General features: G+C 41.9%; 2 protein-coding genes across 2 annotated transcripts; both read right to left on the reverse strand.

Annotated features, from left to right (window-relative positions):
• Window positions 1-11,883: 11,883 nt before the first annotated feature.
• Window positions 11,884-13,291, reverse strand: LOC307192797 (large ribosomal subunit protein uL11-like). The gene has a single exon (XM_079934094.1). The coding sequence runs from the start codon at window positions 13,021-13,023 to the stop codon at window positions 12,526-12,528; it is 498 nt and encodes a 165-aa protein (XP_079790220.1). The 5' UTR covers window positions 13,024-13,291; the 3' UTR covers window positions 11,884-12,525.
• Window positions 13,292-18,698: 5,407 nt separating this feature from the next.
• On the reverse strand, window positions 18,699-107,208 carry SHQ1 (SHQ1, H/ACA ribonucleoprotein assembly factor). Its single transcript, XM_079934240.1, has 11 exons — window positions 106,938-107,208; window positions 102,041-102,105; window positions 100,231-100,353; window positions 99,076-99,236; window positions 93,022-93,134; window positions 86,435-86,562; window positions 78,089-78,243; window positions 75,782-75,835; window positions 73,223-73,346; window positions 54,751-54,871; window positions 18,699-19,881 (listed from the first exon to the last, which is right to left on the reverse strand). Exons 1-11 carry the CDS (start codon window positions 107,078-107,080, stop codon window positions 19,311-19,313), a joined length of 1,758 nt encoding a protein of 585 aa, XP_079790366.1. The 5' UTR covers window positions 107,081-107,208; the 3' UTR covers window positions 18,699-19,310.
• Between the last annotated feature and the right edge of the window lie 24,699 nt (window positions 107,209-131,907).

Genomic DNA, 131,907 nt, shown 5'->3' on the forward strand with positions numbered 1-131,907 from the left:
CAGGGGTGGGCCTGTTTCACTCATCACCGGATACCTGGGGCCAAGCACATAGCCTGAAACGGGAGAATGGGGGAGGGCAGCATCTCTCCTTAGGACCCAGAGTCTCCACCCCCGGGGCTCTTGTGCCCAGATCTGGACAAAATTCCAACTGAGCCCTTCGTGTTCCAGGAAGCTCCCGTGAGGCCGGCTAACTGGTCACGGGGACACAGAAGCTGCACCCCCCTGGCTGCAGCCGCCTTCACCCCTCACCCCCATTTTGCTGGGCTCTTGGAAAGTTTTCAGACAGATTTCAATTCGTTGTCAACACTCATGGTTTGGAGTCCAGAATTTCCAGTTCCTCTTGGAAAATCATTAGGCCCAAGAGGCCACACTTGGCGGGGGCTGAACAGCAGCGATTTCCTACGGTCTCTTTGCTGACCGAGCTGGATCACCAGCTGCGTCGACCATGGTGTAGGCACCCAGCCCATGTCACATGCATCTCCCTAGTACGAGGGCATTTGAGTTTTCAAGCCTTGCGCTGAAGTCCCTACGAACCAATGAGGTCATCAGAAGGAGACACATTACTCTGGCTCCCACAAATACATCCCGCCCAGCCCACTGTTGAGATTCCGCGATGTCCCCTCCCTCTACTTTCAGAACTCCCCAGAAGGGAAACTCCACACATTCAGAAAAACTAAATCATCTGAGAAATTTAAATTAAAAAGTTGCTGAGAACCTTCCATCGTATTTCTCAGTTCCCCTTCCACAGAGAACCTCTCAAGAATGCCCCCTTAGCTTTAGCGGGAGAAAACGCTTTTCTCTTTTAGTGATCTGCTCTGCCTTGTTTTATTAGCAGATGAGAACTCTGAAACCCACTCATGTTTCTTTCTGAGCTTCGGCTACCAGGAAACTCAGGGTTAAATTCTGAGCTTGCTTACAGCTACATTCTTTAGTTTCTGGTTTTCTGGCAACTTGGACACTTTGCTTACTCTGCCCTACACCCTCACTTCCCTTTTGGAGAATTATTCCTCCTGCCCAGACCCCCATCCTTACTCAGAAGCAACCAGGATGTCAAGCGTGACCCCACCCCCGCTCTGGCCATAGCTGATGGGTCCAGGAATGGACTCCGGGCTCAAGCCAGCCCCTAAGTCCTTAGCTGAGGCATGCTGGAACTGAGAGATGCATTGCTCTTGAGACGCTGGACTGTGGAAGTCAAGTTCATATAACAAAGGAGCTGTTGGCTCCATGTGGATTGGGGTGTAGAGAGCGCAGATAAAACCCAACACGGGGGTGGAGAACTCATCCTCCAGTGTTCAAGCCCAGATCTGTTTTTGCCCATAGCTTCTCTGAGACATTCCCACAGTCTTTTAAGAAACCTTCCCTTTTGTTAAAGCTACCTAGAGTTGGATTTCTAAACGTTTTAAAATGGTAAAGGAGGGGACTTCCCTGGTGGTCCAGTGGTTAAGACTTCGCCTTCCAATACAGGGGGTGCAGGTTTGATCCCTGCTTGGGGAGCTAAGATCCCACATGCCTCATGGCCAAAAAACATAAAACAGAAGAGGTATTGTAACAAATTCAATAAAGACTTAAAAAAAAGAGAAGAATGCAAAATACTAAAAAGAAAAGATTTAAAATGGTAACGGAGACTATGCCATTTGTCTGCTTCAAGCACCCAAAGTCCTTAAAATAAAAGTCGAACACTTTACCCGATAAGGCCCTGCACGATCTGGCCCCATCCAACCTCTACACACTGCTCTCCTTCCTTCATTTTGCTCCAGCCACAACAGCTTTCTTGCTATTCCTCCAACTCTCCCAGCTCCCACCTACCTCGGGGCCTTTGCACGTGCTGCTCCCTCTGTATGGAAAGTTCTCCTCCCAGAGCTTCACATGGCTGGTTCTTTCTTGTCACGTCACCTTGTCAGAGAGGCCTTCCCTGATCACCCAACATGTATTTGCCCTCCACCCCACTCTGCCCTTTCACTCCATCCTGTTTACTTTCTTCATGTCTCTGTCACTCTGAAATCATCTCATTTATTTGGTTGTTTACTTGGGCTTTGTACAAGTAACACTCAAATGCAAGCTCCACGAGGTCACTGCTGTTAAGACCAGCAACAAGCATGCTGGCTGGTACGCGGTTAAGTGATCAGTACATAGTCATTGGATGAGTAAGTGTCCCTTGGAGCCCAAAGAGCCCTCCTTAATACAACAGACGACAACCCTCTCTCCTTACCCCTTTCCTTAGGTGGTTCTTGAGTTCCTCAGTCATTTTACTGGTCTTTGTGTATCTTCACTGGTGGATTCCTCAGAGCCTTTCTGGAGTGGACAGAAAAAAAGTAAGAGAATTTACTTATTTGACAAATACTATGTGCCAGGTATGTTTCTAAGCACTTTACCCATATTAACTCATTTAACCCTCCTAACAACTCTATGAGGATTGTAGCATTATTATCACCCCATGTTACAGATGAACAGACTGAGGCGACAGGGGTGGAGTCACTTTCCCAAGGAAAGCAGCCTATTAGGGGCGGAGCGGGGATTCATGCCCAAGGAGTCAGGCTTTGAGCCCACGTCTGTGACCTTTCGGCCAGTCCCCTCCCGGGTGAAGGGGAGGAAGCGTCCTCACTCCTGGTAGGCGGTCATGAGTCCTTGGGCCCTTTTCTCACTCTTATATTTGGGCTCTTGAGCAGGACCCAGGAAAGCATGTACTCATCCCAGCACAAAGCCAGGGTGAAGCACGTCTGGTGAGGACTGTGACAGATTGCAGCGCGACACTGCAGGATGATTGAGGGCTTCGTCTAATCACACCAATTGGTATAAATTACTATGTTGGCCGCCCCGAGCGGCATCTGTGGGATTTACACCTCATTAGATCAGCAGTGCCAAATGAAGCAACAGGGTTGGGCATTCCCCTCCTCCGGAGCTGTGTCTGTGCTGGGCAAAAATCGTCAAGGGGAGCTGGAAAGTAGGATCATAACCCTCCAGGGAACGACGGCAACAGAACTGGAGGAAACAGAAACTAAAGTAGTCGCAATTTTGCATTTGGGCGTTTCTGAGCTGAAGCAACTCTTTACACTTCTGCCAAACTCCTGCTTCAGCTCTTCTGCAGTTGGCCATTTAGCCTGAGAACAAGCAAAACTGCAGCCCCAGGTGGTCCGGGGAGAGTGCTGGAAGGCGCAGAGGGTTCTGAGGTTTGGGGGTTCAGCCGAGGCGAGGATTCAGCTTTGTTGGGGGAGATGCCAAGGGTCAACTGAGCCTCCTCCAAGTTTCCACTGGCCACCACCCCCATTAAACAAACAACGTCAGAGAAAGTGGCACACGCAGCTTCCAGATCACCCCAGCACTGCGCAAGCCCCACTCCAGAGCTTCGTGCAGTTACTCCAGGCAGCCGCCTCCTGCTCCTGCCAGCCCTGCCGGAGGTCCAGAGGATAAAAACAGGAAGGCAGGAAGCCAGGAAACCTGGATTTCCTTATTGGCTTCCGAAGGTGGGGGGCGGGAAGGGAAAGAGGCAGAAAATGAAGAAAGGGTACATCAGAGCCAGGAACAGGGCCCAGACTTCATTATAAAGTCAGGAGGCTTTATGTCATGATGATGCTTTAGCGGCCATGGGCTTTTTCTCCAGACAATGTCACAGATGGGTGTCTATACTCACCCTGCAGTGGATGAATGGGCTTGGAGAGGGGGGTATAGATAATCACTTGGGTCGATTAGATCCAGCAGAATAGAAGTCTTGGACCCGGCGTCAGGTTCACGTGAAGGGCGCCCGGGTAGACGCTGGCTCTACCCTGCCCAGACGTCCTCTGCACACACCTGCAACCAGGGCAGCTCATCAGGCAGGAGGGCTGTCTGCCGCCCCAAGAGCACGATCTGCGTGTGGGGAAAGAGGAACAGCCCCCCAGAAGCAGCCCTGAGTGATGGCCGATGAGGCACTGGGATGACTTCAGGGCAATGTTCTCTGCTGTTCCCCAGAGCTCCCCGCGGCGACCTGGGGCTCTGGCTGTCCACAGTGATAACCACCTTGATACATACCTGGATAATTCTGCCTCCCCCTTCCCTGTCTTACTTCCCTCCTCCCTGCTAGTGCTTCCTGGGATCCCCTCCCAGACAAAAGACTTGCACTACAATATTGGTCTCCGGGTCTGCTCCCAGGAAAACCCAAACTAAGACAGTGTCTTTGTACAACTTATTAAGAGGCACCTGTCTGGGTAGATGTGGTCTCAGGGGCATAGGACTTGACAGGCAATGCTCTCTGGCCTGATGAAGCCCAACGCCAGGGTACCGACCAGCAGGTGACATGCGGGCTAGACTTCAGCCCCGATTCCTCTGCTGGGCATCTTTGCCCGACACAGAGGCACCGTGGCATCTACCTCCTCTCTTCTCAGTTTCAGGGAAGGAACAATTTACTGGAAGGGACGCTCATCTTTTTAGAGGCATAGCAGAAATCCCACCAACATACTCTTGAGAGCCAAGGAATTCCAGGCAGCAGCAGAGTATGAAAGAAACAGTGCAGGGTTTGAGTGTGACTGCTCTGAATTCAAATCCCGCCACTGCCACATCCTGGCTGTGTCACTTTGGGTTCATCATTTTAATGCTCCGTAGCTTCCACTGCCTCAGTTGAGAAAGGACACATGTGGCTTGAGGCATAAAGTTAGGAAGTAAATCATGGGTGCAGTGCCTGGCAGTCAGAAGGTGCCCTTTCAGTACTGGTCCCTCCTCATTCCTCCTGCGCCCCTCTCCCCAAATAGCCAGTGGGGCTCGCCGAGTGGTCAGGGCCAGACTAGAATGCATGCGCATGCGTCTCCGAGGCCCCCTGATACTCAGAACCGGGTCAACCCCATGCTAGTGTTGAATGATCCCGCTGTTAGTGCCAGGCTATAAAATGTTAATGAAAGGAGGCCACCGATCAGGTGATGGTGACAAAGCGCCCGTCCCATCTGTTCCTCCCCTCCCTCCTCTTCGGGCTGGCATGAAAACAACTCCTCCACTACTCCTCTGCTGGGTGAAGTGATGCACAAACACACCCCCCTCAGGAGACCCCACGCCAGGAGAGGGTACCCGCCTTCTCTCTGTATTTCTTGACTTTTGTGCTGTGAGTGTAAGGGCCATGGTTGTCACTGGATTTCTTAGCAGGTCCTCCTGGGTTTGGCACCGTCTAAGGTTTTCCTCACCTGGAGGTGCTGACTGACCATGAGTCCTGGGCCTCTTTACCTAAGCACAAACCTTGCCAAGCTTATTGTTTCACTCAAGGGAAAGAGCCAGGAGGACCTGCAGAAATAAGATTCTGGAAGCCTGGAGACCCTGACAGCACATCCTCCAGGCTCCCCATCGACCCACCCCCAGCCAAGCAAGCCTGTTTTATCCATTAGGACACATGCATAGACACACGCACGTGGACACACACACACACACACACATACAGAGGCACACACGCACACGCCACCTTCCAGGTCTCACAAACATATCAGAGAAGAGGAAAAAATAAAAGGCACTGGCTTGAAACATTTAAAGAAAAATATGCAAAATCAGAATGAATAAATGTCTAATACAATGTTTACAAACATTAGGTCCACTTTGTTCACTGTCAAGTTTAGTTTTCATAAAGATTGTATTACATACGAAGACAATCTGTGAGTTGGTTACCTTGCTTTGCAAGAGCTCTTGATTATGCGTGATGATTACTTAGAAAGCAGAGCCAATAGCAAATTAAATGAGTGACTATTCATAGCCGAGTAAGTTCGAAAGTAAACTTCTAAAACTTCTTTACAATATAGATAATGTATAAAAATAAATATATCTACATATATACATGATAGGAGTACGTTATAATATGTATGTGGTATATATAATATAGGTATTATATATAATATATATTGTATATGTATTATATAATATAGGTATATATAGTATATACTGTATATATATTATATATAAGATAGGTATTATATATAATATATATGTATTATATATTATATATAATACAGGTATTATATATAATATATGTGTAATTTATATTATATATAATATATATATACTTATGATGTGGTTGCGATGTAATGTTTGATACAACATATAATGTAGGGTGTGTGGCTCTAAAAGGGGAAGCAGAGCCAATAGCATCTTTGAATGGCCTGCTATGAGGCAAAAGTCACAATCGTTACTTATTCTTGGGGAACTCTTTACTAGAGTATAACTCCCTCCTGAGGAAACCCCTGTTTTTTTTCCCCTGGAGACTCTCAGCCACTGGTCATGAAAGATGCACACGAATAATTCCTGCCTATTATTTCAACATAGGAAAATGGCCATTTTGCCCCTTAGAATTAACCAGCAACCCATATATATGCCTTCCTCTGCCTCTTGTCCATTTCACAGATTTGCTGCCACATCCGTTACCTCCAGAGATTTCTAGAAGCTGGTTGCGTTCACAGGCAACTGAACATCTTCTTTAAACCTCTGAAATCTTACTGCCTTTCCCCCACCCCTGCTCCACCCCAGGAGCCAGCGGGGTGCACCAGGCCTCCCAGGGCGGCCACTGCAAATGTGCAAGAGATCAGGCCCCCCATCTTCTGTCCGTGATTCTCAGAGGCTGTGCCCTGTGAAACCTCTGAGACTAGAAAGCCACGTGCCCCCAACCCCCGCCCGGCTTCTGCCAGCCTCTTCAGAGCAAAGGTGTGAGGGGGCTGTTGGCCACAGGTCATTAGCGGAGCCTGAGCTGACGCGGCGCCAGGGCGATCCCCTCACAGTGGGCATCTCTCAGCCTTTTGTTTTCATGACGCTTCAAGGAGCAAATTGATTTCAAATACACACTTTAGAGCCTCTTGTTCGCCCCATCATCTCTCCAATTAAGGCAAAAGGCTCAGGGGCTCGTCTTCACTCTGAGGAAACCACGGGGGTGCCCTGCGCAGCTCTGGGTGTGGAGAGGTGTCAGCAGAGCTGACTGGAGACAGATGGGTGCTGGGCTTGTCGATGAATAATTCACACCCTGAGAGCCCTGCCGATACTTGGCGTTGAAGAAGGATTCTTTCTGAGCCCGGCCGCCGTGCAGATGTGGGGGGGGTCTCGTAGGCGGAGGACCGGACAAGTCTGGGAGAAGGAAGAAAGAGGCACGGCTGGAGCTGCATCCACTGACTGCTTCAGGACACGCATCAGGCATCTCCAGCAGCTAACTCCCAAGCTGCTCTCCCAGGCAGGGCGGCCAGGGCTGAGCTCTTAACAACACTGCAGGCCACTAGCTCTGGCTCCTGGAGGGCTGCTGAGTGAGATGAGCGTGGATCTTTCCCCTCCTCCATGCAAAGCTTTGCTCCTGGATCCCCCTCCGCCCCCTGGTCCCAACCACTGTTGGGAAGCCACTGTTAATCACATGTGACAGAACTGCAGACTCACAGAAAGAGAGAGCTCAATTCAACAAACACGTATGGAGTGCCTGTGATGTGCCAGGCACCGTTCTGGTGCAGGGGATACGGCATAAACAAAATGACCAAAAACCGACTTCGCAGAGAGCTTAAATTGCACTGCATGGACTCTCTGGAAACCAGTATGATTCAGTCTACTCTGGTGGAATAAAAAGTAAAAGGGGGCTTCTCTGGTGGCACAGTGGTTGAGAGTCCGCCTGCCGATGCAGAGGACACGGGTTCATGCCCCGGTCCGGGAGGATCCCACGTGCCACGGAGCGGCTGGGCCCGTGAGGCATGGCCGCTGAGCCTGCGCGTCCGGAGCCTGTGCGCCGCAACGGGAGAGGCCACAACAGTGAGAGGTCCGCGTACCGCAAAAACAAAAACAAAACAAAAAAATAAAAAAGTAAACGGGATTGAGCTCCAACTGTGGCCTTAACGATGTGTCAGGAACTTTATATTTCTCATTTGATTCTCTCCCTCAAGATGAAATTATCACCCCTCCTCTAGAGACAAAGAAATCGAGGCCCAAGGAAGTTTGGTAAGATGCTCCAGGTCACAGAGCTAATGGGCGGTAAATCCTGACCTGTCTTCAAAGCAGGTGATGGGTGTCCTTCATGAAAGCCCCCCATTTCTCTAGCCCATTATTAGTCTTTCTTTAAAATAAAACCAAGTTTAGTTGCTAATGCCAATATTTCGTATCTTTGTGAGCTTGGGCAAGAGACTTGGTTTTTTCATCTGTAAAATCGGACTCATGGCACCCATATCCCTGAGTTCTGGTAAGGATTAGAGGAGATCAGGCCAGTAAAGCCCTTTATCCAGAGACTGGCACTTGGTAAGTGTTCAATAAGTGTGAGCTGTCACTAATACTAGTAGCAGTATTTTTGTATATGATATGAACAATCTCATATAGGGAGAGAATTAGAAATTACACCTAGCAAATCACCCCTAATAAAAGAATAAAAACTAAGTCAGAGAGACTTTTTTTTTTTTTTTTTTTTTGCGGTATGCGGGCCTCTCGCTGTTGTGGCCTCTCCCGTTGCGGAGCACAGGCTCCAGACGCGCAGGCTCAGCGGCCATGGCTCACAGGCCCAGCCGCTCCGCGGCATGTGGGACCTTCCCGGAGCGGGGCACGAACCTGTGTCCCCTGCATCGGCAGGCGGACTCTCAACCACTGCGCTACCAGGGAAGCCCCAGTCAGAGAGACTTTTATACTAAAAGTAAAAGCATACTGTCAGGCCTATAGAGGAACATGTGCTGGGGCACATTATGAATACAGCAGGTGTTCAGTACACTGCAACCCTTTGACTCTGACTGTCACAGCTTTAGGACATAACTAAGAAAAATTCGAAATTGTGAGATGTGTATCTGACCACTCCATCCTAAAGAAAGATCTGTGCTGGCTGTGAAAACTGCAATGAACACTGCCCAGAATGGCTGTCAAGGGGCAGGGCCAGGCACGGTGCCTACCTGGGTGGCCCCTCTCACAATTCAGTAAGTGTCAGGGGCTCCATGCTTAGTACAGATATACCTCATTTTATTGTGATTTGCTTTACTGCCATGGGTCCACCCCTGTGGTGGGACCAGAGTGTAGTGTCAGCCCTTCAGACAGTCAGGGACAGAGCACCATTATTACAGAGTGGGACAGGAATGGTTTCCCCGGCAGGATGTCACACAGACCAAACGACATGTCTACTATCGCCCAGGAGCTCAGGTGATTATGGGAAGATGCTTCGTCTGACAAGCCTAAACCATCCAAGGGGGAAGGAGCCATAAGTGAGCAGAACTTATAGTGAAGGGAAGAGGGTGCTCTAGGATCAAAATCACAGCCACAGAGGGGGAAGGAGGAAGAAGGGAAGGTAACTGTGGGGGCAGAGAGTGAAAGAGAGAGTCAGAGAGGTTTGGAGGGGAAAGGTGACTCTTCATTTGGGGGCAGGCAGAGACTATGATAAAAGAGTGATAGAAAACAAGAGAGTAAGAAACAGAGAGAGGGAGGGGGACGGATTTACAATATTTGCTGCACCTTACAATGAAATTCACCAGGGACTATAATATTCAATTGCTTTTCACTTATTGTGTGTACGGGGTTTTCTTTCTCTCTCTCTCTCTCTCTCTCTCTCTCTCTCTCTCTCTCTCTCTCTCTCTCTCTCTCTCTCTCCTCCCCCCGCCCCCGCCCCCAAGTCTGGGCCCACAGGGGCATGTAATTTCTATGGGCTGCTTTTCCAGTCCGCTGGGGTAGCTAACTCACCCCCCTCTCTGTCCCACCCATTAGAGCAATCTGGTTCCCTCACCCATCACCGTCCCTCCACCTGGGACACGCTCTTCCCACCCCACCCTCCGCCTGCTTAACCAACTCCCGTTTATTCTTTCTTCCGCAATGTTCCTTGACTCCTACTGAGTCCTCGGCTCCCGCTGCGCGGTGTTCTCCCCCGGGAAAGCCTGAGCGCCTCTCCGCTTCCTCGCTTTGAAATGGGCCCACCCCTGTTGAAAACCAGGCAACGGAGAAGAAAACTGTAAAGCTCATATTGGCGTTTGGTTCCAAAGACAGCCTACTTCCGATCGTCCCCTCTGTGCCTTCCACCCCAGGTGGTACTTCCATGGGCCCCTGGAGCCAGGTCTCCACACACGGAGAAATGACGTTATTGGGAGGGGAATGAAATACGCTTGTAATTTAAGGATCTGCTTCAGGCCAAACAATGTAGTCGGCTTTGGGGGTGGGAGCGGGCGCTCTGACTTCTCCATTACAGCCTCCCGGTGTTCCAGGTGATTATTTTTACATATCAGGAAATTCTGAGCGCGCCCACCCCCAATTAAAGACGCAGATGTCTGCCCTCTCCGGCAGCTCCCAGCCTGCTACCTTCTCGAGCTCGGCTCCGAGCTCCATTTGAACCTGCCTCCTATAATTCTTAACTAAAACAGCCCCCTTCGTCGACTGTAATTAAGCATATACTCAGCCGCGGCGAGCTTGGCATCTGCACCTGCCGATGGGATCCCCTTTCTCCCGGCACCTGCGCTCCACCGCCCTCCTGCCCCGCCTCCGCCCTCACGCACGCGCAGTCGCGCAGCCCCGCCCGCGCCCCCTCGCCCGCCTCCCGATGGCGCCGGAGGAACAGATGGAGCGATCATCCCCTTCATTCTGCCAGAAGGGCCCCGTTGCTCTGGGGGGAGTTCTGCGGTTGTAAGACACATAATTAGACACTTCAATGGACAATGCGGCGGATTAGAGGGGGTGGGGCTCGCGTCACGGAGGACAGGCGTCCTCATTGATGTGCGTCCCTCACACCCCCGCCCAGCCCGGAGGGAGCAGGGGCCGAGCGAGCGCATCCCGGGTGGCGGACCGCCCGCCTGCTCCCGCGCTTTGAATTCCTGGCCCTCTTCAGCGACGTCTGACTTTTCTTTTTCTTTTAAAACACCGTGCCAGGACGAGTTATGCGCAAAGGATGACAGGCATGTTGACGGCTCACCTGTCAAGTCCCCAAGCTCCGCGGGTCGGTGGGTCCCGCAGCCTGCGCGGTAGACAGACAGTGACGATCTCCACCGACAGCCCTCGTCCCCCAGGAGTGAAGGAGTCAAGAAAAGCCCTCTGCAGTGGACACACGCTGGGACTCAGCCTCTCCTCCCACGAGGAGCTGGGTGACCTTGAGAGACTCAGGCCACCTCACCAGGCTCCTCGAGGACAGCATCTAAGGTTGTAAAGGACTGCAGAGAGGTGAAGATACGATTTGGAATCCAAGGCTTGCCCCTTGCTGCCTGGGTGACATCAGGCAATCTACTCAGCCTGGAACCCTGGTCTCCTCGTCTGTATAGTGTTGGGGATCGTCTCTGCCCCTCAGGCACTGTGGGACTCAGTACGTTTGAGCTGAGCTCCTTTGTGAAATTAGAGGTTCACTTGGGAAACCAGGGTATGTCAAGCGGGTCCTGTGGGAAGCAGAAGCCAAGAGAGAATTACAGGTGCATCCTCTGTGAAGGATAAAGAGGAGAGGAGACAAGAGTAGGAGGAGAGGGCCTCAAGCAGAAAGAGGACTGACATGTGTGAAAGAAAGGACGCAAGGAAGATCCGGTGGAGAGCCCCACAGGGTCCTCAGCCTGACAAAGTCTCAGAGCTGTGAAGGAAGTCCCACGGTGGGTAGCAACGGCCCAGCACTAGCACCTGGGAACAGCCTGGGGAACATGTGGCCCCCACATGAACGCCGTGCTGTATCAGGAAATGAAGCTGTGGCGGCCTGTAGCTGTCGGCTCGCCACATTCCCCAGCAGGTTTTCCCTGGACTGCGGGCTGAGCTGACACTCCTCTGCCTATCCTGCTCCAGGGCTGGCCACCTGACTGGGAAAAAGCCAGCCAGCACATTTCATTGGCCAACCGTGAATGACTGAGTGTGTCCCTAAACTGATCCAATCAGAGTGAACCTGAAGACACGTGCTGCGGATGCTGGAACACAAATACTCTCTTTTCTGGATGGATGTTAAGAAGAAAGTAGGTAGTTGCAGGCGCTGCTGGCAGCCGCCTTGGGATGTGAGAGGTGTCCAAACTGGGATGAAGTCAACACTGAGGATGGCAGAACAGACAAACAAGAAACAGGGCTTTGGTCACAAAGTCAGCAGCTGGGTTAAGCCTCTCCTGATATGTACGCTATTACCGGACTTTCATCATGAACTAATAAACCCTCTTTACAGTTTGAAGCAGCTGTCTCAGGTTTCCTGTTACTTTAAGAAAGACCTCTGATTTGACCAGCAATAAGGGAAACGGATGCTCTCTGATCTCAAAGAGTAAGCACAGGCATACAGTCAAGCCGAATGGAACTGGAATTGGTGAGAGGGTGGTGTAGGGATCCAGGGCTGCTCTTGGGTCCTCTTAACAGCTTCAGGTGTCTGCATCCTTCTCCATCCAGCCACTCTCCTTTCCGTGACCAGCTGGTGTCTTCAGCCCTCTCTGCTGTTATCCTTTCTCCACTGCATAGATCCTCCTAAACTCGTATTTCTTTGCCCTCCTCTCTGAGTTTGCAAGACCAGCTCTAGATCCCGTTCAGTGCATCTCTCACCCTCAGCATCTGTTGCCAAGGGCCTGATGCCCTCTGCACTTCCCAGTGCAGATTTCTGAGAGCATGAATTTTTTTTTTTTTTGGTCAAATAACACTTTATTAAATTCTTTTTCTTTGCAGTTCTTAACCAGCTGGGCATTCCACCACACAACTGTTGATTTCATCTATGATGTCATGAGAGTGATGGTCATTAACACTGCAGCCCACAGACTGGGCAGTCCCCAGGATCTTTTTAATGGTTCCAGAGAATTCCCTAGCTAAAAACCGATGCAGCATCTGTCGGGCAATGCTGACAATCTCATCAAAAGTGATGTTTCCACTGTGCTTAATGTTTTTCTGCTTCTTTCTGTCTCTTGGTGGTTCCTTGATGGCTTTGATGATCAGGGCAGAAGCAGAAGGTACCACCTCAGTCTGGGCCTGTCTGTTCTGAATGGTCAGTTTCACTGTAATCCTCAGAGTCTTCCAATCACCAGTTGCCTTGGTGATGTCATCACCAGTGTTTTTTGGAGACATACCCAGGGGGCCGATCTTGGGGGCCAGGGCAGATGTCGCACTGACTTCCCTACCAGTGCACCTCAGGTACACGACTTTGACCTCGTTGGGGTGGAACTTAGGCGGCATGGTAGAGGTGGCTGGTGTCAGATGAACCCGGATTTGGGAGGACCGAAGAAAGTCACACCTTGACCTCCTCTGAGCTGAAAGCCGAAATCGCACAGGAATCTTATTATTCCACTTTTTGCCTGTTTAGACATCCCCAGAGACTCTGATTCCATTGTCTTCAGAGAAGACTGGGTATCAGTATTTCTCTAAAGTTTCTCAGATGATCCAAGGGTGTTGCGAAAATCGAGAATCCCTGGTTTTAATAAAGCATTCCGGACTAGCAGATCCCACCCTGGGTCAAGTTCAAGCCCGATCCAGTCAGCTAAGAACAGAGCTACCTGGTCTCCACATACCCAGAGCTGCCCCCATCGGGGGTCTATGCCTATAGCAGGATTGACGGGGAGACAGGCCCTGCGTGACATGCTTAGGACAAGACGAGCCTAGCACAGAGCTTGGTACCATGCAGTGGCTCCACAGTGACGGATGTTATGAAAATCCTGTCTCTTCTCTAATTCAAGGGTATTCTTTCTATAAAATACACCAGGCTGCAGTAATGCAACTGAGGAAAAGGAAGTACCTAGAGAATCTAGGTGCCCATGCTTGGCTCATACACTACACAGCAGGAAAACCCTGATTAATACAATTTACATTTGAGAGTAATCTCTTCTATTTCAATAAGACTACATCAGTACAGCTAGGAAAAGCCTCATTTTGGGAGGTTATTCAATGACTTATGAAAATAGTCATGACCTCTTGTTAGGAGAAAAAATGGATTTACAATTTATGTAGTGCATGATTCTAATTTTTTTTTAATGTGGGTATATATATATATATATATATATATATATATATATATATATATATCTGTATACAAATACACAGAAAAAAGACTGGAACTACAGATGCCAAGCAGTTAACTGTGATTCTCAGGTGAGAGGGTTTTTCTTGTAGGTAAGTGTGTTGGATTTAGAGGACTATTATTCTGAAAGGTCCTTTTACATTTTTGATGCTAACACGTTTGTGTGGAAGCATGGTTTCAGTAGAATACGGCCTGTGTACATCCATGAACAAAACTAACCACTGGCAGCTTTGTACTCCTCCCTGCCCCGCACCCTCGTTTTCTTGTTTCTAATTTTAATTTTACAGAAGTCTGAATACAGAACTCTGGAACCCACTGCCCTAGGGGACAGCCTGGTAGGAATCTCTCTTCCCTGCTCCAATCCCTTCGTCTTTCCTTGGATTCCAGGCTCTTCCAGCAGGACCTGGCCCTGATTCAGTGGGAGTTCAGAGGAGGGAAATTATTTCCAGCCAGGGAGAATGAAGGGTGACCTCCTGGAGGAGGTGGCATTTGCATGGGCCCATCTGGGCAAACTCACAGGGAGAAGAGAAAGCAGTGCACGAGCAAACAGGTGGAGGTGGGAAAACACAGCATGTACGGAAACAAAGACAGTAAATATGGAACTCTGTGCTGTAGGTGAGGCTCCACGGGAGGCCCTGGGTTGCAGTAGGGCTCCTGTTTTCCGGGGGGTCTCTGGGCTGGTGGTGAAACTGCTGGAGCCTCAGGCTAGATGGGACTATAGACAGGGCTCTCCAGTCGCTCAGCTACTCCTTCCCCTGAATGCTCAATCCAGCAAGAGGTGGGGAATGTCCCCCTGGAAAGAGCATAAGAGACGATGGCCTACCACTTGGAATACCTAAAATAACCAGAGGCAGAGCCTTCAGCATGTGGTCCCAGCCAGGACCGAGGCTGGCGTGGCCAAATCGCTGCTTCCAGCATTTTCTGGGGGGAAAGGAAAGCGAATCCACGTAGCAAGATTCTTCTGGGAGGTACATCCTTTCTGTTTGTTTTTTTTCCAAGTGCTAAGGCATCTGCTCCCACATCCATCCTTTTCCTCCAGCTTATCTTTTCATGACTTTGGAGAGCAGTCTTCCTTATCTAGGAAACAAATGGTCTCTGCAGAGAGTTCAAAACAGCCGAGTCATTTATCTGTTTGACATGTGTTTCCCTGTTTGTTTTCTCCAGCCTTGAGACAAGAGTTGTGTCAACTGTGGATGGCTGAGCCCCAGTCACTGGAGAGACATGAATCAATTTCCAGCTGCATTTATCACTTGCTGCCTTAAATCAAGTCTAATCAATGCTTCCTTCATTTGCTATGGATTGAAACTATACATGACGCACTTAGAAAATGGGCGGGAAAGGGAGCAGCCGATCACGAACAAAAACTCCATCGGGGATTTAGATGGAATGATGTTAAGGAAAGATTTGCAATCTCTGATTTGCTTTCATGGGGACGCCTGACCAAACAGTCACAGAGATTTGTGTTTATGAAGCTTTAACTTCAATCTACCAGACAGGCAATGACATTACATGACAGACCATTTTATACAAGAGGAAGAGGATGTCTACATCTTCCAAGATTTTATAATTAATATATTCTGAAGAGCTGGTATATTTTTAATACAGCGGCAACTCTAAAGCTGCCTAGAGTTTCCTTCCTATATTGTCTTTCATTCATTTCCATTTCTTTTAGATGTATCTTTTGTCACCATTGACTATATGGGTCAATTTCTAGTTACAAGATAGAAAATAACAATCTCCTTATAACAAAATAGATATCCAGGAGTTCCCTTTGATTTAGAAGAATTTTATGAAGTCTTATGGCTGAGAAAACTTGATCCTTTCTCTCATATGCCCAATTCTTGGTAATAGAATTTGATCCATGCAACCCAAATGGATTTTTCACTAGCAGGTGTGAAAACCACCCCCCAGCTGTTCAACCAATTTAGAATGTGGTAGGGAGTAGCCCTGTGTCATTTGTAAATTAATCCCGTGCCAGTGAAAGATGGAATCAGTGTAGTCCCTGGCACCTAAAACCGATCATGTCCACGGCGAGGCCCCGTGTCATTCTTCAAGGATGATGGGAGGAGAGACAGAACACAGAACACAGGTCAATGATCATGCCCGCCCAGAAGATGAGGCAGTGCTGTGATTCACTGATGTAATTAATATTTCTGTCTAATCTGCTGAACTGTGTAGACTTTTACCACGAGCATGCCTCAGAAGCGACTGACAGGGCTCTCATTTTCCAAGGGCTGGCTCCCCCAGAAACCTGCTGTCAGGTAGCTTAAAAGAGCCCTGTGCAGCACTGGGGAGTGTGACAATAATAATAAACTCTTATGCTGGTTTAATACTTTCCAGTTGATAAAATGATGTTTTGAACATGCAGTCTCATCATCCTGTAAGATAAGCAAAAAAAGTCATTGTATTCCCATTTCCAAGAGGAAGGGAGAGGCTCAGAGGCTGGCGTACCTCCGAACTATGGCTCTGGGACTCAATGCCTTGTCTCCTCAGCCCCGAGGCCCTGGTTCTTGCCACTAAGCTGCAGCTAGGGAGCTGCTGAGGTCTCCTCTCTGTGCTTTCCCTAACTTTTTATTTTTTTCTTCCATCACCGAGGGTTCTTGGGAAATGCATATGGTTATAGGAAATCCCTCGAGTTGCCTGGCAGGTCATCTAGTTAAAAAATATATTAAAGGCAGCACTCTTGGATGTGTTTTGGGTTACACACATGGTATAGTGTTCTTAACTCATCTTAAACAAAGGGTAATGCGATATTAGAAAGCTTTAACCCTCTGAGAACAAAGAAAGGGTAAAAGTAACGCGGCAGACGCGGAATCTAAAATTAAGGCGCTCACTCACATTGTTTTTAAAACTCATGAGAGTCGTTCAGCGAGTTCCTCTGCTTTGAGGATGTCCGGGAAGGACCATGTTTGCCCATCCTTGGAGGAAGAGAGCAACAGATTTTTCTACCCAAGACAATTCTCACCAAAGTAGATCCTGTTTGGATTCCTAAGTAAGGACAGAAGGTGATGGAAGGAGAAATTTCCACGGCTTTAAACTTTTAGACAAGAGTGGATTTGCTCAACTTGACGTCAGTAGAAGTAAATGAGGGGAGTAACAGATAATGCATTTTCAAACTGGCCTCAGGTCATGTGCTACTGAGGAGAAATGCATTTTCAATGGTCACAGGGATTCTGAAGGTCTCTGGGGAGCCTGAGAAAAGTCTTGAACACATTCTAAAAAAGCTGTTATGGTGTTCAGGAGTTAACATGGGTGTCAAATAGCACAGTCACCCCAACTATCCTGTTAATACAAACTGGTATTTATAGTGGAAATACAAATACTTGCAACCTATACAGACCCAGAGTAAAAGGGATCATACCCTTTCCTGAAATAAAAATGCTACTGAGATTAACACATATCAGATTTCATTTCATTTCCTCCCTAAAGCAAATTGGTTTATTTCATTTGTTCATTCATTCAGCAAATATTTATGGAGCTCTGAGAATATGGGCACTGATGATTCAGTGGTAACAAGACACGACACAGACATCACTCCCTAGGAGCTTCCACTCAAGTAGGAAAATTCACATTTAAATTATTAATGGAGGCTTACGTTTCCAATCAAGATGGAGTAATACGGACCAGATGAATTTTCCCTCCTGACATAACCAAACAAGAAAAACAGAAATAATACATGAAACCATGGTTTTCAAGACACTGGACATCAGGCAATGAAAGACAGTGATCCCAAGGGATGGAAAACAAACCCCAGGAGCAGTACGAGGGTCTCGCCTACTGCCCTGGAAGAATGTCTAGGCTGCCCAGGGAGGGGCGACCCAGGCAGAACCCAATGGACTCCGGAGTTCAGGAGACAGAGCTGGGAGCTTGGGGAGTCCAAGGCAGCCCGAGTCTGCAAGACAGGGTAGGGGAGAGGGGAGAGCTGTAGAGAACCCCAGATACCTGGAGAGGGTCGAGGACTCAGAGGAGAGCCTATAAATGAGGCCAGGCAAGAACCACATGAAAGGATTAGAGGGACCAGTGCTCAGCACTCACACAGGTGTCTACTTCCATCAGCCGGACTGGAACACTCATAATCCCTGGGGCACGGGAAAATCGTTCTTTAGGACGGGGAAACAGCGTGTTCTAGACAGAGCACTGTTCCAGACCTGCCTAACAAATTACAAAAGCAAGACCCACAAGGATCAAACTATTTCCAAGTAACTTAACTGCATCCCAAAACAAAGCTAAAGAATATTTATAAGAACACATATCCAGTACCCAACGAGGCAGAATTCACAAAATTTATCCAATCAAAGAGTATCAGGCATGCAAGGATGACTCCTCTGGGGATTTGTATCTAGGATTTATAAAGAACCCTCCAAACTCAAAAATAAGAAAAGCAACCCAACTTAAAAAAATTGACAAGAGATCTAAACAGACACTTCACCAAAGATGACAAATACACATGTGAAAAGACGCTCAACATAAGAAGTCTTAAAAACGCAAAATAAAAGGAGATACCACTTCACACCTATTAAAATGGTAAAAATGTTAAAAATGGACCACACCAAGTGATGACAGGAATGAGAGAGAAGCGGAGCTCTCACAGGCTGCTGGTGGGCGTGTTAAATGGTACAGCCACTTTGGAAAACAGTTTGGTGGTTTCTTCAACTGTTAAACATACACCTACCATACGGCTCTGTCATTCCACTCCTAGATATTTACCTAAGAGAAATAAGAGCATATGTCCACACAAAGACTTGCACACAAATGTTCATAACAGCTTTATTTGGAACAGCTGAAAGCTGGAAACAACCCAAATGTCCATTTAATGAACTACTACTCAGATATGGAAAAGAAAACACCGCCAAACCTCGATACACGCTACATCAATGTATCTCAAAATAATTATACTGAATGAAATAAGCCTGACAAAGAAGAGTACATGTTATACGATTCAATTTATATTAAATTCTAGGAAATACAACCTAACATACGGCGACGGAGCAGACGGAGGCTTGCCTGGGGAATGGGGGTGGGTGGCATGCAGAGGCGCGGGTGGGAGAGGGGTGACGAAGGGGCAGGAGGACACTTGCAGATGGTGGGTAAGTACAGCATCTCAACTGCAGTACTGGTTTTATTCGGTGTATGTATCTGTCACCACTTGTCACACTATCTGCTTAAGATGTTTGCGGCTTACTGTATGTCCTGCGTATCTCTGTAAAGCTACTCAAAGTATTTTAGGGCTCTACCTTCTAGAGATTCTGGAAGAACTACTATTCTTATCTCCAAATATTAACTACACTTTAAGAAAAACTTTAGAACTTTATTTTTAAAGGTGCAACAAGAAAACCGACTGGTGTCAACATTAGCTCACTGATAAACAATGTTGTATACACTAAGGAAAAGTACAAAGTGAAAATGAAGAATTCTCATTCGGTCAACAAAACCAAATCTGACGTAATTCTCAATAACGAATGAGACCACTCGGAGTCAATTCTTGAGTGTCTGCCGGCTGTCTCTCTTCAGCACGCTGTCCAGCAGCAGAGCCCTTGGGCTCAGAAATCTGAACCGAAGTCTCCAGTTGTTCTCCAAGCTCCTGGATTAGAGGCTCAGATGCCCCAGGAGCCCGGGGAGAGGCGAGCGGCTGTCCCTGACCATCATCAGACCCTGGGAGGACCACGCTTCTGCACATCCCACCATGGTCAGGAAGCAGGGCCGAGCTGCTTTCCTCAACAAAGGGACCGAGCAAGGAAGGCCCTGCCTCACGTTCACCACCTCTGGGCTCCTCGTGTTCCGAGCCTGAGTCCTCGGTCTCAGACGATGTGCTGCTCTCTGATTCCTCCGAATCGCTTGTCTCAGAGCTGGAGGAAGGCGTCTGCTGCCCGGAAATGCATCGGGCTCCTGCGTTCGATGCAGCTTCTTCCTCCTGGACCAAGAGTGCCGCTGCTTCCAGTTCCTGCAGTTCCAACCCCAGCTGGGCCTTGGTCGGGGATGCTTTCTTTAAGGCTTCCGCAAGAGCTGCCAACTTTCTGGACCTTGAAGACCATTTTAAGAAGAAATGTTAGGACTATTCATTAATTGGTCTGGGGATAACAGGGTCCACAGCTTAAAGAGATAACAAAATAAAGTTGGATCCATACTTCATACGGCACACAGGATGAATCCCCAAACAGATCAATGATATGGACGGAAGAAAGGAACCAAGTACTACAAGGACACGCAGGAGATTTCCCTCATGAGCCTAGAATGAGGAAGGCCTTTCTAACTAGGACTCAAAATCCAGAAGCCACAAAAGAAAGGCAAAGATTGATAAATTCTAATAAAAAATCTACCAAAACTAATAAAAATCAACAAGTTCTGTAGGGCAAAAAGAAAAAAAGATTACAAGATAAGTCAAAAGGCTAATGCAAAATTGAGAAAAATATTTGCAATTCATATCACAAAACAAGGCCTAGTTCCCCTAACAGAGTTCTTAAAAATGCAGATAATAATCCATCAGGAAAATGGGCAAAAGACACAAGCAGACAATTCCCATACAAAGGAACACAAATGGCTCTTAAATATACGAAAAGATGTTCAACAACTTCAGTCAAATAAGAGAAATACAAATTAAAGTCGTGCTGAGATATAGTTTTCATTTATCAGATTGGCAAAAATCCAAACGGTTGGTAATACTGCCAGCAAGGCTGTGGAGGAAAGGCGCTTTCATACACTGCTGGTGAGAGAGTTACAAGCTTCAGTCCCGATGAAGGAGAACCTGGCAATACCTTTCAAAACTGCAAACGTAACATACCCTTGACCCAAGCAAACCCGCATCTGGAAATTAAACACGTAGGCTACACGACACAGGCCCAAGGTACTATTTACTGTGGCATTGTTTCTAATACTCCAAAATAAGAAACACCCAAATGTCCATCAACGTGGCATACGGCTGTGGCATATCCCACGAAGGAAAAGTCTACAGCTATGTAACAGATGAGGTTCTCCAGGGGCTAACCCAGATATATCGTGTAACAACAAAAGGCCTGCCACATGCATACGCTGCCTTCTATGTTAAACACACACAACAAAGGAAGGACATAAAAACATACTTCATTTGCTTGTACACGTATCCATGAACCCTGGAGAGCTACAGAAAACACTAGTATTTATGTGGAGGGGGCACTGCAGGAGCTGGAAAGATGGAAGATGATGGTGAGAGGGAGACTTGTCACCACATATTGGGTCTTATTTTTAAAATTTTCATTAGAGTATAGTTGATTTACAACGCTGTGTTAGTTTCTGCTGTACAGCACAGTGAATCAGTTATACATATACATATATCCACTCTTTTTTAGATTCTTTTCCCATATAGGTCGTTAGAGAGTATTGAGTAGAGTTCTCTGTGCTACATAGCAGGTCCTTAGTAGTTATCTATTTTATATATGGTAGTGTGTATATGTCAATCCCAATCTCCCAATTTATCCCTCCCCCCGCTTCCCCCTTGTTAATCATAACTTTGTTTTCTACATCTGTGACTCTATTTGTTTTGTAAATAAGTTCATTTGTACCCTTTTTTTAGATTCCACATATAAGCAATATCACACAATATAAAAATATGGAACACTTCACAAATTTACGAGTCATCCTTGCACAGGGGCCATGCTAATCTTCTCTGTATTGTTCCAATTTTAGTATCTGTGCTGCTGAACCAAACACTATTGTTCATTTTTAAACCTATGTGAATGGAATACCTATTCAAATTTTTTAACTAAAAAAGAAATAAAAAAAGCAGTCAGAGAGCGACATGGAGTGCTTTTCATTTTTAGCAGAAAACCATCTCATGCTATTTCAGAGGATATTTTTGCTACATTTATAACATTACATTATACTGAACAGATAAACTTTTTCATTAACCTGGATTCATTTTAGTAGTTCTGTTTCTGAAGCAACGTGTAAAGCATACTGCAGTTCTCCAAAAATGATATCTTTGCTGTTCCATGGAGGAAAATCTGGTGTGACAAGTGAAAAAAAGTGGCAATGAGTGACATGTCTTCTGGGTTTCCCTAGCTCCAAAGATTAAATGAGTGGCTTGAGACAAACTGGGTGAGGTGAGTTCACAGGATAAATTCATTCGTCAAAGCGAAGTCCATCCCATAATACTGGGGAAATGAGACTTCATTTCAATAGGGCTTAAGTGATAGATGGGGACTTGGGGACTTTCATCTAAGTGCCTGGATGTACCTGAGACCCCTTTGTCTCAAAATACTTAACGTTAACAATGAGCTTCCGCGCCCCGCCCCCGGCCCTCCACAAGTGTAACCAGGACCCGAAGCTTCCACTGCAGTCAGTGTCCAAGGGAGGGTAGGACAAGGACAATGGCCGTCATGGATGCACAACTTTCTCTTAAATGAGGAAAACCCCATGTATTGGTGCTGGGATTGCCAGAGCTTAGAAAAGGAAAGATGGTCCGGGGTAGAGAGGAAAACTGGGATGAGATCCACTAGAGCTGGTGAATGATTCCCAAAGGGCTATAACTCTGAGTGAACCCTGGTGGGTTTGAGACATCTTTAAAAACACAGTTATGAAATAAGACGATTGCAGTATAATCTACACCCACGTCCAAGACAGCTGTAGATGATGCCCACCGTATATTTTGAAACCTTGGCTACCAGTGGCCACGGATCTGGTGAGAGCCAGTGGACCAGTTTAAACCCTCCTTACTGCAAGGCCCTGCCAGCCTAAGGACTAGTTCACTGCCATCTTTCTCACTGAAAAAGGTCCTCTCTGGGTAATGACACACAGCTTCAAGAGATAAAGAGCCATGGACTTGGGCAAGGAGACAATGCCTCACATTAAATTATCATATGCAAAATAAAAATCTGAACTAAAAGCCTTCACACTTCAGTAAGCACACACCTCACATGTTTAAGAGCCACACTAAACACTTTCAACAATACGTGAAGGACGGCGCTCCACAAACGTCTCCTTGCGCTGGCTCCTAACCACAAGCCTATGAATCGGCTTCATTTTTATCCCCACGTGACACATGGTGAAACAGAAGCTTGGAGAGGTTGAGACCAGCTGAAGTTCACCCCGCTCATGAGGGGCAGTCAGGACGGGAAGCCCAGGCCTCTGAGCTCCCGCACTCTCTCTTCCCCACCACAGGGGCTCCCAGGAATTCTCAGGCTCTGAAAAGCTTCCCTTCTTAAGCTCACATTCTTGATTCCTTCCCAACGTGATACCACTCAACACCTCAAAGGAGCAAGTTCTGACTTGCCTAAGGCCCAGAATTCTCCAGAGAAACTAGGACTGGTCCCTTTGGTTCAGCAATCTTAAATGGAGTATACATTTAAGCTTTACCTACAGGGGTTGTAGAATCCCAGGGGGAAAAAATGTGAATTGTTTTTGTGGATATTCCTGAATACAGTAGATATATCTACTCAAGTTAAAACTATGTATATATTTGTTATTGTCTACTATAAAAATATTACATCTATCACTTATAAGTGCATGAATTTGGAATTTCAAAGCTCCCTACCTGTCATCTTGGCTCTTTTCAGAAAGCATCCCTCACAATGCTGGGACTAAAAAGTGTCAACTCTAACAGGCAGGAAGGTGGCAAGGATGAGGCCCAGGACCCAAACAGAAACTCGTGCCTCTTACCAGCTGAGATGACTTTTTATGCTTCCGAGAAAAGTTTGTTTCTCACTTTTAGCACTGTATTATGTTTAAGATGACCCATTTATATAATGTGTGTAAAAAACAGATTATATGTTTCTGTTTTTTATTCCTTGCCACCCTGATTCATCTCTCTCTTTTTTTTAAAAATAAATTTATTCATTTATTTTATTTTTGGCTGCGTTGGGTCTTTGCTGCTGTGCACGGGCTTTCTCTAGTTGCGGTGAGTGGGGTCTACTCTCTGCTGTGGTGCGCGGGCTTCTCATTGCGGTGGCTTCTCTTGTTGCGGAGCATGGGCTCTAGGCACGCGGGCTGCAGTAGTTGTGGCGCACGGGCTTAGTTGCTCCGCGGCATGTGGGATCTTCCCAGACCAGGGCTCGAATCCATATCCCCTGCATTGGCAGGCGGATTCTTAACCACTGCACCACCAGGGAAGTCCCTCTATCTCTTATTATCCCACTTTTACTACCTCAAGCTGTCTAGTTTCCCAAGTTGATATTAAACTTCTTATAGAAACTTTACAGAAGAAGCATTTTGACCTCTCAAAGAATGCTGGGATAAAAAACGAATTAAAATGTTCAAAATATCATTGGTTTAGAATATGACCCAACAGCCTGAGGAATGAAAGTTGGGTTTGTTTCTATTCAATCATTTTACACAGATAACTTAGCAGTCACTGTTCACAGAAAAGGAAATTATTCCTTTGGAGAAAAAAATTAAGCCATGCAAGAGTAGCCTCTTTGTTCTTTCAAGCACTGGCACAATTGGAGTTGGTTCTAACTCTGCCACTCCTTGTAAATTCTAGACTCTAACTCTGTAATGGCCTTTCCATTTCAGAAAACACCTCATTTAACGCAGTTAGTGGTTTCTCACTGTCACACTCAAAACAGACCAGGCTAGGTTGTGTCAAAAAGCCTTGTCAAGTGACATTATTAGTTAACTAGAATGCTTACAAAAACCAGGTACATGTGGATATACTCAATGAACACATACACTGAGTTACTAGTTGTACTTATAGTATATATTTTATATCTAAGTGAAGAACTCCTACCTGTTAAGATGTATTAATTACAGAGTGAAGAGATTCAGCATTTAAAAGACACATGATAGATCGTACCAATGTCGTATTTTAATAGAATTATACTCAACACGGGTTTTTCTTAGAAAAGTTTTGGAAATGTAATCCTGCCATGTAGCTTTAAAAAAACCCAAAACCCTGCCATTCTGTTTATAGATGTGAAATAATATCCTATCTGGAGGAATTTTTTTTTTAATTAAAGACTGCCTTCTGACAAGTTACAGTAAATCCAACTGCCATGAAAGAGTAACAGTAACAGCTGAGGGTATATGCCTTTACTGTGGCTAAGCTGATATAAAATTTCCTCAATTATTTTATATTTGGCAACTGAATTTAGGGGGAAAAAATAAAGGGAACCGTAGCCTTATGAAACAGCCAAAACAAAGTGCAAAAGGAGCCCTGAAATGCAGGAAAAAGAAAACTAGGTATAAATAGAAAGCATACATCCTGTTTCTTGCTGTAGAGTTTTGTCTCAAACTATCAATCAACTTTTCACCACTTCCTGCAATAGCAGGCCTACTATAAATCTTGTAGTAACTGACTAGGTTTCATTTCCTCCGCCAAACCCTGCTAACCTGCCAGGCATGACATACTGACACTAGAGCCAGCAACTGATAACGTAGGACACGACTCTAGTGACGCCACTCCAGACACATTTCATACTGGATGATGATGGAATACGCTGACTTGGCCTTCTAATTTCAAAGCGCAGACACACACACAAACACACACTCGGGTTCTTTCTGGGAACAAACGGTATATCAACTTTCTTTTTAAAAGGCAATGATGATAATGACATATAATCATAATTCTTCTCTACTGAAAAGAACCAGTTCCAAACTTCAAACTCCTCCGCCCAAAATACATTTATGCAACCTGATCTAAATAAAAGGTAATGCATTAGCTTTAGGTAGAAGTTGCTGGTGAAACTCTACTCTGAAAAGTGCCATGAAAGACAAACAGCACCTGATGCACAGATGAATACAGCCTGTCCTTACTCTCTAAGAGTAAAAAACGTTTCCATCTCAGTCATTAACAGAAACAACTGATCTCTTGGAACAAGACATTACCGATTCTGTATGTCATCTGACATACAGAAAATACTGCAAGATAAGAGTCATTCATGGAAGCAACCTAAGTGTCCATCAACAGATGAATGGATAAAAAAGATGTGGCACATATATACAATGGAATATTACTCAGCCATAAAAAGAAACAAAATTGAGTTATTTATAGTGAGGTGGATGGACCTAGAGTCTGTCATACAGAGTGAAGTAAGTCAGAAAGAGAAAAACAAATACTGTATGCTAATGCACATATATATGGAATCTAAAAAAAAAAAAAAAATGGTTCTGAACCTACGGGCAGGACAGGAATAAAGACACAGACGTAGAGAATGGACTTGAGGACACGGGGAAGGGGAAGGGGAAGCTGGGACGAAGTGTAAGAGTAGCATGGACATATAGGACATATATACACCACCAAATGTAAAATAGACAGCTAGTGGGAAGCAGCTGCATAGCACAGGGAGATCAGCTCTGTGCTTTGTGACCACCTAGAGGGGTGAGATAGGGAGGGTGGGAGGGAGACGCAAGAGGGAGGAGATATGGGGATATATGCATATGTATAACTGATTCACTTTGTTATAAAACAGAAACTAACACACCATTGTAAAGCAATTATACTCCAATAAAAATGTTAAAAAAAAAGAGTCATTTATGCCATATTGAGTTTGGGCCAATGAAATAATTTTTCATCCTATTTTCAACTTGACTTAATACCATTCTTTGGGGCTGGATTATGATAAACAACACCTAGTCCATTAGACCATTAGAATAATTTTCCAAAAACTCCCTGTATTAGTTTCCAGTGACTGTCATAACAAACTACCACAAACTGGGTGGCTTCAAACAGCAGAAATTTATCCTCTTACAGCTCTAGAGGCTAGAAGTCCAAAATCAAGGTATCAGGAGGGCTGCTTCCTTCTGAGGGCTCAGAGGGGAGAATCTCTTCCATGCCTATCTCTTAGCTTCAGGTGTTGCCAGGAATCCGTGGCTTACAGACACATCACTCTTAAACTCTGCTTCTGTCACCACCTGCCTTCTCTCTGTGTGGCTGTCTGTCTTCCCCCTGGATGTGTCTCTTCTCCTCATAAGAATACCAGTCATATTGGATTAAGGGTCCATCCTACACCAATATGACCCCATCTTAACAATAATTTATACCTACGACAACCCTATTTCCAGATGAAGTCACATTCTAGGGTTCTGAGAAGGATATGAATTGGGGGGGCACTATCCAACCCAGTACAGCCTGTCTTCTAGCCCCCCCAATTCATGGCTGTCCCACATGCAATATACATTCACCCGTCTCAACATCCCCAAGGTCTCAATCCATTCTAACATCAATTCTAGGTCCAAAATCTCATCTAAACCTCATCTCAATCAGGTTTAGGTGAGTCTCTGGGTATGTTCCATCCTGGGGTAAATTCCTCTCTGTCCACAGACCTGTGAAACTAAAAAACAAGTTATCTGTTGCAAAATATAATGGTTGGACAGGTGTAGAAAAGACATCCTCATTGCAGAAGGGAGAAAATGGAAAGGATAAAGGAGTTACCACTGCAAAGCAAGTTCACAACGCACAGGTCAAATGCCATTAGTTTTTTTTTTAAAACATCTTTTTTGGAGTATAATTACTTTACATTGTTGTGTTAGTTGCCGCTGTACAACAAAGTGAATCAACTATACATATACACGTATCCCCATATCCCCTCCCTCATGCGTCTCCCTCCCACCCTCCCTATCCCACCCCTCTAGGTGGTCACAAAGCACCGAGCTGATCTCCCTGTGCTATGCAGCTGCTTCCCACTAGCTATCTATCTTACATTTGGTAGTGTATATATGTCCTATATGGCCATGCCACTCTCTCACTTCGTCCCAGCTTCCCCTTCCCCTTCCCCATGTCCTCAAGTCCATTTGCTACGCACAAGAGCAGACTTCTAACCCCGATCCAGGCGGCTGTCAAGACCAGCTGGTCAGCAGCTCAGCACACACACCACACCCTGCTGGGTACAACCACCTCTCGCATGTAGGCAATGGACGTAAAAGTCTGCTCAGGCTTGGACTTTCAAGAACTGCCTTAGGAAACCTTGGATTTGAAAGCCACACTGGACAACAGTGCTGACAAGCGTTCATCTACAGAAAATCAAAATCGGGGAAGGCCAATTTTCTTAATGGTTGCTTATGTTCTCTCAAAAACTACTTTAGTTCAACTACAGTGAAAAGCATTTGTCTATCGGAACATCCTTAAGTGACAGTCCCTAGCCTATCCAAGGAGAATTTTCAAAGTCTTAATAAAGGTAACTGATATCAATGACGCATATTTCGTTCCTCTCCTTAATAAAGCCCTGCTACTTAAAGTGGAGTCCCTGGACAGCAGCAGCAGTATCATCTCAGAACTTGTGAGAACTGCAAAACCCCAGGGCCTATCCCAGACCCCTGAATCAGAATCTGCAATTTTAACAAGCTCCCAGGGGACCTGTATGCTCAGTGAAGTCTGAGAAGCACTGCTTCAGACAGACGTGACCGTGTCGGAGTGATGATTATGACCACCTTACGCTTTACAGCTCTCAGCAGCGCTGACTCAATCTGACCAAACAGCTGGCAGGATGGGACTGGCACGAGGCTCTCCCCCGCTCCTGGGTCAGCTCTGAAGCTTCAGCCTGCAGCCACTCAGCCACCTGGGCTCCAGGTCAAGGTGCGAGGAGCCCTTCTCTAATGGCCCTTTGGCTCAAGAGTTCTCTCCGTGGCCTTTCTTCTAGGCCCGCTTGATCCTGAGGCTCGTTCTCAGAAACATCTCATCTCCCAGCACCGATTCTACAAAGCTGGGATCAGCTGCTTTCTTGCACAAAATCTTCAACCTCTGCAGAGATCTCTCCCAAGGCCAGGCTCCAGAAGCCTGCTCCTCCCCCACTCCCTCTCCAGCCCGGTTAGACCCCACCCAGGCCTGCCCTAGTCTCGCCCTGCCCTCCTCTGATTGCTTCCTTACCTCCAGTATGGGCCTCTCCCACAAGTAACCTCTACCTCCAGGTCTCACTGAAACAACGCGGCAGACGCATTTCTCATTCATTCATTCATTCACTCATTCAATATCTACCGAAAGTACTATGTGCCTAAGCACTGAGCAAAACAGATAAGGACCCTCATGCTCATGGAGCTTATACTCTTGTTTAGGAAAAGATAGACAACGAACAGAAACTAAGTGAATACAGAGTGTGCTAGATGGCATAACTGCTATGGAAAAAACACAGCTGAAAAGTGGCCCAGGAGTGTTAAGGACAGAGGGGATTCAATTTTTTACGTGTCTAGAGAAGACCTCACTGAAAGGTGACATAAGGGACCAAATACATTGAATAGCCTAAAGTGTGAGACCTGGCTTTATTCTTGCTTTTTACTTAGTCCATTTCTTCCTGGCTTGAACCTCCAGCCCACTGAACTTGGTACAATACTCACATCCAACCCCTGCTCCCAGCCTAAAAGCCATGTGGATGTCAATTCCCACGTAGCTGTCTCTAATCTCCAGATCATGTATCCATGCCTAGAAAACTGCTTCTCCTACCTTCCACTCACCTGAGCCTGATACCCAATCTGTGCTGTCCCACGTTCAAGGAAAATGACAACGGGCTATCTTATTTCTAAAAAGGAAGACCCAGAGGTTTAGTAGAAGAGGAGAAAAATTCTGGCCAAGCCAGAATTTTATAGTATTTTATACTATAAATATAAGCTAGATAAAATTACTTAAGGGCTCAAGAACGTGTCTTTCTACAGCTAACTTTTCTCTGCTAAGAAACTGTGAAAGATGCCATAGGAAGGCCTCATGCTCAGCCACCAGGGAAACAAGGGCAGAGATTACAGCAGATCCACGCCCCTGGTATGGGTGGAGGATGGGGCATTAAAGGCACAATTAATTCTCCTTTAAGAACTGAGCAAGCCACTCTGTTGAAGTCTACACAAACGCAGGCTGGAGGGAACCTGATAGATAACTGAGCCCAGGGTCGTCTGGCAGAGCTTTGCGTGAAGATGGAAATGCTTTAGATCTGTGCTATCTAACGCGGTAGCCACGAGACACACGTGGCAACTGAGCACTTGAAACGTCCAGCGTGACTGAGGAGCTGAATCCTAAATCTTATTTTATTTTAATTAATCTACACTAAAATAGCCTCACGTGGCTATGCATACAAAATTCGACTAACAAGATCGAATCGAAAGCCCTAATTTCCTGTGACAAAGACGAGGTCTAGACAAAGCTAAGAGTACAGGGCTACCACAGCCTGGAGCACTAATATTCCGCACAGGCACCAGACTGGAGGGTTCTGAACTGCTTTCGTATGCGTGAGCCCGTGTGATCCTTTCCTCAGTCACATGGGCTAAGCAGGTATGAACGACTCTCTACACTTCACCAGTGCTCACAGGCCAACATGGGCCTGATGCCAGAGGGTAAATCCGGGGGATGGCCAGGGCTTCTAACACGCAACCTGCTGTGTGCTAGGTCCCACCGAAGCAGTGACGCCATCTGGGTACTCACAGGGCTTATTACCTACGTGAAACAAGAGGCTGGAAGACCACACTAGCCAGGACAATCACTGAAGAACCTTTCCTGTGTTGGGGGATCCAACCCTTGGCAAAACATTTACGCAAATTAAGCCTGAAGAACCTTTCCTATGTTGGGGGATCCAACCCTTGGCAAAACATTTACGCAAATTAAGCCTGAAGAACCTTTCCTATGTTGGGGGATCCAACCCTTGGCAAAACATTTACGCAAATTAAGCCTGAAGAACCTTTCCTATGTTGGGGGATCCAACCCTTGGCAAAACATTTACGCAAATTAAGCCTTCTAGGATACTTGTATCAGGATGGGAACTAAAATTTATTCTCTATTTTAAGGTAGTGACCATGACTCTCAAAAATTAGTTTGTTGGACATCGCTTAAGAATTCTATGTTCACTTTAGCATCAAGACATACAGGCGAAAACTCTGCTATAATGAGAACTGAAGAGTTGCCAAGATGTCCAATCAGACCCAAATTACTATCTACGAAAATTACTGATTACTAAAAATAAGAATGAAAAAGTGGCTCCAAAATATCGTGTGACTAAATACAGGAATACACGGCACAACTGAAACCCCCAGTTAGAGGGCTGTGAGTACCAAACCTGCTGGCTGAACAGCATTTCGTGTTCCTACGAGAACTGGATGCAAAAGCCTAATTATGGTTAGATTCAAACGATGTGATCAAAAAGCTTCCCATGTGGGGCGAGAGACGTAAGGGCTTTTCTCCTTTCGTTCCTCGTGGGGGCATCGGGTAAGCTTTTTCTTGCAGCCACCTCACTCCAAAGGGATGAATCCAGCCCCACCAGGAACACTTGACAAAAAAGCAGGGACGGCTGTCGGCGGGGAGCGCGGGGCTGGGCTTTGATCGCAGCTGCGGCTCCCACCTGTTGAAAAAGGCAGCCATGGCGATGCGGCACTTCCCTTGCTCACAAACACAAGAAATCGGCAGAGATAAGCTGACACGGAAAACATTACACAAATCGCTGACCCTGCTGCAGGCGGAGAAGAGCTGCCTCTGCTCGGCTTTGATTTTCTGGAGCCAAGCCTGGGGGGGAGAGGCGGGTGGACTTTATTCTTTTCCGGGGCTCCCATGGCAAGGTGAGTGCAGACGGAGTCCAGAGGAACACCACGTGCAGAAGAAAGGGAAAGAAAGAAATAAACAGAACAAGAACCCGGGCTAAACTGAGCCGTGGCAGAGAGCTGCCATCCGCAGCCAGGAGGAACGATCACATCCCTAGTGAAAAGCAACTAGGGTTTTACAGGATTTGTGAAATCGCACAGAGCAGGGAACTCTGGCTGTGCGCTCGGTCGTGCTGCTGTTCCTGCTGAATGAAGCCAATAAGTATGTGCCTTAGGTCTTCCTGATGCATTTTCCACTCCTATTGTTTAGTGTGTGTCCGAAGAAGAGAACAAGAGCGTACCTCCCCGGGCCCGGGAATGGGGCTGGAAACAGAGCAAAGCACAACCAGCAGTTTTCTCCTTGACACACACGCAGACCAGTCTCGACTTCATAAGTGGCCTATTTGCTGCTTAAGGGTCATCCACAGTTTGCCTTTTTAAAAACAGGGCTTAAAATGAGCCACCCGGTTGACTGCTATGCACCTCATCCGTCTGTGTTCAGCTTCAGAAACTGAGCCCACTGTAACGTGGTCACTGCTGCCACCCATGTGCCACATTGATTGAGGGCCCGAGATCTGCAGGGCGTTTCTCTAGCCCGAGCAGCACAGCAGTGCCCAAGCAAAGCCTGGATCCTGCTCTCATGGAGCCTGCAGTTTGAAAGGAAGAAAGGACAGGGTCCTCTGAGCCAGTCTCAGAGCCCGTATCCAAGAGGCCAAGGTCACAAACTCTGCTGCCCTCACCAGTCAGGCAGATGGAGTCGCATGGAAGGGGCGGGGGTCTGTGCAGAATGGGGCACCCTTGTCCCGTACAGGGGAGACAGCTGGCCTCAGCTCTGGCCAGTTGTCACCAAGCGGGGACGTGGGCTCAGCAACTGCCAGAACTTCTCCGTTAGTTCCAGAGCAGCTGTAAATCCAGACTTTGACATAAAATCTTCCAGTTTTTAAGTGCTGACAACCAATTCGAAGTTTTAGAAAACTCACTGAGAACCAATAGTGACCCAAGGGCCACCAGCTTGCAACTCGTACATGCTGCAGACGTAACTGCATCTCCCCAATGCTCTAACATATTCTATATACCCCAGCACATTCCCGCTCCACCAGCGCGACCAGTTCACCACTGCTCTCACTCCCAGCACAACTGTTTTAACTTCGCGGATTTGCCTCAAGTTGTGTCCCTGCCTTGCACACCTCCCTCCTTTCTCTCTGTGCCTGGTCAGACCCCACCCATCTTTAGTTCCCAGGTCAAGTCCCGTACTCCACTCAGCCCTGTAGACCACGCCAAGTTCCCTCTTGTCTTAATCAATATCTTTTATTTTATTTTATTAATTTATTTTTGGCTGCATTGGATCTTAGTTGCGGCACGCGGGCTCTCTAGTTGTGGTGTGCAAGCTTAGTTGCCCTGTGACATGTGGAACCTTAGTTCCCTGACTAGGGATCAAACCCACGTCCCCTGCACTGGAAGGTGGATTCTCAAACACTGGACCACCAGGGAAGTCCCTGAATCAATATCTTTCTTACGGCTGCATCACCCGCTGTATCACTGGCAATGAGGCGGATTCTCTCCGTAATCCACTAATTCTGCCATTTACATATGTTTTCTCCCCAGCAAGACTAAATGCTCATTAATAGAAACCACACTGGATCTTCGTCAACAGAGACAGAGCATGCAGTGTTAACAGAGAGGGTGGGTTAATGTTCTGGAAGATGACAGGGTAATGACTGACCACAGCAAGGTGGTTAGGAGCTCAGGTTCTGACAAGCAGGCCTGGGTTTCTTCATCTCTTTGAGCCTCCGTTTCCATACCTGTAACCTGGGGCCATAATAAAATGGGGACATAACCCAAATCGTATAAAACCTATGAGATTAAGAGACATGATGAATATAAAGTAGTCAACACAATGCCTGGCATGCAGTAAGCTCCTATTATTATCATGGACCGATTGCCTGATTCAGCCAATGGCATTGTTAAGCAAGCAATGCATCAATGGAGGAACTGTGTTGTTTGCAAGCCATTAATTGACTACTTAGTCTGTGCTAATGTGCTCTAAGCATACTGCGTGTGTCAGCTCATCTAATTTGCCTAATTCTACCAATTTTGTGGATAGCTGAGGCACAGAAAGTTTAAATGACCTGTCCAAGGCCATACAGATCTGAAGCCAGCCAAGTGGCCCACTGGCTCCCATAACCTTAACCATGATACTCGATGGCCTCTCTACATTTCTAATGGCAAGGGACAAGCTTTCGACCTCAACCTTTTCAAATCAAAAACAGGACTTGGCTTTGTGGACCATGGCTTAAGATGACAGACTGATCAGGGCTTCATTTGGACCAGACTATATCTCAGAAGTCCCAAGAAGAAGGAGTTTGCTTTTCTGTCAATTTGGCCAAGGGCTGTCTGTTCAATAAAATGAGAATGATGAAGAAAAGAGAAAAAGGCCCAGGAAGTACCATAAAATTACAGCTATCATTATGGAAGGCAAAAACTGTGACACAGATTAATACTAACAGAAAAGACATTTTGCTGATCACAGAAAAAACTGGAGAGGGGAGAAGAACAATGTTTCTAGCCTCCAACATCCACACAGAAGACAGGAAAGAGGCAAATGCATCTTGCTTATCTTTCAGATGGTGAAGAAGGAAAGTGATGAAACTGCAGACCGTGAACTCAAAACCCATGAACTGTGTGCATTCGGAGATGAAGTGGTGTCCCCAGGAGCTGGCATGGGTTCACAAAAATGGATGCCATCCCTTGGACTGGTCTCAGCCTGTGAGCCCTGGGCAAAGATTGTGCCTGGGTTTTAGGAAGGCATATGACAGTCTCCTGTGGCTTCCTTATGGGTGAAATACAGAACATGGGGTGTATGGTTATAAAGCTGACTGGATTCACATTTGACCTTACAGGTAAGATTAATTTCCACCTGAAGGAAGGGACCTAGTGGAAGAGTAAAAAGTTTTGACGCCAGACTTCTTCATTCAACGTGTATTCACTGTCTGAGGTGAAAACATAGAACATTCATTCTAATTCCTTAAGGGCATAAGCCTTACTAATTCCTCTTCAGTTCCCGGGTCCCTCATCTTGTGCTTCGCATACAGAAGAAGCTCCGAAAATGATTACTTATTGGATTTCAGGAGTCAAGTTTACAAAGAGTGTTACAAAAGTAAAAAGATCAGGAAAAGATCAGGAAATAGCTGGGATGATACATTCTAGTTTCAAAAAAGTTAAAGCAGGTGCATGGGACAAAACCAAATTCAACAGGGTAAAAACCAGGGAACAGATACAAATTTCTCAATAGCTGATACATGAGAAATTATAATTGTAAATAATTAAATAACGTCTGAGACAAATTATAATTAATTCAACAACATCTGAGACAAAAATCTTAAGGGTTTTGGTTAATGGCAAACTAGGAATAAGGAGTGTGTTGAGGTTTCCAACTATAAGTAGATGAGCTCCCAGACCACATTAATACAGAAATGGTGATAAAAAATGAGAGTGACAGCTCCTTTCTACTTTCTGGCCAAACCTGGAGGATACTTTAAAAGGGTACTGACCCCAAAATGGAGAGGGGAGGCACTGAAAAAGTACAATTTGCCTTTTAAAAAGAGATCAGGAAGGGGGACGTCCCTGGTGGTCCAGTGGGTAAGACTCTGCACTCCCAATGCAGGGGGCCCGGGTTCAATCCCTGGTCGGGGAACTAGATCTCGCATGTATGCCGCGACTAAGAGTTCGCATGCCGCAATTAAGAGTTTGCATGCCACAACTAAGACCCGGTGAAGCCAAAATAAATAAATAATCAATAACTAAGTAAATATTAAACAAAGAGAGAGAGAGAGACCAGGAAGGGCAAAGAAGTAGAAATTTTGGACCTGTAAGAATCATTTAAAGGCAGAAGAGGCTGATCGAGAAGACTCAGAAGGAATGCGATAGCAATCCCCTAGACAGATAAAAACAGGTATTTGAAAAGAGAAAGGAATTATTCCATGTGGGTCCAGAATTAAAACTAATGAAAAAAAAGTAGACTTCAGTCCAATTCAAAGGAGAACTTTCAAACAATCTAAGGTGCTTCAGAGTAGAACCAGTCCCCTCCTCCATCAGTCAGTCTCCAGACATGCCAAGTGCCTCATGCCAAGAACTAGAAATCACAGTGGCGACAGTGCACAGGGAACTGCCCCACAAAGTAAAGGCTGGCAAAGGAGGAGATTTTGCCAGACATCTCAACTCTATGACTGACTGGATTACAATGAGCATCACCAAGACAAGTGATGCCAGCATTAGCTTCAAGCCTTACAATGGAGAGATGACTTTGTTGGTGTCATTAGAGAAAGCTTCAGGCAAAATGTAACATTTCTGGTAGAGAAAATGGAATGTACAAAGGCAACGAAGGGCTGAAACTCTTGGCAAATTTGGGACATGCTGAGTGTATCTGGAAGGAGAGAGGGAGGGTGCCCAATCAGCAGGAGTGAGGGAAGAAGTAGAAAAGATGAGGAAGAGGACCCAAAGGGTCTTGAACCCAGCTCAGGCATCACTTAGGCTCTTAACCTTGGCAGGAGGAATTGTGGAGGACTGCTGAGCAGGACAGCCATGAGCAAAATGGCATTTCAGGATGACAGGGTTGGCATTGTTGTTGGAAGAAAACAAGACAGGGAGTGAGACTCTGGGGGCAAGGAAAACATAGGGGACACTCTGGCAGGAAATGAGAAAATACAGGCCTGAATTAAAGGAAAGGCAGTGACACCAAAAAGAGGAATTTAAGTGAAAGAAGTTATATAGGACAAATTAAAAAGACCTGCTGGATTGATCCAGTGTGGAGTGGGGCGTCAGAGACAGACACACTTGAATCAGGGAACCCAGACAGGACAACGTACCTAACAGTAAGACCAGAAACCCCCAAAACATCTAAACTGGTTCCTAAATTACTGATCCATCACAGCTGTATATCAAATGTTCAGTATACAAAAAAATATAAGATTTTGTAGTTATCTTTGAATCTGAAACCAGTCATCGAAAGTTTATTGAAACAATGTTCACAAAAATTAACTCCTCCAAGGACAGAAAGAAAATATGCCAGGCAAATATTAACCAAAAGAAAGCTGGGATCTCCATACTGGTATCAGACAAAATAGATTGTAAGGCAAAAAAGCATTATCAGTGATAAAAGAAGACCACTACATAATAAACACTGCAGTTCTCCAGGGAGCTATAACTGGGAGACAAAATATTAGTTATTGTAAACTACTAGCACCAAATAACATGCCTCAAATCATAAAGTAAAAACTGACCACAGGTTGACAGGAAGAAATTGACAAGTTCACTAATACAGTAAGAGACTTTCACACACCTTTCAATCCAAAAATTGATAGATTAAACAGACAAAATAAATCATTAAGGATATAAAAATGTAAACAGCCCAACCGACAAGTTTCAACAATAGACAGACATACAAATTAGCAGCTAACAATCAGAGCATAAACCTTACTTTCAAGCTTCAAAATTTAAGAAAATGATCATGCTAGGCATAAAATTAACCTCAACAAATTAAATTCTCTGACAGAAATGCAATGAAGTTAGAAATCAATAATAAAGACATTACATAAAAACCCCATACACTTGGAGAAACACACTTCTAAACATTTCATGAGTAAAATCAGAAAATTTTAGAATAGAATAATAATGAAAATTCAGTATATTTCACAACCTTGAAGATGCATACAAAGCAGGTATTTGGAGGAAAGTTTATAGATTTAAATGAAGAAAGGTCCAGAGTTAACCAGTTAAGCATCTATATAAGAAGTCAGAAAAAACAGCATAACAACTTTCCCAAAACAGAACGAATAAAATGACATAGATAAAAGCAAAAAGTAATGAAATAGAAGACAAAGAGAGAGGATCAAGAGAGTAAAATATTGGTTCTTTGATAACCTAATCAGATACACTCTCTTGCAAGATTGATCAAAAAAAGAAGAAACAAAAACAAGAAGCACAAATACACAGGAATGTAAAGTAAGAAAACTATAGATGCTGTAGAGAAGAAAACAGATAAGAGGAAATAAGAACAACTTTATGTTAGAAAGTTTTGAAAATTTAGATGAAAGGGACAAACTTCTAAAAAAATATAATCTATTAAAACTGACTCAAGGAGAAACAGAGAACTAGAATACTTGTATAGCAATTGGAAAATCTGAATGAATAGTTAAAAAATTTCAGAAAGAAAAAAGTCAAGATGGCTTTTGGGGTGAACTTAACTGAAAATTCACAGATGAGATTGTTTCAGTCTTACATAAGCTATTTCAGAGAACAGAAAAGGCAACAACCCCCAATACACTTTATCAGGCTGGCATAACCTTGATAACAAACGTAGATAAAGATAGTACGAGAATGGAAAATCATAGGCCAAACTCCTTCCCTTCCCTTCCCTCTCCCTTCCCTCCCTGTCTTTCTCTCTTCGTCTTCTGTTTCCCTCTCTTGCACATGCAACTCACACACACACACACACACACACACACACACACACACACACAGTTAGCAAACCAAATTCAGCATCATTATTTAAATAATGCATCATAATCAAGATAGGTTTATCCCACAAGTGCAAGGGCTAATTTAAGTTAGAAATTTTATAAATGCCATTCATTATGCTAAAAAGTTAAAGGAGAAAACACTTAAGGTCATCTCAAAAGATGAGGAAAATATGCAATAAAATTTGATGACCATTTGGGATCAAAACTCTTAGCAAACTACGAATAACATGAACCTTTCTTAACTTGATACAGGCTATCTACAAAAACCTGCAGCAAACATCACATTTAATGGCGAATTGTTGAAAGCATTTTCTAAAAAATAAAGAGTAAGGTAGGGAAGTACATTACCACCATATCTATTCAGTATTTTACTAGAGGATCTAGTCAGTACAATATGATGAAGAAGAATAACAAAAAAGAAATGAAAGATATGAAGATTGGAAAAGAAGAAACCTAACTGTTATTATCGCACTGCTATTATTGCCTATATTGAAAACTGGGGAGAATCTGTACATAAGTTAATCATAGAGTTTAGCAAGGTAGCTGTATACAGAAATCAATATAAAAAAGTGAATTACATTTCTATATACTTTAAACAAGGAGTTTGAAAATAAAAAATTATTTAAATACCATTTACAATAGCAACTCAAAAAATAAAGCAATAAATCTAGCAAAGACGTATAAAGTTTTTATGGAGCATATTATAAAATTTTATTAAAAGACATTAAAGAAAACTTAGAGAGTCACACCATGTTATCGCAAAGAGACTAAATGTTTTAGTCTCCCCCAAAACTGATTAATAGATTCAAAGCAATTCCAATTAAAGCGTTATTCATGGAACTTGACAAGCTGATTCTAAGATACAAAGCTGCAGTAATTAAGAAAGTATGGTATTGGTACATGATAGACAAGTAAATCGGTGAAACTGAAGAGACAACCTAGAAACAGATCCATGTGTATATGTAAACGATGTATGACAGAGTGAGCACTGCAGGATGCATGGGGAAAGGATGGACTATTTAATAAATGAAGCCGGGATAAGGTTATCCATATGGGGAAAAAATGAAAATGGATCCCCTATCCCATAAAATACACAGAAATTAGTTCCAGGTGGACTAAAGACTTAGATGCTAAACCCAAAAGAATAAAAATTTTAGAAGATACTATATGAGAATATCTTTATGACAAGCAAATCAAAAAACTTTCTTAAACAAGAAACAAAAAGCATACCCATAAAGGAACATATCGATAAATTCTACAACATTAAAATTAAAAACTTCTGTTTATATAGACACTACAAGGAGACTGGAAGATAAACTACAAACTGGGGAGAAATGTTTGCAACATATTTAATCAATAAAGGACTAGTATCTAGAATACCAGGGAAACCTAAAAATCAAAAAGAAAAAGATAGCCCTAATAAAAAGTAGGCAACACAACAGACAGACATTCACAGAAGAAGGGACATGAATGGCTCACAAATACATGAAAGGATGCTTAGCTTCATTAGTTACCAAGAACATGAAAATGAAAATGACAAAAGAAACTCTTTCACACCCATGGAGAATGCAAAATTTTAAAATCTGAACAATACAAGTGTTGGCGTGAAGGTTGAGCCAGTGAAATTCTCATTGCTGGGAGTATAAGTTGAAATAAATTGGTACAGCCACTTTGGAAAGCCCTTTGGCATTACCCAGTAAAGTCTAACTGGCCTCCAACCATCCCCTAAATCCCAGCAATTCCATTCCTGGGTATAGGGCTTACTCAAAAAGTTGCACAAGTGTACCATGAAGCGTGAACAAAGATGTTCAGAACAGGATTTTCCTAATAACCCAAAATGGGAACCATTTATCAACAATCCAATCTACATTACAATACATGAACAAACTGCAGTCGATTCAGATAGCAGGAAAATAAATAAACTACACCTCTGTGCATCATCATGGTTAAATCCCCCCAAAAAGAAAAAGCATTACGTGAAAAATGCAAGTAACAGAAGAACACATACAGTATGATTCCATTTACATACAGTTCAGAAGCAAGTAAAACTAAAACTAAAACTAAACTTGGGATAAATACACAGATGGCAAAACCATAAGGAAAAGCAAGGTAATGATTAGTACAAAATTCAGGATGGTGGTTACCAGAGGGAGGAGGGAAATGTGAGTGGGACTGGTCTCATGGGGTACCTCTAGGAAACTGGTAATGCTCTATTTCTTAAGATTGCTGGTAAGTACATGCATGTTCACCTTTTTATTATTCTTTAAACTGTACACATATTTTATATTATTTTAATATTTTATATTTCATAAGAAAGTATTTTAAGAAAATAACCAAACTCTATACACATACAAAAAAGGCAAATAAGAGGTAACGAAAATTGAACCCAATAGTTCCATTTAAAAAAAAAAAGGGACTTCCCTGGTGGCGCAGTGGTTAAGAGTCCGCCTGCCAACGTAGGGGACATGGGTTCGAGCCCTGGTCTGGGAAGATCCCACATGCCATGGAGCAACTAAGCCCTTGTGCCACAACTACTGAGCCTGCACTCTAGAGCCCACGAGCCACAACAACTGAGGCCGTGTGCCACAACTGCTGAAGCCTGCGTGCCTAGAGCCCGTGCTCCGCAACAAGAGAAGCCACCGCAATGAGAAGCCCGCACACCGCAACAAAGAGCAGCCCCCGCTCGCCGCAACTAGAGAAAGCCTGTGTGCAGCAACAAAGACCCAATGTAGCCAAAAATAAATTAATTAAAAAAAAACCCATAGAGGCAAAGAAAGAAAACTAGCCATTACCCAGAATTATGAACTATAGTGCAGATCACCACAAAAGAGGCTAAGTTCTGTGAACAGAAGAACTTCTCTAACAAAAGCCAACTGCCTGAGAATTATTCTTCCCAAATGAGGTGTCATCACTTGTTGAGCTGCGCAAGCCACAGACTCAGGCGCTGTCCTCCGTGATGGCTTCTCCCTCTCTCCCCAAATCCATTTTAGTCCCTAAATCCTACTTCCCTGGTCAGGCTACACTCATCCCTCACAAGGAGCTTTCTAGCTGATGTAACATGCAATTCACACTACTACCCCAGTGATCTTCTCCCATCGTGTGCCTAAGATCCTTCTCCAGCTTCCCACAGTTCTCAAGACCAAGATAAAATTCTTAACATTATGCAGAAGCTACTGTACAGTCTGGGCCTTGCCTGAATCACCAGCCGCATCTTGATCCATCCACACACACATATACCTTTTATGTTTCAGCCACCCTGGCTGAACATCCTAATGTTCTTTCAATTTCTTGAACACATACAAAATTCCCTCCTGCCACATGACCTCTGCAAGTAGTGGGCCTCCTACATTCTGTGAAATCCATCACCTCACTTAAGTTAACTCCTGCTTGTACTTTGGTACTCAAAGCAAATATTTCCCCAAGGAAAGCTTCCCGGGTCATTACCTGCCTCCTCCTCGTATCCCCCCACCAGACCAGGCTGGATATAATGTGCTTTCACAGGAGCATGAATCTTTTTTCTTGGAGCACTTTCCAAGCTTTTGCTTTTACGTTTTGTGTATGCGATTCTTTGATTAACATCTCTCTTCCATTAGACCATAAATTCCATGGGGCGTGGGAGCACGTCTGGTTTTTGCTTACCACTGGAGGCTCAGAACCTTAGCACGGAACGCTGCCCATAGTAAGAACTCATAAATATCTGTTGAATGAACAGATGGTTGGGAGAACAGATACTCTAGCCTATAGCAGTCACAACTTACAAACCACTATCACCGCCACTTGGTAACAAGACCCCCAAAGATGTGAAACAGAGTAGGTGTGTGGCCTCACCTCTCACTCCCAAGCCTCAAGGGGAGAGCCCATCTTTGACTGGCAGGTGACCTTTGAAAAAGTATGCTCAATGGAAACATGATGGAAGATCTGTGTAAGCTTGTGTTAACCAAAAACAAAAATGTTTTCCCATAAACCTGGAGCAAGACTGGATCTTTCTGATAAAAAGGTAACATAAACCTAGTACGTACCTCCTGAACATTCTAGATTTGAAATTTCCATCTGAAATCATGGGTTACGATAACACTTCTGAATCATAAGTATGTATAGTATAGATGTGTTCAGAATAAAAGCTTCACAACTTCCTGAGTTTTGAAAGCTTGTATTTTATTAATCTAGTATTTAGTCAAGTGGAGATCTTTTGCCAATAGTTTTATTCATTCAGATGGCTTTAGCTTACCCAGCTGAAGTGAAATCCTTTTAACTGTTTTATCTGTTAAAACAGGTATATAGGACGTGTGCTGACAACTGTAATTTTAAACATCAAGTTAGAAATGAAGTGAATTTCTTTCAGTAAGAACTAAACCCTTATTTTCTTGAAGCTTTAGGATATTCTACGGATAGAAAATCTAAACTGGCTGGCAAGCTTACTTGGAACGGCCTAGGGTACTTAATACTAGATGTGAGATGGTGTTTTATTCTTTGCTCAAAGTGTCTTTGAGTTCTAGGAAGGTATCAAAAATGAGATCGCCGAAGAACAACTTTGGGTGTGTATGCGGCTTGAGGTTACAGGGCAAGAAAGAGCCTGAAGAAAACAAGATCATCAGAACAGACATCACTTTTCACATTTCACCATCATTTAAGGCACACCACGTAATTATAAATCTGTGATGTAAAGTGATATTTCATCCATCACAAGGCTAACAGCAGTTCACCTACACAAAGGACAAGTATGCCATGATATCAGAGTATATTCTGCCACTTGATGTATTGTAAATCTGAGAACAAATACACAGGAGACGTCTAATGGTCTGGTGTCTTTTTTCTGCTCTATATAATTTTATATTGAATAAATAATAAAATGGTGCACCCAGCAAGGAGAGAAACTCCACATCTGAAGATAATGTCAAATTGCTACTTAAATGCTAAGTTCATATTTGAGAAAGCTCAAGCAAGTACTGATAGATTATCTATTTATGTCTACTTCATTTCATTCAGGACATAAGGGCTTTCTTTTTTCATTCGTTTACTGATTTAGTTGGGCCTTAAGTGCAGATCATCACACTTTTTACTTCATTCAGTTCCGTAATATTCTCTTACATGTAAGGAAAAAAAAAAAACAAGCACTGATAACACCCTTGTAATTTCCTAAAATGCCCAGCAGGGAAAAAATAAAATACATGTTCACTGTAAACACACCCAAAAAGTAAGTATAAAGTAGAAAAGCCACCCGTAAATCCACAAGCCAGAGATTACTTTTATCAACATTAATGTGCTTCCTTCTAGGGTTTTTGTTCTGTGAATACGTCTTTTTTTTTTTTTTTTTAACAGTAACATCACTTTAGAATGAACAGCCATGTTGGCCAGACTTTTATCTTATTTTATTTTTTAAATTATTTATTTATTTATTTTATTCATTTATTTTTGGCTGCGTTGGGCCTTTGTTGCTGCGCACTGGCTTCTCTAGTTGTGGCGAGCGAGGGCTACTCTTCGTTGTGGCACGCAGGCTTCTCATTGCGGTGGCTGCTCTTGTTGCAGAACACAGGCTCTAGGCACACGGCCTTCAGTAGTTGTGGCACACGGGCTCAGTAGTTGTGGCGCACAGGCTGAGTTGCTCCGCAGCATGTGAAATCTTCCCAGACCAGGGCTCGAACCCATGCCCCCTGCATTGGCAGGCGGATTCTTAACCACTGTGCCACCAGGGAAGCCCAATACATATTTCTTAATGTGATTGAGCCATCTCAGCATATACAGCTCTATACACGTGGCTTTTGCCATTTAATTTTCCAGTTATGATTTTTCACAATAGTGTAGTGTCTTTAACCTTCCCAGACAGTGGGTTCCTTGATGTGGAAATTTTGACCTTGATCTAACCTCTAGCGCTGAGCACAATGCTGGTCATAGTAGATATTCAATAAATTTTGGACTCAATCAGACTCTGAATTCATTTAAACAAATGAACCACAAAGAAAAGAAATAGTTATAATTACAAGTAATTGAGTTTAATAATTAAATAATTATAATTAATACACTATTAATAATTAACAAGCAATTACATCTATAAATATTTTAGATAAACAAGGTGTGATCTAAGACACTATTACACATAGGTATCTCCCTTTTGGAAAGAGAATTAAATTGAATGGCTATCCATGACATCCTTCAGTTACACAGTGGATCGCCTGTCTGTCTCCTGCTCGGGTGTGTAACTTGGAGATGACCTGGGGAATGTCCTGGAATTGAAGGCCAGAGTACCCTCCTCCTCCTCAACTGGCTCATGTTCTCTGTCTCGGGACTTGCGGACAGCGTGTGGCTGCTGGTCCCTTGATGGTCGATTCTTGCGTCTGACTCCTCGGGGAGGTTGCAGGGCAGCCCCCACACCAACCTCTGGGCCAATACTGCTCAACAGTAAGCAGGGGACATGGAAGTGATCTAAACATCCATCCATCCAACCATACGAACCTCCACACACTGCTCTCTCTCCTACGCCTCCAGCCCATTTTGACTTTCTCAGATCTGAGTAGATAAGCACCCGCAAAAAGCTCTGTTTCCTTTGACATCCATCTGGACACGTAACATCTGTGTAGGTAAGTGCATGTATCCTTATCTTGTGATTAGGACAAGAAGAACAGGACATGCACTGAAGGTCCTAGAGACAGAGTATCGTGTAAAGAGAGGGTAAAACTGCTACTTTTCATTGAAGCTTTTTACTGAATTAGAAAGAAAATTTTCAGTTCCATGAGCATTTACTAATAAGTGACCGGCATTCTGCGAGGTGCCAGGGTACCAAGTTGAATAAGTCCTTTGCCCTTTAGGACAGTCACAGTCCAGATTTCTTTGGCTCCTTTTCTTTGGATCAGTAACTAACAATGAAATCACAAAATCACTCCTCATGGAATCGTAACATCTTGAGACTGAGCCTCCATTACACTCCACTCCCAAACCTACATGAGCATCCATTTCACATTTCATTCTTTTCTTCTCATAAGGATAGTCGGCTTTTTGTTCTTTCGCGTTTTAAGTTAATACATAAGAACCCCGAAAGCAAAAGACAAGGTGTCTGGGCACAAGAAATACATGTTATCATCATGACAAAGGCTCTGCATTCCCGAGTTAGGCTTCTTTCTCTCCACTCGTCAAACAGAACATAAAACTGAAGCACGAAGGGACCATTTTACATCTGGCACAAATCTCAGGCTCTGGAAGTTGAGTTTCTCTGTCTTCAACTACGTTCAAGCAACTAGCAGAGGCTGACTGGAGTCCCTGAACCCCAACTCCAGTTTCTTAGGCGAGACAACCCCTCCCCGGCCATAATTCAGGCTTTGAGAATAAATGTACTAAGTGCTTCCGTTTGGAAATAAAGATGGTTATTCCTCTAAACTTTGGATCAAGTAGCCCATCATTAAAAAAGTCTGGGACCCACAAAACATGACATTTGCCACTGATCCATATATTAAATATTAGTGAAGCTTAAGATTCTTCTTAATCAATAAACACTGAGCTATTATAGTTTCCCTGCACTCTAGAAAGATTGCTCTACGCACTCCATGGCCTCAAGTGAAGCTCACTCTAGAGGCCACCGTAACAGAAGATTTGGAGAATAAACGTCTAAATCAAAATCACAATGTTACAATATCAGAAAACTATCCAGGAAAAAGAGGTAAGACAAACATATAATAAAAATGGAAAACAGTGCCTCATGAAAATACTAATTTATCATTTTAACAAAAGCAGAAGCTTCTATGAGGAAAAAACAACATAAGCATCTAAGAGTTGACATTTTCTTTAGTTTAAACCTTCCAAAAGGCCACACTAAGTAAAAACATCTAAAACTGGATCAGAAATTTGCTAAAATTGGGCTTCCCTGGTGGCACTGGTTAAGAATCCGCCTGCCAATGCAGGGGACATGGGTTCGAGCCCTGGTCTGGGAAGATCCCACATGCCGCGGAGCAACTAAGCCCGTGCACCACAACTACTGAGCTTGTGCTCTACAGCGCATGAGCCACAACTACTAAGCGCCCGCATGCCACAACTACTGAAGCCCACGCGCCTAGAGCCTATGCTCTGCAACAAGAGAAGCCACCGCAATGAGAAGCCCGCACACTGCAACGAAGAGTAGCCCCCGCTCGCCGCAACTAGAGAAAGTCCGCAGGCAGCAATGAAGACGCAATGCAGCCAAAAATAAATAAATAAAATTTTTAAAAAATTGCTGAAATCTATACACTTAAAATACACTCTGTCAAATTCCTCCAATGCTCTGTTAATATCTATATTTTGAAAGATAAAAACTATCCTTGGAAAGCCGTTTAAACTGAGAATAGCAAATAATCAATGATAAAATTATCTACAAGTAACATCATATATCACTTACAATCTACGAATATACCTCAGGGACGCCCTTTTCCCACCCATGGCACAACGGTACTCTCTAAAGCTCTATTTATAATTTTCCCAGCTTCTATTTATTTAGGAAAGTAGTCAGAGCAGGAAATGGGACCAGTCAAATGATCACAATCAATCTCATCACCTTCATAACATGCTGTGAATGTAATTAATCTTCTATTTGTTTAGGGGACTTCACACCCCTTACATTAAGGCAGCAACTCCCAGTTGGCTTCAGTTGAGATAATTATGTTATAACAAGGATTGGGTTTCAGTCATATTTGGCAGAAGAAAAAGGAAATTGTACTTGAAGTTGTCAGTTTTTTTAAAAAGCTTTCTGGTGACTCCATTCAAAGGACGCTCTTGACAAAGCTCTCCTTAAACAGAGCACTTTCTAAGTAAGATAACCACACATACGCCACATTAATCAATGTAAGCCTCTTCTCTGAGTGAGACGTGAAGAGCATCCGAGCACAAGGAAAATTCTATCTGAAGCAGAGAATACGGGTTCACAAAACCTGACTACATCAATTCCCACCGGAACTCACTTGATCCTGCCAGTCTCCTCCACCGAGAATCCTCCCAAGACCTATGACGTGCAAAAGTACATTACAACAGGGAGGTGAAGGAAAATACCAATTTGCTCACATAGTAGCTAATTATACTCTGTGAAAAGCCAGGGCCCCAGCAAGCCAAAACCAAGGATTTAAGAAGTCTGGAGCCAAGTATCTGGGAACAAAACGAGTAAGGACAGAGACAAAAACCAAACACAGCCAGGCAGCCGTAGTCCTCGAATGGCCTGACACGTACAAGCCTCCCTGTACAGATAAATGCCCTCACTTTCCAGTCTGGGAGCTGCCCACTCACCCCGGCCAGTCTGTATCTTTTTTATAAGAACTTGTATTCACACTTTATCCTCTAATGTCTACCACCTTTAGAAAATTAATATGAAAATATAAAGCCTTGCTCACTTTACTTTTACAAACCTCAATTTTTATTAATATAGCAAAATCACAATGCCCACAGTACAGGTAGAAGTAAAAATGATAAATGAATTATGTTTCCAAATTTCTAAACATTTTCCCATCTGCCAAAACTATTTTTTTCAAGGTCTAGATTAGAATGTTTGTATGCAGTAAGCCCCTCAGGCATCTTAATATATCTCAATAATATTTCATTGCCTTTCAATAGCATTTAAGCTCTTGGAAAAACGAAATGTGCAAGAAACAGAGCTTTACTGATTTGAGTTCCAGTTCTTAGTAAACAACGAAACAAAATGTGGTATCCTAAAATAGGAAAAGGACATTAGGTAAAAACTAGGAAAAGCTAAATGAATCTATGGACTTGAGCTAATAATAATGTATCAATAATGGTTCATTAATTGTAACAAGTTACCATACCAATGTAAGAAGTTAATAATAGGGGAAACTGAATGTGGGGTATCTGGGAACTCTCTGTACCATCTTTACAATTTTTCTGTAAATCTACAACTATTCTAAAATAAAAAAGGTCACCTTAAAAAAAAAAACAAGGATATTACACATTAAGAAAAACAAAGAAACGACAAGTAAAACAACAACAAAAAGCTCCACAAAACCTGAACATTCAGATATAGAATTCTTTGGCTAGTTTTCTCAATGCGTACAGTCACATGGAGCATTCATATCTTCACAAAGGCTTATTTTGTCCTGAAATCTTTAGGAACATTCGTAATCTCATGATTTATTGGCACATTTCTTGTTAGAGAAGTCTAATGAAGAGCAGCAGTCCCCAGTGGGCATTGCTGAACTACCGGTGATAAGGTGAAGAACCATTAAGTAAATCCTTTCTATATGAAACCGCACTGAAGGGCTACGGTGAATGCATATTGGCATGTACTAATCTTTTCTTATGGAGATAAAACCCACTCCCGTCCAGGACGAATTGGTGGATTTAATTAAAAATAAACAGTAAAACTGAGGAGCAACCTGACAGGCCTCAATAAGCACCTTCCCAAGAATGATTTCAATTCAAGGGAGGTTTAACTTGCTTGAAATTCTGCACAATTGTTTCTTGAAATTTCTACATGCTAACCATTAGCAGCTAATGTAACCCTTAATGTTGTACCATTGTCAGAGAAGTAACTTCCCCTGCAGAAGTGGAACCACCTAGAGTCCCTGATGATCAGTCTGAACTGAACAGCCCTCTGAAATCAGCCTCAGCACTGTATTTTATTATGAGTATCAGTGACAGAGGCAGTGGCAGGTGTCAGGGCTCGCCCTTAGCTATGGCTCAGAATGCTGTCATGGAATTCCAGCAGCATCCTCTTAAGGGGTCCGCATGCCCCACAAGCACCCTGCTCTGAGAAAGGCCACTCACTGGTGACAAAGTGGGCCCTGGGACCATGTGTGTACCACGTTAGGGGGCACCCCCACTCCACGCCCTCTGTGACCAAGGCAACTAGACCAGGAAAAAACACGGACCCATGCTGGGCCAACCACATTCTCCCTCCCTTGGAATCATAAACAAGGGACTCTAGTCCATCTCTACTGAAACTAGGCACATGGAAACTCAGAGCTGTAGAAGAGCCATTCTCCTCCACATGCACCAAAGGGAGAAGAGCAGCAGGGACCTGCAGAAATAAGCAACTCGAGGGACCACACGTCACCAGAAAGTAAGCCAACCCCACACTTCGTGCCTTGAGCTCATGGGGCCCAGCTGTACTCAGCACCTGGGTCCCAGAAGATAACCTGTAGCCTCCTAATAAAGTCCCCATTTTTACTATAAAAGTCCGACTGGTTTTCTCATATGTAACCAAGTGATTTTTTTTTTAAATTTATTTTTGGCTGTGTCAGGTCTTTGTTTCTCTAGTTGCAGTGAGAGGGGGCTACTCTTCGTTGCGGTGCACCGGCTTCTCATTGCGATGGCTTCTCTTGCCGCGAAGCACGGACTCTAGGTGCGCGGGCTTCAGTAGTTGTGGCACGTGGGTTCAGTAGTTGTGGCTCATGGGCTCCAGGGCGCAGGCTCAGTAGCTGTGGCACACGGGCTTAGCTGCTCCGCAGCATGTGGGATCCTCCCGGACCAGGGCTTGAATCCACGTCCCCTGCATTGGCAGGCGGACTCTTAACCACTGTGCCACCAGGGAAGACCACCAAGTGATTTCTAAGTCAAAAATACCGTGACAGTCTCCAGCACACCGAAGGGAGAAATAAGCGTTTCTGATCTGGCCCTGTTACTAAAACATCATGACCTCAAGCTAACTGCAGACTCTCTTATTTAATAACAAAGGGAAACTAAAGGACAGATAAAACTGTGATCCAAATGCAAAAATGCCTCACGTCCATTCTTGCCCTTCTAAGCCACCAGAGCTACAACCAGGAAATCTGTTCTCCACGTTGCTTACACGTTTGACTTGTCGACTCCCCTGCATGATGCTATTTTCCCAGCCTGGAATGCATCCACTCCTGATTATCATTATACTCATATGTGTAACAGTACTGTACAACCAGATACCATTTTTTATGTTTTCCTATTAATTCATATCCCTTCTTTGTCCAACTCTTCTCTATACATCTTTTCCAGCTGTGATCCAAATGTTCCCGACTCTTTCTTTATGGATACTCCTTAGAGACCTCAAATCAACATTTCTGAAACTGAACTCCTCGTCTTTCCACCCTCTCACTTCTCTTCCAAACTACCCTCTCCAGTATGATTTAATTTCAGCAAAGGCACCTCCGACGGCCCCGTTAACTGGCCCAAGTCAAAATCCAGACCTCATCTTTGACTGGCCCCATTCTCACTCTCCCCTGAGATCCAATCCTTATTCAGTCCTGTCTCATCTACCCCTTAAACCTGACCACTAGTCTCCTTCCCCACTCTCACTGCCCTGGCTCAGGCTACAGCTGCCTTTTGCCTGGATCACTCACCTCCTAACTAGCCTTTCAGCCTTGAGTCTGAGCTCTGCCCTCACCCCAATTCATCCCCCACAATGTAACCTGATGGATCTTCCCAGAATCTAAATCTTACTGTGTCGCTCACACAGACACCCCATCGCTTAAACTCTTCAGCTGCTCCACACTCTCCCAGGACAAACCTCAAACATCTTCATGTGGCCAATGATCTACAAGAACTCGCCAGCCTCACTTCCTTTCTCTCATTCCTGTACCAAGATCCAACCGTTCTGAGCTCTTTAAAAGGGCCACATTCCTCCGTCCCTGTTGTCTGAAATGCCCTCCACCCCTGCTTCCCCATCTGCATCTGACCACCCCTTCCTGACCTTTCGGCTCTCAGCTTCAACTCTTCCTTCCGGAAGTGGTTTCCTATACCCCAAGACTAAGCATGTGGCCTCCTAGGTGCTCCTATAGCACCCATACTTCCCCACTGTAGCTGCTGCTATCAGGCTACGGCATAACATTTTCCTTCTGTCTATGTTCCCCACTAGAAGATCAGCTTCAAGGTGTTGTGTCCCTTGTTCACCGGAGTATCCCCACCACCTATCTCAGTACCTGGCATAGAGCAGGGCTCAATAATTAGTGGTTGAAAAAAATAAATAATTCCGTTTCTACATTCAGTGCCGATGTTTTACCTCTGCATATGCGTGACCCCCACTCCCACGGCTTTTGGCAGATAAACTAGGAACAAGAGAAAGCCAAAAGGAAGAGAGCTACACTGATCTCAGAAACATAACCCTACCCCCTACCAAAGCATATACACAGAGGAAGCAAAGCAGTAGGAAGCAACGACATGGTCCTAAGTTTTCTAAAATTTTAAGATTTCAGTGCAGAAATGGCTCGGGTTTATTCACAAGTGAGGAAGCTGAGGTCCAGGATTTATCAAATAAAACAAAACTATTAGGTGATGGAGTTGTTTCCCTCTACAAGCTGTGCACATTAGTGTCCAAAGGGTTGCAAAGTAAGATTTCATTTTGCGGGGTGGGGGGAAGAATGCGAAAAAGCAGTGCAAAAACAAATGCATGGAGAGTATTAATCACAGTAAACCACCTATCAGTTCAATGTAAAAAGGTTCAGTGTTTCAAAGACATACACTTTCTTTTTCCCCCTTAAGTACCTACCTTAAAAAACTACACTAGAGAACACAAAGATACAGAACCTTCATGACAAGCTCAGACTTGTACTAAAGTTAGCTGGGATTTTAGATCTTAATTTCTTTTAAACAAAAATAGACAATCAAAAATTTTCCACGCAAAAAAACAAAATAACACCATATTCTATCCCATGTCATTTCAAATTACACCATGCATTAAAACCATAAAGTATCAAGTTTTCTTCAGTGGGTGTGCACTTCTTGTATAATGAGGAACCAATTAGTTTATTTTAAAAATACTATGCTATGGATATTATGCTATAAAGGAAGATGATTTATAGGGTACTATTATAAGTATTAAACATGTTACAAAATGATATGTGCAGTATTATTTCCACAGGTTTAAAAATGCACTGGAAAATAGAGAAAATACTAACACTGGTGCATTAGATGAAGTGATGGAGTGACTTGCTACGGTCTTACGGTCCATGAGAGGCAGGGCTGGAACATATTTTACAGGACAAGCTTTTCCACCCCAGCTTAAACCAAAGGGTGTAAAACGCTAAACTTTCAGTACGTCAGAACTACCAGTGCTACTGGTGAGTGCAGCCCACTGGAAAAGAAATGAGGGGAAGGGCGAAGTCTTTTATTGAATGTAGCTAAAAATGTCAATAAAAATAAGTTAGAGCTAATTTACACTTTGGTTCAAAAAGACAAAAATGAAATGCTCCTTCAACTGGCTCTACTAGATACCATTCAATTCAACTAAAATTTACTGTGCTCACAAGGAACTGTAATGGGCCCAGATAGGTGCTCATTCACATGGACTTCAAAATTTTAGAAGGAGAAAGAGGTATGCCCAATGTGAGGCAGACAGGACATGTGCCTAAGTGATCTCTAAACCAAGTGCTATGGGAACATCCCAGAGGAAGACAGATAAATCTTTAATCCCTCTTCCTATAGGAAAAGCGCTCTACAGGGAGGGCTCCCCGCACACCGCCTCCCCCCGCCCCCCATACCATGGGCAAAGACAACGGCTTGTCTAGGTGGTATATCTGCAAAAACATGAAATCTGGAGCCAGAGGACCTGAGACTATCACAGACCTGTCTCTATAAGCTGTATGACCTCAAGCGAACCACTCTGCATGCTGCCCCCCAGGGTGGATTTGCTGCAGGGGCCACCACACTCGAAACTTCCAATGAAGCTCACAGCAAAGGATGGCAGGAAGCGTTCCTTTTCAGAAGAATTATGTGCAGAGTCTATAACTCAAAAATGCAGGCGCTTCAGTTTTTAAGCTCTGCAAATGTGCTCTACAAGACACATATCACGAGGAAAACTAACTACGAAGCACTAAAGCAAAACTTACCACAGGTGTTGCCCTAACTTCATTAACTCAGTGTAAGAATGACTTTGCTACCCATATTCCAGTAAGTTTTTGCCAAAGTAAATGTCTGACTGTAAAAATGGAGTGCTAGTCAGAATTTAGCACTTGCCTGGTATTTCAAATAAAATTTCACACAGTCATTATCATTATAATCAAAAACTTCAAATAGAGACTAAGAAAAATGTAGAACTATTTTAATACATAAAAATAAGGTGCTAGATTTCACTAATAAACTGTATGGGAAAGAAATAAAATAGAAGGTGAAAAGTAAGGGAGAAATTAATTATGGACATTATGGACATTCACCACAGTATTATTAATTCAGAGCCAAGAAAGTGCACAGTAAAGATGATACTGGAAAGTTCAATTATGCTGTGCTTGAAAAATTAAGAATAAAATTAGAAAATTTGATTAAAATTAGGTCCTCTTACTTCAAGGGGGAGGGGAAAACAGCTGGGTTAGACTAGAGTTCAAACGTAACACACAAAGTGAAAACGACACAGCTTATTTAGGGATAGAAAAGTTACAGTCAAACTGGTAAAGGTGAAAATTTTTTTTCCAAAGTAATTTGAAGAGTTCCTGCTGGTTTCTCTCTTCTACCTGGCTCGCAATACATTAACATCTTTTTTAAAATTACTATTATCATAACAATGACTAGAAACCTAAGAATGTCGTTTTATTTCCTGCAACTTGAAACCCAGGGAAAAAAAATTTTTTAAGTGAAAAAAAGTCCTATTAATCCCCACATCAACTTGAGGGTGTATACCCTTCTAGTTCAATGAAATACGATCTTCTCTCTAGTCAATAAAGAATGCCACAAACAGAGGAAGGAGGCATTCACAGAAATGGGATCCTAGCACAAACGTCGATGCTCATTACATGCTTATAAAATCCTCACCCTGAAAGAAAAAAAGAAAAACCTAAACCCTCACAAATAGGCTATTTCAATTTAATTTTATTATGAAAACAACTGGAAATGGCAGCAGGGTATTCGATAAGCTCAATTAGCAGGAGGATCAAATGAAGTGATGACATACCATCATGACCTCAGGGGTTAAAGATGCAATTTTCCATCTGGTGAAATCTAGATTTCCAACTCGAATGCTGACACCACCTGCTGTATGTTATTGGCGATATCTTGAGCAGTCCCTAAGCATTTTGCTTACAACAGGTAGGGCCTCAAGTTTTTTTCTTATTTCACTCTGCAATATAATTGCTTCCCCATGAACAGAAATCAAAACTAAATTCTATATAATGGTTCACTCAAAACAGGCATTAAACGCCATCCTAAAGCATTCATTTACCAATCACACTAACAGTAAAAATATCATGATCATTTTTCTTCTAAGTCACAAATGATGTTGTGCCCTCTTTTTCTCTAGCACCTAAGAATTATTCCAATCAAAGGCTCTCTTTGTATGTTCTCCGTTAACAGTCTCTTGCTACTAAAATGGATATTTTGGGCACGTCTGATAAGAATCAGGTCTATAGAACACCCTTTACAAAATGAAAATTCACTGCATTTTTAAACTTGATATGCTTCCTTGAGTGAGGCAATGGCAAACAATTAAAAAATTCTTTACATACCAAGTTCAAGGAAGCCATTTGTAAATGTTCAGACCCTTAGATACATTTTTATTAGGCCCTGAAGACTTTCGTTCTTCTACTCTGAATAAAGGATTCTGTAAGCCAGAGATTAACCAAAGACGGCACAGCTCTCGTTGTGATTACATTTGATTAGGTTTGTATCCTGTGATGTTTACACATATGCCTGCACACACACTCACATTCACACCCCACTGTAATTAAACCACAGACACAGGTTCAGATAGACCAGTCTTGAGATTTCACTGAGGACAGTCAATAGCGTAACAGTGAAGAGTCACAACTGTCAGTTTTAACACATATTTTCCAGGCGCTACCAATTTTTTTCTAGGAAAATTAACCTTTTTGTCATCTGCACCTCCTCCCTAAGCAACTTCACCAAGTTCCCTGTGCTGATACAGGACTTCTCAAATGTTTGGTACCTGTACGGGTTTGTCCCTGATTAAAACTTATCCTCCAGGTTATTTCATTTTCTTCCTCCCAGGTAAGTAGGTGTTCCGGAAATGGGAGCATGTAAAATTCGTAACTGAACACTTACTTGGCTTTCTGAATCCACACACAGTAGTCTGAGATGTAGAGATCGTTTAGAATGTAAGCTGGGTCATTTTCCTGGAAAATTTTGTGAATGTCCAGTAGACACTTTAAAACTGCACTTTTACCTGAAGGAAATTGAAAAAAAATCAAATCATCCTCAAGGAAAAACATCTGATTTTTTTTTTAACTGAGATATTCACACACTGAGGGGTAATATATTTATGGCAGCTCAGAGTTTTAATCATTTTTTGAATATTTTTCATATTCTTTTATTGCAAGGAATCATATCAGTACTATTAAGTCCAAACCTCTTTATTTCTTTCCTTAAGAATTATGAAAAAAATCTTTATACTCTATTGTTATAGCTGATTAACTGTGGTTACCTTAAAAATAACATAAAACATGAGTAGGTACATTAAATGACAGGGAGAGAAGCTTCCTAAGTAAATGAGTATTTAAATGCATCATAACTTTAGATAATGTTCTTCTATTTCAAGCTTTCAAAATACCATGGAAAATTATATTTTAGTTTTCAAATATCTCTATTTCTTACATCAACATTTTTTGTCAAGGAATTATCTAGTACAAACTTAAATTTTTTCACCTTGAAGAACTGAAGAAAACTCAGACTGAAAACTAAAATATCATAGCCCTACTTCAAAAACAAGCTGACAAAATCACTTGGAAAAAAAGCCATCAAATACTGAAGTCTTGTTCAACCTAATTACTTCCTCCTGGTTGTTAAATGAACTTAATTTTAATCCAAACCCAAGCCTACAAAAGGAATCGCACAACTCGACAACAATTCCCTAGGTGTTCCAAACTTCAAGACGGTCCCTGAAATTTATTAACCATAAGGCAAATGACTAAATCTACAGTAGTACCACTTCCTTAGATCTGTGAAATACGGCATTTTCAGCTTCACTGTTTTATTCTTATCTTTATAGTCCTAAAACGTGAAAATACTGTACATTGATTTCGTGAAGACACTGGATGTGCTCTCATCGACATTTCCCACTTGGCTTTTAGATATGATAAAAGGATCGTGAGCTACCTAATGACATCACGAGATGCCAAAACTGCTGCCACTAAATTTTTAACACAATTAACACTAGAAAGTGAGCTTCATAAGAGCAGGGACTTCTGTTTTATTTAGTCATTAATCCCCAATACCTAGAACAGAACCTTGTAGCAATACATTTTCAATTGAAGTATTTTAAGGATGAATGAATGACACAGTAATCACCTGCTTAAAGGCTCACAATGTCTTGCATCCCCTAGCCTCACACACCAAGCCCTGACGATTTTTCTCTGGAAATGCCTCTTGTAGCTGCCCTTTCCCCACCACTCCCCGACCACCCATCCTCACTCATGCGGAGATTATAAATTCTTCCATGTCCCTCGGACTCTCTCCCGCTGAGCCCTCTGACATTGCATTTTGATGCACTGCTTTCATCAGGGCCCTCCCTGCGCTTGCTTTCAAGGCTCTGTGGACTTGTCCGTGGCCCATTGCTCAACTGCTTCCCCACACCTGGAAGGCCTTTTCCTCTCTGTTCCACCTGGAGGGATCCTAGCCTGCCTTCACAGCCCAGCTCAAGCCTTCATCCTGCAGGAAGCCCGGACTGACTTCCCTAATCGTCAGAGCTCTTACTAAACCCTGCAAAGGAGAGAAACGGAAAGGAAACTCGGCTGATTCTCCTCATAACCTCCTTTGCTCACTTCACAGAAGGAGAAACTGAGGCTCAAGGACCGTTAAGATACAGTGCCATTGAGTGGAGGGCCCAGGATCCAAATTCTTAATTTACTGACTCCCGAAGCTACCCGCTATGCTACCCATGTGCTCTTGGGCCATTCGGTCTACATCACGTTTTTATTATTTGAGTTAAGCAGGTAGTAAGTTCAAAACAGGGGCCATGTTTTTTTCAAAAATTTTCACTATGTGGCTTCCTCATACGCAGAGGGGAGGAATGTCAATAAACGCTCCACTGCTCAACGGGTTAAAAGAAATACTTAGAAGGCCTAAAACTACACTTGGCTAAGTCAAGGTCTTTGTGTCTTATCAAAGTGGCCCAGGGCAACTACGTGTAACGAAGAGTGGGGATCCCCCCACGCCCCAGGCCTAGAAGGCAGAGTCTGATGACAGGAGGAGAGAATACAATCAAAACTCACAAAACTATGAAACCAAGTTAGCCGTGTTATCCAAACAGAAAAAAATCAAGGGAGAACTAACTAAACTGTGAGAATTTTTGGAACAGTTTAAATTGCAACAGAGAAAAAATGTCAGGGCAAGGGTATGCCAATTTCTTACTTTCTCTCTCTCTCTCTCTCTCTCTCTCTCTCTCTCTCTCTCTCTCGCTTGTTTGTGGGAAGGGGGACAGGGGGGTTTATGAAAACTACTAACTTAAAGTTTTAAAAGTCAGCCATAGGTCTTTACCCAAAAAATAAACCATTCACTTGAAGCTTGTATAAGCTCCTCTATAGCGTGATGCCCCTGAATACTGCCTCTCGAGGACATGCCTTACTAACAGAAGTGGGTTAATAGAAAATCCAGGACTCGGAGCTGGGCCTCAGAGCAAATAATTCAGCAAGTGAAGAAAAGGGGTAGGTATGCCAGCTTGGAGGGCGGTGTGAAAAGGAGCAGAGTGGGACTTAAAACAGGGTAGGTTTGGGGCACAACAGAAAAAGACCATTTAGGTGGAGCAGATGGTTCCAGGAGAAGAACAAAGGGAGTACACGGGCGAGCCTGGGAGAAGCCAGGCTGTGACAGAGAGCAGGAGATGAACGCAGTCAGGCAGGACGGTGGGGACAACACCTAAAGGCAGGTGTGCACGGCAGCGACAGAAGACCCTGCACACCAGAGAGTTTTCTGAAAAGGAGTGTGGAATTAAGGTCACATATTTAATGAGAACCCATTGCAACCGTTACCTAATGAAATTAGAGGAGCTCTCTTCCATTGATACTTGCTAGATGGGATGCTGCCCGATTCATGAATCACTGAATAAAGCCAATTAAATCTTCAAATTAAAAAAAAAATTCCTAGTTTCGTTTTGCAGACATGCCTAAAGTGAGGTTGTCCCTTGCTAAGGGCCACAGGCAAGTTGAAATCTTCCAGTTATCACAAAATAACAACAATAATAATAATAGCAACACCCAAAGTAATCAAATTTAAAGTGAAGCTGCATTGTACTTACATGTTTTGATCCCTATTTTCTTAAAAAAAAAAAAAAGACAAATACACATGGAAAAAACTCTTAAACATAAACACCACACATGGGATTACAGTTATTCTTCTTTAAACTTTCCCCTATTTTCAAAATTCTGCACAATAAACATTTATCTATTTAACAAAAAGTCAGACATTCCTTACTACATAGCTAACCCTTGAAATACTGACAAAGAATGTTAAAATTTTTAAATTCCTATTTCAATTTTCTTTACCTTGTATTTTTGCACAACTGAGAAGCAATATTTAGATCAGGTGATTCTAGAAAATCACACGCGAGGCACTTTTGAAAGAGAAAGTTACGCATTCTTCAAAAGCTTGTGTTTTCATTCTCAAACTATTTTCAGTGTGCTATGTGACAAGTAAGGTAAAAGAAAAGTAGGCTCCCGGCAGCTGACACTCTAGAACAGAAAGTACATTAAAACCATCCTGCCCCCAACATTGTGTACTGTTACCCCAAGGCCATACTTGACCTCGTGTGTTCCCACTGAATCACCAGAGGTGACTACAGCATCAATAGATGATTACATTACAGCCAGGAAGCTCAGGAAGCATGCAGCTTTTTTTTTTTTTTTTTTATAACATCTCTCTTGCACTGACTGCTCCTTCTCTCAGGTTGCCAACCACTTATCCAACAGCTGTCAGCGAAGGAAAGCGCTGGCCCTCCTCCAGGCAGTCACACAGCCAGTGGTTAGAAGGGGACTCAGTGTACCTGCCTCCTGTGGGGCTGTATCCAGTCATGGGCTCATCACACATCCCATGCGCCTGAAAAACTGCTCAGGCCTAAATCTGAGAGATTCATTTCTGCTCAAAGGCACTGCAGGAAAGTGACCGTTTTTTGCCAGCTCACTGCCTGGTCCAGAGCAGGAAAAAGCAGGTACCTTGCACAGTAACCATGGTAACTATTTTCACCACAGAGATGCAATAACAGGCCTGTCCAAAGAGTTAGGGATTCTCTATGCTCAACCTCGTCCTCATTGAAGCCAACCCTATCCATGGAGCAAAGACTTCTGACACCAAGATCTCTCCAAGAGAGTCTAAAACCAGTGAAGGCAGTTTAAAACCAGTAACCTGGCCTATAAATGACAAGGGCCATGAACGTTTTACCTCAGGGAAAATGACTGTCTAATGACAACAGAGAAACATAGTAACAACATTAAAAAAAAGGATGATAGTAACAAGCAGGTAGGCAGTAAACAGTATCCAACACAGTCTCTGGCTACGCATTCTCCAGCTTTTCTTTAAAGGGAACGTAAACTAAGAACAATGCGCTTTCCTGTTCTGGACAGATGCGGCATCTCAGGTTAATATATCTTAAACCAGAGACGAGATTGAGCTGTTCTAAAGTAGAATCCACTGGCTATTTGAAATCTTCCTATTAGCCGATGAGGTTTGGCCATAATCGCTCACTGACAGACCAAGCTCATGGTTGAAGGCTCTTAAGAAATGGCTCCCATCTCTAGGAGATTAAAAGGATAGTGGATGTTTCCACTGGCTAAAAGCCAGCATAGAAAAAAAATAATAAAAACTGCTAACTCTATACAGCAAGAGCTGAATTTCTTTTCAACTCTTGGTACATTATAGCAATGATATGGCTGTGGTTTTCAGGGTAGCTATTTCTGTCCTTGAAAGTCTGAGCCATACAAGACAAGAAGCCAAAAAGAGTAAAGGAAAAAGAGGTGGTTATTCAAAACACCTGGAGGAAAGCACTGCTTGGTCTTCATTTGTAAAATCATCTCAAAACGAAAGCCAACAGGGCTATCATCCTAAAATGCATAACTCAGTAGATATCTGGCTAGAATTCTGGGATTTTTGATGAGACCACATTATCAGGAGGGATAATTCATGAATTATTCTTAACATTAATTTTCAGAGATCATCTGACCATAAAGAGATGACAGAAGAACTGTGTCAAATTAATCCAAGTTAAGAGAATCGAAGTGTGGTAATTTGCTTCAATATCAGGCCCTGTTAGGAAGTAGCATAAAGTCCAGTCCCTAACAATTAACACAAACATGCGTTAAATTTAACTTTATGAAAGCTTCTCAGTCTGTTTAGTATTTTTATCCTCAACTTCCTCAGATGCCATTTTAGCTCTTACATTTTGGGGCTGTAGTAAGAAACAAATACTGGAAGCCATGATAGTTGTTATTTTGAGCACAAATTCACAGCCCTAAATAAATTTTTAGATTCTTTTTTGTTATTAAAATTACATATACTGTCTGTATAGCCACAAACAAAATCAACACAAAGCAAACATACACTCTGTAAGTGTTCCCTCTGCCTGCAATGCACAAACCTCAACCCAAACCTAACTTACCATCAAGTCTCACAAGGAGCATATACCTCCTTAGGAACTGGCTTCCCACTCACCCAACCCCTACCCCGACCCAAGCCGGTTTGCGTTGCTCCATAACGCCTGCCACACTGTCCCTTACGGTAGTTAACAGCTACCCACTTCCGCTGCACCAAGTACTCTCCATACACTGCATCATTTAACCCTACTAAGGTCGGTGACCTCCTGCTCATTTCATACATGAGGAAACTGAGACTCAGTGTAATGAAAGAGTTGGCCAAGATCACAGCTGGGAAGCAACAGTCAGGATGAAAACAGGTACATCTGCCTCCCAGCCACTGCGTAATATATAGCGTCACTATTTATCACATTGTGTGGCAACCTCCTTGACAGGAAAGAACACGGCTTCTCATCTGTCTTCCCGGGTCTAGAACAATGTCTGGCAAACTGTAGGATCCTGTTCAGTAAAGACTGGCTGTTAATGTAGCCTGGCTCACACAGAACCTAAGTTTAAAAGCACCTGGTCAAATTGCTCAGTTAACACGTACTAGTTGTAACACCTTTGTGATCTGTACACTTAAGCCACGATGTCATGACAGATGTGGGCTATACAATGGGTTTGCCTCCCCTTTTTATTTCTATTCCCTGACAAGAAAAGGATGTAGCTGTGCCAACTTTCTTCTATCACCACACCATCAGAAGTTCAAATAATGAATTTAACCCAAGGCTGCTTTTTGCCTTTTCTGCTCTAACAATCCCTGCCAGATTTGCTGGTTTGAAAGGACAGCTTGGACATTCACTCTATCCTCCTCCTTAAGTCACCTGTCAAAGCAGTGGTTGTGTCAGTTTAGAAATACATGGCCGGATGTCATCAAAATTACATAATGGCAGCATGACTAATTTTTCTTCAGACAGTTAAGAGTGAGGCATCCAAGTTCAAGGTAGAATATTAAAAAAGAAAATCCCATCTATACAGTAAGTATAAAAGTAGAAAGGTTAAGAAGTTGAACATGCATGGAAAAAAGCTCTTGGAACAGTTGCAATGTAGACCTGAATTAAAAACAAAAAAAATCCATAAGCACCTAAAACTTCTTAATTCTGTGGATAAAATTTTATTTCAACTATTCTACCTTATGAATACAGCATGTATCTCAATGCCTGGTAGCTCAATTTAAAATAAATTCTTTGCATTGCTCCTTTAATTAAGACTATTATACTTCATTTTCCCAGGAGCTATTACTTAATATGAAAAGTTCTGACTTTTTTTTTTTTGGAATTAGCTTAGTTTCCAGTTGGGAAAACTAAGACTGTACATGCAGTCAGAGAGAAGAAACATATAGGAAGAAAGACAACTGGACTCCTTAAATGGCTCACAAAGGGGAAAAACAAACCCAGTCCGACCAGACTTACGAGTCCCTTTTGGTGATGGGAAATACTGACCAGGTCAAGGTAAAAGGAAAAAAACCAAAGCCTTTCGACACCCTCACTGTATCACAGTTGAGAATGTCTGTGATGGCTGAATGGTTTACATACTGGGAGAACTGAGTTACGCTTCTTTACATTTTAATCAGTGTACTGGAAACAGAATCTAGTAAAGATGGTTACATATCTCTATCTACATGTAAGTTTAATTTATATTAAAAAGTTACATAAAAACTTTGATTATGAAATTAAGGTCTAAGAATTCTAGTCTCAAAATTCTAAAAGGCTAAGGAAAGATCATTAAAAAGCTACACATAAATAATCTTGTGCAGTTCTTAGCTAATTTCTTTACAAAGTAAAAATAACAATGGTAACTCTTGCACTGTGGAACAGTTGTACAGCCCAGAATCTGCTTGCCTTGGTGTCATTTCTTAGCTGTTTGGTACTTAATCTGAATCTGTTTCCAGGTCTGTAGATGGAGAGGGGAAATTCTTCAGAATTGCTGTGGGAATTGAGCGAGACAAGGACATGTAAGCACTTTACAGATGACAAGGGAAGGAGGACATCAGGTCATATGGGATCAAGGGTCCCGGGACTCCCCTGACTAGCTCCTACCCTTCTACCTGCAAAGCACGTGCCCACGTACTCCTTCCTCCTCCGCACCACTGCTGGCACCCCAGTCCAGACCTGTAGGGCGCGGTCAGCTAACTGCTACGCGGCAGGAAGCTGAAATAAGCTGAGTCATCCTTCCTGTGGCCACTGCGCTTGCGCTAAGTATACTAATGAGGTTTTAAAGTAGCGACCTATCCGATGCTGGCTCACAAATCGCACCATCGGCGAAAGCCAATCACAGAGCGACACATGTTCTTAATCCCTATATAAGCAGACTGCTATAGGATTGCGGGGTCTTCCTTCCATCTTTCTTCAACCAAGCTGTGCTCCAATAAAGTGTGATACGAGAAGAATCTTGCGTGTGGCGGCTCGTTATTCTGCCGGTCAGAAACGGCTCGCCGCAAGTGGTGCCGAAACCCGGGAACTTCGCGCCCTGCATGGAGGACCGATTCAGAACTCGACACACGGAGTGAACCGTCGGATCAAGATCCGATCTGGGTGCCATCAAGACTGACGAGAATTGTTGAAGAAAACTTCAGAGAAGATGCTGAGCTGGATGTTCCTGATGATTCTTAATCGAAGTCTTTGTATTAGTTGGAATTCCACAAAGGATTATTCAAATTGTGCAACTGAGTGCTGCCGGGCTGGAGCCCGTTGCCTTTGGAGATTTTGCCTCTTGGCTCTCTTCTGCCTTTTCCTCCTTTGGGGAGTGGGTGGGGGTAGGAATCTTTGGAGTCTGCTGTGTATTTGGGATTATGCTGTGTCTCTGGTTGGTCTGTCGTGTGCGCATTAGGGCACATCGAGATAGGGTCCTGCTCACTCAGGCACTTCTGGCTATTAAGGAAGGAGATTCTCCCGCAGCCTGGCTCTCCGCCCTGAATAATTCGAAATGATTGCCCTTGCACAGAGAGGCCTTGTTGCCATTGCACCTCTATAGGGAGTCATTCATTCATTGTCCTGATTGCCCTTGCACAGAGAGGCCTTGTTGCCATTGCACCTCTATAGGGAATCAGCCATTATTCTGAGTCAGCCTTTGCACCCTGCAGCCCTTGTTGGCATTGCACGCAGGAAGGTGTCTCAAACATGCCAACGGAAAACTGCCCTCGAACAGTGAGCACATCATGAGGTGAACACTTGTACGGGCTACATTCTGCTTGGTGTTCTAATAAATAAAAAAGGGGGAGATGTAGGGCGCGGTCAGCTAACTGCTACGCGGCAGGAAGCTGAAATAAGCTGAGTCATCCTTCCTGTGGCCACTGCGCTTGCGCTAAGTATACTAATGAGGTTTTAAAGTAGCGACCTATCCGATGCTGGCTCACAAATCGCACCATCGGCGAAAGCCAATCACAGAGCGACACATGTTCTTAATCCCTATATAAGCAGACTGCTATAGGATTGCGGGGTCTTCCTTCCATCTTTCTTCAACCAAGCTGTGCTCCAATAAAGTGTGATACGAGAAGAATCTTGCGTGTGGCGGCTCGTTATTCTGCCGGTCAGAAACGGCTCGCCGCACAGACCCAGTACCTGTCCCCAAACTACTCGGCTTCAGGTGAGAATGGCGGTCTCCTCTATTCTCCACACCTCGAATCTCACCCCCTGCAATGACTTGGTGTTTCTGCCAGATCAATGTGACTCCATGGGCCTGTCACAGACCCCAACGCCAGACTCTGCAGTGGTCCCTCACTGAATAAGACCTACTCTCCTCAGAGGAAGACAAATCCTGTATGGTATCACTTATATGTGACATCTAAACAATACAACAAACAAAAGACACACACTCGCAGACAGAGAGAACAAACTAGTGGTTACCAGTGGGGAGAGGGAAGGGGGAGGGGCAAGATGGGGTAGGGGGGCAAGAAGTACAAACTATTAGGTATCAAATAAGCTACAAGGATATATTGTACAACACGGGGAATATGGCCAATATTTTGTAATAACTGTAAATGGAACGTAACCTTTAAAAATTATTAAAAAAAAAAAATCAGAGCCAGTCTCCTTAGGAAGCACTGCAGGCTCTCCACCGTGCTCCCCAACACACCACTCCCGCCTCTTCCTTCAACTCCCCTCACAGCCCAGGCCTCCAGACAAAGCAGAATATTTGTCATTTCTTAACGTGTAACTCTTTTCTTTTCCTCTCCCTGATTTTCTTTACTTTCTGCTTTCTCAGGAAATACCTTCCTCCACTTCTTTTCTAAATCCTACACACTCTTGAAGTAATAAGGGCCGTGCACCTCACGCATCAGGCTGTTTGCTTCTGCCCTGTCTAGCCCCTCCCCTCCCCCGTATCAAAAGCACCCTTTGGAGTCCGAGTGAGGAGGCATGGTACTGGAATCCGGGGACTCATCCCCTCCACCTGGACCAGGCTAAGCTGAGGAGGGTAGCAATACAAAAGCAAGTAGAAAGAGAGGTAAGGGATCTGGGTTTTGTTCTGTTCTGCTTTTTTAAGGTTCCTGGTCATAGTCACTTAAGAGAATGCAGGACCTCTACCTCCTTCCCCACCTCATCTTGGAGCCCACACCAGGGGGAGACTGGGTCTCAAGCTGCGACAGAAGGAGCAGAGACCCGGTACAAGGCCTCACTGCAGCTGGAAACGGGCAGGACCAAGAGGGTGTGAGAAATCAGGCTGGCACTTAGCTTGCTCTAGAGTCGAAATCATAAGCTGATGGCCCACACAGGCTGACCCGGGCGCCCAGACATGCCATGGCTCTTACAGTATCACATTAAATCTTGACATCATTGTCCACATTCAAACTTTTGAGCAATTTATATTAAAGATCATGACTTTCCACTTCTTTTTAAGTCCCTAAAGGTGGCAACTCTACATATCCACATGGCAACAACAGGCTACCGATGGAGCATGTATGTCTCCAGTTCACACAGGCCTCATTGCTCCCATGTTTCTTCAACTCTGCCACCGTCATTCATTCGCCTGCTTGGCCAAGCAGGCATCTCTGTTTCTCCTAATGTTGAAGGACCTACTCTAACAGGAACGAACTAGTTCAGGTCTGTCTCATCCTGTGGGGAGGACAGAAACAGCTGACAGGATCCCCTTCAACACTGGCTACTACCTGGAACGGAAGGCAGCCAAAGACTTTGGCTCACTCGGAGAGGGCTCCCCTCCAATCCCGTACACAGCTGACCCTTGAACAACGAAGGGATTAATCCGCATGTAACTTACAGGCAGCCTCTGTATCTGCAGTTCCACCCCATCCACAGATTCAACCAACCACAGACACTGTAGCACTACAGTGTTTCCTACGGAAAAAAATCCACCTAGGAGTGGACCTGCCCGTGATCAAACCCACGTTGTTCGAGGGCCAACTTCAGGTATACCTATAGCAAGGGGAGGCACATTTTTTCTCTGAAGAGCCAGAGAGTAAATATTTTGCCTTTGCAGGCCACATAATCTGTTGCAACTACTCAACTCTGCCACTGTATCACAAAAGCAGCCATAAACAATACCCAAGTGAAGGAGGATGACTGTGTTCCAATAAAGCTTTATTTCTGGGCACCAAAATTTGAAGTTCATATAATTTAAATGTGTCATGAAATACTATTTTCCTTTTGATTTTTTTTCAACATTTGAAGACGTAAAAAGCATTTTTAACTCACAAGTCATACAGCACGGATTTGGCCTGTGGGTGGTAGTTAAGGTATTTTCTTAAGGGATTTTTCTCCTTTGTATATTACAAATCCTGTTACACAATAAACTCAAGAGCCAAGGTCAAGTCATATATAGTCTCATAACTCTTTGATGATTCTCCTTTAATGCCTTGCACTGAGAAGGGATTTGATCTGTGTCTGTTGAATAAATATCTGCTTGCTTGTTACTTTTCAGTATTAATTCCTATTGAAAGAAACCCTAACTTGCAAAAATAGGATTCTTCCATGATTTCCATTTAACATATAAAGTATTATTCAACTTACTTCATCTAGGTCTCAGTATCACCATGCAACAGGACTTTCACTCATTAGGGTAAATAAAATATTTTCTCTTTGTTCTCCCAAATTTGTCTTAAATATATACATTTTCCTGCCTTTATCCGCTTACTTAAAGAACGTAAACTTACAGTTACTTCCTTAAAAAAAAATAGATCAATAAAAAAAATCTCTAAACTGACTTTAGATATATTAAAAGAGGCACTAACCAGAGAAGTTTTTTTAAAAGCCATAATATCAAACCATGTAACTAACCTCCTGGGGGTTCTTTTACACCACTCAGCTCAGAAACTGCAGAAATTAACAACAAATCTTATATAAATAGTACAGGAAATACAATGTAGATTTAAATTGGATATATGTATATATATGCGTGTATATATCTATATCTATATCCATACACGCACACACATATATGTAAATATTTAAGAGATCAGCAGTGGATTTTGAGCCATCACCCACCCGTAAGATACTTTAAGTGATTTTTTTGGAGCAGAATAACCATAAGATCGTAATCATCTGTGGCAATTAAAAGGCATTTGTAAACCATACAGGAAATGCTGCCCCCTAGAGAGTATTTTAAGGGAACAAAGAATGTTTTATACAAATGTAATAACCCAGAGATTACGACGTGAGCAATCTAAAAAAATTTCAAAGATTAACAATATTTAATGATTAACAGGCTCCTTAGAGGAAACAAGTGTCTATGGAGTTGATCGGAATTTGATTTTGCTCCCTTTAATGTTTATGCGCATATACAGCATCCTTCCATACAAAAGTGTATGTATAAACCCACAAATGCTCTGAGGGTAAATAATACAGATAGATACCAACAAGGTGCCAAATTAAGACTGGGAACCCAGATTTAGGCTCTGATGAAGAGGTGTGAGTAAAAGAAATCTGCTTTGCCTGGTGGAAGAAACCCAAGAGAGTGAGGCCAAAGACTGGCACATGGGGACCTCCCAGCAGAGTCCTCCTCTTTCCCACACACGTTCCAGCTGCAGCTCCCACGCACCAGGGCTCAGAAGCCCCTCCTTTCTTAGGTTAGCTGGTATGCAAGTAAGCAGTCAGCAAAAGCAGGTACCAAAAGTACTTCAATATTTGATCTGAATTCCACGCTACTGAAATTTCCTGAAAGCACTACGGTTGTTCCATTCTTTGAGACATTTTGTGATGGGGAATTGACTAGGAAATGAAAAGTTCAAGCACAATTTAGAATGAAGAAGAAAACAGAAAGAATTATCATCTCCTGGCTGGGGAGCAGGGAATTAAGTGATCATATTAGGGAAGCAGAGAAATCAATTCTGGAGACCAGCTGACTCAGGTAGGAAAGGAACTGTCAACTAGTTTTAGAGGCTGCAGAGCAAATCTCAGGGTCAGAGAGCCTATAACTCCCAAGTTTCACTGATGAAATCATGCTCCTCTATGAACTGCCTCATGCCCCGCACTCACAATATTTAGAACACTTCTCCTACTCCTATGTCCAGTACTACCCACCCTTCAAGTGCCAATTCAAATCTCATGTCCCAAATGAAGCTTCCTCTGATCCCCAATGAAATGTCACCTCTCCCTGTTTTGAACTACTTAGCTGGCATTTCGTGTAAGGTGCTCACCACTGCCTACCCTGTATTTTACATTTGTGATGGACATCTTAGCTCCCCTACTCACGCAGGTGCTCCCAAACACAGTACAGGAATCTAATTCAGCTTTCTGCTGCTCTTCGTATGTACAGGGCGCTTTGTACGTAATAAATAGCTTTTTAGTAGGTACTGACAAAATACCTACTGAATGAATAAATAGATGGACGCATCAACCAATGTACAAGTACTTCAGAGCAACAGGAAATTGAGGAGCCGATAATCTGAAGTCAAATAAGGCAGAAGCTCCCCTCTGTAGGAGGTTAAATGTCTTACGTGACTTAAAGCTCAGCCAATTTTCCTGGCTTTATGTTTTCGCCCGCTGTATTTCTGCTTTGAGCTACTTATTACGAATGTAATTTTTTTTTTTAAACCTGGTAGCTGTGTTATTCCAGGGCCCCCATTAGAATTTTAAGTTCTCTGAGTGCGAGTCGCATCCTTCCTGCTCGCTCCTGGATCTTCAGACCCAGCTCAGCACCTTCACGTAGCAAGTGCTCAACCAACACTTGTTGAATAACCCTCAAAATCATTTTACATAATGCACTTGAGGAAAAACTAAAAGGTCTAATGGTTCCTTAAAATGTCCCTAATAGAGAAGCCACAAAAATGAAATACAGATGAATGTCAACACCGAAAACTCCTAGTGATTTCATCTTCTAGTTTTCAAGTCAGAGTAATCTTTACAATTCAATTAAAAAGCAGCATTTGGACTTTTGACTAAATAGAATTCAAACACTAAAAACAAACTCATCTTCCAGGTTGCGTGAGGACTCAGAGCTCACACAACATACTGGCCATAACTCAGTTTCTTGAACTATCATTTTCCTTAAAGGAAAAGATCAGCCCCCAAGTCCTGTGCTGTGGTTCCTTTCTTTCACATTGATTGTGTTATTACAACTATCTACAGAGGAGGTTAGTAAAGCAGTCATTTCTGAAAAATTGATTATTGAGCCCAGTGAGACTAATATGTAAGGGTTATTAATTGTATGAAGTAATGCCAGTTTTTACTTGGTAACAATAACTAATCTCCAGAAGCCTGTTTCTTAGGTTATGGTCTGCCATGCAGCCACTAGGCATCAGACCCCGAATGTTCATGGAAAGGCAGGTTTCTGGTTAGCCCTAAAAACAAAACAGAACCAGAAATAATAATAATAATACCTTCAAATGTGTGTTTTCATTAGCCAAAAAAATTTATACAACTGTCTGAACAAAAAGTATAATATTTTCTACAAAATGGTGAACAGGGGTTAAGAGTCCAGACTTAAATAAATAAACAAAGATCACAACATGTACAAAGAGAGACCACAGGACGGTGAATCCCCAAGTACTCATCACCCAGTTTCAGCAAGTACCAACTCGTGGCCAGCCTTGTTTCCTCCACACCCTGCCCACTTTCCCCCGACCCACTGTGGATTATTGTGAAGTGAATCCTGGCTTCATATAATTTCCTTTACTATAACTATTTCAACACTTCAAAGGGCACAGACTTTGAGTCAGACAGACCAGGCGTCCAGTCCAGGCTCCGCCAACTCCTAGCTGGGTAACCCTGGGCAAGTAGAGTGAACTTCCTTGAGCTTGTCTTCTATCTGCAAAATGGAGACAGAAATCCCGACTTCTCAGGAAGACAGTGTGGATGAAATGAGGAACTGAGCCTAGCGCTGGCACACAGGAAGGAGTCGACAGGGCGCTGCAGCTAGAATGCCTACTGCGCTAGCACGTTAAGGCAGGACTCTCTCTGACTCACTTCCAATAAGGCTCACAAAGGACAAAAGAGATATCGAGTGTTCCCATATAGTAACAAGACATGCTAAAACCCTCTGGGCTAAGCTTGTAGAGACACTAACCAAAAACTGATTTATGACCCCTTAGAACAATAGTCACCTCTGGGAATTTAAGTGTAAAAAGGTCCAGAAAGTCTCTTCGGATAAGGTCGCTGGAGCGCTATGGGGTTTCTACCACCACTCAGGAGGGAGAGGAGAAGGTACTTTCCTACCACCTTAAACCCCCAAGAGAAAGGGGGTTTTGTGGGGGAACCCTGGAGAACGTAACCTACCTGGCCCGGAAGCTGTGGGGATATAAAGCCTGGTGTCTGACCCGAACCTGATCACAGGCCCCCAGGGAGAAGCATGAAGGAACAGCCCGCGGCCGAGTGGAGGGCAGCTCTGGAAGCAAGCAGTGCTCTGCAGCAGGGCAACGGGCCCCTCGCCACTGCTGGCTTCCCAACCTGACGCAGGCCCGAGCTGGGGAAGGCAAGATTTATTTTTTTAATCAAGTTCAAAGGAAACACTTTGAGTACTGAAATCAGACTCCTCTTATAATCTAAAGCAATAGAAAAAGTTACAGAATATCATATATTATAGGATATACGTGTGTGATGTGATATTTATAGGATACATATTCCATCCAGAAACAATCAAAGAAAGACTCCACAGAATGAGCTCAAAGGGGGGAACGGGGAGAAAAAATTAAGTTTTTCCCCTTTTACCCCTTGAAGTTTAGCCCTTTCAATCTAACAGTTACATTATATGTTCAACAGCGGCACAAGAGTATAAAAGAAGAGTAAAGAATCCCTTCAGAAAGCTGAATGAAACGTAGACAGGAGTACAAACGGTAAGTTGTATAAACAATGTATAATCAAATACTAAACTATGTCACTTCTAAAGAGAATAAAATTTCTTAAAACATATTAGAAAAGCTGCTCTCTTTTGATTCCTTTTGTTCATTGATTTTTCAGTGAGTAACAGCACCTAAGTGATGCTTCCATGAAGGATTCTTCCCACTCTTCCGCAAAGAATGGAACAAGGAGGAGGAAGTGAAAATTGCTAAAGAGACAGGAACAGATAGAAAAAATGGGGATGATCACGTGCCCCAAGAATATCAATTCAGGGAGAGCAATTCCACATGCAAGGCCCTATGTTAAGCACTAAAATAACACTTACAGGGACAAAGTAGGTTTTCTGGCCTTACAAGAATTTGAGCGAGACATACGGTAACAGTGAGAGATGAATGTACAGTCTTCCGGGGTGGGGAAGGTACAGCAGAGAGAATGGAAAATTGAAAATAGCCAAAGGTCCAGTAAAGAATCTTTGTAAAGGCCTCTGTGAAGTCACGTAAAGCAAATTCATGGCTGTTTAAAAACTTAGCTCTCAGTCAGTCTTCTGTGGATTCTGACACCAGCCTTCCTTCATTGGTTCTGGAAGCGTGTTTCACTTGAGGTTGGTATTTCTTCTGCGGCAAGACTTATTTATTACTTTCAACTATGGAAGCACTATACTGACCTTTATAATAAAAGTGTGATCACTCTTTTGAATTATAAGTAGGCACGAATTCATTCTTGGAAAACATTAAATGCCAAACCAGAGCTACCTGCACTTAAATTATAAGGTGTCTAAACAACTGAGACTCTTCCATGGCATTAAAGGCATCCCAGTGTCACCCACCTGTATGAACAAAGGTTTCAATCCTCATCCAGAACTTGCCATCCCCTTAGCTTATGGTGTGAACTCTAGACAATCCAGCTCTCTGTTTCAGCACTAACGAGCCACAACCTAAATTAGCCACAGAACATACTGTGCACGATTTATAGAGGGTTGGTATTCATTTTCAGCGCGCTACCTCAGGTTTTCTGTTGCTATTACAACACAGCTGATAAGCCTATTTTTTGTCAGATAGATAATGATGGGAAGTTAAGTCTAAATTTTCAATTTCAACCTACTAAAACTCTGAGTAATTGACTACAGTGTAAGTCAAGGCAATCAAATTTATTTTTGGTTATGAATCACAGAACTGCTTACTTTTCAAATAAAAATGCAGAGAACTAGATTATTTCCCAGAATGAAAAGTAACAAGTAAGAGGGTGTGTGTGCACGCGTGTGTGTGCACGCACATGCACATGGGGGTTTTGCCAGTTTTCCATCTCGAAGCCACGATATAACAAGATAATCACCAACTGCATTCTCACTGTTTAAATCTATGAATAATGCGCAGATAATCTAGCATGACTTAAACAAGAAATTAACTGTGATGTAACTCAAGTTCAACAATCAGTCATTTACAGTAGATTAATTTTTCAAGGTAATTTCTGCAGTTCAAAAAATATCCTCGACAGAAGGCAAGAAGAAAGAACATGCACAAAAAACAAAGCAGTTTGTTTCCCACTGTTAAAGAAGACAGATTCCTCAAAGGTAGTAGCTCTGCTGTCCTATAATCAACAATCCTTTAAAATAAAATACGGCCAGTCTGAACCAACAGGATTAATAAAAAAGTATCTTCCATTTAACTATGATTCACTTTTACAATTATTATCTACTTTGAAAGAATCTACTTCAAACATGACTTTTTCCCCCAGAGCAAGAAGACTATAGGTTACACAGAAGTCAAAGAAAAACCGAGATAAACCTCTAGGAGGGACAAAACATTAGAGATGTGATTCTTCCCGTTAAGCCAATGAAGTCACCTAGATATAAAGGAAAGAACTTCTTCCTTTCTTTCTCCTTCTTATCCTCAAGTCTGAAAACTAAACCCCCAGAAGCATTTTTATCTAAGGACAAAGAAATAAGACTCTCGGAGGAAAAATACAAGAAACGACCATAAAGTACAGCAAGTGATTTTTGAATAAATGTGCCAGAATTAAGACATGCAAGTGGATGTCGCCCCTTCAAAGTCATCACCTTGGAAACTATATACTTAATCCAATGATGCTGTTATAGGCACTTCGGAATTTGTTTCAGAGCTTAGAATTTGCCACATCCTTAAAAATAGCAAATATCTGTCTTTTCGGGTTTGATAGAGCAATAGTCAAAAGTCCTCGGAGTAGCTGTGCTTTCTTTGCAAAGCCTTTCCTGACCTCCCAAGTCCAGGTTCCATGCCCCCTCCTATGATCACTCTCCTTCCCCCAGCAGAGAACTTTTCACTCAATGTTGGAATTGCTTACTTACTTACCATCCGTCACCCTGGCAAAACCATAAACTTCATAGGAGCAGGGAACTTATTTATTATTATACCCACAATCCTAGAATAATGCCTAGAAAATTATAGGCATCTGAATGACACAGAAATACTGCACGTTACAATCTACTGTAACACAAGATGGTTTGGAAAACTGTCTCTATTTACCCCTCCTACTCCTCTCTGAAAAGAGTACCATACTTCTCTGTGTGATTATACACCTATATGGAGGGACTATTACTTTATACAATACCTGGGAGGAAAAGGGGTTGGATGGGATGATTTTCATTACTTCTTTTTGTATGGGAAAAAAAAAAGCAAAAATCATGATTATAGCCTCACAGACTATAAAAGTGTTTAACTTTTCACTCTCAAATTTGCAAGCATAATAACATCTTACCTAGTTGCAACATCTTTATAGTGTCTCTGTAGGCCTGCATCACCAGCTTGAAATGGCGGTAAAGTGGATAGCACAAAACTCTTCTTCCAAAAGACACCAGGATTTCATGAACATTAGTCCAAGTCTGTGAAGTATCATTTAAATGAGTAATCGTTTCCATATTACACAAAACAAAAGCACACAATGAAATGTAAAACTATTCTCAATTAAAAACTAAGTTTGGATCAACATGAAGCCAAGTGGAAGACAAATACAAAGCCATGAAGTGAGACTCTTTCTGTAAACCTTACAATAAAATTTTTATCTCAGTCTTTGTAATTTCTCATACTTTATCAACGTATCACAAATGCTCTTTAGAAATCACATACGTAGCAGGAAAGTTTTAAAAAGTCTTTTAAGAATTACCAATATGAATGTAAAACACATGGCACTAACAAAATACAGATGCACATAAAAGACATTTCTAAATGATATATGTTTCATGTTTTTGTCTTTTAGGACCATTCGAGATAATGCAGATGAAAAATATAGAACTCTTTAGTGAAGTGTGTTCTCAGTTCCCCCTTCCCCCTCTTTTGATTTTTTGTTTTTTTTGGGTTTTTTTGCTTTAGGCATGAGTAATACATGGTATTTACTTCAGTAATTTGCTTTCACTTTTCAAAGAGAAAACTACTCATTTCTGGAAAAAAGGCTTTATCCTGAATGGTAATGGTTAATGGTAATGATACCATTAACAATGCAAAACTTACCAAAAACACTAAACAAAGGCAATTTTCTACAAAATTGTTTTTTAATTCGGTTTTGATTAAAAATGCATTAAAAATGTAACCCACATACAAAAATTAAAATATAAAATTAAAAGTAAGGGAGTATACATCACTTCCATGTATTTTCATCCTTAACAAATGAGTGATCTGATTATGAATACTGAGTACCCAACAGAGGATACTTTATATCTAAAAAGGAATGATGAATTTCTAAAATATTCTGGCAAAAAAACTAAACATTTATAAAGTTTGACAGAGCTAGTTACATGCCTGGCAATTCTAAGTTATCTCAAAAACAATAAAAATGTCAAAATAAAATCATAAATAGGTGGATCTCTTCATGCAGACTTTTATAACTAAACTATGAAATTATCTAGTCCCCAACTACTTTGTTTTCAATATTGGAATAATCAATGCAATTATTACGAAAGCCAGCTTCTCCATTATATGCTGATTATGGAAATACGTAGAACTCAAGGGAAGTCTGGAGAACAGCACTTCTCCATCTTAAACATGCATATGAACTCCTGGAGATCTTGCTAAAGATTCTAACTCAGAGGGTCTGGAATGGGATCCTGACTCTCCATCAAGCTCCCAGCAGAGGACACTGGTCAAGCTGTTGGTTCATGGACATTCACGAATAGCAAGATTCTTTGCTAAAGTTAAGTGCTTCAGTTCCTGTTTACATGTTATCTATTATTTGAATAAAGTGATGCCATGAAACAACTTTGATTTTCCAACTTAAAATGTACACTGTCTAGGATTCAAACTGGAAAAAAAACAGAAACAAAACTAGTTGCCTTAATAGATGATGCAATGATCAACTGTTTAAATAAACACTGTTTTAAAGCTTCTGCTTTGATGGACAACAGTGTTGTCCAGTTTTGTCCAGTGTTCAAAACTAGTAAATTTATTTGTCCAGTGTTCAAAACTAGTAAATTTATTTTATTTTTTAAAATATTTATTTATTTATTTAGGCTGCACCGGGTCTTAGTTGCAGCATGCAGACTCTTAGCTGTGGCACGCGGACTTCGTAGTTGCGGCATACGAACTCTTAGTTGTGGCATGCATGCAGGATCTAGTTCCCCGACCAGGGATTGAACCCGGGCCCCCTGCATTGGGAGTGCGGAGTCTTACCCACTGGACCACCAGGGAAGTCCCAAAACTAGTAAATTTAAAGATAATATTCTTTGCTATATTTGGTGAGCTCTACACAACTATTTTCTACAAAACAGATATAAAAGCAATTATTACTCTATTGTAAGAGTTACCAGATCTAAACATACTAACTGTAGGACCCAGGATAAGTTATTTAAGCTATATGATCTGTTTCCTCATCTGTAAAATAATTCTATCTCACACACTTCAGTAGAAAGGAATAGGTGAAGTAATATACACAAAAGCCTTATTAGCACAGCTTCTCGTGGTAAGTGACACTTAATAGTAGTATCACCTAGGTTTTCTGCCCATCTTTGAGCTCTGAGCCCCAATATATGCCGACTTACATACATGCCTCAAACTCAACCTAACATCTTCCTGCAACGGACAGTATACCCATTCCTTCTCCAAACTTCCAAGATACCCTACAGCTGGCCTTATTAGTGTACTATGATTAAAGTAAAAGTAATAAATAAAATCAGTTTTATTAAAAAGATGGAAAAAAACTTTGTACAATAAAGCTATCACTTTTAAAAAGTTAAGGAATTGCTTGAATTACCCCAAATGAGCTAATAACAACAAAAAAATAACTCTGAACAAACAAAATCTAAACAACTGCAACTGACAATCATACCTCAAACCAGCAGAGTGTTGGACTCAGTTTTCTGATATTCCACGCGGATTCAACCTTTATTTGTTTTGAAGAAAAGGATAGTGTCACATTAGAGGTAAGGTCATTCAAAACTAAAGCAAATAGATCCACTTACTCAACTAGTATATAAATAGTATTGACATATGTAAAACCTAAGAAGCATCTATGACTGCAGGAAAATAATGGCTTTACTGATGTCAAGGAGATCAAAGGCAAGTTTCGGTCTACTTTCCTTGGAAATTTATAAAGGAAAGTTGTTGCACTGGTAAGAGTACCAGAACACAAGAACACAAAAGCAAGGACTTTGAAACTAAAGCAAAGCAATGCGTGCTCACTTTCTGTCCTTCTCAACTAGGTTACCTGCCTCCCAAATATGCTATAAATAATCTACCAAAAGACTCAAAGATAATGTTGAAGTGCTCTTTCTGGCACTTAGATAGCTGCTCAAGAATTTGGCCTTTCAGAGAATGCCTGTGAGAATAAGTGCATTCTAGAGAAGATTCTGAAGTTGCAAGACTTCATGATTTCAAATATGTGAATCCAAGAATCAAATCAAAAATGCGAAGTTATATCGAGCATAACTAAACACTCTCACTCATCTTCTCAAGCAATATGAAGCACTTTTTTGTCAACGAAAACATTTTCGCTGATTATGGTATTCTAAAAAGATGAGCGGAAACAAAACCCATTTTCAGTTATAGTATGCCCTTGTTACGCTCATTAATATTCATTTTGGAGACAAATCCAAATCTCAAAAGTCGCCTTTGAAATTTTCAGAATCCCAGCAGCAAAAGGTTTGGCCCATATCAAATCTTTATCCTAACACTATGCTCATGCTATGATGGTGAGTGAGAAAAGCAGGTTAAATAATAGTATATACATTATAACCCAATGTAAATACACATACACAACGAAAGAAGCCTAGAAGAGAAACATCACCTTGTTAAGTGTGGCTACCTCCGATGGCTGAGATGACAGGAAATCTTAATTATTTTCTTCCTATGTGTATTTTTCTTTACAATGATATGAATTATTTGTGTAATTTAAAAAGAGGGAGGGGGAGGGGCATGATGGGGTAGGAGATTAACAGGTACAAACTACTATGTATAAAATAAATACAAAAAGATAGCGTACAGCACAGGGAAATATGGCCAATATTTTATAACTTTAAATGGAATAAAATGTATAAAAATACTGAATCACTATGTTGTAAACCTGAAACACTGTAAATCAACTTTTACTCCAACTGAAAAAATTTTTAAATAAAATAAATAAATGAAAAACAGGGAAGCATATGCACAGCTCAAAAATAATCCCCTGAGCAAAGACTACTATACACAGATGCAGGGACACATTAACTGGAAAGTTTTTTTGTTTTGTTTTGTTTTGTTTTCCAGCCTTGTTTTAAATATATGCCATCAGTGACATAGGTGAGAAAGAAGTTTAGCTCTTCATTTACAAAATCAAGTGTGGTTTAAGAAGAGATACAGTACAGTCTATATTTTTAAAAAAAGATCATTTAAGAAACAACATACTTTACAAAAGGATTTACTTTTACAATAGGATTTCACCGAATACCAAAAAGATACAATCCAGGTTTTTAAAATCTGATTTATATACAATTTTTCAGAAGTACACACACTATTTAAATTGAGGGCTTCCTTGGTGGCGCAGTAGTTGAGAGTCCGCCTGTCGATGCAGGGGACGCGGGTCCGGGAAGATCCCACATGCCGCGGAGCGGCTGGGCCCGTGAGCCATGGCCGCCAAGCCTGCGTGTCCGGAGCCTGTGCTCCGCAACGGGAGAGGCCACAATAGTGAGAGGCCCACGTACCGCAAAAAAAAAAAAAAAAATTGAGGAACGCCTGCAGATAAACGCTTCACATTCCTTTCTTTATAAAATACTATACCTTATGTCTGTTAATGGACAGGTCAGAGAAAGACTAGAAATGGTTATAGTAAAGTTTACCCCTTGCCAATGTCAAGTGTCATGTAGCAACAGCCCTCTCATTTGGTCAGTTCATCTCCTAAAAGAGATGAGAGCTCAGGATATCCTTTTTCTCTACCCTCAGCTTTACTTCCATACTCTGCTATTTGGCAGAGACTAAAGCCAAGAGAGAAGAAAAAAAAGACCAAATAAAAACATTATTGGTACCCATCACCAACACACCTGTGCACCTCCGCCCAGAGCGTCACTAAGTAACTAATCACGACTGGTCTCACTCATGACATTAATGCAGTTTACTCCATACAACAGTCTATGCCAACCTGCACAGACACACATGCACTTACATTCTTCTCTCCTTCGGTGACACGAGTTTCATAGCAATATGCCAGAAGGATATCAATCAAACTGTAGTACACTTGACGACAGGCTCTCTTGTCCAGCAGGTAAGATTTATTGACAAATTTCCGCAGCTGGTATTTCTCTTCTTCAGAAAAACACACTAGAATAAAATGCATTTAAAAATTAGTTCCATTACGTGCTGCAAAACCCCCATTGCAGAAGATTCGTCAAAATTATAACTTGGATTACAGAAGCTAAAATAAAAAGTTATTTAACTCTGGACATAGAAACAACTTTTTAACTAGACGTCACAGTTTTATTAAGACCTATGTATTTGCTTAAATCCTAGTAGAGCTAAAAAAAACAGAAAAAAATGTCTAAACAATATCTATTCCTTATTTCCAGACCCCCCCCCAGCCCCTGATCTTTTCCCGCTACACTGTTCTGTACTCAAGGCAGCTAAATGACAGTTATTGACTTTAAGATAATTACATTTTGACAACGGAAAACATATAAAAGCTAAATGAAACACTCTGTAAATATTCATTATCTACTGTGAAAGTTCTATACAAAGAAACGGAAATATTCCCATGTATTAGTCAATTTTAAGGGCATCGTATTTTTTAAATATTAGTTACACAGAGAAACAAAGTTTTACATAAATATGCAAATGTGACCATACCACACATATCAGACTTGTGGGAAGAGGAAGTTTCCTTTTCTCCTTTTGCTTGGCACCCTGTTTCCATCCTTAACAACTGCCTCCCCCATGTTAAAAATATCTAGTATATATCACTTCATATTTTTCTTTACAACCAGACACAAAAATGTGTATACAAGCGAGTTGATACTGTCCCCCCCACCCAGAGAATTAGATTTTTTTTTTTCCATCTAGCCTATCGCACTCAACAATACCTCTAGGAAATCCCCCCAAGCCACTTGGTACTTAGCTAATTTTGTAAAGGAGTAGAATACTCCATGGTGTAGCATGCTCTATCCAACCACTCCCCCTACTGATGGGCATTCACTCTGCTTCCAGCTTTATGTCACTGCTAATAATGCTGCAATAAATGTTATATCATATGTCACTGGATACTGGAGGCTTTAGATTTACTGGGTCAAAAAGTTTATCTGTTTTTAAGAGATACTTTATTTAAGGGCTACAACTCTCCTTTCTAATGGTCATGGATAGAAGTTCCCTTTCCTACACATATCTCTTGCCCACTCCCAGCAATAAATGCTTTTTTAAAAATCATTTCCGGGGGACTTCCCTGGTGGTCCGGTGGTTAAGAATCCGCCTTCCAATGCAGGGGACACGGGTTCGATCCCTGGTCGGGGAACTAAGATCCCACATGTCACGTGGCAACTAAGCTCGTGGGCCACAACTACTGAGCTCACGCGCCTCAACCAGAGAGCCTGCGTGCTGCAAACTACCGAGCCCATGTGCTCTGGAGCCCGCACGCCACAGCTAGAGAGAAGCCCATGTGCTGCAACGAAGAGACCACACGCCGCAACAAAAGATCCCACATGCCTCAATGAAGATCCTGCATGCCGCAACTAAGACCTGACACAGCCAAATAAATAAAAATCAAAAGAAATTTTAAAAATCAAAATCATTTCCAGTTTAATGGATGCGAAGTGACTGTGGTAAGAAAAATTCTAAAATGACCCCCAATGAGTCACATCATTTGAGTGTGGGCAGGACCTGCAACTTGCTTCTATTTTAAAAAATATGCCAACGGTGTTATAATTATTATGATTATGTTCCATTATCAGCAGACTGGAGCCAGAGAGAGTAACAGCTAATCACATAGATGTGCTGAGTTCCTAGTTAAAGTAAAGAGTAAAACACAGCCTACTAGTTCCTTAGAACAATTTTTAAAGAAACTTAAGCACCTAGATATATTGCTACCTCTAAATCAGAGCGTTATCGATCTCTTCCCTTGCAAAGTAATCCTTAATTTTCCTTCCATGTCCTATCAGACAACCACTTTCAAATTCACTTTAAAAGCTGTCCAACCCAGTCAAGAGGGGCATTCAGCTTCTAGTGCCAGTGCCTATCAAAGTAATGCTAAAATAACTTTGAAGCCTTTTTCTCCAGGTTTTAGAACTGTCCATTATATGCAGGTCAGGACAGGCTAAACTGCTGTATCAGACAGACCCAAAATACGGTGGTTTCAGTAAGACAGAAGTTTTTCTCTCATGCTGCTAATCGGAGTGAACGATCCAGGATGGGTGGGCATCAGAGCCTCCACCATATGACTTCCATTTATGGTCCAAGATGCTGTTCCAGGTGCTAAAATTTTCCAACCAATGGGAAAGCAGAAAAGGAGGACAAACACCTCCTTTCTAAAGACTTGATCCAGAAAGTGCACACAGCACTGCCACTCACTTCCCATCATCGAAGACTTAGTCTCATGACCACACCCAGGGGCAAGGAAGGAAAGAAACTCGGTCGCTAGCCAAGTGGGCGTGAGCCCAGCTCTAACTCAAGAAGCCTCTTTTTAGAAGGGTTAATAAAAGACACGTGTCTCTGACACCTTCTCAGAGACCAAAAATTATTAAACTGCCTTTTTTAATATTCCCAGAGCACTCTCTTGATACCTAGTCAAGTCCCAGTCCCTTTCTGTCTCTGCTCAACAAAAGACTGCCCTTCTGTTCATCACAACTGGGCAAAAGCCAGAAGGAAAAGAATATGACTGATTACTCCCACATAATGGTCCCTTTTCACCTATCGTTTTCCAAACTCACTTCTGTACTCTCTTAGGAGCCTTAAGTTTAACATGGTTTCTTTTTGCTGTAAGGCTTCCTTCCAGCACTTTTTAGCAGCCTGTCCTCTGGGGGAAAAAAATCTTAAATACACTTACTTGATATTACGAGAAGCAATATTCCTTTACTCACTAAAATATATTTACTGCCAAAAAAACAACAACAACAACAAGGTTTTGACATAAAATATGTATTTTTTCCAACCATGTTAAAAACCCTATGATTAAAAAAAAGTTTTAAATGTATTTGTACAAGCATTGCTTACATAAACAACAAATAATATGCGAATGTATTTATTTAATTTGCTGGCCAGCAATATAAAGAAATGTGTATATTTTTAAACTTAATGCAGGCGAGTGTCAAATGAAGCATTCTTTAAAGACTGACATTCAAAAAAGAAATTCATGTGACAGATCAACTGGGTGTTGAGTGTTCCATTACGGGGCTCGTATGAAGATTTCTCAATTTAAAGAGAATCTCTCGGTTCACTTAAAGTGGTCTGATGTAAGGAACCTGTAAGGAGGAACATTTCTTCACTACATGAAGAATGTATTATCTCACGAAGTATTTGAAGACCCCTAGAAGGGCTGAGACAGTATTCCTTCCCTTAGGTACAGTTTTGGAGACGTTCATTAGTTTAGCTAATAGCAAAGTGCCAGGTGTCTGTGACCACAGTATCTGACTAGAGGGAAAGCCTTTAGATCCTAGTTGGTTAATAAAGACTTCTGCTTCCATGGAATTCTGAATCACAAGGTAAGCGTGCCCAGAACCGCTGAACGACACATCAACTCATCCACATGTTTACTCCTTACTCTTTGGTCATCACACCTGTATGTGCTCAGTGATCTGTAAAGGATGACCTGGGAACTGCGTGTTCTGATGTTACATGACCCACAAGTTAAGTGCTTCCACATATCACGGGTCACTTCCCACAACCGTACACACAAGGAAGGCCGACTTGAATGTACTCTTCTGAATTCCTGAATGCTGGGTGCCCCTAACTTTCCTTTAAAACACCACCACTGGGACTTCCCTGGTGATTCAGTGGTTAAGAATCCGCCTGCCAACGTAGGGGACATGGGTTCGATCCCTGGTCTGGGAAGGTCCCACATGCCACAGAGCAACTAAGCCCACACGCCTAGAGCCTGGGCTCCACAACAAGAGAAACCACCGCAATAAGAAGCCCGCGCACCACAACGAAGAGTAGCCCCAGCTCGCCGCAACTAGAGAAAGCCCGCATGCAGCAACGAAGACTCAACGCAGCCAAAAAAAATAAATAAAATTTAAAAAAATACATATATAAATAAAATATTTAAATTTTTAAAAATGAAACACCACCACCTTTTTCTGAGTGGTTTTGAGTTCCATTTTGGCCTAAGTACTTCATTAATAATAGAAGTGTTTAAATTCTGAAATTCAAAGAAACCAGAGATCATAAATAACAATAACAACAGCCTGGGAAATCACTAGAGAAACCAAAAGTCTGAGCTCCCCCAGGCCTTTTTTTTAGAGCTGTAAATAATATCACCCAAAGGGGATCCTGGGGAGGTTTGCACACAATCAGGTCTAACCAAGCAGCAACGCTAGAAATAAGTACAGACACGGTGCCAGCAATACCTGGATGATTTGCCACCACAAGCAACATTTGTCAAGCGTTCGTATGACTTAGCTACACGACAGAGCAACTTTGCTATATATTGACAGTTCACAACATTTCGGTCAATTATACTTCTACACATAATCTACAGTCAAACAAAAGCCAGCTTAAAGCTCAGTTCATTTGGAGAAGAAACTGGCGCCCTAACACTGAAGCAAAGGGCCCAGGACCAACTCCCAACATGAAAAACCCCATCAAAACATTTGAGGACTACCCGGGGGCTCCCATCAAAGTGGAAAGTGACCTTGTCACTTCACTTCGAACATCACCTCGTTTTGTTACTTTTAAATCTTCTCTTCTGCCTAATTCCCCTCCCAAACATCCCTGTCTTCCATGGGTCAACAATTAAATCAACCATGATCTGGCTCCTCTCAGAGGAATGCAAATGCATCACATTGTCCACTTTCTGGAAACAGATCAAGGGAATCAGAAGAAAATGTGCTCATTCAAACCCGTGGCCCACATGGGCAGCTCCACAGTGCTGCAGCTTTCAGGGCTGATGCTGACAGCTCTGCAAACACTGGTGCCAAACAGGATGTCCCTGGTAGGAAGTTCATTGACTATAAATGTTATGTGGTGTCATAACAAGCAATCGTGTGCCAAGATTCCTGGGCTGAGATTAACCACTGAGAGACAACATGGGAAATGCGGGAAGTCCATCCTCGTGAAACCAGAGCTCAGTGCGAGTACAGCATTTAACACTTCCATTTACAAGCCTTTGGGGAGGAAGATCCGGATCATTACAAAACTGAAGATGGCAATGAAAGTCTCCGTGTTGTAACTCAGGGCGACGATGAAAATGACAAGGGTCATAACCTCGTCTTTGGCAAGGCAAAGGCGGGGGGCAAAGTTCACCACCTAAGGCTTACCTGCAAATCGAGACAATCCAGCTTAATAGTTTATGAGGAGGAATCAAAGGTGCACCCCTCACCTGCACCATTATATATGCCTGGCAACGTGCCACTGCAGGGACAGAGAGGAAGGCCTGGGAGGCAAAGAAGAAAAAAGAGGAAGAGGAGGCAGGGGAAAACTACAGCAGCATCACGCTGCTTGAGTGAGCTGAGAACTTTAAGGTTTATTTTTTGGTTTATTTCTTTTTTCTCCTATTTGAGCCTGGCTCGACACACTTCAATTCACGCCTCCAATTCTGGGTGTCTCAAATATTTGAACAAGAAAAAGAAACTGAAAGAGGAATCATGTTAAAGAAGTTCCCCTTAAAGCTGTGTAAATGTATAAAAATTATGATTTCAAAAGGAAGCCAGGTCATTCCTGGCTCTCCTGCCACTGATTTACTCTATGATGACAATTTCCAACACTTACAGTATGCTAAGGATTTTAAGTACATTGTCTAATTCAATCCTCATGACAAGTCTATGAGGTAGGTACAGGATTTCCACAGCAACCCAGAGAAGTTGCAAAGTCACACAGCCAGCCTGTGGAGGAGCAAGGCATTAAACCCAGAAACCCACATTTACCTTCTATGCATAACCTGATACTTGGCACATTTACAAGAGGTACTTTCTGTACAACACAGAATTCAAGTTGTTCTACCTTTATCACATGCCCTTGCTGTTTTTAAAGGTGATTCTTAGAATGAACCACCGTAACAGCTAGCAGAATATGAGTGTGCCTGAAGCACCAGTCTGGATAGATGCCACAGGTCAGATAAAGGGTCAGGAAGGCCAATGGTTAAAGGCACCGACTGGCTTAACCTTCTGTTAAAATTACACATAGAGAACTAACTCAAAGCACGGCTAACACAGAAAACAGGACCTAGAACAAGCTGCAACTGATCAAAGCAGAGCAAGTTAAAATTCAAATCAAAGGTAATGCCGTCTCTCGATTTTTAGGGCAACTAGCGCACCCTTGTGGACAGAAAACTTAACTACACAACCACCAATTCCTCCCCAGACCACTTCAGTAAAATACTGAACCCAAACTGGGGAAAATGATTCACTAGAGAGCACTGATGATTTAAGTTTGAGCAAACTTTCTGAGCAGATCCACATGGCATATACAGTTAACTATGTAAATTGTGTTAGCAATCTTGTACCTGAAAATTCGCCTACATGATATGGGAGGTCTCTGAAAGATTCTTAAACTCAGATCAAATATAAAACCAAGGATTTGTTGAAAACAATGTAAACAAGAGTCATTATTTATAAAAGAGTTTCCGTTGTGCAATATAGAATCCATTCCAAAAAATTACAGTGGCAATTTTTCAACCTGGTAGAGATCACCTAAACTCTAATGAAACCTAACTACAAAAATATTCACTTCAATATTTATTTATTCTACAAATATTTATTGAGTATCTATTACATAACAGGTTCTTTCTAGGCTCTAGAAATAGAGCAAATAGCAGGATATTGCATTGCTATGCGGAGGATCAAAATATTGTGCTGCAATAGCTACTTCAGAATGAGTGGTCAAAAAGGACCATTGCAGAACCCTGTAAACAACCCAAATGCCCACCAGTGGTAAACAGACCACGTGGCCACTAATCATGAAACAAATATACAACAGAACACTAGGCAGGCATGAAAAGCCTCAGGTAGGACTGTAAGTGCTGAAGAAAGAGGTACAACATACACTGCAAACTGGAGTAAGCAGCGAGAAGAGAGTGTATATGAATCTATGTGTATACATTTCTTAAAGCAAATATTTAGATGTCAGGATATGCATTAAAAATACCCCAAATTGGGCTTCCCTGGTGGCGCAGTGGTTGAGCGTCCGCCTGCCGATGCAGCGGATATGGGTTCGTGACCCGGTCCGGGAGGATCCCACATGCCGCAGAGCGGCTGGGCCCGTGAGCCATGGCCGCTGAGCCTGCGCATCCGGAGCCTGTGCTCCGCGACGGGAGAGGCAACAACAGTGAGAGGCCCGCGTACCGCAAAAAAAAAAAAAAACCCAAATTGTTTGTAGTGATTACTTTCAAGAAGAGGAATTTGGAGTGGGGAAATTCTATATTCCATTTAACGTATTTGCGTGTGTGTGTGTGTGTGTGTGTGTGTTTGTGTGTGTGTGTATTCCTTTCATTTAAACACTAAATTTTGCGGGGGGTAGTAAAATTGTTCATTCTCAAATACTGCATAGAATAGACTTTTAAAATTTTAATACATGTACTTTTTATTATATAATTTTTAAGTATACAGAGTTAAAATTCAGCATTTGTATATACTACCACACCACAAGTCTAGGTGTAGTATTTTTAATCAGTGTAACAGTGTAACTAAATCAGTGTAACAGAAAACACTGACCTACTAGAAACTGTTTTAATTCTAATTTACGGACTTAACACACCAACCTCCCACTCAGAGAAGGTGTTAATACAAGGCCCATCTAAGAAATGACTCTGTGCATAACATTTAGCTTAATATTAAATATGGCACAGCAGTCTCTCGTGGCTCATAAAACCCCCCAGCTCAGCCTTCGCTGGTAAAAACTGGCTCACCTGCTCTCTGTAAGGTACGGAAGGGAAGATAATTAGTTCTGCTTCCACATGAAACCACATGTGAAAAAACTAGGAAGAACTTAACAAATTCATTCAACAGACAAAGGGATTGAAAACTGGGTCTCTTCTCACCATTTCTAATACTCAAATGCCCTTGCCACAGAGGAATGGTCAGATCTCTCAAGCAGATTATTCAACAGCTACAAATATTCTGTTAGTGTCCCTAAATTTGATAAAAATATAAAAAATTTAAAAAAAATTTAAAAGACCCCAATGATTCAAAAGTAAAACATATTCCAAAAGAATTTTCCAAGACAAGTAAGTGTAATTATTGAGTGGCATTTCCCAGTCTGGGATAAAGACTCATTTCCAAAATTAACAAATCAAAATAACATCTTCACTCTATGAAGCAATTATAATTGTGTGCTTAGGAAAGGCAGTAAACAAATGACCTAATTTTGAGTTTCTTACCTAACGCAGCAAGATCTTCTTGTTCCTGACTCTTTCCCAAAGAAGCCATCATTTTTGAATACAGATCAATCCACCACGGATTATATTCCAAAACCTGTTTAACTGCCTCATCTTCAAAAAAGTCAGCTCTGGGGAAAAAAAAAATATGAAAGGGCTTGTTACACAGAGTTAGGCTGTTTTTCACTTTTTAAAATTTTACCTTAACTCATCACATCTGCACTAGAAATACAGACTAAAAGTACATTTCAAGGAAAGACTGAGCACTGCTATTACTTTCGTTGTGGTTACTAATAGTCATAAATAAAAAGTAAGCACTGGACTAAAGGGATATTTGACATCTGTGATCTCTTTAGACAGAAAGTACAGAGAAGACCAGTCCCCTTCTGAAGTCCCATGCCCTGTACCACAGCCATGTGGGATGAAGTGAATCTGAACACACAATGGACTGAAGCCTAGGGCTTGTGCGAGGTTTGCAAATATCACAGATTTTTGTAAGGTTATATAGTTAAAGGAAAGCATCTTTTAACTCCATCAACAAAAAATAAATAAACACATGAGAAGATTTAGGATACTACATATCCACAGATGTCACACACACACACACACACACACACACACACACACACATACACACCCCTTATTTTTTAGCACGTGCACTCATGTTTCCTTCCATGATGCAATCTATTTTATTTAGCTATGCTAATCTTAATAGTTCCTTAATTTAAAACTATTGCAAAAGATAAAAGCAACCTTTGTAGAGAACAGAAAATTAATTTTCCCACACTTTACTTTCTCAGTTTTAACTAGGAAAATAACTGCTACATTCAAAATATACTCTTGGAGGTCACTTATTCAGAAACTATATGGTCTTGCACTCAAAGTTGGAAACTGATATTCTTGGGTAAAGAATGACAAAAAGTACATAACTCATGGTGGAAAATTCATTTATATTTCTGGTAATTAGAACCTCAAGACACTGGGTGTTTTGGTAAACTGGATTTCCTAGCTCACAGTTTTGTGACCTTAAATATTTTTTCTTTCAACTGAGATACTGAAAAATATTTTTCATTTATTTATTTTTGGCTGCGTTGGGTCTTCGTTGCTGCGCACAGGTTTTCTCTAGCTGTGGCGAGCATGGGCTACTCTGTTGCAGTGCGTGGGCTTCTCATTGCAGTGGTTTCTCTTGCTGTGGAGCACAGGCTTTAGGCACGCGGGCTTCACTAGTTGTGGCACACGGGCTCAGTAGTTGTGGCTCGTGAGCTCTAGAGCGCAGGCTCAGCAGTTGTGGCGCACAGGCTTAGCTGCTCCGCAGCATGTGGGATCTTCCCGGACCAGGGCTCGAACCCATGTCCCCTGCATTGGCAGGTGGATTCTTAACCACTGTGCCACCAGGGAAGTCCCTGAAATATTTTTAAAATTAAAAGGATCACAGATAACTCACTGAGTTCTTTGGATGTGCCAAGCACTGCACTAAGTACTCTTCATCAATTATTTCCTTGAATCCTCACACCACCCCCACAGGCAAGGGGTCCTATTAATACTCCCCTTTTACATGAGTAGAATCTGAGGGTTGGAAAAATTGTATATCATGGTTAAGGTCAAAGAACCAGTAAGAAGTGGGGCCACAATTTGGATCCACTGAAGTCTCAGTCTGAAACCCAAGCTATTAACCAATACAAACATTCCATTTTTATGACTGAGGACATAAGGCACATATTGGACAAAACTGAACAGCAATTATCTTGAAATAGTAATTCTCAATATCAATTCCTGTCAGGATCAGGCTGCTGCCCAGGACACTGGCCTTGACAATTCGGTGGACCGCAGTGCCCTCTGCTAACTTGGGATGTTAGCAGACACGACTGGAGAGGGAATGGCTTCTGCTTTGGGATGGGCTGCTTGAGGTGTCCTTGCAGGACATACAAGCAAAGACCTGTCCAACAGGCGGTCAGACATGCAAATCTGATGCTCAGGAGAGACACCTAGGAGTCCTGAGCATTCAGACAGTTACTGAGGCCAGAGAAGAGGACAGAATGCCCAGGGAGAAAGAAGTGGCACAGTGTGAGGCAAGGGTGTCGAAAGCTGGGGTACCAAGGACATTTAAGTCAAGGGTAGAAGAAGAGCCCATCTGAAAAGACGCTGTTTTCTCCCCAGGAGAAAAATACTGGGGAAAATTGCTTCTGTAGAACAGTATCTCTGCCACCTTCATGCCCTGCCCCCCAAAAACTTTCAAAGTGTTTTGAGTAAAATCTCACTAATACAGTCCCTCATCTAAATTAGCATGGTTTATTCTTTATGATGCCCAAGATCTGAGGTCAACTGATGTTCTACTTTCCCGAATAAATTATTTTCAACTTTTTAAATGCCATTAATTCCACGAGCATTCACTGAGGGCCCTCTATATGCGGGGTCGGGCAGATGAAGATCAGTAAGACTCAGTCCCTGCCCTTCAGGGCACCACAGTTTAACGGGAACCACAGACACAAACCCAGAATGTTACAAAACCATGCAGTAAAAACAAGATGAGCTATAACACACGAGCAGCTCCTATGCCAACTTGGAAGGGAGGGTGCCAGGGGGTGACAACTGAGCCCAGCCTTAAAGGGTAAGTCAAAGTTTTTCAGGGAAAGCGGGATGGGGTGGGGAAATAGTCAGCAAAGGGAAACCAGGAGTAAAAAGTGTGTGAGAAGCGGTGTAGTACAGGCGGGGAGATGCCAACATTCGTCACCGCCACAGTATGAAATGTGGGCAGGGGGTGGCAAGAGAGATGCTACAGAGGCAGGTGGCGTCCAGATCACAGAGAACTTTTTTTCATGCTAACGAGTTAGGAGCTTATGCTGTAGGCAAAGGAGAACCCAGTAAGGGTTTAAGCAGATTTTCACTCTCAGTACCTAAGACATCTTGCTGGTAGTCTTATGGTTGATGGATCTGCAGAAGTGCAGGCTGGAATGAGAGATGCCAACTGGGTGTTAGGGGACAGCTGCAACAAGCCAGACACAGACCACAGACGAGGGCCAGGAAGAGACGGAGTGAAGGACAGAGCAAGGAGATAAACGGTACAATTTCAGGATTGATTGAAAGGGTGGGATAAGAATGAAGTCAAAGATGAACCCCAGGTATCTAACCTGGGTGACTGAGATGAAAAAAAGGGCATTCCACCAAGCAGAAAATTCAGGAAGACTTTACAGGTAACATGATGAGTTCGATTTTGAATATGTTGAAACAAAGGAGTCAGTGAGATGCCCAGTGGCTCTATAAACCCTTAACCTGGCTTTTCTTCATAGCACTTATCACAGTCCAAATACTATCCACTTCCCCACTAGAGTGTAAGCCGCATGAGGGCAGCTACCTCGTATTCACCACACTCTCCCTGCTGTCTACAACACTGCCTGGCACGGAAGTCATTCAAACAAATATTTGTTGAACAAATAAGTGCGTACGTGAAAGGATGAATAAGTGACATGTTTATCCCAGTGCTTTTTCCTAAGGTTGCTGTTTTGAATAAAGAGCCACCTTGGAAGCAGATGATCCTCTTCTCAGCCTTCTAATTACTACTTGTCATTTTGAGATTTCCTCAGTAAATCCAGAACCCTGATCAGTCTGTCATCTTCTTTAACACATGTGTAGCACTGTACATTACAATTTTACTTAACACCCCGGATTAGGAGGTACAAACTACTATGTATAAAATAAACAGGCTACAAAGATGTACTGTACAGCACAGGGAATATAACCAATATTTTTTAATAACTTTAAATGGAGTATAATCTATAACAATTTTGAATCACTATGTTGTACACCTGAAACAAATATAATCTTGTAAATCAAATATATCTCAATAAAAAATAAACAAACAATAAAGAGGGCCTTCTCTTGTTACAAAAAAAAGGCACCCCAAATGCTATACGATCATTTTTGTCCCTTTTCTTATCTCATAGATATTTTGAATGTTGACTAAATTCTTTTACTTTCTCCCAAAGAAGGAAATAAATGAGATTTTATGAACTGGTTGAAGTAAAAAATATGCCAACAATTAAAAAACACTTTGCCTGGGAAGGAAAAGGAAACACCACTCTCAGCAAGAGAAATATGAAAACTTAGCTATAATAAGCAAAAGGGAAAGGACTATGAAGGAATGTTTCAAGATGCCTTCAACATATTTTACTGTAAAAATACTACTCAAAAGGCAAGAAATGGATAGTAAAAAAAAAATAATTGTTTATGGATCATCTATATGCCCAGCATTCTGCTGGGCTGCAAAACATAGGGGGCAAAAAAAAAATCACACACTGGTACCCATACTTTACAAGAGAGGATTTTAAAAACAATAATAATCTGAAGTCATTTATATGTGCCTTTGAAACGTGTACATTTTTGTATATAGTCAATTTACCTTTCCGCTTTAGGATGAAATTAAAATTAGTTTTCCTTAAGCTCCTAAAAACTCCGACAACATGAAGAGACATCATGACTTGTGAGGACAAGTCAAACAACTTGAAAATGTCATATATTATGCTAACGTAATAGATTTTATATTATGTATTACACTGGCATATATATGTATTACGTATTACCCATTTACGTATATTGATATAAATGTCTAATACAATGCATGCAATGTACTGTCTGCATGGTAGATAAGAATTTACAATAAACTTTTTCTTCCACTGTACTAACCATTAAGAACAACAAAAAAAGCACTGAGCTAAAAAAATTTAACTGAAAATTTAAAAGAATTTTGCTTGCACTTCATTTAATATAATACATTTGGGTGAGTCAGTCAGCTAATATAAATAATGAGTAACGCAAAAATGACAATTTGCCGAAGTCTTATTCCTACCAGAAAAGTCACAAAGAACCTTTATCTCCTGACACCCACTCTCCAACTTGCCTGAGACTAAACTTAAGTCACTCGTGTAAAAAAAACTCTTCCTGGAGAAATGCGAAGAACATTTCATGCATACTATTAAAGAAAATGTGGTTTTCTGGATAAAGAACCAGAAGATGGAGAAAAATAAGGGCTGCTTCTAATATCACACTGCTAAGTATAAATTCCAGTTTCTTGATTTTCTCAGGCCATATCGCTATACTTCGAGTTTTAGAAGAGAAGAGATAGGCAGTTCTGCTAATTAAGCTCCCTCCCACTCGAAATTTCTGTCTTGTAAGGCTCAATCTGTTCTCATGCTTGCCCGGGAAATTCGGTGACAATGAACTCTTTCTGCTTTAAATATTCAGCATGATTTTAAATGCGTTTCTTCAAATTATTCTTCAGTGGACCTTTAAAATCACAATTGGAGAGATAAAGGTAATTAGAAATGGCAATGTAAATGGAGTTGAATCTCCCAGACGTCCTCCAAAATATAACCCAGCCTGCTCTTACTCAGCTTCCCTCAGGATGTCCAAGAGTTCCCCCATTCATCACTACACATCACTCAGCCCATTTGCACATCACAGGATATATTTCTGCCATTCCAATTAGTCTCCCACTGTGTCACAGGAGATAGAATGTTAATCACAAGAGCAACAGCAGTTAAACTGAGAGTGTACATGAAAAGGAAACACAAAATGACAAATGGAAAGACTCTTTTCAAGTCCTGGCCGAGCCACTTAGTAGTGGTGTGACCTTGGATGAGTCCCTTAACCTCCTTTCCTCAGCTGTTGTGAAAACTGAATTAAATAACCACATGAGAGCACTTGACAAGCTGAGAGCACTATACAAGTATAAGGGAATATGATGATGACAGCTGCATATATAACAGTTTAAAAATCGTGGGCCCGGAACTTGGGAAGAATAGTAATTGAGGTCTACATCAAAACACGACTCACATCCTAGGAAAGCCACCGAGTACCCACAGAGGCCCGGGGACAACCACTTCCTTGAAAGAAGTGCTGCTATCGAGGCCAATGAGAAACATCACAATCTTTCCGAGGCAAGTGATTATTTACCTACCCGTTAATTAGATCTGTTCCTTAGACAAATATAAGCCTGATAGAGACACACGATGGCTCAAGACACAATTAATGCAGGTGGGAAATACAGCAAAACTTAAAAGTAGATTTTGTTTAGACCCTACCCCAATGAACAGTTATTTGTTAATTTGAAACAGATCCTCGATTACAGGTGCCAGTGGATGAAAGTGTTGGGAAAACCCTGGATCAGCCAAGAAACGTGGGACATGTAGATTCAAATTCTTAAAAGAAATTGAAACATGTTTTCAATTATACATACCATTAATCACAACAAAGAGTCTCCTGAAAAGAATGGTACCTACTATTCTCATGAATGCGATGTTCTATTTTTAAGTTTGGCGAGGAAAAAACTCAAAGTACACTAAAAGACTTCTCTGGTGCTGCAATGAGGTAACGAAAAACAGTATCTTACAAAGATCACAGAGGTATAACAGTTGTAGGCTAATTCAAATGTCAACTAAGGTTGTGAGCCATCACTAAATTCTAGAGTCCAAAAAAGCACATACCTAACAGTTAAAAAGATACTCAAAAAATTTTTAAATACTCAATGTCAAGTAAATTATTCAATTCTCAAAAAAACCAAAAAGGAAAACAAAAAAAAATCCCTCAATACTCACAGGTAATGATCAGGATCAAACTTCGCCAGCTCAGCAGCCAGGCGTTTCTGCCTTCGTTCGGCTGCAGGGGTGGAATCTGGATCCTTAAGATCGATAACATCACTCAATTCATCCTAAGAACACCCAGGAAAGAAAGAATAATTGCTATCTCCTATTTCAGCGATGAAAAATCTCATTTTGTACAAAATGCCCAAACACAGGAAGAATCTAATTGATCGGTAAGCCGTGATACCACGTGTGACATTTAGATTCAAATCCAGCAAATGTTTGTTAGACACCTACTACCTGCCAGGCCCTGTTAGAAGCTTTCACATCAATTATGTCATCTAATCCTTAAAACAAACAAACTGATTAACATAGATTAAGGCTATAAAAGTTTAACATGAAAAACAGAGTAATCCTCTGCAAGCAAACAGGAACCTTTAATTCTGCACTCATTCCCCCATTTACTCCCAGAGATTTGAAAGTTAGGAAAGGCAAGTTGAAATGAATTTCTAGACCCAAGACAGAGCTGCTGCTGCCAGGGGTGCCACGTCAGCAAACCAAACCTTGGTAACTTCCGTGTCCCTGTAAATACTCGCCTTGAACAGAAATGCAGGCTATCCAGTCGACCCCCCCCCCCCCCCCCCCCCCCCCCCCCGCCAAGGCCAAGCCAACTCTGGGCTCTGTCCTTATTTCCTTGTCCCTTCTCACCCCTAACGAGAATTGTTAAGGGCAATTTTGATAGATATGACTTTCCACTTGAAAATTTACAAATCCAATCCCAAGTAATATTCAACCTTACTGTAATCATCTTCACCTGGAAGAGTACATACTGCTGTATGGCTTGTTTCCTAAGCCCAACCCTACAGAAAACAGGTGTATTACTAAAACCACCTACAATGCCACATGGTCTTCTTTCTTTTGATCAGAATTATGAAGGAAAGAAACTTTGTACAATGCAAAATACCCCTAAAGCTCTTTTTTTTTTCTTTCTTCAGTCTGCCCTTTCCTACTACCAACCGCAAGGGATAGTAGGCAAACCGGAAGCAGCTTGAACACTATTAGCTGAAAAGAAGTCAAGGGAAATAAGTTGGTAGACAGTCGTGGACGCAAACCATTAGAACAGACTTGTAAATTGAGTGGTACGTTAGTGCCTAATACCCAAGCTTAAAGTCGACAGCTATAGCACAGCAAAATCACTACAATGAAACCAGCTACACAGAATCAGCCAGGGAAAGACTAGGATACAGAACTCCCCACACAATCATAATTTCTGCACTTAAAAAAAAAATCTCTCTTCCCTATCACAATCCACTGAGCTCAAGTAACATCAACAACATTTAATATAAGCACATTCTAGTACAATGAAGGGGCCCGGGGAACTTTCTGGAAGTCACATCCAGAACATCTTAATACTTTTAAGTACAAACATTCTGGGCAAAAATCAGATCACTGGCTGTCCCCAAGCTTAGGAAAATTTGCATTCCAAAAGTTCTTTTACAATTTACTTTTGGAAGACTCAGAATGTATTTTCCTATAGACATACTATGATAAATAACAGAGAATCTCGGGGCAGCCCGCAAGTTTATTCAAGTCAAAATAAACTGTAAATAGAGCACTCACAATACAAAGTTCCCAAGTGTGCAGCAATGCTTCCATGGGAAAACGCTTTCAGAGCTCTAGTTTCACCCATCAGAAGCACCTCTCCCCTGAGCAGGACAGCCTGGACTCTTCCTCGCTTCTCTGCCTCCTTACCTGCCTGGCATCAGCTCCTCAGCCACAGAGCCAGGAGGGGCGGTGAAGCGGGCCCTGCGGGAGACAAGGACGGTGCTGTGTCCGCAGGACTCCCCTCCGCTGGATGAGTACTCAGAGCCGCTTCCTGCCCGGGGACCCCAAGTCCCTCTCCCCAGCAGCCTCCAGTCCCCGGATTTGTTTCCTCCTTCGAGCCCCAAGGAGTTCCCTGCCTCCTGCCCACCACGACACACACACATTTCTGAAAACAGCCTGTTGAGGTAGAAGAACCGTGACTCTGGAGTTAGACAAACTCTGAATTTAGAAGCCAGGTCCAGTCTAACTGTGCAACCTCTCAGCCTCAGCACGCTCACTGTGAACAAACTAGACACGCCTCCGTCACAAGGCTGGGACTACTTTCCTCTTGCTGCTGTAACGAAATGCCACAAATGTGGCTTAACACAACACAAACGTAGAGGTCTAGAGGTCACAAGTCCAAGGTCAGTCTCACTGGGCTAAAACGAAGGCGAAGGCAGGGTTGGTTCCCTTGCGGACGTTCCGCGGGACCGTGTGCTTTTCTGCCCTTTCCAGCTTAGAGGCTGGCTGTCCTCACTCCTGGCCTAGGAGCCCCTCACCACAAGGCTCCTTCTCCCTCGGCTTCCGTCATCATGCGCTTGCTTCTCTGTTTTCACTTTGACTCTCTGACCTCCCTCTCGTAAAGACCCTGTGCTTAGACAGGGCCCACCTGGATAATCCAGGATAATCATCCCATCGCAAGATCCTCAGCCTCTTCACATGTGCGCGGTCCCTTTCGCCATGTACTTAGTACGTGGGGTCAGTACGGGGACATCAGGGGCAGGGGTGAGGGACAGCATTCTGTCTCCCATAGGCTGTAAGAAGGGTTAAATGAACTAATATGAGCAAGGCCTAAGTACAGGGTGTGATCATTCAAGAACGTCAGTTTCTTTCTCTCTGACTCCTGGCTCCACTGCTGTTCCCTGTGGCTCAGGCGCTGATTTCCTATTGAGAGCACATACCCTCCCTCCTCTTCAGCTGCCTCACTTGCAAGTAGTAAGAAAAAAAAAAAATTGGGGAGCCAGGGAGGATTATAATGTCCTGCTTCATTATTTCATCTGGACCAGATACAAGGTCAACAACGGGGTATAATCTTTCAGACTCACATTTCAGAGGATAACTGGACCGAAGTAACCCCAGGCATTTCAAAACCTTAACTGCACCAAGAATAAACCCAGACTCTTACCATGGCTCAAAGCGCTGCAGAATCTAGCTGCGTCTTGTACTTCAACCTCATCTCCTACCTTCCCCTTCTGGCTCAAATACACAGGAGCCACACACCAGACTTCTTGCCATCTCTGGAACACTGAGTCTCTGCGCTTACAGCACCCTTCTCGTCATTCAGGACTCAGCAAATGTCACCTCCTCCAAGAGGCCTTCTCGGGGCCTCCTGGCCAAAACAGCACCACCCCGCCCCGGCTCTCACATCACCCCCTTCTCCTTCACTTGTATCTGAAATTATCTTGTTGATTTGCCCTTTAGACGATTACTATCTGCCTCTCCACTAGAATCTTCCATGAGGGCAGAGATCTGGTCTGTCTTCTTGCTTACTGTACCCTCAGCACCCTGCCTGGTGTTCACTTTCAAATTGCTCATTCAGCAAACAGCGTGTGAGGGTCTGCTCTGGGCTAGACGCTGCTCTGGGCGCTGGAGACCTGGAAATAAACATACAGACAAGGCCCCTGCTCCCGTGGGAGTGAGAATTCAACAGCCAGAAGAGAATTCTCCCCCTCCTCCCCCAGCCTCCGGACTCAGGGCGTCCACACAGCTGCGCAGCTCGTGTCCCGCAGAACGTGAACGTCCACAGCAGTGCAAGCCCCGCCCAGGCCTGTCCTTCGCACGATCATCCGCAGCGGCCCTGTGCCCACTGGACCCTCAAGAGAAACTGGAACTAAAAAGTGAAGTTAGCTTGGGGTAGTGAAATCAGTCTAAGGCATCTGTCAACCAAAGGGAAGGAAGAAAAGAGGATGAGAAAAGACACACTACAGCAGAGTGAAAGTGATTCTCTTTCTGTTTTGAAAGCATTGCTAAGGTCACTGCTAGGAGAGCTATTTAAAGACCAGAGACTCTAGGATTGTTGCTGCTGGCAGCCAGTGTCACCAGGAGCCTGCTGTGAAGCCCTGACTTGGAGCAGCCAGAGCAGCTTTCCAAAGGCGCCCTGTGGCTGGCAGCAACTTCAGAAAGGAGACAGAGAGAGAGAGAGAGAGAGAGAGAGAGAGAGCGCACGCACGCGCACGTGTCTGTACGGGGAGGGGGGTGACAGAGATTTTGTTTCAGCACACATATTTTTATTTCCATCTCAGTATCAGCATAAAATACCAATGCTCACAAGCCAACCCTGTGTAAATGGCTGGTGGGAAAAAAAGTATGAAGGACTATACCCTCTCCCCCAATAAAGGGTTAAATTATTCAATTCAGAGAAGATACCCGGGTATTGGAATTACGGAGGATGTTTTACTTTCTTTGTTATACTGTACTTTCATAATGAATACATATCACTTTTATCATCAGAGAAAAATGAAGCTATATTTCATTTAAAGGGGTGATGGTGGAAAGAGACTAAAAATACTAGTAAAGTATGAGTAGTCAGCAAAACTCTATGGATATTTTCTCATCCAAAGGCAGCACCAGAGAAACTATAAACTTGGGAGAAAACATTTTCTCACTAGTTGAGAAAACTGTGGTTTCTTAAACACATCATTTTAAAATAGATGTTCTCAAAGCTCTTATTTATGCAATAGTGGTCTCAGTTTCCTCTAGCTGGTTTACTAGCAGAGAAAGGTCTTGGGTGGGGGAATAAACTAGGAGTTTGGGATTAACATATATACACTACTATATATAATAGATAACCTACAAGGGCCTACTGTATAGCACAGGGAACTATACTCAATATTTTGTAATAACCTATAAGGGAAAAGAATCTGAAAAAGAATATATATATATATATATATATTTTTTCTCTCTCTCTCATTCCTTTATAGCTTTAGACGGGTAATCCCCAAATAGACTAATAATACTCTCAGCCAAACAATTAAGATCCATTTGCTGTAGTTTCTGCTGTAGAAAAAACTGACTCTACTCTTACTACCTCAGAGATGACCTGGGAGTGTGATTAGGGAGAGAGAATACAGAGAAACGATAACTCAGCAGAAAAACATAAGGTTCTGAACGAAGTATCTCATCAGCAATAGTTGCTCTTAAGTAACTCCCAATTTTGTTCCCTTTAAGGAGTCTTGAGAGCATTTTATATTTCTCAAGGGCAGAGGTCTTTCTAGCATCCTATTCTTTTTGTCAAAGAGTTTTCACAATGTAGCATCTCCTTAAATTTTCCAAATGGCCTTATAAAGTAGGTGAGCAAATTTATCCCTATTTTACAAAGAGCAGATAAAACTTATGTGGTCAAATAACTGGCCTGCATCCGAAATCTAAACAGAGGTACAAGTGGGACTAAAACATAGGTCCTTTAACTTTCCTTAGCAGACTCAAATATGTCTTACTATAATAAACCACATGCTAAGCAGGTTTAACATCCTCTACCCAGACAGGGATGAAGTTAAAATAAAAAACTGTTCGCCACCATTTCTTTCATTTAAAAAAATTAAGACCCCATTATGTTGTTTTCTGTAGTACAAATAGAAAATAATCCAGAATCTCCACTTCATTCATGAAGTAGAATTTACTAGAATGTTTGAGGAACAGAAAGACTAATGTCATTCCTTTTTAGCCTAACTGACAAACGATCAGATTTTAACAAGAGATTACATTCAACCCCCATCAAGAGTAAATAAACAAAAGTGCCTACTTGTATATCAAGAACTAAACAATTTCACAAAAGCCACAAACCCATTCTCACCAGGAATATTCTGTCTCATTTACATATAAAACAGAAGAGACATCAAGCCACAAGTATACGATTTTCATTTTTTAGAGGTATAAAACATAAAGCTTTTCAGGAAGTATGATGAGAGAGGGGTTCTGTTCTGTATTTTGGAAACTTCATGTCCACAATAGCAAATGAAGTGGAAAAAAAAGGAGACCAGGGCACCTTCCATGTGTAAGCGCAGTGAGACTGGGCAGCACAGCCAGTGCAACGGAAGGGAGTGAACGTCCGAGTAACGACTATGTACAAGGAGCTGTGGTTTGTGCTCTAAATACGTCACCTCCTACAATCTTCATAAAAAACCTCCAGGTATAAGCAGAACTGAAATTAAAATACGCAAATAGTAAAACCCTTGGTATATACCAAAGTCTTTTAGAAAGACATACCTGTAACCGCTGAAACACTCCTGAGCGTAAGTTTCCAAACCCATAGCGGCACTCCGGATTCAAAGTACTTTCTGGTACCTCTTCATAGGGGGACTGTTCAATTTCCCAATCAAACTCTTCATCGTCATCTTCTACTCCTTCCTCAGAAACCTCAGAAGCACCTAAATGTGCGAAATACTAATTTGTTAAAGCATTGGATTTCCTAGGTACAACCTGGGGAAGAAAAAGTATCGGAAAAAAATGCCTGCCCATGTACCCCAAAAGACATGTATAAGGATATGCATAGACCCGCTATTCTTTTTCTTTCTTTAATTGAAATACAGTTAATGTACCATACTAGGTTCATTACAGGTGTACTACATAATGATTTGACATTGGCAAACATTATGAAATGATCACCATCTGTCTCCTTACAAAGTTATTACACTATTGACCATATTCCTTACACTGTATATTACATCACTGTGGCTTGCTTATTATGTCACTGGCGGTTTGTACGTCTTAATCCCCTTTACCTATTTCACCCACCCCTAGTCTCACTAATCTTATTAGCGAAAAAAAAAAAAAATAGAGCCAACCCAAAGTTCCATCAGTAGCAGGATGCATAAATAATAAATGCAATGAAAGCAAAACATATCTCAGCTATATGTCGATAAATCTCACAAAAATGTTACGTGAAAGAAGCCAGATAGCAAACAACGCCTGCTGTATGAATTACATATATAATTCAAAACCAGGCTACGCTGAGGGTAGTGGTTACCTTGGAGAGTAAGGAGGGTGAAATAACCAGGGTAGGATTCCAGGATGTGGGAAACATTCCATTTCTTGACCTAGGCAGCGTCCACTTTATATTTACTACACTGAATCGTAACCTTCTGATTTTAGCTCAAGAGGCCAATATTTCGCCAAACACAGAGATGCTATTTCAATTCGTCCCAAAACATGACTGACCTACAGGTTCAACAGAGTTGTTTCTGTCTTTAACTTATGTGTCAGCAAATGAACTATTTTCACATGGTGTCACATGACTTCCTTATCTTGTCACCTGAAGTATTTTCTCCAATTTCCTATTTGCTATATCCCTTTTCCCCTAGAAACACACAGCATTCCAAATATTCGTTTACCTGTATTTCCTCCCAAAGGCAATAAACATACCTATTTCTTCCACAAGTGGTTTTGCAGTCCTGGATTTTCTTGGTGCCAGTAGAGCAGTTAACATGTTCAGCCCTTCAAAATGCTGGCCAGGAGTTTCTTTGGGCAATCGAATGGTAAAAATTCCTTAAAGATAAATTTGTTTTATGCTTAGCTAGATTTAAAAATTCGAAGACTTCACAAATACAGTTAAGAAACAGGTATCTTGGTAAACTGTAATTCTATTACATAGAGCTCCAAAATTACACCCTTATTATATAGTTAGTGAAAAAGGCTCAAACAAGACTTTTCAGAACTACTGTTTCAGCTGTCACCTCTATGAGAAATTAATCTGTTAAAGCCACAGAATGCTTAAATCCTACCCAATATCACCTTCACCTATTTATATTATTAAAGGTTCAAGTCAAAAATGCAATGGCCTGAGAAGGCAATAGCTTAGGGTTACCCGTAGCTACTCATAAGATTTATTTCTGGACTGGGGGGGGGGGGAAATCAGGATATTTAATCCAATGAAGAAGAGCAGCAGTTTCAAATACACATGAAATCTTAAATAAGGCAATGACGGCTTGATAAAGTTCTTGATATCTCAAGAAATATATCCCTAAAGTCTGTCTAACGCAGACCCAGATTCCATCTGTGTACTCCTTTTCTTTCCTTGACTGGGTTTATCAGCTTCATCTAGGCTTGCCTATGAATGGATTACATTATTCACTACTCTTACATTTTAAAACAGTTTACCTCTTTCAGTGCACTTAACCCATATTCTAATGTATCAGCTACAACTAAACCCAAATATTTCCACATATACAACCTTCTTAAACCCCCATGTACTTTCAAGATTTAATAACTTTACTCCTGTATGCAACTTACTGCAATTAAAAGCAGATTTACTACCTAGAAAGGCAGTTTCATTATACTTTATTACCACATTAGTTATATTGTGCTATGGGTTAGAACTTTGTCATTTAACTCTTTCATCCCATCTTTCCTCCCTTACCCTAGTTCACTGAGGTCAATAAATAGTCACTGAATAAATCACACAACAGTACACAAGTTTATTCTTACTCCAGATACAGTGACAAAGGAAAATCCAGTGATTTCTACAGAAGGAAAATAAATGGTTTCAAGACGAGTTGAAATGAAGGGCTTATCAATTAGGAGTAGAAAATTCAATCAGCCTTTAAATGCCCCCTATGGACAGTTTCTCTCTCACCTACATGTAATTAAATTTTAAGACTGAAAATTGCACAAGAAAAAAGAATATATATACAAATACATATATATATATAAACATGAATATATATATATATATACTGAATCACTTTGCTGTACACCTGAAACTAACACAATATTATAAATCAATTATACTTCAATTACAAAATAAAATTTTAAAAAGAAAACTGTAATTTTTTAATTAACAAATTAAAAAAATTTTTAAAAAGAAAAAGAAACATTCGACTCACAACTTACAAAAATCATCCACATCTTTTCTAACCAGTCACCTCCAACAATCTAACTTACTAAATGGAGGGAGAAGTAGGAAATAAAACTTCTAGACGGCAAAGCCAGAGTATATGACTAATTGAACTTTACTTTAAAGAATATTGTGAAGTACTTTAAAGGACTGAGGAAATGTAATTGTTAAAAATCCATGAATAACAGGCACTGGACGTTAAGAAACGATAAAGAGTGAGAGGGGCAGATTGCACTTGCCATACACCTAAAGGTCCCCATAGTACATGAGATTATTATTTAACTACTCCAACAGGAAGAATCCAAAGAAAAAAACTAACAAAAATTCCAAAGGCAATACCTTTATCTGCAGCATAGGATCCCTGCTCGCTTCCATTTTCTACAATTCTTCCAGGAAGGGTTAATCTGCAGATTTAATAAAAGGTCTCATGAAGTCCTTAAATTACAAAGCATCATAAGGGACCATCCGTGATATTAAACATCAACAATTTTAAAAGGATAATCCTAGCATTTAAATTTTACAAACTAAATAACTTACATTTCTTCTCTAGCTAAGAAGAAAGAAATCAGAGGTGACTCATCTTTCTGTTTGAATAGGCGCTGTCACTGATAAAACACTTAAGAAGAAAAGCCACAATAAATATTAGATATCATTACTGTTACAGTTTTTTCCCTTCCTAGTGAGAGTTATTTATATACCTGGTGCCTGATACAGCATGGGCTCAATAAAAGTGTACTAATTAGCTTCCAAAAAAAAAAGAATCAAGAAGTGAGAAAGAATAAAGAACCAACAAAACCAACTGTTTATATTGGGCAAATTACTACTGTTAAGTAGTTCAAAAAAAGGCAGAAAGCAAAAGTGTTTGTCTCATATCTCATTAATACCATATGGGGATTTCCCCCTCTGTCCTACTAAAGGACATGAACTGATTTCCCTGTTTGCAGTTTTACTCTGGGTCAGTCAGTCTTCCACTGAGGCCCCAAAAGAATTCTTCTAAAACAGAAATTTGATTGTCACTTTTCTATTAAAAAAGCTTCTATCGCTGCCTTGATACTGACTAGATAATTTAAACTCACCAGTACTACATGAGGCCAGCTCCATTCCACTCCAAACTTAAAATATGAACCTCCTTTCCTCCCACATCCCCCTCCTCCATGCTACCTATTCTAACATCATCACCATCATCATCATCAAACTTGGCAGACCCCAAAAGGTCCGGGGCTTTCCAACCTACCTACCTTTGATCCCAATGTTTCCTGAAGCTACAACACATTTTCCAAACAAAAATCTCTTCTAAACTCAATCTAAAGATTCAGTTACGAATAAATTAGTTTGTTATCATGCATACAAACACTAACTTTACTCTCAGAATCTGAATGGAGTCCATTTGTGGACTTAAGTCCAAGTTGTGCCATTTACTAGCTCTGTAACTTTCTTGGTACAAGTTCATTAACTTCAAGGCTCATATTCATCATTTATAAAAAGGGAAAAATAACAATCTATCCTAGGGTTACTCTGAGGAAGAAAGGATAATGTAAAAAGCTTAGTGGCTAGTACAGTAGGCAAGCATTCAGAAACTGTAAACTATTATTATCATCTCCCTTCTCCTAAACCCTTTGTAACTATAGAGTTAAATTCGTAATGCATGATGGTGAAATCATATTTGCTCACAGATCTGCCTTCCCCACTAGACTCTCAATTCCTCAAGGACAGGGGTGAGGTTTTATCCATCTCTGGTATACTGTAGCAAACTGTATTTCCAAAGATGGTCCATCTCACATCACTCCTCCCAACAGTGCAATCTATGTCCCCTCCCCTTAAAAGTGAGTGGGCTTCTGGAACTGTTTTAACCCATGTAATATAGCAGAAGTGACACTGTGATTTCTGAGGTTAGGTTATAAAAGATGACATGGATTCTGCCTTGCTCCCTGGAATATCTGCCCTTAAAACCTTCAGGTATCATGGAAGTGGTCCAACTCCCTGAAGGAATCACAAACTAGACCATGAAAACAGACCACACAGGGAGGTCCTGAGACCACTCGAGAAGAGATTCCCTCCTCCACCCACCCTATCAGCCCCCAGTTGCTTCAGCCCTTCCTGTCCCAGGTCTAGTCACCGTGTGACTACAACTAAATTAAAGACCTCAAGCCAGAACAGCTCAGCCAACCCCTCACCAAATCCCTAAGGCACAAAAACCAAGAGAGGGAGTTAAATGATTGCTGTTTTACACCATTAGGCTTGACTGGTTATTTAGCAGCAGATAACTGCAACAGTAAGATGCTCTTAATAAATAATAATACCCACCATTTACTGAACACATAATTACCAGGCACAGTAATAAGCATCATGCATGTATTATCTCAATCCTCACATCAACTCTTTAAGATCACTAATATTAGTTCCATTTTACAGATTAGGAAACTGAGACTAAATAACTTGCCAAAAGTCACAGAACTTTAAGTGTGCTCAGACCCACAACTCCCGAGCCTCTGCCACCCAAGGAATGGATGAATTTGTATTAAAACTACTCTTTAAATTGCTTCACACGTCCTCTTACTTTGTCTTCATCAAAACTCCCAAACTTAAGCAAGTGGTTTTTATTTTGAAATTTTTATTGTATTGTATTTATTTTACAATCCTCTCTCATTTAATATCTTTTCTCTGAGCCTCTGCGCTCTCATCTGTAACATGGGTAAATAACAGAACCTACTTTGTAGGACTGTCCTAAAATCAAGTGAGATAATCTACATAAAGCAGTAACCTGAAGTAAAAAGTCAATAAATGTTTCTTAACACCATCATCGTCTTCTACCCATTCTTCATGTTCTGGCTTAAATGTCACCTCTTCAGAAAGGCTTTCCCTGGCCACTTTGAATAAACCCAGGCTCCTTTTTATTCTCTATCAGTGCACTTTACTTTCCTTCAGAGAAATTACCACAATTTGTAGTTATATGTTTACTTGTTTATTGTTTTTCTCTCCCCACTAGAATGAAAACTACGTAAGACACCACCACATCCCCAATACCAAAAACAGAGTCTGGAATATACCATGAGCTCGATAAATCAAGCGAAAGAACGGAAGAGTGAAGAAGTAGGGAAATGCAACATATTCAGATAGATGGATTAAGTTAAGGCCTAATAGATACCTGAGCAAAACTGGTTCAGGCCCAGTGAAGGAACCAGCTCAACTCAAGAGCAATGTCTGTGCTGGGAAAGTACTTAGTTGGGCAGGAAAGGTAGGCTGGAATGAGAAAGATGAGGAGAATGGATTTTCCCTTGGTGGAAAGGAGAGAACAAGGTATTGACAATGTTAAGTAAGAATAATCTGGCTGTGTCCTCTCTAAAATGGGGCTAATAATAATGCCTATCTCTAAGGATCGCTGTCCAGGTAAAATGAGACAATGCACACAAGTACTTAACCCGCCACTTACACGCACTGCTTGCCCGCCACACGAATTGGGGAGGAGAAGGGGTTAGCTGTTACCACTGCTGTTACTGTTCTTCAAGGAGAAAAATGCAAACAGACAAGTGCTGAAGGTCCCTCCCTGAGGCTTGGGGGCGACAACCACAATGAGGGGGCAAAAACCAAACAGAGAAGCAGACAACGAGGAGGTAGGAGAACGAGAGGACTTTGGCGTCGGCGGGGCCAAAGAAGGCGAAAATTTCAGGGAATAGGGAGCGGTCAGCCGAGAGGTCGGGGAACAGAACGTGGACTGAGAAAAGTCAAATGGACGGGTCAGCTGGGAAGTCAGTGCGCGCTGTCCCAGGGCAAGGGTGACTAACGCAAAGCGAAAAGAAAACAGAAAAAGGGACAAGAACTAGGGCAACAGGACAGAAAATGGAAAGGCGATATGGTCCCAAACTCTACGTTTTACAGTGGCTCCGGAATCTCTTCCAGGCGGGGATGTAAGAAGGTTTAAGAAAGGATGACCTCAGAATGGGAGAAAATATTTGCAAAGGAAACAACTGACAAAGGATTAATCTCCAAAATTTATAAGCAGCTCATGCAGCTCAATAACAAAAAAACAAACAACCCAATCCAAAAATGGGCAGAAGACCTAAACAGACATTTCTCCAAACAAGATATACAGACTGCCAACAAACACATGAAAGAATGCTCAACATCATTAATCATTAGAGAAATGCACATCAAAACTACAATGAGATATCATCTCACACCAGTCAGAATGGCCATCATCAAAAAATCTAGAAACAATAAATGCTGGAGAGGGTGTGGAGAAAAGGGAACACTCTTGCACTGCTGGTGGGAATGTGAATTGGTACAGCCACTATGGAGGACAGTATGGAGGTTCCTTAAAAAACTAAAAATAGAACTACCATATGACCCAGCAATCCCACTACTGGGCATATACCCTGAGAAAACCATAATTCAAAAAGAGTCATGTACCAAAATGTTCACTGCAGCTCTATTTACAATAGCCCGGAGATGGAAACAACCTAAGTGTCCATCATTGGATGAATGGATAAAGAAAATGTGGCACATATACAATGGAATATTACTCAGCCATAAAAAGAAACGAAATTGAGCTATTTGTAATGAGGTGGATGGACCTAGAGTCTGTCATACAGAGTGAAGTAAGTCAGAAAGAGAAAGATAAATACCGTATGCTAACACATATTTATGGAATTTAAGAAAAAAAATGTCATGAAGAACCTAGGGGTAAAACAGGAATAAAGACACAGACCTACTAGAGAATGGACTTGAGGATATGGGGAGGGGGAAGGGTAAGCTGTGACAAAGCAACAGAGTGGCATGGACATATATACACTACCAAACGTAAACCAAATAGCTAGTGGGAAGCAGCCGCATAGCACAGGGAGATCAGCGCGGTGCTTTGTGACCACCTAGAGGGGTGGGAGGGAGGGAGGGAGACGCAAGAGAGAAGAGATATGGGAACATATGTATATGTATAACTGATTCACTTTGTTATAAAGCAGAAACTAACACACCATTGTAAAGCAATTATACTCCAATAAAGATGTAAAAAAAAAGAAAAAAGAAAGGATGAGCTTCTGCAACATCCAGAACGCACGCCTGGAAGAGTTCGCTTCCTCAGCACGTGCTGCAGGGACCTCGGGAAAACGTAGTCGCGATGCTGAGAAGTGCTCTCTTGTTCTTTCATCCTCCCTCGATAAGCAGTTATTTAATGAGTGAATAAATGTATAAATGAATCCCCAAAACACGCTTTTCCCGGAGCCAGGCACCCGGAACTCGCCTGAGAAAGTACGGCTTGGCGTAGAACCTGAAGTCGACCCCCTCGAAGTAGACGTCGAACTCGGAGACCCGGGCGTAGGGCACGCGGATAGCGACAGTCAGGAAGTCGGGGTCCTGGCTAAGGTCGAACGCCGGGGTCAGCATCACCACGCCGGACTCTGGTGCCCAAGTCGGTCACTCTCGCAGCAGTCGCAGTCCTGCCGCTCAAACTCTCCAAGAAGTCCCCACGCTCCGGTGCCCCCTCCGTTAGACACGGCGCTTCCGGCTCGAGGCGGAAGTGCTCGTGCGTGAGAAAGGAAGTCCCGCCCCACGGCGATCTCCGTGGAGACGGGACGCTGTTAGTGGGGAGGTGGAGAAGGAACGTGGTGAATGAGCCTTTGGGCGCAGAAATTGAACCCAGGGCATAACTTGGAAGAACCTGGGCTAGAGTCCGCCTTGGACCCACCAAGCCTCTTTGGAGGTTCTTAGAGATGATTTGAACATTGGCTTTGCAGGCAGAGAGACCCTTGCAGGCAGAGAATCCCTTCTCTCCAATTCGCAGCTGTAAGACCTTGGGGAAGTTACAAAACCTCTCTGTACTTCAGATATCTCTTCTATAAAATGAGGCTGGAACATAGACTCGTAGAGATGATGTGAGTACAGCATGGAATTATGCATGTAAAGCTCTAACAACATACCTGGCAAGTTGTCAGTGTTCGGTGTGTTGGAGCCGTCACCGCAGTAGCCACAGAAGCATCGTTACTGTGGTTTTCCTTAGTTCTCACCTGCTTTGTCAACATTCCACCTTTCTCCCTCTCCCTCTCCATCTGTCTCTACCGATTTCTATCTCCTCCTTCTCGCCCTACACGTCCCTCTCCCTGTATCTTTTTCTGCCACTTTCTCTCCTCTTCCTAGCTCCTATTTAAACAGAATTTTCTTGTTCAGAGAGCGTCCATCCCACTTAGCTCGTTTAATCTACACCACGAACTCCGAAGAACACGACTCACAGAGATTAAGCAATATGTCTTATGATCATGCATTTTACAATTACCAAAACCCAGAATGTCTGACTCTTAAACACTGTTAGTGCCTGCAACTGACGAATTGCAATGCCTCTGTACTTTCCCCTCTTTCATTTTCTCACTTTTCTCCTTACACTTAATCGAGGTCCTCTTTTCTGTCTTTTTTCCTTCTCTTCCTTGTATTTCCCCTTTTTACTCTATGCTGGTCATACTCTCCCAATGCCTCTCTCACTAGTCTCCCTCCTCCCGTGCATATTCCCTTGGCCTTCCTTCCCTCTCATTTTATTTCCTGTTATTCCACCAGTAACTAGAATAGTCCAGGAAATGTTTTTATTTCCTGGGTTTAAATATCAGTGGAAGATGGGTGAAAGTCATCTCTGGGGACAGTGGACCAGATAACCTCAAAAGCCTTTTCAACCTCCAATTTTTTATGAGTCTTGAAAATTAATTAAGACTCATTAAAGCATATTAACAGGAGTAAATAAAATAAAAAATAAAAATCATTCAGCTTAAATCTAGGAGTTTTGATAAAGACAAAGAGGTTACGTGTAAAACAGTTTAAAGAGCACTCTTTACACATTCATCCATTCCTTGGGTGGCAGAGGAATTAATTGAATTGACTGAATACTCACTGTGTGCCAGCACTGCACAGTATCCTTTATAATGATCTCATTTCCCCATTCTGACAGCTCCGTGAACTAGGCTTTATATATCCCCATGGTTTGCACAGGATTACACAGCTAGTGAGTGGTGCAATGGAAACTGAAACCCAAGTGAGTCTGATTACCGAGCCCAAGCTCTAAAATACTATAGAGCTGACTCCCTTTAATATTACCACATACCCAACTTTTTTCCCATTGTAAGCACAAGTCTCGCTGCTTTAGAACATATTGGGCCTTATAAATAATAGGCACTCAATAATGAAAATAAATTGATACAAACTTGGAAATAGTAAAGCTCTCAAAAGGTCCCTTGAGATAGACCTTTGGCTGGATCATTCCAAATTAGCTTCTCTAAAAAGAATCTTTACACTTACCATGGGACCTCATTCCTGGAGGTCACAAGCATTAATATTTTTAAATTATTAAAAGCTATGCATGAGGAAAGTCTGTTTGAAAGCACTTTACAAAGTAGAGCTGTGCATTTCCTGGATGTTTTACTCTTTGTTTGGCAACACACACACACACACACACACACACACACACACACACAAGATTGCAACACAGAAAGACTACATGGTACATTGCTGCTGTTATTTATTTATTTCGATGAAATATATATTGCATTTGCTATATCATAAAATACTGATATATATAACAGGGATTTGTTTACTTGGATTTCTAATTAGTGATAAATTACACAAGTTAGAAGCTCATTCTCTTTTTTAAAAAACAGACTACAGATAAAGTTCCCTTGATTGCTGTCCAACTTCGGTCTTTTCTTCTGCTTCCCCAAGAGTAATCCATCTAGCCACTCTTGCAGAGCTTTTTATATTTCTATGTACATATTTCTAGGCACCCTGTTACTTTATGTCTGTATGTGCATGGGTACATTATCACACTATAAATGTAAGTCTGCAACATTATTTTATTCTTTTTCTTGGGTACTTTTTTAGGCATATCAATATCGATTCAAAGATCCAGTTGAGTCCCTGTTTCTAGATATAGACGTTGCTTGAAAATAAACACATCATTTCAACGTTTCATTTTAACTCTGCTTTAGAGGGAAAGCAAACAAGAATGAAAATTTTCATCATTTTTGAGCATTTGAAGTTGCTGTATTTATTTATTTTTGTTTTTTCCATTTTCTTAAGGCCTACTTTTGGATGGCCTTTCACTACTTTAAAAATAGTTTTTTCTGTGGCCAATTTATTGAGGACAAGCATATAACCTGCCATCTCCAATTATATTAAATTAGCCCCTCTTCTGGTCTAACAAACTTAATTGTGATTCACAAAGCTCAAGATTAAATGTCAAATTAAAAAATTTTTTTTCCATAAACAATTCCAGTTTCAACCCTATTACAAAGTGCTACTATTAGGAGTCTTTTAATGAAGTGCTCCTAGCTTCCAGAAGGTGGCAGGCATTTAGGCAAGGAAGACAACGTTATCTTAAAGAACATACTTTTAACCTATGTTGGAAATAGCTTCCTGAATAAGCTGTTTATAATTCTAGTTCATTCTCTGAGCCATTTTGGGGAGATGGTGGGATCTTACACAGAATCTGCAAACTACACCTTAACCACTGTTATTATTTTATTTTATTTATTTATTTTTTAATTCACATTTTTCCTCTTTATTCCTTTAATCAATGATTATGATAATAAGGTGACAGTACATTTCAGATACAAAAATTTCTATAAACTTCTTATGTTGTTCTAATATTTTCTAAATCATTGCTCCCTTCTTTTTCCCCCATTTTTATTATTTTTTATTTTTTTCACACACACACACTGTATTTTATTTTCACAAGAGATAAATAAACTGACAGCAAGCATTGTAAATGGATGACCACAACAAAAGCAACAATGATTGCAATTACCAAACATGAAACACACTCATACGATGTCATAATAGTGACATTCAGTGCAGTAATCCTCCACTGTAACAGCTCCTTTACTTTGCAGTGAAAATTGATTTGTATATTTTTTGCCTCTGAGTCCTTGTGAGATTTTTCTTTTTATTCAAACAGAAAGTCACCAAAATTATAGTCATCCTCATCAGTTCACTCAGTCCCATCGAATTAATTTTTTTTTCGTCTTGATCTTTTGTTAGCACTTTCATGAATTCATCAGTTTTCCATTAGAGTTCTGAAAATGCTTATTCATTCACTTCAGCAGTATAGTCAGTTACCAGAAACCTGTACTTGTCAGAGTCTTTTCCATGAATTCCTTGAAGATGAAACCCTTTTATAGGAACATTTTTGCAAAAGCATCAGAGTATACCCAGAACTGTCTGAAAATGACAAAAGACTTAAAAATGACCACTGTTAACGATTTCATGAAAGTTCATAATAATGCAATTGACAAGGAAATTTAGTTATTTCTGAGATACACATTTTAAAGTAATAACTAGAATTATGACTTCTAACATTATACCAGATCATATAAAATTTTTAGAAATTTCATGTAATGTCTGAAAAATTTATATTAACACATTTCCATACAAATAACCCAAAAAATTTAGTATTAGTTGTTTTTTTGGTTTGTTTGTATGCTTTTTTATACTGCAGGTTCTTATTAGTCATCAATTTTATACACATCAGTGTATACATGTCAAACCCAATCACCCAATTCAGCATACCACCATCCCCACCCCACCACGGTTTTCCCCCCTTGGTGTCCATACGTTTCTTCTCTACATCTGTATCTCAAATTCTGCCCTGCAAACCAGTTCATCTGTACCATTTTTCTAGGTTCCACATACATGCGTTAATATACAACATTTGTTTTTCTCTTTTTGACTTACTTCACTCTGTATGACAGTCTCTAGATCCATCCGCGTCTCAACAAATGACTCAATTTCGTTCCTTTTCATGGCTGAGTAATATTCCATCATAAATATGTACCACCACTTCTTTATCCATTCATCAGTCGATGGGCATTCAGGTTGCTTCCATGACCTGGCTATTGTAAATAGTGCTGCGATGAACATTGGGGTGCATGTGTCTTTTTGAATTATGGTTTTCTCTGGGTATATGCCCAGTAGTGGGATTGCTCGGTCATATGGTAATTCTATTTTTAGTTTTTTAAGGAACCTCCATACTGTTCTCCATAGTGGCTGTATCAATTTACATTCCCACCAACAGCACAAGAGGGTTCCCTTTTCTCCACACACTCTCTAGCATTTGTTGTTTGTAGATTTTCTGATGATGCCCATTCTAACTGGTGTGAGGTGATACCTCATTGTAGTTTTGATTTGTATTTCTCTAATAATAAGTGATGTTGAGCAGCTTTTCATGTGCTTCTTGGCCATCTGTATGTCTTCTTTGCAGAAATGTCTACTTAGGTCTTCCGCCCATTTTTGGATTGGGTTGTTTGTTTCTTTAATATTGAGCTGCATGAGCTGTTTATATATTTTGGAGATTAATCCTTTGTCCATTGATTCGTTTGCAAATAGTTTCTCCCATTCTGAGGGCTGTCTTTTCGTCTTGTTTATGGTTTCCTTTGCTGTGCAAAAGCTTTGAAGTTTCATAAGGTCCCATTTGTTTATTTTTGTTTTTATTTCCATTACTCTAGGAAGTGGATCAAAAAAGATCTTGCTGTGATTTATGTCAAAGAGTGTTCTTCCGGGCTTCCCTGGTGGCGCAGTGGTTGAGAGTCCGCCTGCCGATGCAGGGGACACGGGTTTGTGCCCCGGTCCAGGAAGATCCCACATGTCGCAGAGCAGCTGGGCCCATGAGCCATGGCCGCTGAGCCAGCGCGTCCGGAGCCTGTGCTCCGCAATGGGAAAGGCCGCAACAGTCAGAGGCCCGCGTACCGCCAAAAAAAAAAAAAAAGAGTGTTCTTCCTATGTTTTCCTCTAAAAGTTTTATAGTGTCCGGTCTTACATTTAGGTGTCTAATCCATTTTGAGGTATTTTTGTGTATGGTGTTAGGGAGTGTACTAATTTCATTCTTTTACATGTAGCTGTCCAGTTTTCCCAGCACCACTTATTGAAGAGACTGTCTTTTCTCCATTGTATATCTCTGCCTCCTTTGTCATAGATTAGTGGACCATAGGTGCATGGGTTTATCTCTGGGCTTTCTATCCTGTTCCATTGATCTATATTTCTGTTTTTGTGCCAGTACCATATTGTCTTGATTACTGTAGCTTTGTAGTATAGTCTGAAGTCAGGGAGTCTGATTCCTCCAGCTCTGTTTTTTTCCCTCAAGACTGCTTTGGCTATTCGGGGTCTTTTGTGTCTGCATACAAATTTTAACATGATTTGTTCTAGTTCCGTAAAAAATGCCATTGGTAATTTGATAGGGATTGCATTTAATCTGTAGATTGCTTTGGTAGTGTAGTCATTTTCACAATATTGATTCTTCCAATCCAAGAACATGGTATATCTCTCCATCTGTTGGTATCATCTTTAATTTCTTTCATCAGTGTCTTACAGTTTTCTGCATACAGATCTTTTGTCTCCCTAGGTAGGTTTATTCCTAGGTATTTTATTCTTGTTGCAGTGGTAAATGGGAGTGTTTCCATAACTTCTGTTTCAGATTTTTCATCATTAGTGTATAGGAATGCAAGAGATTTCTGTGTATTAATTTTGTATCCTGCAATTTTACCAAATTCATTGATTAGCTCTAGTTTTCTGGTGGCATTTTTAGTTTTATACATTCTATGTATAGTAACATGTCATCTGCAAAAAATGACAGTTTTACTTCTTCTTTTCCAATTTGTATTCCTTTTATTTCTTTTTCTTCTCTGATTGCCGTGGCTAGGACTTCCAAAACTATGCTGAATAATAGTGGTGAGAGTGGACATCCATGTCTCTTTCCTGATCTTAGAGGAAATGCTTTCAGTTTTTCACCATTGAGAATGATGTTTGCTGTGGGTTTGTCATATATGGCCTTTATTATGTTGAGGTAGGTTCCCTCTATGCCCACTTTCTGGAGAGTTTTTATCATAAATCGGTGTTGAATTTTGTCAAAAGCTTTTTCTGCATCTATTGAGATGATCTTATGGTTTTTATTCTTCAATTTGTTAATATGGTGTATCACATTGATTGATTTGCGTATATTGAAGAATCCTTGCATCCCTGGGATAAATCCCACTTGATCATGGTGTATGATCCTTTTAATGTGTTGTTGGATTCTGTTTGCTGGTATTTTGTTGAGGATTTTTGCATCTATATTCATCAGTGATATTAGTCTGTAATTTTCTTTTTTTTTGTAGTATTTTTGTCTGGTTTTGGTATCAGGGTGATGGTGGCCTCATAGAATGGCTTTGGGAGTGTTCCTTCCTCTGCAATTTTTTGGAAGAGTTTGAGAAGGATAGGTATTAGGTCTTCTCTAAATGTTTGATAAAATTCACCTGTGAAGCCATCTGGTCCTGGACTTTTGTTTGTTGGAAGATTTTTAATCACAGTTTCAATTTCACTACTTGTGATTGGTCTGTTCATATATTCTGTTTCTTCCTGGTTCAGTCTTGGAAGGTTATACCTTTCTAAGAATTTGTCCATTTCTTCCAGGTTGTCCATTTTATTGGCATAGAGTAGCTTGTAGTAGTCTCTTAGGGTGCTTTGTACTTCTGCGGTGTCTGTTGTAACTTCTCCTTTTTCATTTCTAATTCTATTGATTTGAGTCCTCTCCCTCTTTTTCTTGATGAGTCTGGCTAAAGGTTTATCAATTTCGTTTATCTTCTCAAAGAACCAGGTTTTAGTTTTATTGATCTTTGCTATTGTTTTCTTTGTTTCTCTTTCATTTATTTCTGCTCTGATTTTTATGATTTCTTTCCTTCTGCTAACTTTGGGTTTTGTTTGTTCTTCTTTCTCTAGTTCCTTTAGGTGTAAGGTTAGATGGTTTACTTGAGATTTTTCTTGTTTCTTGAGGTAGGCTTGTATAGCTATAAACGTCCTCTTAACACTACTTTTGCTGCATCCCATAGGTTTTGGATCATCGTGTTTTCATTGTCATTTATCTCTAGGTATTTTTTGATTTCCTCTTTGATTTCTTCAGGGATCTCTTGGTTATTTAGTGATGTATTGTTTAGCCTCCATGTGTTTGTGTTTTTTACATTTTTTTCTGTGTAATTCATTTCTAATCTCATAGTGTTATGGTCAGAAAAGATGCTTGATATGATTTCAGTATTCTTAAATTTACTGAGGCTTGATTTGTGACCCAATATGTGATCTCTCCTGGAGAATGTTCTGTGCTCACTTGAGAAGAAAGTGTAATCTGCTGTTTTTGGATGGAATGTCCTATAAATGTCAACTAAATCTATCTGGTCTATTGTGTCATTTAAAGCTTCGGTTTCCTTATTAATTTTCTGTCTGGATGATCTGTCCATTGGTGTAAGTGAGGTGTTAAAGTCCCCCACTATTACTGTGTTACTGTCAATTTCCTGTTTTATAGCTCTTAGCAGTTGCCTTATGTATTGAGGTGCTCCTATATTGGGGGCATATATATTTATAATTGTTTTATCTTCTTCTTGGATTGATCCCTTGATCATTATGTAGTGTCCTTCCTTGTCTCTTGTAACATTCTTTATTTTAAAGTCTATTTTATCTGATATGAGTATAGCTTCTCCAGCTTTCTTTTGATTTCCATTTGCATGGAATATCTTTCTTCATCCCCTCACTCTCAGTCTGTCACTAGGTCTGAAGTGGGTCTCTTGTAGACAGCATATATATGGGTCTTGTTTTTGTATCCATTCAGCAAGCCTGTGTCTTTTGGTTGGAGCATTTCATCCATTCACGTTTAAGGTAGTTATCGATATGTATGTTCCTATGACCATTTTCTTAATTGTTTGGGGTTTGTTTCTGTAGCTCCTTTTCTTCTCTTGTGTTTCCCACTTAGAGAAGTTCCTTTAGCAGTTGTTGTAGAGCTGGTTTGGTGGTGAGCAGTTGTTGTAGAGCTGGTTTGGTGGTGCTGAATTCTCTTAGCTTTTGCTTGTCTGTAAAGCTTTTGATTTCTCCATTGGATCTCAGTGAGATCCTTGCTGTGTAGAGTAATCTTGGTTGTAGGTTCTTCCCTTTCATCACTTTAAATATGTCCTGCCACTCCCTTCTGGCTTGTAGAGTTTCTGCTGAGAAATCAGCTGTTAACTTTATGGGAGTTCCCTTGTATGTTATTTGTTGTTTTTCCCTTGCTGCTTTCAATAATTTTTCTTTGTCTTTAATTTTTGCCAAGTTGATTACTATGTGTCTCGGCATGTTTCTCCTTGGGTTTATCCTGTATGGGACTCTCTGAGCTTCCTGGACTTGGGTGGCTCTTTCCTTTCCCATGTTAGGGAAGTTTTCAACTATAATCTCTTCAAATATTTTCTCTGGTCCTTTCTCTCTCTCTTCTCCTTCTGGGACCCCTATAATGCAGATGTTGTTGAGTTTAATGTTGTCCCAGAGGTCTCTTAGGCTGTCTTCATTTCTTTTTATTCTTTTTTCTTTATTCTGTTCTGCAGCAGTGAATTCCACCATTCTGACTTCCAGGTCACTTATTCGTTCTTCTGCCTCAGTTATTCTGTTATTGATTCCTTCCAGTGTAGTTTTCATTTCAGTTATCGTATTGTTCATCTCTGTTTGTTTGTTCTTTAATTCTTCTAGGTCTTTGTTAAACAGTTCTTGCATCTTCTTGATCTTTGCCTCCATTCTTTTTCCGAGGTCCTGGATCATCTTCACTATCACTATTCTGCAGTCTTTTTCTGGAAGGTTGGCTGTCTCCACTTCACTTAGTTGTTTTTCTGGGGTTTTATCTTGTTCCTTCATCTGGTACATAGCCCTCTGCCTTTTCGTCTTGTCTGTCTTTCTGTGAATGTGGTTTTTGTTCCACAGGCTGCAGGATTGTAGTTATTCTTGCTTCTGCTGTCTGCCCTCTGGTGGATGAGGCTATCTAAGAGGCTTGATGGGAGGGACTGGTGGTGGGTAGAGCTGACTGTTGCTCTGGTGGGCCGAGCTCAGTAAAACTTTAATCCACTTGACTGTTGATGGGTAGGGCAGGGTTCCCTCCCTGTTGATTGTTTGGCCTGAGGCAACCCAACACTTGTGCCTACCTGGGCTCTTTGGTGGGACTAATGACAGACCCTGGGAGGGCTTACACCAAGGAGTACTTCCCAGAACTTCTGCTGCCAGTGTCCTTTTCCCCATGGTGAAACAGAGCCAACCCCCGCCTCTGCAGGAGACCCTCCAACACTAGCAGGTAGGTCTGGTTCAGTCCCCCCTGGGGTCACTGCTCCTTCCCCTGGGTCCCGATTCGCACGCTACTTTGTGTGTGCCCTCCAAGAGTGGAGTCTCTGTTTCCCCCAGTCCTGTCAATCATTTCCCACTAGGCTTCAAAGTCTGATTCTCTAGGAATTCCTCCTCCTGTTGCCGGACCCTCAGGTTGGGAAGCCTGACGTGGGGCTCAGAACCTTCACTCCAGTGGGTGGACTTCTGTGATATAAGTGTTCGCCAGTCTGTGAGTCACCCACTCACCAGTTATGGGATTTGATTTTACTGTGATTGCACCCCCTCCTACCATCTCATTGTGGCTTCTCCTTTGTCTTTGGATGTGGGGTGTCCTTTTAGCTGAGTTCCAGTGTCTTCCTGTTAATGATTGTCCAGCAGCTTGTTGTGATTCTGGTGTTCTCACAAGAGGGAGCGAGAGCACGTCCTTCTACTCCGCCATCTTGTTTTCCTCCTCCTGTTATTATTTTAGAATACATCTTTTCAGACTCAGTCTATTCATAAAATTCATAAAATGTATCTTCTATTCATAAAAAGTACAGAACAATTTTAAACAAAAATGGTATCATACTCTTATTTTCACTTTTTCCACCTAACTTAGCATTATAATATTTCAATTTGACTACTTTTTTGTCAAGAATATTATAGCATAATTATACCCTTCTTATTTATCAATGTTAATATTGTTAATTCTTAAGAAGTTAACAAGGTGATGATTCATTTTGAGAGAGGAAAAAAATGAAACCAGTAGTAAAATCATAAGCATAGATCACAAAACTAGAATAAAAATACAAAAGTTGGAATACAAACATTTTGAAGTTTGAAAAACAATTATCCTTTTATATACAATGGGACTAGATATCCTAAGTTTTGCAATTCTGAGTTATAAACTGATTCTAAGAGGGCTTGGATGAATTCATAGATAACTTACAGATAAATACTGGATTGTAAAAGAGGATTAAGGGATGGTCCCAACAGGATACAGACCATGAATCCAACACTGGTGATGTCTCCAAAGTTTTTTAAACCCCTTTATAAGCACAACTATTTTTGATCCTTGCACCAATCCGTCAGCCCATTCAAATTACAGTTGTTAAAAGAGCACAGTGTTGGCGATAATATAGCACAGTCATGGCTATTTCTGGTAGGATTTAGCCTGATTCCAATTGTATACATACAAGCTCAGTAAAGTTCTGAAGAAAATCTAAAACAGTTACAGCTGATCCCAGGGTATTTTTGTTTTGTTTTGTTTCGGACATTTTTGTGCAGCGTGTAGCTAAGGGCTTAGCAACATATATTTCAAGATGCTAGTCCCATCCCATTAGATGAAATGCAGATCACAGGGGAATGCTAACCAAACTGCATTTTGAACTTCCTTCATTGTTTTTTTTTTTTTTTTTTTTGGCCGCCCTGTGCAGCGTTGTGGGATTTTTCTTCCCCCACCAGTGATCAAACCCGCACCATCTGAAGTGGGAGCCTGGAGTCCCAACCACTGGACCTCCCGGGAAGTCCCATGAACTTCCTTCATTGTTTAATGTTGTATATCTAAAAGACATCTACAGAAGGTACCATTTTGATGCCCTGCCCAGATGTTCTTTATGGAACTGGGGAGCCCATCTGTCACTGGCTGCAAACATTGGGGATGACCTCTTCTCCAAAGACTTTCTCTAGTCCAGCGTTTCTCCACCTCAGGTATCTGGAGCCAGATAATTCTTTGCCGTGGGGGGCCCACCTGTGCATTGTGAAATGTTCAGCAGCATCCCTGGCCTCTTACTTCTCAATGCCAAGAGCAGCTCTGCTATGGTGAGAACCACAAATACCTCCAGACTTTGCCAAACGTCTCTTAGGAGGCAAAATTGTCCACAATTGAGAATGACTGCCCTAGATTGATGGAAGGCTCCCGAAGTAATTACCACCACAACCGTGAGGACTGGTACGGGGTACAGAAGACTGCCTTAAAGGGCAGATGAGTCCGGTGTGGCTTACGCTCCAGAGTTCCTTACAGGATCAGGCCAAGGGTAGATTTTCCCTGCCCGTATCTTTGCTCAGCACTTCCCCTTTCCCTGTCCTTCACTTCCTCCCTTACAGGTTTCCCCTGGGTAACACCCCACAATAAATCCCATGCATCCGAATCTTTGTCTCAGGTTCTGCTTCTAGGGAATAGGTTGAAGGTACCTGACCTATGTGCACATCTTGAGGAACATCTTAACATTCCTTACAGTCCCTCAAAACTACTGGAGAAAAGTATCTACAATATCTATGGAGAATACATGACACAAATTTTTATGTTACTTTTTTAAAAGCTCTTATAATCCTGTTATCCTCAGCATAACTAATCTTTTCCTTAATTCATAGTGAACATGATTTTAGTCCATCACGCACAAATGATTTCTACCCAGCTCTTTTGGCACCAAAGATTGTGGTGGGGCCTTCCCTGGTGGTGCAGTGGTTGAGAGTCCGCCTGCCGATGCAGGAGACACGGGTTTGTGCCCCGGTCTGGGAAGATCCCACATGCCGCGGAGCGCCTGGGCCCGTGAGCCATGGCCGCTGAGCCTGTGCATCCGGAGCCTGTGCTCCGCATCGGGAGAGGCCACAACAGTGAGAGGCCTGCGTACCACCAAAAAAAAAAAAGAAAGAAAGAAAAGATTGTGGTGGGATTGTTAATCGGTACAACCACCTTAAAAAATTATTTGCCAGTATCTACTAAAGCTAAACGTATGTATGCCCTAGCATCCTACAATTCCTCTTTTTGATACATAACAGAAATGAGTGGTAATCGTGCATTAAGAGATATGTATAGGAATGCTCATAGATGCATTATTCATAACAGCCCAAACTGTATACAATTCAAATGCCCATCAAGAGTAGAATAGACAAATTGTGGTATATTCACTCAATATTGCTAAACGGAAGTAAGAAAGAATGGACTAAAGCTATATACAACATGCATGAATCGCATAGGCAAGTTAAGTCAAAAAGACCAGATCCAAAAGACAATGCGGTATATATACAATGGAATATGACTCAGCCATAAAAAAGAATGAAATAATGCCATGTGCAGCAACATGGATGGACCTAGAGATTATCCTACTAAGTGAAGCAAGTCAGACAAAGACACATACAAGACACCACTTATACATGGAATGCAAAAAACTGATACAAATGAACTTATTGACAAAACAGAAATAGACTCATATAGAAAACAAACTTAGGGTTACCAAAGAGGGAAGTGGAGGGGGGATAAATTAGGAGTTTGGAATTAACAGATACACACTATTATGTATAAAATAGATAAAAAACAAGGACCTACTGTATAGCACAGGGAACTATATTCAGTATCTTGCAATAACCTATAGTAGAAAAGAATCTGAAAAAAGCATATATATATAAATATATCTATACGTTCAAATATATGTATATATTTGAATCACTTTGCTATACACCTGAAACTAACACAACATTGTAAATCAACAATACTTCAGTTTTTTTAAAATAGTGAAAAAAAATTTTAAATCCAAAAACAGATACCCTCTGCCTTTCTAAGTGATAAAATCACTCAGATAAGAGAGTTATTAAAGAACGTTTATATGTCAGGAAAAAAAAGACCAGATTCAAAAGAGTTCATACTAGACGTTTCCATTTACACGAAGTTCAGAAACAGGCAAAACAATCTATGGTTGTAGATGTGAGAATAATGATTACTTTTGTGGGGATGGTTATTGACCGGGAGAAGGCATGAGGAAGCCTGCTGGGTGCGAAATATTTACTCTATATCTTGATTTGGGTGGGAATTATGTGGATATATACTATGTAAAATTCATAGAGCCACACACATATTTAAGATTGGGCACCTTACTGTATGTAATTAATCAATATATAATAAAAGAAATTCTGTGCATGACTACAAAACAATAAGAGCTGACTCACCCCTGGATGCTGGGAATATAGGCTGCTGATGGCTCACAGCCGTGTCCCTCACAGGGCATTGCCCTTGACTGCAGAAAACTGCCTTGTCCAAAGCTACCCACCTCCAAAAGGCTAATGCAGGATTCAAAGGTCTGGCTCGCTGCCTCAGACGGGACAACTCTGAAAGCCATCCCGGCTCCAAAGCTCCCTGCAGGATTGGCAGAGGCCTTGGTTGCAATGGCACTGTGGGCCTCTGTCCAGTGTCACTTTCTCTTTACAGGTATATCTCCCAAGGCATCCCTCCTAAAACCACCTTCACTCAATGGTCCTCCTCAGAGTCTGTTTCCAGGAGCTCCGATCTAAGATGCCATCTGTGCTACAGGTCTACTCTTCCAAATAGAGTGGAATGCCCACCTTGCTTTCAATATCGAAATTCCTAAAATTAACTCAACAGCCTACTTCTTGGTCTTTCTGCAGTGTCATTTCCTGGCATTTCTTCACCAAGGGGTCTTGAAGCCATGATTTTGCCTATATTTAAAAAAAACTGTTGCCAGGACTCTCTTTCTTCCTGAATGCCTTTTGATTATTGCAGCCACGCAGAAGAAAACCAGTATTTTGGAGAAAATACTAAGCAAAACTATGAGCTCTAAGGAGGAGAAAAATAGGTCCCCCTGCAATTTGAAACAATTTCTGTTGGTTATGTGTATTGTAAACTCACTGTAAGTACTTCTCTGTAAAAGTGAAACGGCGTAACTGGATGATTTTACGTTATTTTCCCAGAAGAGTTCACATTAGTCACTTTTTTCCTAAATAAGAATAAATCCTTTCAACTAGAGGCCATAGTATTTGAAATGCAGGTAGTAATTATGTCATTGTCAATAGTACATAATGAAGACCTAGCCTTGAATCCTCTCCCAATCTTCTCCCTTGGCTTTGCTCCATTCTGCACTCTGGTTTTTGCATAGTTTCTAAGTGTTCATTCATCCGTCAATTTATTTACACTTCTTCTCCTACCTTGACATTTCCTTCAATTCAAATCAATATTTTTTCCTTATGGGTTTTGTTTATTTACACTTGTTTTTCTTGGTCATTTCAGCATTTAACAATCTTTTTATTGTGATTTTTTAGGTCATAATTTGTAGCCAATTAGATGTCTTCTTTCTTTATATGAGACATGAAGAAATAAGAAAATTTAAACTTACGTCTTCATGGCATCAGACGTCTCCAGCCAATGGGACAGAGCCTGCTGCCTTCATTATCATAGTTTATGGAATTTTTTTTCACCCTGGAAAATAATACTTGGGTTCTTTCCTTTTCCTCTGGGCAATACTGCCCCCAAGTTATCATAAATTTATGGTATAAATTTAATCAACAATAATAGCTGGTATTTATTGGTCACTTATTACATAGGAGCCATTTTTCCAAGTGATTTACAAACAATGTCATTATTTCAGCTCTAGGAGGAAACAGCCGTTATATCACCAGCACCCTCATTTTATAGATGAGGAAACTTGGACTTAACAAGGTTGAATGACTGCCCAGGTCTCATGGCTTATAAGTAGCACAGCCAGGATTGGGACCCCTGAGCTTATCCCACCTCTAGTCCACCATCTATAAAACTCATGTTTCTGTTCTTGATGATCTGGGAAGAGGAGAGAGAGGAGATAATACAAGATGAAAGAAATCATCGCTAACTTCAAATAATTTAGACTTTAGCTATGAAAATAAAACACAGAAGGATTAGCAGTTGTGGTAGCCAATTTCCAAAACTGTGTCTTCCCACAATGAGCCACTCCTCCCGGTAATCATACCCTTGTGTGGTCCCTTTGCACAGTGAATCTGGGTTGGCCCTGTGGAGCCAACAGAATGCAGCAGAGGTGACACTGCATGACTTCTGAGAGCCAGGTCATAAAAAAACCTTGCCACTTCCAATTGCACTATTGAAATGCATGCTCTGAAGGAAGCCAGCCACAGTGCAAGAAATCCAGCTACTCCTGAGACCACCAGGCTGTGGGGAAGCCCAACCTGCCACGTGGAGAGGTTGTGTGGCTGGCCCTAGCTGCCTCCGCCATCCCAGCCCAGGCACCATTCCCAAGAGTGAAGAAGTCACCTTGGCCATTCAAGCCTCAGCAGATGTCACATGAAGAAGAACAGAGGAATCTCGCTGTCAGCCAGAAACACAGCTTTAGGCTTATGGCTCCATCCCACCCACCTCTAGGATCTGAGCCACTCCAGCCGAGGCCCCAGTTACATCAGAAGAGAGACAAGCCATCCCCGCTGTGCTTGTCCTACTTTCTAACTCGCAAAATTGTCAGCCTAAGAAAATGATTGTTGTTTCACATTGGTAGGTCTGGGGGAGGTTTGCAATGCAGCAATGGATACATGGAATAGCAATGAAAGACATACTGTGTAGAAATTCAGTCAGAGAGATCCAGAGATAGAGAAATGCATGGGTGTTGGAACAATTAGAAAACTCTCATTTCTGATAAGTGTGGGGCCTGAGCAAAGGCTCCCGGGAGAAAAATCACAGATAAATGGGGTGGAACCAGGTCACCTTATCTTATCTTATGTGGAGGATACAAAAACTGAAGCAACAAGCATTAGGATTGTAAAAGAGGTTGGGGCAAATTGGTAAGGGTGGTGAACGCCAAGGAAGGTAAGTCTGCAGCTGAACAGGACTATAAAAACCATCTAGGGCTTCCCTGGTGGCGCAGTGGTTGAGAGTCTGCCTGCTGATGCAGGGGACACGGGTTCGTGCCCCGGTCCGGGAAGATCCCACATGCCGCCGAGCGGCTGGGCCCGTGAGCCATGGCCACTGAGCCTGCGCGTCCGGAGCCTGTGCTCCGCAACGGGAGAGGCCACAACACTGAGAGGCCCGCGTACCGAAAAAAAAAAAAAAAAAAACCATCTAGTACAATCCACTATTTTTTTTAAGATAAAGAAATTGAAACTCAGAGAAATGAAGTGATTGCGGGAAGGTCACATAGCAAGTTGGTAGCAAAAGTTAATACTCAAGGCTAAGACTTAGTTTCTTTTCTCCAGGACCCCACAGTTGGCTTAGGAAACAGAATCATAATTCTGTGCCTAATCTAGATAAGCTTTCTCTCCTGGCATCAAAAAATACCACAGTGGATTTCCATGGTGGTGCAGTGGTTAAGAATCCACCTGCCAGTGCAGGGGATATGGGTTCGAGCCCTGGTCTGGGAAGATCCCACATGCCGCGGAGCAACTAAGCCCGTGCGCCACAACTACTGCAGCCCGCGTGCCTAGAGCCCATGCTCCGCAACAAAGAGTAGCCCCCGCTCACCGTGACTAGAGAAAGCCCGCACACAGCAACTAAGACCCAATGCAGACATAAATAAACAAACAAACAAACAAACAAACAAATAAATAAAAACACCATGATATATCCATCCTAAATATCTGGTAAATATCTGGACAGATCCTGTAGTGTTTAATGCCAGATTCTTTCCTTTGTAGTTGTAAAGTCTCTAATCATTCTTTCCTCATCCTCTCTTTCCATGTTAAAACCAAACCAAAACAAAACCTCTAAACCTTTTAGGCTCTGAATTTTCACCAAATTCTCCATTAAGTTTTTAAAAAAACTTTACTGAGGCATAAATTACATTTCATAAAATTCACTCTCTTTTAAGTGTACTGGTCAGCGATTTTTTCTACTGAGCTGTGCAATCATCACCTTAATCTAGTTCCAGAATATTCCCATCCCCCCCCAACAAAATCTCTCTGCAGTTACAATTAATCTTTCTTCCTGCCTTGAGTTGCAGGTCACAAATAACTTACATTTTTTCTCTATAGATTTGCCTTTCTGGACATTTCAGGTAAATTGGACCATACAATAGGTGGTCCTTTGTGCCTGGCTTCCTTCATATAGCATAATGTTTTTGAGGTTCACCCAGGCTGTAACATGAATCAGTAGTTAATTCCCTTTTGTTGCTGAATAGTATTCCATTGTATGGATGTGCCGTATTTGTTTATCCATTAACCCGTTAGTGGACATTTGTCTTGTTCCACTTTTCGGCTATCATGAATAAAGCTGCTTCCACTAATTTTTAAAAGTAGTAAGGATTGCTTAGTATAGAGAAGTGTCACAGAAGTTTTGGGAGTTTTGTGGAGATTGTTTATTTAAATTAAAAAATACAGAAAAACATAAAGAAGAATACAAATTAACCATTCAGAGACAACCAGACAATGTTCTACACTTTTTTGCTAAATATATAGACTTTTCTTATAATAAGACTAAACTGTACTTACTTTTTTGATAGCTTATTTTCTTTTAAGATTTTTTTTTGATGTGGACCATTTTTAAAGTCTTTTATTGAATTTGTTACAACATTGCTTTATGTTTTGGTTTTTTGGGCTCCAGGCATGTGGGATCTTAGCTCCCCAACCAGGGATCGAACCTGCATTAGAAGGTGAAGTCCTAATCACTGGACAGCCAGGGAAGTCCCTTGATAGCTTATTTTTAAATTAATGTTGTCATGAACAACCTTTCTATGTGAATTACATTGTATTGAATTGAGGTACCACAATTTATCTGATCTCAGTGATTAGGTAATTCAGTTACATCCAATTTGCTGGCCGTTATAAACAACAATGACTTTGGCTATGCTCACTAAAGCTGTCTCCAAACTAAATTCATAAAACTATTTACTTCTGTGTTCTTCCAGCTCTTTTATGGTTTATTGTTTATATTCAACTTTTTATTTCTTCCTGATGGTATTTTGGCATTTGTTTACCCCAAAGTCATCCTTCCACACTGACTTAAAAAGCATTCTTTAATGCACAGCACAGATGGATATTGTCCAGAATCATTTCTTAGGTTTCTACTCTATTTCATCAAGTGACTTAAGTGCCAATAACATCCTGCTGTAATCAGAGCTGACTAGAGCATGATAATACATGGCAGCATTCGTCTTCCTTCAATGTTATCTGGTTTCTTTTTGTGCAGTTCCCCAACAAAAAATCCTCAGAAGTCTAATTTTAGCTAATATGTGTATCCTGGAAATTTAGATAAAATTCACACATTTTAATAGCAAAATTGTTTTCTGAGTTCACCAAGAGAACTCCTGGTTGAAGAGACCTTGGGGTGACTTATTTGGAATCCATATATCAATAGTCCCCTCTTGTCCATCTTTGTCTATCATCTTCTACTCCCCCACATGACTACCACGTTCTGTTCAGATGGGAGTTCTGCACTCCTTCTCCTGTCCCTGTGATGAGATGGCCATGAACTGTGAGTCAGGTTGTCCTCAGAAGTAGGTGGATCTTAAAACCCTAGTGTACCTACATAGCACCAATACAATCCGTGTTAGGTATGAACTTTCAACTCAGGTACCAAAAAATGTAACTTTGATTTTTCCATATCTGAATTTCATTTCTCTCTCTAGCAGCAGTTTGCCTGTCAATTTATGGTAAACTCAGTCACTTCAGAGCTTTTCTTTAATCTCTCTGAGGTAAACTCAAGGGGTTAAGTTTTTCTCTTCCTCCCTAATTCACCCCAAGGTGTCATTTTATGTCTAGGAAGTTTTCCAAAAATCATGGAACTGAGTAGAGTGGGGTGGGTCTGAGAGGGCATCTGATGCTTGGAGTCATTTCTGTTACACAGACACGTGCAGGAATGTCCAATCCTGTGTGATCCTCAGTCATGGTCGTCTCTCCATACTACCATCTACGGAGACATCCGAAGTCCTATGTCATAGCTGTACAGTCCGTTCCATTTTCTGCTGAGAAATCGCCTCATCAGCGCAAGGACCTTTATTGTCCTCAAACCACAGGTAGAGTGGCTCCTGCTGGGCCCCATGTTTTATTGACACCCACTCTGGCCCTTGTCAGGCAGTGCCCATCCAGAGCCCTGGACCCTCCTCCTTCTAGAACACACTCTGGATAGCCAAGACTCTGTGATTCCTTATCTAAATGCTCCTGAGCCCATCTCCAGGGTTGGTGCAGGCCTCTTTCCTGAGTGGTCCTTCTGACGGCAAACTGCCCCTAGCGTACACGCCCTTGGACCTGAGCGTGGCCAAAGGGCAGCTGTTTGCAGGGGCGTGGACAAAGCTTAGACATATGGACAGGGGTGCCCACGCATGGGCCAGGGTGGAGGGAGGAGAGGGGGAGCTCAATGCTGGGGCTGAGTACTTGCTCTCTATCACCCCCAGGCATACATGTAGAAATCAGAAAGTTCCTCCTGGACTTCAAGGCTGTTATCAAAACATATTTGCCATGCAGGAGCATAGAACATATGTCATTTGACAGTGGTTAGTTTGACTTATAACTTGTAAATAGTTAAGCATATGGTAGGTGGGTCTCCATTTTTTTTAATTTTTATTTTATATTGGAGTATAGTCCATTAACAATGTTGTGTTAGCTTCAGCTTCAGGTGTACAGCAAAGTGATTCAGTTATACATATACATGTATCTATTCTTTTTCAAATTCTTTTCCCATTTAGGTTATTACAGAATATTGACCAGAGTTCTCTGTGCTATAATGGTGGGTCTCCATTTTTACTCTTGCCTCAGACCCTGAGAATTCTAGGGATGGGCCTGAAAAGGTGCTATTGCTCATCTGAGTGATGCTTTATATAGTCTGTGACTGTTATAGTCAGAGTGCCACTCTTTGGGGGACCCAGTTTATTCAGGTGTTCCCACTCCAACTTCATACCTTGCTTGGTTGGGCTCTAGGTTTTATTTCCTGTCCAAAGAAAAATTTGACTACAGGGCTGAATAATCTCTCAGGTTTCTTACTTTCTTGTGGTTTCTTGGCCTCAGAGATTTTCCTTACTTTCCCACCCACTCAGTTATGCTTCTCAAAAGTTTATGCATCCTTGAAGGATACCAAATAAGATTTGAACCAGTAAGGGAGGCTAAATCACTCTCGATTGGAAAAACAAGATTGTGCAGATGTTAATTTGTTGTAAGTTAATTTAAAAATTTGTCTTAATGCCAATAAAGTTGTGTTTTTAATTTTAAAATGAGACAAACTAGTTCTGAGTTCATATGGAAAAACAAATAAAAATAGCCTGGGAAGCTCTAAAACAATAGGAGTCATCCTGATTGATATATAAGCATGTTTTAATGCTAAGTACGTAAAATTGCACTCTCACACGGGAGACAGACAAGCAGAATGGAATAGAAAACCCAGAAATATCTCAAAATACACCTGGGACTGCAGCACATGACCAAGGCGACACCTCAAATTGATGGGGGAAAGATGGACTGTGCAGTATTGGTGTTGAGAAAACCATCTGAAAAAAAAAAAAAGGTTGGGCCCATACTCACCCAGGATAAATGCCAAGTTAATCAAAGATTTACATTTAAAAATGAAACTATATTTATTGATAAGGGTTCTTTATGCAGATTCTGGAGAATCCTACAAATCAATCAAATGCAACTCAACAGAAAAATGAGCAAAAGACTGGAGCAGATATTTCATAAAAGACATAAAATAAGAGTCTAGTTGGCCAATACATACATGAAAAGATGCTTAACTTCATTAGTCCTCAGGGAAATACAAATTAAAACCACAATACCACTACACACCCACCAGAGTGGCTAAAATGAAACAAACAAACAAAATGTTGGCAAAGATGTTTAGCAACCATGACTTTCATGCATTACTGGTAGGTGGGTAAGTTGATAAAATCACGTGGGAAAACTGTTGGGTAGCATCCACTAAAGGTAAGCTTATGCCTACTTTGTAGCACGGCAATTTCCATCCTAGTATATATCCAACACACATGCATTCTTATGCTCACCGAAAGACAAATACACAAATGTTCACAGTAGGTCTCCAGTGGAAACATTTCCTTCCACCCCTGTCCTCCATCTGTTCTGGATTTCTTACTATGTAAGATGAATATATCAAGTCCTTGCTACTTAAAATGTTGGATCACCACTAGCAGCGGGAGCAATGGTTTTGTTAGTATTTTTTTTTGCGGTACGCGGGCCTCTCACTACTGTGGCCTCTCCCGTTGAGGAGCACAGGCTCCGGACGCGCAGGCTCAGCCGCTCCGCGGCATATGGGATCCTCCCAGGCCGGGGCATGAACCCGTGTCCCCTGCATCGGCAGGCGGACTCTCAACCACTGCGCCACCAGGGAAGCCCCAGGGAGCAATGTTTAACAGCTTATTAGAAATGCAGGATCTCAGGCCATGGCTCAGATACACCACCTTGATATCTACATTTTAATGAGGCCTCCAGACCATTTGTCCACCCATTAAAGTTGGAAAAGCCATAGATTAAGCCACAGTTAGTCAGCTATTCTCTTCCGTTGCTTCTAACTGATACAGACATAACCCCAAACCTCCTGTCCTGCCCACTGAGGTATTTATTGGCTACCATCTTGTAGAGGTCATTTCACAGCCTTCTCTTTGCTCAAGCAACATATATACATTATACTCTGGGGGGCATGGTTAACAACACGGACAGTAGAGTCAGAGTACTTGAGTGAAAAATCCCATACCTGCTTTTTTAAAAGAACAGATTTTTCTTTAAGAGCAATTTTTTAGGTTCACTGCAGAATTGAAGGGAAACTACAGAGAATTCCAATACACATACTGTCTCCTCTTATACACAGCCTCCTCCACCATCAACACCTCAGCACCAGAGGGGTACATTCGTTCAACTGAAGAATATGCATTGACACACCATTATCACCCAAAGTCCACATCCAACTGTGTGGACGCACTACAGTTTATTGATCCATCACCTGCTGAGGGACACCTTGGTTGCCTCCAAGTTTTCACAATTACTATTAAAGCTGCTATTACGAATTACTAATAACGAATTAGTAATAACCTGCACTGAAGTGCAGGCTATTGTATAGATATAAGTTTTCAGCTACTTTGAATAAATACCAAGGAGTGTGACTGTTGGTTGTATGGTTAAGGGTGTGTTTCATTGTGTAGGAAACCACCAAACTGTCTGTACCATTTTGCATTCCCACCAGCAATGCACGAGAATCCCTGTTGGTCCCCATCCTCGTCAGCATTTGGTGGTGTCAGGGTACCAGATTTTGGCCATTCTGATAGGTGTGTAGTGGTATCTCACTGTTTGTTTTTTGGGTTTTTTTATATTTATTTATTTATTTGGCTGTGCCAGGTCTTAGTTGTGCCACATGGGATCTTCACTGCGGCCTGCAGGGTCTTTAGCTGTGGCATGCAAGATCTTTTTTAGTTGCAACATGCAAACTCTTAGTTGTGGGATGTGGGATCTAGTTCCCTGACCAGGGATCGAACCCGGGGAGCGCAGAGCGTTAGCCACTGGACCACCCTGGTGACAGAACATGGAGCATCTTTTCATTCACTTACTGGCCATCTGTATATCACCTGTGGTGAAGCATCTATTAAGGTCTTTGGCCCATTTTTAAATCAGGTTGTTTGTTTTCTTATTGTTAAGTTTTAAGAGTTCTTTGCATGTTTTGCATAACAGTCTTTTGTCAGATGTGTCTTTTGCAAATATTTTCTTCCAGTCTGTAGCTTGTCTTCTGAATCTCTTGACTTTTGTCTTTCACAGAACAGAAGTTTTAAATTATAATAAAATCCAGCTTATCAATCATTTCTTTCATGGATTGTGCCTTGGGTATTAGATCTAAAAATTTGTTACCAATCCTGAAGAGTTGTAAGCAAGGGAGAAATAGTTTATGTTTTTAAAAGATTATTCTGGTTTAAGGATTGGAAGAAGCCATGGGAAAAAGCAAGGAGATCAATTAGAAAGTTTCTAGGCCATAGAAGAGCCACTTCATATAATTCAGAGTCGTGGGGGATGGAGTGGGAATAACTTATGTGAAATACTATGGGAACAAGGCCATTAGGAATTGGGCAAGGTTTGATCTTGTCAAGCAAACACTATTGACAATTCAGGAGAGAAGTGGAGAGATGCTGATTATGTCTTGGAGGCAGAGTCCACAGAGCTTGCTGACTCTTTGGGTATGGGCGGTGAGGGAAGCAGCCTTCTAAATAGCTCCCAGTAATCCTGGTATTCAGGCCCTTGTGTAATCCTCTCCACCTGAGTGCAGAATGAATTTAATGCCTTGCTTCCAACAAGGAGAAGATGGCATAGTGATGGGATGTCACTTCCAAAAATAGATAATAAAAAACTGTTACCTCTGTCTTGATGGCATTCTCTCTCTGGCTCTTCTGATGTACTTATTCTGATAGAGAAAGCCACCTGGCAAGGTACTGAGGGCAGCCTCTGACCAAGAGCCAGCAAGGACCAGAAACCCTCAGTCCAATGAACTGAAACCCTTCCGATGACCATGTGAGTGAGCTTGGGAGCAGCTCCTTCTCCAGTTGAGCCTTCAGATGAGACCACCACCCCCAGGCCAACACTTTGATTACAGCCTTTTGAGAGCCTGTGAAGCAGAGGACCCAGCCAAACCGTGCTGGATTCTTGACCCACAGAAAGCATGAGGTTGTATGTGTATTATCTTAAGCCACCACACTTGGGGTAGTTTGTTATGCAACAACAGATAACTAATACAGGAGGTGAGAGGAAACAGAGAAACCAAGGTTGGGTCCCACCTAATTTCTGGCTTGAGCAACTGAGTATCTAGACAAGGGGAGAAACAGATTTCTGGGGTAGGGGGACAAATACACAAGCATTTGGTATATTTGACATCCAAGTGACAAATGGGATGAGTCATAGATATGGTATCTGGAATCTTTTTTCCATGATGTTAGGTATCAGAATGGTAACCCAAACATGAATTTGGATGCAGGGGAAGGAGATAAATCAGGCCTTTCCTTTGTTTCAGCAAGGTAAAAGAAAACAGAGTCCTCTGTTTGGTCAAACCTAGTTGTTCCAAGTTCTACTTTGGTGTTTGAGGCCAAAACCTTAGCTGTTAGCCAAGTGTTACTTTGCCTTATTTTATTCTTATTGCATGTGTCTCCTTGAGGAAGAGAGGAAGTGGCAAGACAGAGTTTGGGAATTCTTGCTTCACTGAGCCACATACTAACATAATAGTGGCCATTTCTAAACTTGGAAGGCCTGAACACCAGGCTTTAGCCTATCCCAGTGTTTCTCCACAGTGCCCCCCCCCATGTTGGCAGTTGGCCCAGGACAATTCTTTGTGCTGCTGGAGTGTCCTGAGCATTGTGGGAGGTCCAGTATGTGCCAGTAGAACTTGCCAGTTATTGTGACAACCCAAAACATCCTTCCCCCAATTCCAAATGCATCCTAGCGGGACG

This window comes from Stenella coeruleoalba (genome assembly GCF_951394435.1).
Source record: "Stenella coeruleoalba genome assembly, chromosome: 10".
In the NCBI taxonomy this organism is placed as follows: domain Eukaryota; kingdom Metazoa; phylum Chordata; class Mammalia; order Artiodactyla; family Delphinidae; genus Stenella; species Stenella coeruleoalba.

Excerpts from the sequence above, each read along its gene's own strand:
- SHQ1 (XM_079934240.1), bottom strand. The coding sequence starts at position 107,080 with ATGCTGACCCCGGCGTTCGACCTTAGCCAGGACCCCGACTTCCTGACT. Across the intron at positions 102,106-106,937 it reads GCCAAGCCGTACTTTCTCAG|ATTAACCCTTCCTGGAAGAA; the intron begins GCGAGTTCCGGG and ends TTAAATCTGCAG. Across the intron at positions 75,836-78,088 it reads TCACCGAAGGAGAGAAGAAT|GTTGAATCCGCGTGGAATAT; the intron begins GTAAGTGCATGT and ends AAACAAATAAAG.
- LOC307192797 (XM_079934094.1), bottom strand. The coding sequence starts at position 13,023 with ATGCCGCCTAAGTTCCACCCCAACGAGGTCAAAGTCGTGTACCTGAGG.